The sequence below is a fragment of the Pongo abelii genome, chromosome 15 (assembly GCF_028885655.2).
Source record: "Pongo abelii isolate AG06213 chromosome 15, NHGRI_mPonAbe1-v2.0_pri, whole genome shotgun sequence".
Classification (NCBI taxonomy): domain Eukaryota; kingdom Metazoa; phylum Chordata; class Mammalia; order Primates; family Hominidae; genus Pongo; species Pongo abelii.
This window is the reverse complement of record NC_072000.2, coordinates 28806328-28950506: the sequence shown is the minus strand read 5'-3', so window position 1 is coordinate 28950506 and position 144179 is coordinate 28806328. Positions and strand designations below refer to the sequence as shown.

The following is a 144179-nucleotide window of genomic DNA, read 5'->3' as shown; positions in this document are numbered from 1 at the left end:
ACCCTAGAATACAGATTCCCCAAATATTAGGCACTTTTGAGCATCATTTCTCATACTATTAACACAAAATTAAGGCAAATATTTTTACATGAATGATGTCATTCATTTATAAAAGATTCACTGGCCTCTATTAGATTGTAATATTCCCTAAGTCCTGCTACTTCTTATTCCTTGAAATTCTATGATGGTGGTGGAACTAACATAGTCTATATTTTATTATTAGATCACACTGAATCAGATAATAGAGGCAACTGCAATGCACCCAAATGCCAAGGTTCTTTCTCCACTGTATCAATGAAAAAAATGAAGAAAACTTGGAAAGAAAAGTTACAAACATCTTGGTCAATTACACAGATACTAATCTTACATGTATCTTTTAATACACCAGTAAAATTTAAAATTTTGCATATTTCCAGCAGCTAAAGTTGAAAGAAAACAGTAGCTTAAAGACATTTTCTCAGATACTTAAAAAAATGCATATCATCACATCCAGTAACCATCAGACATTTTTTAATGTGAAAATGAACCACCATGCCATGCCTCTGATCCAAATATAGGGTGTTCTAATTTAGTGTTAATAGATGTTTAGGCTTGATTATTTGGAAATAAGAAATGACCCCTACCCTACTCTATCCACCCAATCCCTACCTCACCCCCACCTCCACACACAAAGTATGTGTGAAACAAGTTGGATGACAAAAATCTTGAAAAAATATTTTCACTGATGATTTGGGGAGTTTTGATAACTTTACTAAATTAGCAATCCTCTAGTGAAAGTGGTTACATTCTCTCTTCAATGCCTGTCACCCTTTTCTTATAGATTAGAAACAACATGGTGGCAAGAATGCCATTGTTCTTTGATAGTTGTCAGAAGTCATTTTGAAGACTTTCATCTGACTCTGGGAAAGCCATTTTGAAGTGGAACTAAAGAGAGCATTCATGATTTAATGACAAAACTGCTTTTGATTTAGGAAGAGCATTATAGAAACATGTAAAAATATTCTAAATGAAAAAGCTATCATTTTAGTCAAATCAATGTGGCATGGTATTAGACTATGAGACAGAATTCAGAAAAGAAAGCAGAGAGGAAAAGTTATCCAAGGTCGTTTTAGTATCAAGGCTGAGAAGAAAATCATATGCATTATAGCTGGGAGTTAGGGGGAAGTGTAGAATCACACCTAAAGTCATGTTAATGGGGGAGATAATGATCTTGAGATAACCAAGCCAAGTCTCAGACTCTACCTGAACCAAGTCTCAAGTGTTCCTTGGGCTAAAAACTTTAATAGATGGAGACTTTCTATTTCTATAGCAATGGGAACTATAGATGAATATATTGTCAGTGTAAGGTAAAAAGTTTGAGGAGAGGGTGGCTTTCAGAGGCAGACAGCCTTTAGGATACTATCTGAAACAACTTCAAAGTTGCAAAGCCACAAGGACATCATCATGTTATTTTGACAATATTTGCTAAATCTATTTATGGCCTGTTATCATGCCATATGCCAGACACTGTGCTAATTCTTTACATGCATTATCCCATGTAATCCTCATAACAGACTATAGGACAGGTACTATTATTATCCTATTTTACAGCTGAGAAATCTAAGGTTAATTTACTTGCCCAAAATTATAGCTAGTCAGTGGAAGAGCTTATCTGAGTTCTAAAATATGTGTTTTTAACCACTAAGTTTACTATTTCCCGTCGGCTTTCCAACACTGCTAGAGTTCTGCTCCTCCCAACGCCTTTGTCTCACTGCTGTGCTCTACCATTTCCTTAAAACAGTCATATAAGAAGATGTCAGCACCAAAATGCTCATCCAGCCACCAAGACACAATCATGCTTGCATACCAAAGTGAAGTGCCAAGCCAAAATACAGAATTTACAAGGAAATATTCAACAAATGTTTCTATCACTTTTGGAACCCTCAGCTAGACCAAGAATCTAAAAGATGATTAGAATGTGAAGAGGAATTTCCAAGAGGAAATTGTGGATCATGGTGGTGTCTAAAAACTAGCCAGTGAGCATGTACAGAGGGGAAACAAAAAGACAAATACAGCTCCTTCCCCAAAAGTGGGCAATTGCCAAATCAAACTTTCAGCATTAACTAAAGGAGGACACAGAGAAGCCATTCTTCTGAATGAAGAATGAAATGCTGATTTATGTTTTGGATTGGACAATGAAAGTTTCTAAATTGAAAATATTTTTCTAGACTTAAACTATTCATTATCTATGAGTAAGAAGAAAAGTAAACTAGTGGCAAGAAAAAAGATGCTCTTACTAAATACATTTTTAAGAGACTATTGAAGACAACAAAAACTGTTTTTGATTCATCTCTCATGAATTGTATGTTAATCAAGTCTTTTACATTAGCAGCACCTTCCAGTGGAGCATACTGGAAATGGGTAGTGCATGTGTGTATACAAGAATCTGGGTTCTGAAACTCCCAATGAGAAGATGAAGACTCACTTGCAAGAAATGATAACTTTCCAGGATCAAAGAGGAGTAAGTGCTCACCCAAAAAATCATCCTGCCACTCCACTTTTGCCAAAAGATTTAAAATTATGTCCATCTCTAAAACTGTCAAAACACAAAATAAGATCATAAAAACACATTATTCTTATTCAGTGGTTACTATATGCAAGACATTTTGCTCATTGCTTTATAAGAATTATCTCTTTTGATTCTCCTAATAATGTTATGAGATAGATATGGTTTTTATTGTTACGAGATTGACAGGATAAAATAAAATCTTATCACTAAACAAAGTGATACAGAACAACATATATTCACAGAGGAAAGATACTAAATTTTGCTTAGGAAAATAGAAGATGGCATTAAAAAGAAGATATTTTATTTTTGAACATAAAAGTCACTCATGACTATTGTACAATTGGAAAATGTAAAAAAATGTGAAAAGGAAATGTACATTTAATTTATTTTCATTTTAGCCAGATAGAATCATGTGATACATACCACAAGGTAAAGTGCTTTTGATTAATAATATCGTGAGCATTGCTTCCATAATTATTCTTCCAACACAGAATTTTTAATGAATGTTTAGTGTTCTATCTTGTTGATGAATAATTAATTGTAAAACCTCTTGTTAATTTAATGAAACTCTTTTTACACTACTAGAAAATAAAGGTAAAAATCCCTGAACAAAAATTTTTGTGTAGCATTCTCATTCTCAGCTTAGTCCAAGTTAATCAAACAACCTCAAAATTTAGTGGCTTACAAAAATTAAGATTGTGGGGAGTTTTCTTTGTTTCCTTCCTGCCACAGACACTCAAAAAAGATGGCTGTGTCACAGATGCAAAAATAAGAAAAAAAAAAATCCCTTAGAATCAGTGGCAGTGGCCATAATCCAAACTTTACACAAGCTGGCCATTCATATATACATATTCTGCCTGGTCAAGGAAACCTGAATCTGTAAACTTGGTTTAAACTGGTTCCTGAGTGCTCTCAGCATCTGGCAGAAACTGCTATGATCTGAATATTTGTGTCCCCCCAAAACACATATGTTGAAATTTTACTTCTGAAGGTAACGGTATTAGAAGGTGGGGTCTTTGGGAGGTGATTAGGTCATGAGGGCCGCCCCCTTAGGAATAGAATTAGTACCCTGGTAAAAGAGACCCCAGAGAGTTAGCTAGTTCTTTCCACCAAATGAGGATACAACAAGAAGATGCTGTTTATGAAGAAGGGGCCCTCACAAGACCCCAGATCTAAGCCTTGACCTTAGACTTCCCAGCTTTCATAACTATGAGAAATAAATTTCTGTTGTTTATAAGCTACTCAGGATAAGATATTTTATTATAGGAGCCTGAAGAGACTAAAACAAAAGGCAATCCACATTCTATGTAGAGGAAGACACCATCTTCTATGAACTGACTCTCTCCAAAATTTATATGTTGACGCTTTAATCCCCAAGATTATGGAATTTAGAGCTGGGACCTTTGAAAGTTTTTAAAAAAAAAAGAAACGAAAGAGATAATCTCTTTCCCTTTGCCGTGTGAGGATATAGTGAGAAGGTGCTAGTCTGCAAACCAAGAAGACCCTCACCACACAGTGAATCTGTTGGCACCCAGAGCTTGACTTCTCAACCTCCAGAGCTGTGAGAAGTAAACTTTTGTTGTTTAAGCCACACAATCTATGGTATTTTTTTATTCAGTCCAAACTAAGATGCTATAATTCTAGGTTGTGGAGGACCACCGCAAATCATTTTTTAAGGACACTGAGCAAAACAGAATGAAAATGACACACAAAAGAAAACAAGGAACCAGCAAGGAAAAACAAAACAAAACAAAACAAATAATAGCAGATGTCAGATAGGAATTATCAGAAAGATTATAAAACCATGATGTTTACTATAAAAAAATAATGAAAATGCAAGCTGACATGCTTAGAAGTACAAAGTTAAAAAAGTCTATTTTGACTTCAGGCCAGACTCCAGTGACATAGCCTCCAGTGTTGGGGTGATCACTGTTCACTCTGAGTCATTCTGCAGGAGGAAGAGCTTCTCTAGCCACGTTGGGATCTTATGATTTGCTGTTTCCACTGGAACACATCAAAAACCACAATCTCCAGCAAGTTATATCACAGAGTCTACGACCCCTACTGGGGAGGAGGGAAATACACCCTGAGCTGCATGTTGTTTCTAAATGGATACTGAAAAGTGTCTTACTGATGATGGACAGCTGCCCAACTTTAGGATAACTCAGGCCTCACCCAAAGGCAAACACAGACAGAAGAATTCATATCGTCCAAATTTCTTTCAGGTTGACACGACTGCCTTGATTCAGGTAGCAGACACAGATCACTAAGTGTTTTTCTGCGTGCAACTTCATTGTCCTTCCAAATAATAGAAATTCTTTCATTTTCATCAGTAGAATGACTTTCAGTGTCTGTTTGACTATACTGAAGGCTGTAGTATAAATTCTATCTTTTTTCAATTTGGGTAGAAATCACAGACATGGCACGTGTCACACATTCAGTGAGTATGAATGAATAAGGAAATAAGTGAATAAGTGAAACTTTAAAAAGAAAGTTAGAAGAGATGGCTCCAAAGATTGCCAGACAGATACCATTTAAAATCAGCTATATTTCCCTAATCATTTAATGCTAATTTTTGTCTGAACCTTTAATTGATACCATAGAAAATGTTTCACCAATAACTAGCTTTGGTAATTTCAAGAATCATGGTGGCTTACCAAGGGGAAAAAATGGGGACAGCACTTTGGTCCTGCTTATCACCCATATTCACGTTTGATGGTTCCCAGAAGTCTACTGGGAAATATGAACATTAGACATCTGCCTTTGAGAAAAAATCAACAAATAATATTGAAAATGTGTTTTCTCTGCTTCATATGCTCCATTTAGGACCCAATAAAAGACTGACAAATCAAAACATAAAATAGGCTTGAAATGTTGTGGAAAATAAATAAGAGCTGCCTTCTCATCACTTTTTTCTTTTAATACAGATCACACAAAGTAATGTACACAGACAGCCTATGCTGTCAGTTTTTATTCAACAATGCTAGAATACAAGGAAACTTAAAATACCTGGTAAAACAATAAATGTGAACACTCTCCCCCACCTCCCCTGCCACAGAAGTTCCTAGAATATAGTCTGTGAGGGCTTGAAATAAACAGTATGTAGGAGCAGTTTCCTTAGAAAACAAACAGTTCATGTAAAGAATGAAAAAGAGCCAAGGCAGAAAATTCACTAAGAAAAGAAACTTTTAGAATGATCCCTAGAGATCCTCTCAGATAGGAGAGGATAGCTACAAAAAAATTAGAAAATCTTACTGAAGTCATATTAAAGAGGAGAGGAGAGGAAGCAAGCACACTTCTCTCCCCACTCTCAGGGAGAAATCCAAAACTAATAAAAAGGAGCGTGATAGTGAAAAAGTATAATGAAATGGCTAAATGGAAGTGAGCACAGAGATGCATGCAGAAAAATGTAAAATGAGATGCAATGGTTTAAAAATTGCAGTGAGATGGATATTTTAACAGGAACATGAGAGGCATATTAAAGTTTTAAATAATGCATCAGTTGAAGGTATAATGAAAAGCATTAAAAGATGCATATCTGGAAGAATACATAATCTTGCAGTACATGTTTAGTGATTCAGGACATAGGTACAATGAGATGTGCTTATTTACAGGACTTAATAATGACCATGTAAACCTACAGTTCAGAACTCTATGGAATATTCTGATTTGAGAACTATGGAAAGCTTTGACAGCCACCTAGATAATTAAATAAATACAGAATAACATCCTTGCAAAAAAGGCTGAAGAAATCTTATTATTCCTTATTTTTTTGCCCATTAAGAGCTATTAGAGCAATAGAATTCAACATGCTCTGAGAGAAAAGCAAAAAATGGCTTCATCTGCATTATGAAGGCTTTAGATTTACCCTAAACATGAATGTCCTGTGAGAGATTTACATACTGAATTGCTAAACTGGAGAAAGAATTTTTCTATGTAAATTCTCCAAACTACAATAAAAGCTCACCGGTTTATCATAATAACAATAATCAATTATCCACTTAACTAGCAATGGAAAAAATATGGGAGCATAGTATAGCCTTATTGGATTAGATTTTCAGTCCATATAATATAGACTTTGTTGCCAAAAGTCCCATGAGAAGTCCTGTAAGAATATGGAAGATATTACCCTTTATCTCAGCTTCTCTGAATAACTATTTATGACCTTTACATTAGTTTCCCAGAATCCTGTATAGCAGTACTACTTCTTTAAATAATCAATTTTATGCTATATTACCTTGTATGTATGAAAGCTATGCTCTTAATTTGCTCAAATTTAACTCCATAAGATTTCCAAAGATACCCCCCTTTTTAATTTTTGGGACTTGGTAGCATTTAGTGTTTCTTTTATCTCCTTAGTCACATTGCTCATTAATTTAAGACACTAGTCAATTCCCTTCTAAGTATTAACCTTTCTAAAACAAATTAAAATTTTAAAGTCTATCTTCAAAGACTATTTATCTATCTCCACTTCATCTCTTTCATCATTTTATTTCCCCTAGTCCGAAGCTCCTAAATGAAGATGAGTTAATATCTTTCATCTGTGGGACAAGCCACTGAGTAATGGTTCTGGAAAAAAGCCATAATGAACTCTCTGGTTATTTTTCTGTTAGGCATTTTCTAGTTATCTTCTGCGTCTGGAAAGAACCTGAGTTGTGTTCTCCTAGCCTAGTTTTTCCTAAAGAAATAAGATATAAAGACTGAAGGGACTCTAAAAAGTCAATGATGCTTATTCATCTTTTTGTCCCCAAAACCTATGTATATATTTCCTAATGATACTAGCTCACCTTTGTTGATGGATTCTATTTGCCAGGTACTTGGCTGAAACCTTTATACCCATCATCTATTTAATCCTCATAACAGCCTTATGGGTATATATGAGGGACTAACATTTATTGAGCCATTTATATGTGTCAGACACTCCTTTTAAATGTTTTACAAATACAATCTTATTTAATCATTGAAACAAATTTGAGAAGTAGGCATTTCCATTAGCACCTTCTTAAAAATGAGGAAACCGAAGCTTTCCTGAAGTTGAGTAAGGTCACACACTACTAATAATAGAGAAACCAGGATTCCAACTTAAGCCCATGCTATTAACCACTATGCTGTACTGCCTCATTCATCAAATGATGAATAAATGAATGAAAACATAAATAAATGAGTAGTAAGTGAATGACTGATTAAATAACTGGAGCTAAGAATAACTTTAAGTCATAGAGAATTTGTGGGCATTGTAATGTATGAGAGTTGGATTATACCATCGAAGTTGGATTATACTATCATTCAAAATCCTTTTATTTCTAGTACTCTGTAAAATTAGTAGCCCAAATTAATCAATTCAAAAGCTTTTGCTGCTTTTAAGACTTATGAAACCTATTCAAATGTCTGACCTTTTTTAAAACACTAATAATCATAGAAACGCTCTACAAAAAAACTAGTTAGTAAACTTTGTCAGCCTTTTTCTTTCTGAGAAAAGAAACACTGGTTCTAATCAAGCTATAAAATATTGAAATTCTCAGCAAAGCAGTACATATCAGTTAGTTTAGCTTGCATAATACTACTATGAGGAATATTAAACACATTAGAAATAAGAGGGGAAGAGCATGTGGACAGAAATAAACATTTTTAAAAGTGTTGAAGTCACTATTTGATTAAGTCTAATGAACACTTCTATTAATCATATTTGTTTATTAATTTCCTAGGTATAAGTTTATTTCAAAAAATACACTCTAGAAGTTATTTTGTTACCTCTTTCTATTTGAATAACAACAAAGAAGGAATCAATATGACCCTGAGAAGACCTAAAGAAGTAACTTTAAGAAGTAAAAGAGAATGTTAGTTTAGTTTTCCAGCACTGCTAGCTTTCCTAATGCCAGTTACAAATTCAAGCCATTTCATTCTCCAGGAAGCCGTACAGATCTCTGAAGTACTGATTTGGCATTAATTTACCAACCCATATTGTGTATTAAACTTCACTGAAAAGCTTTGAAGCACTTCAATCAAAAGTTAACTTGATTGTGTGGTATTTTCAGAAATGATGTATGATAATATTCTAAAAGACAATTTTCAGTTTGGGCATCAACTTTGTTCTACTGAGATTCACTGGGATCTTCATACAGGTGCAAAGAATTTGAATTTAGGTAGGAAACTTCAGATTATCTAGTCAAAAAGTTTACATGTCAGAAAACAGTGGATTTTCTCTTTGGCTAGTTAATGGCACAGCCAGAATGAGACTTTGGAATCTCCCTCATATTTCAGTGCACCACACTGACTCTCTGCTGTGAACTGAACTGTATCACTCCAAAATCCATACATTGAAGCCATAACCCCCAACGTGACTGCATTTGGAGGTATGGCATTTATAAAAGTAATTAAGGCTAAATGAGGACATAAGAATGGGGCCCTGATCTGATAGAATTAGTGTCCTTATACGATGAGATACAAGAGAGCTCTTTCTCTCTATACCATATGAAAAGAAACTGAGAAAGTGACCATTTGCAAGCTAGGAAGGAAAACAACTCTCACCAAAAAGCATACCCTGCCAGAACCTTGATGCTGGACTTTCCAACATCCAGAACTATGAAAGGATAAATTTCTGATGTCGGAGTCACCACGTCTATGAGATTTTGTTATGGCAGCCCAAGCAGACTAATATACCCTCCTCCTTAGTTCTTCAAGACTTCAGGCCAACCTGCACCTCCAGAGAACAGAATTGCCAGCAATAAGCCAATAACCCAGTACTCAAAGTAGCCAGAAGAGAGCAGAAAATGTACAGGGCTAGCTCATCTATATGTCCTTTTAATAAATGTTAGTTGAGCACCAACTAAGTTTGGAACACCATATAAGACCTGGAAAGGCAATAGTGGATAAGCATCTACCCTTATCCCCAAGGAACTTAAAATCCATTGAGGAAGCAGACTTAAAAGAAAGAAGATTTTTGAAATAGTGTGACTAAATAAGTAGGCATGCATTTATAGAGCATCCTGACTGAAATATGCACTGTGTTAAGCACTTAGGATAAATCAATGAATGAGACATACTTCCTGGTCTCAGGGAGTTTACAGTCTAGGTGAAAATGATATTCATACAGGTCTTAAATTTTGATTTATTAATGAAACTGTATTTCTATTTATTTCATTTCTTTGCAATCCTGTGTATTTTATTTTATGTGTTTAAAAACATTACTCTGAGATAGGTCAGAGAGGTTTCCCAAGATCATGTCCATAGACTTACAGTCTATAGCACTCCAATGTGAAATAAATAAGGCATTGTTAAGCAACTCACCTTTTGTGCAGAGTAGCAGATCCATTCCCACAATTAAATGCCAGGATTTGTATACATTTGAGATGATTCTTCAGGAAACAACTATAAGACAAAGGCCATCAATTTATGATTATATATATTGAAGGTCACTAGAGTCATGGTCAGATCCCGACTCTGAGAATGGTCAAGAGCATGTGGACAGCGGGGCTAATGAAAAATGGAAAGGCACTGAAAAGCTTCAGGAGTGAGCACTGAGGAGCCTCAGCCTGTACCCACTTGCACCAAAGACAGCTGCATCCGTTCCTCAGTCTCTGTCGCTTTTCATGCCAATTAGGCAAATACAGTGGGGATTAATCTACTGTGTCGTAACAGCAGATCATTGCTCCTCCAAATTAGTAAAAATGAGAGCTGACAGCACAATTTCAGAGATAAAAGGGACTTTCAAAATCATATGGTTCAACTTCATTTCATAGATGAGAAAATTGAAGATTAATATATAATTATGTGACTTACCCAAGGTCATCGAGCTTATTACGATTGGAGCTGGACCTAGAAATTAGATCTCCTAACATCAAAGGGAATGATATCGCTCTTCCATTAAGTCTTCATAATGAACAAGTGACAGATATCAGTATAGATATTCTCATAAAATTAATAGTCATCAATATTTTAATTATCTTTGGATATGTGGATGTGAATAACACAAAGTTAGTAGAAAAAATAGGGTAAACAAAAAAATAATTTAGTAGAAAGCAGAAATTTAAGTCTGCAAAACTTCAAATGGGATGAGTGCACCAATATATACAATTTTTGTCTGACATTTTAAACTTTTTAAAATTAAATACTAACAAAAATCATATTTATTCTTAACGTGCATCTTTTTAATGGGATCACTAATTTCTGCGTAACTCTCTCACGCTGGATCGTATTTCTGAAGCTCGATTTTGATTGTACAATTTCCATTTTTACCTGTAAAACAAATGTAGTGTTGTCATTCAGGTTTTCCTGGCCTTTCGCCAAGGATTATTGAACTATAACACTTGAATAATCTGAATAGATTCCAATACAGTATATAAGAGCAAATGATATTCTAGGCTTTTTAAAAGAAGAGTAAGAATTAATTAGATTATGTATTTCTTCCAGACAACTTTTCAAAGCCAAATAAATTTTGATTTTTGATATCCTTCTGAACATCAACTTTCAGAGCCTCCTACTCATTCACGTGAGACTTATTGAAGTAACACCAAGTTCTCTGTTTAAAGTTCTATTTATTCCTCTGCTGTCCTCTGTGGTACTTCAAGATGGTTGTGTGAATGGCACCCAAAGTGATGCATGTCGCCATACATCTATCAAGTGTAATAAGGTGAGTAATTCTGCCCAAAGTGCTTTCCTCAAACTAGCACAGTAACCAAGTCCTCCTTCTTTAAACAACATGCTAAAGAAAAATATTTGCAGATGCTAATACTTAATAGCCATTTGCTTTAGTTGTGGAAATAAGTAACAAAGACTAAAATCTTTATCTTTTGGAGATCTTCCTCCAAATATCCTGTTATTTCTGGACTAATATTTGTGAAGAGTTGTAAACCATATATGGCCCTTTACGGTCTTAGTTGTTATTATTATTATTTTGGTAGCTTAATAGTCACTTAAAAATGGATATGCCTGACAGCTTATAGTTGTTATTATTATTATTTTGGTAGTTTAATAGTCACTTAAAAATGGATATGCATGACAGCTTATAAGTTATTTGTAAATACACACATGACCCTTCCCATTCATTTGAGAATAAGCCTTTGAAAAATCTCATTTTGAATCTCATTCATCCATATATCTCTTCCTGTCCAAATGTTCTGTAACATATTATGAACACAAGTCCCTAAGCTAATTTCTTTTCTGGTGTCCTATTTGGTGCCAGCATAGTATCTGGTGCTTACATATTTTATTAAGTGAGAAAAGAAATGCTGAAAAAGAAGGGATGGGTGACCCTCCTGGGGCTGAGATATGAAAAATGGTTATGAATTAATAGGGTAGTTTAGAGGGAAATAACTTTCCAAGTAGAGGCTACCAGGATTGCAGTGCACAAATCTTAGGAAGTGAGTATGAAAACAGGTTAAATTACTCTATGGGCAAGGTTTTAGTAGGGTCCTCTTCATCCATGTGTGGTTATCAAATTCAAAATATTTGTCGAAAAATTCTAGCCCCTCACTACTTTGAGGAGATGCCTTGAAAAGGAATTAGAAAGGTGGATTAGTCCATTTTACAGTACCATAACAGAATATCACAGACTGGACAATTTATAGAACAGGAATTTATTTGGCTTACAGTTCTGGAGGCTCAGAAGTCCAAGAACAAAACATCTAGTGATGTCCTTCTTGCTGCATGATCCCATGGAAGAAGGGCAAAGAGATGGCAAGAGAGAGCAAGAAGGGGTTGAACTTGTTTATATAACAAGCCCTCTCATAACTAACCGTAACTAACTCTCATTATCAACCATAACTCTCATAACTAACTCTCATAACTAACCAACTCCCACAATGCTAACCCACTCTGATTTTAATAGCATGAATTCATTCATGAAGGAAGAGCCCTTATGTCCTATTTACTTCTTATTAGGCCCCACCTCACAACACCGATTCATTGGAGATTACATTTCCAACACATTAACTTTGAGGGACACATTTAAACCATAGCAAGAGGTGAGCGCATTTCATAAACCTTTAGAAAAGAATGGTCATAAATACCATCCAGTGCTTAGATCTGTTATTTCACATAGCTCACTAACCATTTATGTGTAGTTTTGTTTTGTTTGTTATTTTCTTTTCACAAAAATGAAAACATAATCTATAGTTGTTTTCACCTGATTTTTCATTTAATATTATATAGCGAACAGTTTTTCATGTCAAACAAAATACAGATTTTAAATATTAGTTTTGTGTTAAAAATTATACCATCAAATAATTCTAATACAAATTCTTCAACTAGACCTCAATTTTTAGACATGTAAATATTAATAGTTTCAGATTTTTTTAATGTTTACTTGACGTGGTTTGGCCCTGTATTCCCCCAAATCTCATCTCGAGTTGTAATCCCCATGTGTTGAGGGAGGGGCCCAATGGGAAATAATCAGATCATGGGAACAGTTTCCTCCCATGCTGTTCTCTTGATAGTGAAGGAGGTCTCATGAAATCTGATGGTTTTAAAAGTGTCAGTTTCCCCTGCATTCTCTCTCTCTCTCCTGCCACCTTGTGAAGAAGGCACCTGCTTCCCCTTCACCTTCCACCATGGCTGTAAGCTTCCTGAGGCCACCCCGGCCATGTGGAACTATGAGTCCATTAAACCTCTTTTGTTTATAAATTACCCAGTCTTAGGTAGTATCTTTATAGCAGTGTGAAAATGGACTAATGCATTATTGTTTTATTTTAAAGGATATTGTAAAGGACACAGATGAAGAGATGCATAGGGCAAGGCATGGGGGAAAGGGTACAAAGCTTCCATGTCCTCCCTGAGTGTGTCACCTTTAGTAACCTCCATATGTTCAGCTATCCAGAAGCTCACTGAACCCTGTCCTCTTGGGTTTTTGTGGTAGTTTCAAATTTTTTAATATAAAACACTGTGAAGAAATTACTATGGATAAAATTTGTGTACATTTTCCTAATCATTTAATGTAAATGGCTCTGGAATCAAGTACAGTACCTGGAATTAAACAGATCTGGTTCAAATTCTAGCTATACCACCTACTAACTGTGTGACTTGGGCAATTCAATCAATCAATTAGACTCAGTTTCCTCATCTATAAAATGAGGATAGTAATAATATCTACATTATTAGGTTGTTGAGAGTTTTAGATAAGATCCTACAAATAAACCACATAGTATGATATCTGTAACATATTAAACACTTGATAAGTAACATGTCTTATTTTTATTAGAAAATTCTACATTTAAGACTTTTGAGATATATTGCCAAACTTTCCCCAAAAAACATTGTATGAATTTGGTTTTTTATCAGCCATGTGTGAGACAGCCCAAGGACATATATCAGGTAGTAGAGTTTTACTACACCACCACTGCTTCAGAGAATTCTGTTAATAGGAAAAATCTAGTTTAAAGCAGCCACGGAAGCAGTCAGTGCTCTGCTATATCTCTTTGGATTTCTTTACCATGTTCATGCACGCCAACTATTGATGTGCTTTTTAATCCTGATGGCCAGCTGTGAGGATCTGCTTTGTGCAAAAGGAAAGCCAGAAGTGCTTGGGGATTCACTTCCCCTCACCACAGGGATAACCTTAACCAAAGACTGACTTTTAAGTGTATATAAATACCCTAGCTTCCTTGTGTCCTCTTGGAAACAACTCCAAGTTGTGGTCTACTCTATCTTCAAGATTCCCTGTGGAGCTGGACCATCATTCCCTGTGAGTACTGCTTGCCTGGCTTCCTTCCTTTCCCTGACCAATTTCTCATTCCAATAAAATGTTCTGGGAAGGGTTTCTAACAAGTCACACTTAACAGAAGTCCCTGTACCACAATTGGCTTGTAAGAAAGGAAGAAGACATTTTGGTTGTGAGAGTTCAAATATAAATTCTTTAAAAAATTATTTTATTTTTGTCATGAACCTTTATTCTAACAGAATACAATATATATTTCTAATCTGGGAATTTGTATACTATGGCATTGTTTCAGTTTAATCAGCAGAAGGAAAAGTAGAGAGCCAAATAGAGAAAGCAATAGTTTGTGTTTTAATGGAAAGCGTGCTTATGTGGTACTCAAATATCCCAGAGTCTAGTCTAGGTCTGTGAATAACTAGCTGTGTAATTCTGAGCAAGCCATTCACCATTTCTAGTCTTCAGAATATCTGCTGATATTTTCTTGGGCTGAAGAACATATCCAGGGTCTTTAAATGCCTATGAAAATATTGCTATCTGGAAAGGCATATCTCAGTGTGGAGTTCACATATGCCCATAATCATTAACTTTCATATTTCTTTGAAGATATCCACATTTCTATCATATACTTTCTCATTCCAATCTCATTTTTCTTCTGTCTTGACTTCTAAGGGAGGCCTGTTTTTCAGCCTTTGATGAGCAGCAGATTCTATCCCTTCTGCTATAGAAAATCCATCATTCATGCCCCACTGCGAATTTCTGACTCTTTCACTCAACATATTACCAACAATGCAGCTTCAAAGTTTAATATGCTCAGCAGAGCAGTCATGCTTGCAGTAGATGAAAAACAAGAAAAACTGGATCTGCCTCACATATGTTTGTTTGTGCAATCTGAGTAAGCAGAGTGGGAGAAGAAACAGTCTTGAGACTAAGAAGCTGTGTCCTCTTCCTGTGTTTTGGAGAAGGTGCAATGTATTAATGAGGAAGCAAGAGGAAGGCATGAGAGAATTCAAGTTTTCCCTGTAGGGCAGCAGACTATTTGATTTTATTTAATCATGAAGCACAGTCCAATTTCTCTGCAAACAAATGGATTAGGAGAGGTGGCAACTGCTAGGTGAGATTAAGGACTTTAAAAGAAGCAAATCCCACCTCTATTTAAAACTGAAACTTCAAGACAAAGCACTATACACACCCACAAGAGGGAAAAGATGTACAAATATGATAATAGCAATAAAATAGTGAGAATGTTGATCAACTAGACCTCTTTTACATTATTGGTAAGAGTGTAACTTATACAACCATTTTGGAAAGCACCATGCCATAACCTGCCGAAGTTTAGTAGATGCATATTTTATGGTTATGCTCTTGGATAAATATGTACAGAACCCTTGCATACAAGCACAAGTTCATATAAACATTGTTCCTATTCATTAAGAATGGGGAACCACAAGGGGCGGTTCCAAGATGGCTGAATAGGAACAACTCCAGTCTACAGCTCCCAGCATGAGTGACACAGAAGACAGGTGGTTTCTGCATTTCCAACTGAGGTACCGGGTTCATCTCACTGGGGCTCATCGGACAGTGGGGGCAGGACAGTGGGTGCAGCCCACCGAGTGTGAGCTGAAGCAGGGCGAGGCATCACCTCACCCAGGAAGCACAAGGGGTCAAGGAATTCCCTTACCTAGCCAAGGGAAGGAGTGACAGATGGCATCTGGAATACTGGGTCACTCCCACCCTAATGCTGCGCTTTTCCAACAGCCTTAGCAAACGGCACACCAGGAGATTATATCACGTGCCTGGCTCGGAAGGTCCCACACCCACGGAGCCTTGCTCATTGCTAGCACAGCAGTCTGAGATCAAACTGCAAGGCAGCAGCGAGGCTGGGGGTGGGGGGTGCCCACCATTGCTGAGGCTTGAGTAGGTAAACAAAGCAGCTGGGAAGCTCGAACTGGGTGGAGTCCACCACAGCTCAAGGAGGCCTGCCTGGCTCTGTAGACTCCACCTCTTGGGGCAGGGCATAGCCAAACAAAAGGCAGCAGAAATCTCTGCAGACTTCAATGTCTCTGTCTGACAGCTTTGAAGAGAGTAGTGTTTCTCCAGGCACAGAGTTTGAGATCTGAGAATGGACAGACTGCCTCCTCAAGTGGGTCCCTGACCCCCGAGTAGCCTAACTGGGAGCACCCACCAGTAGGGGCAGACTGACACCTCATACGGCAAGGTACCCCTCTGAGATGAAGCTTCCAGAGGAACAATCAGGCAGCAACATTTGCTGTTCAGCAATATTCACTGTTCTGCAGCCTCCGCTGATGATACCCAGGAAAATAGGGTCTGGGAGGGACCTCCAGCAAACTCCAACAGACCTGTAGCTGAGGGTTCTGACTGTTAGAAGGAAAACTAACAAACAGAAAGGACATCCACACAAAAACCCCATCTGTACGTCACCATCATCAAAGACCAAAGGTAGATAAAACCACAAAGATGGGGAAAAAACAGAGCAGAAAAGCTGAAAATTCTAAAAATGAGAGCACCTTTCCCCTTCCAAAGGAACACAGCTCCTCCCCAGCAATGGAACAAAGCTGGATGGAAAATGACTTTGACGAGTTGAGAGAAGAAGGCTTCAGATGATCAAACTTCTCTGAGCTAAAGGAGGAAGTTCAAACCCATTGCAAAGAAGCTAGAAACCTTGAAAAAAGAATAGACAAATGACTAACTAGAATAACCAATGTAGAGAAGTCCTTAAAGGACCTGATGGAGCCAAAAACCATGGCACGAGAACTATGTGATGAATGCACAGGCTTCAGTAGCCAATTCGATCAACTGGAAGAAAGGGTATCAGTGATTGAAGATCAAATGAATGAAATGAAGTGAGAAGAGAAGTTTAGAGAAAAAAGAGTAAAAAGAAATGAACAAAGCCTCCAAGAAATATGGGACTATGTGAAAAGACCAAATCTACATCTAATTTGTGTACCTGAAAGTGATGGGGAGAATGGAACCAAGTTAGAAAACACTCCTCAGGATATTGTTGAGAACTTCCCCAATCTAGCAAGGCAGGCCAACATTCAAATTCAGGAAATACAGAGAATGCCACAAAAATACTCCTCGAGAAGAGCAACTCCAAGACACATAATTGTCAGATTCACCAAAGTTGAAACGAAGGAAAAAATATTAAGGGCAGCCAGAGAGAAAGGTCAGGTTGCCCACAAAGGGAAGCCCATTAGACTAACAGCAGATCCCTTAGCAGAAAATCTACAAGCCAGAAGAGAGTGGGGGCCAATATTCAACATTCTTTAAGAAAAGAATTTTCAACCCAGAATTTCATATCCAGCCAAACTAAGCTTCATAAGTGAAGGAGAAATAAAATCCTTTACAGACAAGCAAATGCTGAGAGATTTTGTCACCAACAGACCTGCCCTAAAAGAGCTCCTGAAGGAAGCACTAAACATGGAAAGGAACAATCGATACCAGCCACTGCAAAAACATGCCAAATTGTAAAGACCATCGATGCTAGGAAGAAACTGCATCAACTAACAAGCAAAATAACCAGCTAATATCATAATGACAGGATGAAATTCACACATAACAATACTAACCTTAAATGTAAATGGGCTAAATGCTCCAATTAAAAGACACAGACTGGAAAATTGGATAAAGAGTCAAGACCCATCAGTGTGCTGTATTCAGGAGACCCATTTCATGTGCAGAGACACACATACGCTCAAAATAAAGGGATAGAGGAAGATCTACCAAGCAAATGGGAAACAAAAAAAGGCAGGGGTTGCAATCCTAGTCTCTGGTAAAACAGACTTTAAACCAACAAAGATAAAAAGAGACAAAGAAGGCCATTACATAATGGTAAAGGGATCAGTTCAACAAGAAGAGCTAACTATCCTAAATATATATGCACCCAATACAGGAGCACCCAGATTCATAAAACAAGTCCTTAGAGATCCACAAAGAGACTTAGACTCCCACCCAATAATAATGGGAGAATTTAACACCCCACTCTCAACATTAGACAGATCAATGACACAAAAAGTTAACAAGCATATCCAGGAATTGAACTCAGCTCTGCAACAAGTGGACCTAACAGACATCTACAGAACTCTCCACCCCAAATCAACAGACTATACATTCTTCTCAGCACCACATCACACTTATTCCAAAATTGACCACATAGTTGGAAGTAAAGCACTCCTCAGCAAATGTAAAAGAACAGAAATTATAACAAACTGTCTCTCAGACCACAGTGCAACCAAACTAGAACTCAGGATTAAGAAACACTCAAAACCACTCAACTACATGGAAACTGAACAACCTGCTCCTGAATGAATACTGGGTATATAATGAAATGAAGGCAGATATAAAGATGCTCTTTGAAACCAATGAGAACAAAGACAAAACATACCAGAATTTCTGGGACACATTCAAAGCAGTGTGTAGAGGGAAATTTATAGCACTAAATGCCCACAAGGGAAAGCAGGAAGATCTAAAATCGAAACCCTAACATCACAATTAAAAGAACTAGAGAAGCAAGAGCAAACACATTCAAAAGCTAGCAGAAGGCAAGAAACAACTAAGATCAGAGCAGAACTGAAGGAAATAGAGACACAAAAAACCCTTCAAAAAATCAATGAATCCAGGAGCTGGTTTTTTTGAAAAGATCAACAAAATTGATAGACTGCTAACAAGACTAATAAAGAAGAAAAGAGAGAAGAAACAAATAGACGAAATAAAAAATGATAAAGGGGATATCACCATCGATCCAACAGAAATACAAACTACCATCAGAGAATACTATAAACACCTCTATGCAAATAAACTAGAAAATCTGGAAGAAATGGATAAATTCCTCGACAATACACTCTCCCAAGACTAAACCAGGAAGAAGTTGAATCTCTGAATAGAACAATAACAGACCAATATCCCTGATGAACATTGATGCAAAAATCCTCAATAAAATACTGGCAAACCAAATCCAGCAGCACATCAAAAGGCTTATCCACCATGATCAAGTGGGCTTCATCCCTGGGATGCAAGGCTGGTTCAACATATGCAAATCAATAAACATAATCCAGCATATAAACGGAACCAAAGACAAAAACCACATGACTATCTCAATAGATGCAGAAAAGGCCTTTGACAAAATTCAACAGCCCTTCATGCTAAAAACTCTCAATAAATTAGGTATTCATGGGACGTATCTCAAAATAGTAAGAGCTATCTATGACAAACCCATGGCCAATATCATACTGAATGGGTAAAAACTGGAAGCATTCCCTTTGAAAACTGGCACAAGACAGGTTTGCCCTCTCTCACCACTCTTATTCAACATAGTGTTGGAAGTTCTGGCCAGGGCAATCAGGCAGGAGAAAGAAATGAAAGGCATTCAATTAGGAAAAGAGGAAGTCAAATTGTTCCTGTTTGCAGATCACATGATTGTATGTTTAGAAAACCCCAACCTCTCAGCCCAAAATCTCCTTAAGCTGATAAGCAACTTCAGCAAAGTCTCAGAATACAAAATCAATGTGCAAAAATCACAAGCATTCGTATACACAAATAACAGACAAACAGAGAGCCAAATCATGAGTGAACTCCCATTCACAATTGCTTCAAAGAGAATAAAATACCTAGGAATCCAACTTACAAGGGATGTGAAGGACCTCTTCAAGGAGAACTACAAACCACTGCTCAATGAAATAAAAGAGTATACAAACAAATGGAAGAACATTCCATGCTCATGGATAGGAAGAATCAATATCATGAAAATGGCCATACTGCCCAAAGTAATTTGTAGATTCAATTCCATCCCCATCAACCTACTAATGACTTTCTTCACAGAACTGGAAAAAAATACTTTAAAGTTCATATGGAACCACAAAAGAGCCTGCATTGCCAAGACAATCCTAAGCCAAAAGAACAAAGCTGGAGGCATCATGCTACCTGACTTCAAACTATACTACAAGGCTACAGTAACCAAAACAGCATGGTCCTGGTACCAAAACAGAGATATAGACCAATGGAACAGAACAGAGCCCTCAGAATTAATACCACACATCTACAACCATCTGATCTTTGAAAAACCTGACAAAAACAAAAAATGGGGAAAGGAATCCCTATTTAATAAATGGTGCTGGGAAAACTGGCTAGCCATATGTAGAAAGCTGAAACTGGATCCCTTCCTTACACCTTATACAAAAATTAATTCAAGATGGATTAAAGACTTAAATGTTAGACCTAAAACCATAAAAACCCTAGAAGAAAACCTAGGCAATACCATTCAGGACATAGGCATGGGCAAGGACTTCATGTCTAAAACACCAAAAGCAATGGCAACAAAAGCTAAAATTGACAAATGGGATCTAATTAAACTAAAGAGCTTCTGCACAGCAAAAGAAACTACCATCAGAGTGAACAGGCAACCTACAGAATGGGAGAAAATTTTTGCAATCTACTCATCTGACAAAGGGCTAATATCCAGAATCTTCAAAGAACTCAAACAAATTTACGAGAAAAAGAACAAACAACCCCATCAAAAATTGGGCAAAGAACAGGAACAGACACTTCTCAAAAGAAGACATTTATGCAGCCAACAGACACATGAAAAAACGCTCATCATCACTGCCCATCAGAGAAATGCAAATCAAAACCATAATGAGATACCATCTCATACCAGTTAGAATGGTGATCATTAAAAAGTCAGGAAACAACAAGTGCTGGAAAGGATGTGGAGAAATAGGGACACTTTTACACTTTTGGTGGGACTGTAAACTATTCAACCACTGTGGAAGACAGTGTGGTGATTCCTCTAGGATCTAGAACTAGAAATACTATTTGACCCAGCCATCTCATTACTGGGTATATACCCAAAGGACTATAAATCATGCTGCTATAAAGACACATGCACATGTATGTTTATTGCAGCACTATTCACAAAAGCAAAGACTTGGAACTAACCCAAATGTCCAACAATGATAGACTGGATTAAGAAAATATGGCACATATACATCATGGAATACTATGCAGCCATAAAAAATGATGAGTTCATGTCCTTTGTAGGGACATGGATGAAGCTGGAAACCATCATTCTCAGCAAACTATCGCCAAGACAAAAAACCAAACACCACATGTTGCCTCTCATAGGTGGGAATTGAACAATGAGAACACTTGGACCCAGGAAGGGGAACATCACACACTGGGGCCTGTTGTAGGGTGGGGGAAGGGGCAGAGGGAAAGAGTTAGGAGATATACCTAATGTAAATGATGAGTTAATGGGTGCAGCACACCAACATGGCACATGTATTCATATGTAACAAATCTGCACGTTGTTCACGTGTACCCTAGAACTTAAAGTATTAAAAAAATTTAAAAAAAAAGATTGGGGAACCACTCAAATATCCAAAGGTTCATTGACAAGGATATGGATAAACAAATGAATAAACTAGTAAAGTCTATTCTTCCATAATAAAAATGAATAAACCACATCAAACAAAACTTCAGAAATGAATCTTTTTTTTTATTATTATACTTTAAGTTTTAGGGTACATGTGCACAATGTGCAGGTTTGTTACATATGTATACATGTGCCATGCTGGTGTGCTGCACCCATTAACTTGCCATTTAGCATTAGGTATATCTCCTAATGCTATCCCTCCCCCCTCCCCCCACACCACAACAGTCCCCAGAGTGTGATGTTCCCCTTCCTGTGTCCATGTGTTCTCATTGTTCAATTCCCACCTATGAGTGAGAACATGCGGTGTTTGCTTTTTTCTCCTTGCGATAGTTTACTGAGAATGATGGTTTCCAGCTTCATCCATGTCCCTACAAAGGACATGAACTCATCATTTTTTATGGCTGCATAGTATTCCATGGTGTACATGTGCCACATTTTCTTAATCCAGTCTATCATTGTTGGACATTTGGCTTAGTTCCAAGTCTTTGCTATTGTGAATAGTGCCACAATAAACATATGTGTGCATGTGTCTTTATAGCAGAATGATTTATAATCCTTTGGGTATATACCCAGTAATGGGATGGCCGGGTCAAATGGTATTTCTAGTTCTAGATCCCTGAGGAATCACCACACTGACTTCCACAATGGTTGAACTAGTTTACAGTCCCACCAACAGTGTAAAAGTGTTTCTATTTCTCCACATCCTTTCCAGCACCTGTTGTTTCCTGACTTCTTAATGATCGCCATTCTAACTGGTGTGAGATGGTATCTCACTGTGGTTTTGATTTGCATTTCTCTGCTGGCCAGTGATGATGAGCATTTTTTCATGTGTCTTTTGGCTGTATAAATGTCTTCTTTTGAGAAATGTCTGTTCATATCCTTTGCCCACTTTTTGATGGGGTTGTTTGTTTTTTTCTTGTAAATTTGTTGGAGTTCATTGTAGATTCTGGATATTAGCCCCTTGTCAGATGAGTAGGTTGCGAAAATTTTCTCCCATTTTGTAGGTTGCCTGTTCACTCTGATGGTAGTTTCTTTTGCTGTGCAGAAGCTCTTTAGTTTAATTAGATCCCACTTGTCAATTTTGGCTTTTGTTGCCATTGCTTTTGATGTTTTAGACATGAAGTCCTTGCCCATGCCTATGTCCTGAATGGTAATGCCTAGGTTTTCTTCTAGGGTTTTTATGGTTTTAGGTCTAACGTTTAAGTCTTGAATCTTTAAACATACTATTGAATGAAAAAAGCAAATCTCCTAAGACTATAAGCTGTTGTCATTTTTTGTAAAGGTCAAAATCAAACAATGCAAAACTAATTAAACAATGAATTGTTGAGGAGTATCTACATATATGATTTTAAATACTTTTTAAGAGAAAAATGCAAAATCTAAAGTAGTCATTATTTCTAGGTGGGAGGCAATCAGGGAGGCAGAGAAGCAAGAGAGTAACATATAAATAAAAAAAAATCTATTAGTATTGTTCTAACTCTTACGTAGGGTGCTGGTTTCATGGGAATTCACCTTATCATTATGCTTCACAATCCTCATATGTGTTTTATACTGTTGTTTTATAAGTATCAAATATTTCCTAAGAAATAAATTGAAAAAAATTAAATGAGAATGCAACTCAAAAAGGGATATGAAACAGAGCAAACCAGCAAAAACAGACTCCTTTCTTGAATATCCCATTGGCATTTGTGGGCATTCCTTATTGTGTCACTTTCCAAATTTATCCATGTGCACTGGGCCACGGGTTGATCCACATGGAAAACTGCCCTTCAATTCCTTCATATTTAGATAAGGAGTAATAATCCCTATTCTACCAAATCTACTAATTTTCTGAAAGAATAAATGGGACCATATGTATGAGTTGGTGAACTGAGAAATGTTTCACAACTGTTACTTACAATTTTTACCATTTTCCCAAGTCTACCTCATGAGAATGTTTGAGGACAAAAGTCAGGAAGGAGAAAGCCCTCAAGAATCTTAAAGAGGGATAAAAAGGGCAATGGTCTAAGAAAAACTAACTTAAGAAAAGAATTAATTCAGAGATGATTGGTAATTGATCCAGAGCCTTTACTTATTTTTTCTCTCATTTATATTCTCTTGATACTTATAGAAATTTAGCAGATTAAAGAAAAGGACAATAAAAAGCAAAACAGTTTATATGCAGTTTCTATTAATCGTTAAACTAATTTGAGAATGAATACTAGTACACACCCCAGGTGCTTTAAAACTTAATGTCTCTGAAACCACTTACCCACCACCTGTGTGATCGTTATAAATGTAAAATTCTGTGAGGTCAAGTTAAATAGATGTAATTTAGAAACCTGGAGTTTTATCATTGCTATTAGCATCAAGTATCAGAATCAAATATATAATTTTCATAATATTTTCATAAAATGAAAAGTTAAGAATTCAAAAGATTATAAAAATGCATTTTAACATATTTTCCAAAAAGTTTGCTTGCTGCCAAGAAAATTAGTCAAAAATTGAAAAGCCACTTAAACAATTTTTAGACATAGTTATCTCTATGACAGTAATTTGTTGACTATTTTTCTTTCTCAGTTGAGTGGATTGAATTATTTTACACAATTGCCTAATTGAGTAACTTGACATAGTCGTCTTTGTCTCCTTGCTTCTAATGACAGCCCAGCATGACCATAACACCTTGACCAGGCCACCTGAATGGCCTGTTTTGAGCTCATCCCAAGCACATTTATCATTAGTAACATAACTGGGCTGCAAAATAATCACATCCTGATTTCTTATTTAGGAAGATGATTAGGAAAGAGTTACACAGTTACAGTGGAGAAGCAGAAGCACGGAGAAGTTCAATGACTTTCTCAAGGTTACACAAGGACAAAACCAAGAACAGAAAATAGGTTTCCTACCTTTCAGTCTAATGAGATGTATTTCCAAGTCTATATTGCCTTCTTTACTTATTAACAGAAAAGGAGAAACCCAATTACCGTAAGTATGACACTTTGAACTGGATTTCAGATGCATTACCCAATGACCAGAACACGGAACAATTTTCTCTCTCTTTCCTCTGGTTTGTGCATTGGGCCATTGAGAGTAAAAACTTTTTATCCAAGTCCCATCTTCCTACACAGGAGTGTGAGAGGTGGTGAGACAGGCCTGCTGTTAGTGGCCTGCAGCTGTTTGGCCAAGAGTATTGGCATCTCTTCTTCAACCTAATTTTAACGATCTGAAATTCTGGGCAATAGTCCCAGTATGTGTGTTCTAGGATTTAAATTAAATGATTTAAATTAAATGATTTAAATTAAATGTGAGAAAAAGAGGACTTCCATGATCTCATGGGTAAGCCATATTCTCTGACTCAGTTTACCAGAGGCCTTGCATTTCCAGGAGTATGAGCTACATGAGCAGCTATTAATAACTACAAGGGAACTAACTGTTAATCACTTTCCAATGTAAAGGCTGTCTAAGCTGCTTTAATTCAGCACCTCTCCCAATTACAAGTATAAGGAGTCTGCCTACCACTATAGCATTAGTTATCAATTCCTTGTTTTTATTAGACACTAAGTATAGGGATATCCACAGTGGGCAATGTGATGAGCACTGAGTATATTCCTATGGAACAGACTGATACTAGCCCTGCTGGTCCACCAACAGGCAAAGTTCTAGATGCAGTTGAATAAGATCCTTACCAGACAGCATAAGGGCAACAGCTGAAAGAGCTCCTAGATACAGATAATGGGAAGTGCTCAGTCAAAACTAGGAGGTCTGCAAGTAAAGACCTGATTTCCATGTGGTCCTGAGAACTTTTCTGATGCCTCTGATTGTGGTCTTTTCCAGGCCCATCTACTTGACTCTTCCCAAGCAGCGGGCTCTCCCCTTTCCATAACAGATGCTATTGGTGTCTCAATATGATCCCCTTATATAAGCCTGGTCTGTGGGTATTGGATGCAAATCGCTCACTTCTGAACCCTGCCTATCTTGGAGATACTGGGAGGTCACACACCAACCCCCAGTAGCCCATAGCCAGTGGTTAATACCGTGCCATAATAGACAAGCCCAGTTGCTGCTGGCCACACAAGTTCCAAGGTTCATTTCAATCAGGATGAGACTACACTTCACCTGAACTCATATTTGTCTTAGTTTCTTCTGCTCTACCCGGCTTTCCTCATTTCTTTACAGGTTCCACTACTGGAGAGCCCTCTTTCACTAAATATTTGCATAAGAATCCTCTTCTCAGGCTCTGCTTCTAAAGGGCCCAATCTTTATTTTTTTTATTGTTATTATACTTTAACTTTTAGGGTACATGTGCACAAACTGCAGGTTTGTTACATATGTATACATGTGCCATGTTGGTGTGCTGCACCCATTAACTCGTCATTTAGCATTAGGTATATCTCCTAATGCTATCCCTCCCCCATCCCCCCACCCCACAACAGGCCCTGGTGTGTGATGTTCCCCTTCCTGTGTCCATGTGTTCTCATTGTTCAATTCCCACCTATGAGTGAGAACATGCAGTGTTTGGTTTTTGTCCTTGCAATAGTTTACTGAGAATGATGGTTTCCAGCTTCATCCATGTCCTTACAAAGGACATGAACTCATCATTTCTTATGGCTGCATAGTATTCCATGATGTATATGTGCCATATTTTCTTAATCCAGTCTATCATTGTTGGACATTTGGCTTGGTTCCAAGTCTTTGCTATTGTGAATAGTGCCACAATAAATGTACATGTGCATGTGTGTTTATAGCAGCATGACTTATAATCCTTTGGGTATATACCCAGTAATGGGATGGCTGGGTCAAATGGTATTTCTAGTTCTAGATCCCTGAGGAATCACCACACCGACTTCCACAATGGTTGAACTAGTTTACAGTCCCACCAACAGTGTAAAAGTGTTCCTATTTCTCCACATCCTCTCCAGCACCTGTTGTTTCCTGACTTTTCAATGATCGCCATTCTAACTGGTGTGAGATGGTATCTCATTGTGGTTTTGATTTGCATTTCTCTGATGGCCAGTGATGGTGAGCATTTTTTCATGTGTTTTTTGGCTGCATAAATGTCTTCTTTTGAGAAGTGTCTGTTCATATCCTTCTCCCACTTTTTGATGGGGTTATTTGGTTTTTTCCTGTAAATTTGTTTGAGTTCGTTGTAGTTTCTGGATATTAGCCCTTTGTCAGATGAGTAGGTTGCGAAAATTTTCTCCCATTTTGTAGGTTGCCTGTTCACACTGATGGTGGTTTCTTTTGCTGTGCAGAAGCTCTTTAGTTTAATTAGATCCCATTTGTCAATTTTGGCTTTTGTTGCCATTGCTTTTGGTGTTTTAGACATGAAGCCCTTGCCCATGCCTATGTCCTGAATGGTATTGCCTAGGTTTTCTTCTAGGGTTTTTATGGTTTTAGGTCTAACATGTAAGTCTTTAATTCATCTTGAATTAATTTTTGTATAAGGTGTAAGGAAGGGATCCAGTTTCAGATTTCTACATATGGCTAGCCAGTTTTCCCAGCCCAATCTTAAAACATTTCTCAAACCAACCTCTCAGAATTAGCTCGGAGGTCACTAGTACTCTTCTCTGGTAATCTCTTATTTTCTTTTCCAAAGGTGAAAATGCTTTTGCCCTTCTTTGTTTTTCCCAGAATACATCTTTTCCCTCCTTCCTCTAACTTCTTCACAAGCCCTGTTTCCTCCTATATTTTTCCTCTAATATTATTCTTCTATTATTCTATTCTTTTCTTATTCTTCCAGTAGTCCCATATACCTAGAGAGCTTATCATTAGCAATTTAAAAATATAGCTTTCTTTTTCTTGAAGGCAGAAAGAAAAAGGTGTTTCATTACTTCATTGGAGGGTTTAAAGATAAACCCTCCAATGAAGTAATAAAACATCTTTCAGTATTGTTATGAGACTTAAAACATACAGATAACTGGTACATAATAGGAGTATAACAAATGGTAGCTAATAGTATTACTTTATCTGCATATGCTAATCACTCCAATTCCATCAAGTAGTGAAGACCTTTAGCTACCAGGTCAGCCTAGCAGGTCTCTAATGATTGGGAAAAAAATGCCTAAATGTACATTAGGACCTTTCAATCTCCAGATTTGTTCCCTTTTCTCAATTCCAGTAATATGCACTCCTGGGAATAGAAGACATTTGAAATCTGTTTAAGCTTCATCTATCCCCTCTCTGAAACTAGAACCAGTTCCCATATCTTCAGTTACTAGCTGTGATCTCACCTAATCCAGAAGTGTCACAGAACCTATACACTGTTCTCCTTGCAATGATTGGTACCATCACTGCTCAGAAACCATATGAAATACTCACCCCAATCTGATCTAAGTATGGAGCACTAGCCATTTTTTCCCAGATATTTGCTTTATAAATAACTGCCTCTCTTCCTCATCTCTCTTACTTTATGCCACTCCCCCCAGTGACAGACTATTAAGCTACCAGCTGGTCAAATTACTACATACAACTGACTATACGTATTATATACTGTATGATTACAACTACATGGCTTTGGAGATGTAAAAGATCAGTGGTTACAAGGAGTTGGCATGGGGAAAAGGGGAGGAATGGATAGGCAGGGTACAGAGGATTTTTAGAGTAGTGAAAATACTGTATGTACTAGAATGATGGATACACATCATTGTACAATTGTGCAAACCCATAGAATGTACAATACCAACAGTGAACCCTTGAGCGAACTCCAGACTTTAGGTGATTATGATGTGTCAATGTGGATTCATCAGTTGTAACAAATGTACCACTCTGGTGGAGGATGTTGAAAATTTGAGAGTCTATGCATGTGTGAGAGTATATGGGAAATCTCTACATCTTCCTCTCAGTTTTTCTGTGAACCTAAAACTGCTCTGAAAATAGTATTTCTTAGAACAGAGAGTTGTACATTTATCCAATATGCCTGGATCACAAAAGAGAGATAAAGAGGGCTCTACAGCTGTAATAAGATTCACTCATGATTATAATGTAGGTAGGATTCCAGAATACTCTCTTGATCCCATTAAAGACTTACAAAAAGAAGCAATATCCAGATATGAAACAACAAGAGGATTGAAAGCCACAAGAGCTAAAAAAAAATATGTAACCAAACATGCAGCATTTCTGGCTCCAGATATTTGAGTTTGCTGTTTTTTTCTAACTACACTCCATAAAGGATAGCACAGGTATTGATACCAGGCAGTTATGCTGAGGAGCCACCACCAGGTATTCTTGATGTCTCTGTTCCTCAGGCTGTGAATGAAGGGTTCAACATGAGGGTGACTGTGGTATATACCATTGAGGACACCACACCCGTTCTTGGGGAAGGTGAGACAGCCAAACTAAGGTATACTCCAAGGCCTGTTCCATAAAATAAGCAAACAACTGACAGGTGAGAGCGACGGGTGAAGAAGGTTTGCTTTACACTTCCCATCTTTTATAGGGTTATGAGTATGGAGAACATAATTTGAGTATAACAGTAAAGGATCCCTGAGAATGGACCACAGAGATGGCACCAATAAAATGCATTAATGTGTTATTGGTGGCAGTGTCAGAACAGGGAAGGTGGAGAAACTGAGAAGGGTCATAGAAGAAATGAGGAATATCTACATTTGCATGAGAGAACTTGTGACACCATCAAACTGTACAGCTGGGTTTCCAAAAGACTGATAAAAAAAAAAAAAAAAAAGAGAGAGAGAGAGAGACCAGAAGCAGGAGGCCACAGAGGTGGGGATTCCTGATCACTGTGTAGTACAAGAGATGACAGGTCACCACATGGGTCATAGGCCATCACAGTCATGAGTAGATTGTGCAAACATCCAAAAATAATTTTAAAAGACATCTATTTCAGGCAGCTCACATATGAAATGATTCTGCTGTGAGTTTGGATGTCTACAGTTATCTTTGAAATTGTGGCAGGGGTGAAACCAATGTCAGCTAAGGACAGGTTGAAGTTCATGGGGTTGTGGAGGTGAGGTCAAAGCTGACAATCAGAAGGATGTGAGCAAGTTCCCAAGCACTGTGACTAGGTGCACGGTTCAGGGACAGCCTGAAGAGGAAAGGCTGCAGTTCCAAGTCATCTAAGAAGTGGAGGAGGAAGAATTCCAAAACGCAAGTTAGATTCTTTGGTCCCATGTGGCTGAGACACATGTTTCACTTATTTCCTTCTGTGATACTCATCTTTCCTTTACATAGACCCAAGTTTCTGACTTGTATCTTTTCCTTCTCTATGAAGACCTTTTTTTAAAAAACATGTTTTGCAAGGAAGATCTACTAGCAAACAATTTCTTCAATTTTTGTTTGTGTGAGAAAGTGTTATGCCTTTCCTTTTGAAGGATATTTTCATAGGATACAGAATCCTAGTTTGGTGGGGTTTTTTTGCCTCAATCTTTTAAATATTTCATTCTTTGTCTTCTTGGTTTTATGTTTTATAAGGAGAAGTCAGATGTAATTATTATCTTTGATCCTCTGTAGGTAAGGTATTTTTTTCCCTATGGCTTCTTTCGAGATTCTTTTATATATTTGATTTTCTGAAGTTTGAATATGATATGCTCATCTGTCATTTTTGGCATTTATCTTGCTTGGTGTTCTCTGAGATTTCCAGATCTGTGGTTTGGTGCCTGACATTAATTTGGAGAAATTCTCAGTAATTATTACATCAAATATTGCTTCTGTTTATTTCTTCTCCTCTGTTATTCTCATTGTATGTATGTTACACCCTTTGTAGTTGTTCCCCAGTTCTTAAATATCCTATTCCGGTATTTTTGGTTTGGGGTTTGGGTTTCTTTTCCAGTTTTATTTTTCCTCTGCTATTCAGTTTTGGAGTTTTTTGTTGTCATATCCTCAAGCTCAGAGACTCTCTCCTCAGCCACATCCAGTTTCCGTTTTTCTATTAGAGCCCTTAACATATTAATTATAGTTGTTGAAAGTTATCAGTCTAATAATTCCAACATCTCTGCCATATCTGAGGCTGGTTTTGATGCTTGTTCAGTCTCTTCCAACTGTTTCTGCCTTTTATACGCCTTCCAATTTTTCTTTCAAATCTGAACGTGATGTATTAATGCAAGTTGAATACCAATAAATAGGTATTTAATGGTATGGAGAGAGGTGAAGTTTTCTATTCGGATTGGGTATCCATTTTTTGGTAAGCCTGTGCCTCTGTATTGTGAACTTCATCAGTGCTTCTCTGTCTCTTTTCCCCATTAGGTGAGACAAAATGGCTAGAGTCTTATCTCAGGTAGATTCCACTCTAATTAAATTCCAGCAAATTAGACTCTGGTAAAATAATTTCTCCTGGGGGTAGGCCTTATTAAGAAGAGCAGAGTGCTCTGGCATATTTTAAAATGACTCCTTTTTCCCTCCCACCTGCTGGAAGTGTTATAGGAAAGGGGTCCAGATCGAGACCCCAAGGGAGGGTTCTTGGATCTCACACAAGAAAGAATTCAAGGAGAGTTCGTAAAGTCAAAGCAAGTTTATAAAGAAAGTAAGGGCATAAAAGAATGGCTACTCCATAGACAGAGCAGCCCAGAGGGCTGCTGGTTGCCCAAGTTTATGGTTGTTTCTTGATGATATGCTAAACAAGGGGTGGATTATTCATGCCTCCCCTTTTTGGACCATATAAGGTACCTTCCTGACGTTGCTATGGCATTTGTAATCTGTCATGGTGCTGGTGGGAGTACAGCAGTGAGGATGACCAGAGGTCACTCTCATCGCTGTCCTGGTTTTGGTGGGTTTTAGCCATCTTCTTTACTGCAACCTGTTTTATCAGCAAGGCCTTTATGACCGGTATCTTGTGCTGACCTTCTATCTCATCCTGCGACTTAGAATGCCTTAACCGTCTGGGAATGCAGCCCAGTAGGTTTCAGCCTCATTTTACCCAGCTCCTATTCAAGATGGAGTTGTGCTGGTTCATACACCTCTGACAAAAGTACAAAGGGATATTTACGTGAGGATCTAGTAGAGCTACTGGAGGTGAAACTCACAAAAGTTAGAGTCCCCCATGATTCGGCCCCCGCCCTGGGATCTTGTCCAGACTTGTTCACACCGAGCCCCTAGTAATACATCAATTGCAGTTCAGATTGTCCTACCCCATCACTGCTTCTGAAGGAATTTCCTGGTTGTGGGTTTCTGTTCTGGTAAGTTGTAATCCTCTGTATCTGACTGTCTGTCCCTCCAACTTGGGGAGACACTGGTTTTCCCTGTGACCTCACATCTCTGATGAATCCTAGAAGAGCTGTTGATTTTTCATTTTGTTGAGTATTTCTCTTGTTGTCAGGAAGAAGTGGTGACTTCCAAGCTCCCTACATGCTGGGCTGGAAACCCCCAAAAGACTTTCCAGCATATAAAACCTCACAAGGATTCCATTATCTCATTGCCTTGCCACACACTGGAACATCTCTTGTAAAACCTATCTCAGTAGGATATTAGAGCCAGTTATATCAAAATAAATTCATATTGGAAAAAATATGTTTTCTAGGTAGAAATTCTCATGCCAATTGACTAACTTCTTTATCAAGTTCAGCTCTTTGCATTCTGAGCTTGCTGCTTTGGAAAAAACACAATCATTTATGAAATAATTAAAAATAAACAGTGACTATTTTATAGATTTTATTACCTAATAAAAATAGATTTGCATATAATAATTATTCTGAGGATGCTGTCAAACTCAGACCTACCCGCCCCAAAAACTGTCGCTTTCTAATTAATATGACTCACAATACCTATATGTACAGAGATAATTTGCCGCACTGTTTCATGGCCTTGATTTACAAAAAAGCCACCTCCTTTCCCCAAGGAATCCCTGTTTTCCCTCAGTTAATTTATATTTTCCACAAAGAAAATTTTGAAGTTTAAAAACTATACTCTATCCTAGTCAATTTCACTCTATGATGTTAAAAAAGGAATGCTTGAAGTTAAAATAAAATTCCCAATAAAGTTAATATTTAGCATTTACCCTGCGCCATGCATTGAAATTCCATTTCTATTTGCAAAATAAAGTGGAAAATTGAAAGAGGTTTCCCATTAATTCAGGCATTAAGTCCACTTATGCTAGAACTTTCTAGCTAATTGAAGCAAACATAGCTTTTAAAGACAAGTCAATAGAGGCCTGACCCAACATATTACCATAAAGTGCATTGGGTAGATGTCACAGCAGCAGATGTTAGGTCTATTTAATCCTGAGTCTAGCTCAGCAGTGGGTAATGCTATCATTAATCCACTGAGAGCACATACCCCTCAGATGATAATTAGAAAGGAACTTTTTTTAAGTATCTATAATTACAGTGACACTCTCAATAGCCTTAATTATGGAAATAACTTTCACATTAAATTCACCTGCTTGATAATATACAGTAAAAGTCTATTTCAGCTGAACTATGTTGTTTGTTAAAGCATCAGTGCCTGAGGTTCAGCTATTCTACATGTGAACATTAGAGCCATCATCTCTAGAGTTTCAATTCAGATTAAAAGCTGGTATTAATTTGACTAGAGTTAGTGTTGTATGCTCAGCATGAAAAATACATCTCTAGGAAAAAAGCTAGAAGATCCCAAGTAACATTCTAATCTTGGGTTTATCTCCTATTTTTATCTAATGCCCAATATTTTACCCTATCCAGATTGTGTAAGGCAAGAGCAAGGTAGGAAGCTTCCTGCCTGTTCTGGTGCTAAAATGAAATCCAAGAGTTTGATGCTGATTGCTAATATTCCTACTCACTTTTGATCCAGAGAAAATAATACAATTTGTAATTTCCAAGATACTTGTCAAGATCCCAGAAGGAAAATATGTACACATACACGTGTACACATACACGTGTACACATACACGTGTACACATACACGTGTACACATACACGTGTACACATACACGTGTACACATACACGTGTACACATACACGTGTACACATACACGTGTACACATACACGTGTACACATGCATAAACACATGCGTACACACATATAAATACATACATACACATAAACACATATGCACACACTCATACAATGGCTAATAATAACCTAATTTCTCTATATCAATCTAGCTCTGTTCCACATGGAAAGGACTGGGATTCACATCTCTTTGTCTTTGTCTTTCAGAGACCCTAAGCATGACATAGTAGTGCATTATCTTCTAAATATTCAATAAATGGTAGACATTGAAAAATGTTGAAAGCAGTGTATTGCTTATAGAGATAAAACAGGGAGATCTAAGAACTGTGTGCTCCTTGCCTTCTCAGTTTTCATTCTTCATCTTGGTTTGGTCCACTCAGAATTACTTATTAATTATTCAGTGAGACTAAGAAATCCAAGTTTACTCTTCTAGCATTCATGAAGCTAATCACTCAAATTAGCTTTGCAAATTACTAAAAAGATATTTTCTCCTTTGCTCTCATCCCTGTTACTGTGAAATTTAAAAGCAGTCCCCAAATCTGTAAGGGAAAAAGAGAAAGAAAAGGACAGAGTGATTTATTTTCCTTTATTTTCACTCAGAATTTCAGCTAAAAATGGCAAATGAGGACAAACTCATGCTACAAGTCATTGTTATGAAGGTGACTTCATTCTGATGAAAGTTGCAAATAGACAGAATATATTAACTCTGTCTTGAACTTTAAGACAACTCTCTCTCTCATCTGTAGTCCCAGTGGTACAGAGTTGAATGCTGGGAGATATCAGCTGTTTCAGTCCTCATTAAATTTTTGGCCACAAGCCATTGAAGTAAATTCAATAAGCTGAAGTCTTGGAATTTGCATTAGTTCTTTAAACAAAGACTCTTTCCTGAACAATGGAGTTTTGAGTACAATTTGCTCTCTTAACTGTAGAAGGTTCATAGGGAGTTCACAGGGAAGAAATTAATTGGGCTATTGTTTTTTTTTCTCTTTTCCCATCCCCAATGTATTAAACATTTCTGTATACCTCAAATGCTACTGTCCTTCTTTGGTAAAATTTAATTCAATTAAAATTTACAAAGGCACAGGATAAAAAATGATATTAGAAGAGGAGTCAATTCTAATAAGAAAAATATTATACAACTATAAATTGCTCATTAATTTCTACCCTCTAGTGCTTGTAAGCTTAGTCATGCCAAGTTAAGAGATATCCTACCAATTGGTCTTTGATGAGACTTAAATAATAATCTAGCCAATCTGATTCTATATAATTTCTTAGAACAAAGAAGAGTGCTATAGATTAGATTTCTTATAAGGATGACCTCTATACAGTAGGAGAAAAGCTAATTTGTACAGGTATCAACATTCTCTATCAAGGTTACTTATCATTTATTTCAAGCACCAAAATAAGAAAATGGTATACAAATAAAGATCCTTGGTGGAGGAAAAACCAGCCCAGAATAGGAAAACAACCAGCACTATAAAGTCTAGCTCATAAAAACAAAATAAATGCTGTGTTGGTGACTATGTTACTTAAAAAGAAATATAACTAACAGGAATGTTCACCATGGCAATAGTATTGACACTTGTAATATCTTTTAAGAGAAACTAAAACGTAACCTTTTTCTACTCACTTGTTACCTTCTTTACAGAAGACATATGCAGAGCATAGTCTATACCATTTGGATGATATTACTGCATTCTGGCTTGTATTGTTTCAGTACTATTTTATTACAGTGAGGTGGAAAGAGTGCTAAACTTCAAGTGAGAAAAAGTGGATTCTAGTCCCAGCTCATTTACTAGTGTTATGGTTTGGATGTTTGACCCCTCCAAAAATCATGTTGAAATTTGATTCCCAATGTTGGAGATAGGGTCTAATGCGAGGTGTTTGGGTCACAAAGGAAGATCCCTCATGAATAGATTAATGCCCTTTCCTCGGTGATGAGTTCTTACTCAATTAGTTCCCATAAGAGCTGGTTGTTAAAAAAGGCTTAGCACCTCCCCTTTCTCTCTCTTGCTTCCTATCTTGCCATATGATATCTACACACACTGGCTCCCCTTATCCTTCTACCATGAGTAGAAGCAGCCTAAGGCCCTCACCAGAAGCCAAGCAGATGTCAGCACCATACCTGTAGAGCTTACAAAACTGAGATAAATAAACTTATTTTATTTATATATTCCAAGCTCCAGGTCTTCCTTTATAGTAATGCAAAATAGATGAAAACAACTAGCCTCAAGGTCTTGAATAAGCACCTTAATTTTCTGAACCCCAGCTTTGCCTGGCCTAAGCAGGCCATTTGAGATAATAAATGTGAACACACTTTACAAAACTACTTATCTCTGTATAAATGTAGGAATTATCATGGTGATGAACATGTAGTTCATACCATTTTTTGAACAGATCGGGTTTTAAAGAATAGGGATGGTCCTAGATCTTTTCCTAGAACCTTCCGTATAACAAATAAGTGAACAGCTATTGAGAATATACCAAGTAACTCAAAAAGCTCTTTTGATCCAAAGGTAATCAAGTTGGAAGGAACCTGAGACATCATTTGATCCAACCCAATCATCTAATAGATCAGAAGACTGAACTCAAAACTGACTCACCCAAGTAACTCATGCAGGTGGTGCAGAAATGGAACCAGCCAACATGCCTCCCAGTGTCCTCATATCTGAATCACGCAGACTAGACTGGGGCAGACAGGCTTCACTCAGGGCAAAGATACTGCAAGAGAAAAAGTATGCTTGTGATGAAAGGAGGCAGTCCCAGTCACCATGAGCAGCAGACTTAAAGTAGTCTTATGGAAATTTTGACAAAATAGCTGTTTTTTGAATAGGCTATCATCCTGAGGATTTGTCATCTATTGGAACAGGCAGGGTAAATCATACGCAGTGCACCGTGAGTGATCTGACCACTAGCTAGACTTTTAGATAAACAGAATAGGTGTATTAGTTAGGGTTCTCCAGAGGGACAGGACTTATAGGGTATACGTATGTATGAAAGGGAGTCTATTGTGGAGAAACAGCTCACAAAATCACAAGGTGAAGTCCCATGATAGGCTGTCCATAAGCTGAGGAAGAAAGAAGCCAGTAGTGCCTCGGCCCAGGTCCAAAAGCCTCAAAAGCAGGGAAGCTGACAGTGCAGCCTTCAGTCTGTGGCTTAAGGCCAAAAGCCCTTGGCAATACACTGGTGTAAGCCCAAGAGTCCAAAACAGAAGAACCTCGAGTCTGATATCCAAGGGCAGGAGGAACAAGAGGAAGCATTCAGCATGTGAGAAAGATAAAAGCCAGAAGACTCAGCAAGCCAATGTATCCCACCTTCTTACACCTGTTTTATTCTAGCCACTCTGGCAGCTGAATGGATGGTGCCCACCCACATTGAGGGTGGGTCTTCCTTTCCCAGTCCACTGACTCAAATGTGAATCTCCTCTGGCAACACCTTCACAGACACAACCAGAAACAATACTTGAGCAGCTATCTAGGCATCCTCCAAACCAATCAAGTTGACACCTAATACTAACCATCACAATAGGGGTTGCCAAAACAACAAATGAAAAGTGGAACTTTAGGTCCTTCCCTAGAAGACCCTCCACTTCAAAACCCTAATTAGGAAGCTGCATTCAAGGGATTGTACTTGGCATGCAAGCATTAGGAAACACAGGAATGGAGGATGTCCCATTGTCTGTCAGGTACTGAGGCACATTTTAGCTTTCCCAACTCAATATCCCTGAAAACAATGTCTTCATGGCCTTTCTTGTTTCTCCTAAATATTTATCTTCAAGAATGTTACAAGAGGCAGGCCTCTGGAAAGCCACAGTGTCTCTGATTCAATGAATTGTTTCTGGGAGAGTTTCAAGGACAAAAATGATGACAGGCAGGGTCAGGAGGGAGTCATCTTCTGGCAAAGCAGAGCAGCAGGAGCTGGGAACAAGCATCTAGAAGTTATTGGAAGCATAATATGTTTCCCCTCTCACATCCTTCCAAAGTCTTCATACATATCAGTAATCTCTCACCGACCCTCAGCAGCCTGTTTAAAGCCAAGAGACAGCAGGGGAGAGCAGCACATATGTTCCGCTATTAATATCTAATTAATTGACACAAGTGCTACCCAAGGAGCATAACTTCTAGATGCAGAGAAGGCAGCACAAAAGTGACAGCAAAGTGTCATCTCTGACCATGCCCTTATTGGTATAGAGAATCTCCTGGGGTGTCAAACAAATATTTTTTAAAGGAGCCTGGGGCTTTGTGGGTTGCTGAGACTTCATGATTCACAGATGCAAAGACCTTCAGGTTCTCTTGTTCAGAATTAAATCCCACTCTTGAGAATGCATAAAAGAAAATCAGCAGTGCCAACAGAACAGAGCACCCAGTGCCATTTGTTCTATGCTTCATTATTCATCTTCTTACCCTACAGTAGGGTATAACCTGAAAAATGGCCTGGCATTATTGATGTTGATATATCCAAGTGTTCTTGCCAATATTCCAGCTTGGATCAAAGTAGTGGAAGGAAGCAGAGTTGATAAATGGTAAATTAATGAATCCTGATTTGCTATACGTTTATATGTGTGATTGGCTTTTTAAGTTTTTCTTCAGAAGCACTCTTAGTAAGTTATTGCCTTCTGCTGGACAGAAGGGAGCCAATTGCTCATGGGTGCTGGCGGAGGATGGAAAGGAGAGATTGCACTGGGAGGGAATGAGAATGACTCAGTTCACCCACACGCCTCTGAAGTACTGGAAATAGTATCTTCTGAAACCAAGGGTCAGACTGCTACTGATGCTTCAAAAAGTTTCCTAAGCCTTTTTCAAGTTGCCAAATTCACTCAGGTTTATGCATTTTCAGGTCATGCTTTAACAACCTAAAAAGCTCAATGGCTAACACTTGTTTCTGATTCCCGAATGATTTCTGTTGAAAGTCCCTTTTATTTTAATTAATTTTACTAGTTATATTATAGAGGCAACAGACTGACAAAACTGGCAAGCAGCAACTCTCATACTGGCAGGGTTCTTGGAAATTGTGTTAAATTTTATCTTGCAGCTACTCTAAACGGAAACATTTCTTTTGTTTCCTACAAACCTGAGGCCTTCTCTATTACATTGGTTATCATACATACAGGAATACCTCATCAAGATTTGCCTTTTCCATTAAATAAGGCAGGATAAGGATGGGGATCTTGTTATTTAATTAATGCAATAAATATTTATTATTGTAATTATGATTATTATAAATATAATCACCATGTGCCTAGGAAACACAGTAGAAGGTAAGCATTTATGAAATATAATACTTTCCTCAGAAGCCGTCACTGGAGATGGGGAGAGGACACACTCTGGTTTCCATGTAAAAAGACAGACAAGCTCAGGCAATGTATAAAAAGAGAACATTACCAATGCTTCCCATCGATGCATCAGGAATGATGGAAGGATGATACTAGGTGGCATTCTAACCTGGGACACATTTTATTTACTTTTTATTGTTTTAGATGGGGTATCCATCCCTACAAGCATTTATCCTTTGAGTTACAAACAATCCAATTATATTCTGTATTTTAAAATATATTATTAGTGACTATAGTCACCCTACTGTGCTATCAAATAGTAGTTCTTATTTGTTATTTCTATTTTTGTGGTACCCATTAACCACCTCCACCATCCCCCCAATCCCTACTACCCGTCCCAGACTCTGGTAGCCATCCTTCTATTATCTATGGCCACAGGACACATTTTAAAGTAAACTTTCCTAAGGTCAAGTTTTTTACCTGGTATTTGCAACAGGCTGAAAAATGTGTCCCTCCCCACCGCCAAATATGTTCATTTCCTAATCCCTGGACCCTGTGAATGTTATCTTATATGGCAAAAATTGGCGGCAGAGTGGTCTTTGCAGAGGTGATTGAGTTAAGGATCTTGAGATGGGGAGATTAACCTGGATTAACCTGGATTATCCAGGTGGGCCTTAAATGCAACCACATGAATCTTTATGGGAAGGAAACAGAGGGAGATTTTACACACACACACACACACACACACACACACACGCAAAGTGACTATGGAGGCAGAGAATGAAATGATGCTGCCGTGACTCAAGGAATGCTGGCGGCCACCAGAAACTGGAAAAGGCAAGAAATAGATTTTCCCTAGAGCCTCCAGGGGAAACATGACCCTGCCAACACCTTGATTTTAGCCTACTGATACCGATTTTGGACTTCTGGCCTCCAGAACTGTGAAAGAACAAATTTATATTATTTTAAGTCACCAACTTTATTGGCAATTTGTTACAGCAATCGTAGAAAACTAATAAAGTATCTTTGGCCATTATAACTGGCTGCAAATTAGTTTAAAAAGCCAATAGTCCTGGTTACTACTATTTAAATTCCTAAGAAAAGTAAAGAAAAAAATTTAACTAATAAACTCAATTTTAGAGCAGTTTTAGGTTCACAGCAAAATTGAGTATAAAGTACAGAGAGTTTCCATATACTCCTTACCCCCACATACCCCTACTATCAACATCCCCCACCATAGTGGCACATTTGTTTCAACTGATGAACTAATATTATCACATTATTATCACTCAAAGTTTATAATTCATGTTAGGGTTTACTCTTAAGTTGTGTATTCTATGGGTTTTGACAAATGTATAATGTCATGTAGAAAGTTATTCTATGTTTACACAAAATAGATGTTTCATATCATATAAATACCAAACAGGATTTTTGATGATTTCTTTAGAAAGAAGAAAAAAAGCAGGGCAGCTGTTGTTTAAATCAACATGAAGAAACAGAGCTATAGTCTTTTTAAAGTTCTTTCTAAAATGAGGGTTGTGTTTTTCTTTAATTTCTTCCATAGCTACTATGAATAAGAAAGGGTTACCACAAATTTTAAAGAATATATCACCCTAATAAAAGTATAAAATATAAAAGTTTGTGAAATATAAGCCATCAGGGGCTTTTATTGTTCTAATAAGTCAGATTTATTTTTAAGAACTTTCACAGAAAACACAGATTTTGAAATGTTATGAAGATAAAACTTGATATAAAGCTGTTTATGGCTCACATCTTTGATCTTTCCAAAGTAAGAGACCTATAAATAGCCTTCAAAGCATCATTTAATTTAGAGTTTCTTAACTCTAGATGAACATTAGACTCACCTGGGACTTTCAAATAATGTGCTCAAGTCTTGTCTCAGATTGATTAGTATTTTTTAATAGCTCCTCAAGTGATGCTAATGTTCATCCAGGGCTGAAATACACTAATTTACTTCTCACTCTTTTACTGTTATTTTATTTCTATGGCCTCAATGTTTCTCAAACCTTTCCAAAGAGTTTCTATTTCATCAGAAACAGAAAATATTCATATGCTAATGATTTTATAGGTAATTATCCTATTCTATTCCCTAGTATTCTGATTGACCTTCTTTTCAATCTTTTTTTCATACAGGGTCTTACTCTGTCACCCAGGCTGGAGTACAACAGCACAATCATAGCTCACTATAACCTTGAACTCCTGGGATCAAGCAATCCTCCCACCTTAGTATCTCAAGCAGCTAGGACTACAGGTGTGCACCACCATGCCCGACTATATATCTATATATATATATTTTTTTTTAAGAAATAGAGTCTTACAAAGAGGGGAACAACAGACACTGGGGCCTACTTGAGGGTGGAAGGTGAGAGGAGGGAGAGGATCATAAAAAATAACTGTTGGGTACTAGGATTAGTACCTGAGTGATTAAATAATCTGTACAACAAACCCCATGACACAAGTTTCCCTGCATAAAAAACCTGTACATGTACCCTCTGAACCTAAAATAAAAGTAAAAATAAAGAAATGCAATCTTGCTATATTGCCCAGGCTAGTCTCAAACCCTGGTCTCAACTGATCTTCCTGCCTTGGGCTCTCATGTCTTTTCAATTTTATATTGTAACCCTTTATGGTGGAAGTTTTCTCTCTTCATTACAAAACTTTTCCTCTCTGATTTACCTGCATACTATATTTATGTTGACTTATGAATTATTCCTAACCAAACATTACTGCATGGTACACAGTAAACAAGTGACAATCTCTGAAGAGTAATTGGTTCCATAAATTCCTGTATAGCATTAATATTGGGGTTGTCTTACTGAATAATGGACTATTAATAAATCAGATTGACTTATATAGAATTGCAATTTTAGAAATGTTCCTATCATAAACTCTGATCCTAGCCTGAACTTGATAATAGCAAATGCTTCTAAATTTCAGACAAATGAAGAATTTTGATAAAACAGAGAAGCTTTCCTGGCAGTTACTCAATTCTAGTGATGTTATAGCTCAGAACCCTTGCAGTTTAAAGATATACTTAATTATTAAAAAAAAATTCTCTTCTTACATATGAATTTATGTTTTCCTAAACCTAGAAAGCCAGTAAAGTCAGTTGACATTTACCAAACGTGTATGGTGATTTGGGATTTGTCACAGTAGCTGAGTTTATCACAGCATAACGATAAGCAGATTCTATAGAAGTACTTTCCTCTGCAAAAGAAAGAAAGTCTGGCTTCATATATGTTACCATAGAAGAGTTAAAACATGGCCATATTTGAAATGCAATAGTTTTCTTACTTTTAATTCCTTAATGAAAAACAGCCATTCCAATTCAACCTTTCACCTTAAATGACATTAGCGTCAAGTTTAAACCAAAACCATGTGAACAAATGAATGACTGGCACAAAGGTCAACCTTAACCTTTCTAAATACATGGAGCTTAATCTATATTCAAGTGGTCTAAAAGTGTTAGAACAACAAACATTAAAGTTCAGAAAAGCATCTAAAACTCAGAGCACAGGTATTGTAGCCACCCAGCAGATATGAAATATATGACCTAGGCAAGCTATTTAATCAGTCTATTCTTTAATTTTATCTTTTAAATGGAGATTAGAAACGGGTAGAGCAAGATGGTGAAATAGGACTCTCCAGCAATTGTCCATCCACAGAAACATCAATTAGAACAACTATCCATGCAGAAAAATATTTTCATAAGAGCTCAGAAAATCGGATGAGAGATCACAGCACCTGGCATAACACAATAATAAGAGATGCATTGAAGAGGGAAGGAAGGAGTTTTACGTTACCTGTATTCCCCTTCTGTCCACCTCAAAGACAGACCATCCAATGGGAAAAAAAGAGAGAAAAATGAGCACAGGACATTGTATCAGACCTCAACGCCAGGCCCACCACAGTAAAACCCAGCACCAGGCAGCCCCTCTTGGCCCCAAACTCCAGGCTGATACCAGCAGACAAAGCCTTCAGACCAATCTCAATGCCAAGTGGAACCACACAGTCCCAGGCTTCATGCTTGAAGTGCACAATCAACCTCTGGCCCACCTCAGGGTTCTGCCAGCTGCAGCAAGCCCAGGGATGCTCCAGCATCACCACAGCTTCAGAGGTTGCAGGATTCTCTTCTCCAACACCTCATCATCTCCAGTGGCCGCAAGAGTGTTGCAGGAAGTCAGGGACCCCAAACGGAGGGACCGGATGGAGCCATGGCAGAGGAATATAAATTGTGAAGATTTCATCTTAATATGGACATATATCAGTTCCCAAAATTAATACTGTTATAATTTCTTACGCCTGTCTTTACTGCAAACTCTGAACATAAATTCTGAAGATTTCATTTTAATATGGATATTTATCAGTTCCCAAATAATACTCTTATAATTTCTTACGCCTGTCTTACTTTAATCTCTTAATCCTGTTATCTTCATAAGCTGAGGATGTATGTCACCTCAGGACCACTATTGTACAAACTGATTGTAAAACCTGTGTGTTTGAACAACATGAAATCAGTGCACCTTGAAAAAGAACAGAATAACAGCAATTTTAGGGAACAAGGGAAGACAACCATAAGGTCTGACTGCTGGTGGGGTCGGGCAAAAAGAGCCATATTTTTCTTCTTGCAGAAAGCCTATAAACAGACATGCAAGTTGGAGAGATATTGCTAAATTCTTTTCCTAGCAAGGAATATTAAGACCCTAGGAAAAGAATTGCATTCCTGTGGGGAGGTCTATAAATGGCCGCTCTGGGAGTGTCTGTTTTATGCGGTTGGGATAAGGACTGAGATACGCCCTGGTCTCCTGCAGTACCCTCAGGCTTACTAGGATTGGGAAACCCCAGCCCTGGTAAATTTGAGGTCAGACCAGTTCTCTGCTCTCAAACCCTGTTTTCTGTTGTTTAAGATGTTTATCAAGACAATACATGCACAGCTGAACATAGACCTTTATCATGAGTTTTTGATCTTACCCTTTGCCTTGTGATCTTTGCCTTGTCCTTTGCCTTGTGATCTTTGTGACCTACTCCCTGTTCGTACACCCCCTCCTCCTTTGAAGTCCTTAATAAAAACCTGCTGGTTTTGCGGCTCAAGTGGGCATCACAGACCTACCGATATGTGATGTCACCCCTGGCAGCCCAGCTGTAAAATTCCTCTCTTTGTACTCTTTCTCTTTATTTCTCAGACCAGCTGACACTTAGGGAAAATAGAAAGAACTTACATTGAAATATTGGGGGTGGGTTCCCCTGATACAGGAGAATTTTGATTTGCCCAGAATCTCTCAACAAACTGTTTTCTTTTTGTTTTTGTTTGTTTTGACAGAGTCACATCCTGTCACCCCGGGCTGGAGTGCAGTGGCATGATCTCGTCTCACTGTAACCTCAACCTCTGCGTTCAAGTGATTCTCCTGCCTCAGCATCCCAAGTAGCTGGGATTACAGGTGCCCACCACCATGTCCCACTAGACAAACTATTTAAAGTCTTTTCCAGATACAGCCAGTCTGCAAGGACTGAAATAAGTACCTACTTCTTTAAATGCACACACACTGATGCATGGTCACAAGGATCTAGAACAATCAGGGAAATATAACATCACTGAAGGAACAAAACAAAATGCCAATGACTTACCCCGTAAAAATGGATATATGTACTTCCTAGACAAAAAATTCAAAATAACTTTTTTAAAGAAGCTCAGCAAGTTTCAAGAAAATCCAAAGAAACAATTTAACCAAATGAGGAAAAAGTAAGTGGCCAGAACAAAAAAATTAACCAAGATATTGGAATTTTGAAACATCAAACAAATTATGCAACTGAAAAATACAATGACTAACATGGAAAATGCAATAGAAAGCATCAACAGCAGAACTGATCAAGCAGAAGAAAAAATACATGAACCCCAAAACAGGTTATCTGAAAATATATGGTCAGAGGAGAGAAGAGAACAAAGAATGAAAAGAAATGAAGAAAGCATACAGGATTTATGGTACAGCATCAAAACAGAAAATTTTCAAGTCATAAGAGGAAATAAAGGAGGAAATTTTCAAGTCATAGTGAGAAAATAAAGGAGAAAATAAAGACAAAGGAGTAGAAATATAATTTTAAAAAAAATAACAGAAAAGTATCCAAACCTTAAGAAATATATAAGTATCCAGGTATAAGAAGGCCTCTAATCAGTTTTGATCCAAGTAAGACTACCACAAGACATATTACAATCTAACTGTCAAAAATCAAAGATGAAGAGAAGATTCTGAAAGCAGCAAGAGAAAAGAAGCAAAACACACGTAAAAGGGTTTTAATACAGCTAGTTGTAGACTTCTCATTAGAAACCTTACAGGCCAGGAGATGGTGGGATGATAAATTCAAAGTGCTGAAAAAGAAAAAAAAAAAAAACCAACCCTGTCACCCTGTCAACAAGAATACTATAACTGGCAAAACTGTGCATCAAAAATAAAGGACAGGTAAGGACTTTCCCAGATAAACAAAAGCTAAGGAAGTTTATCATCACTAAACCTGTCTTATTAAAAATGCTATCCAGGCATGGTGGCTCTCACCTGTAATCCCAGCACTTTAGGAGGCCAAGGCAGGCAGATCACCTGAGGTCAGGAATTCGAGACCAGCCTGGTCAACATGGTGAAACCCTGTCTCTACTAAAAAGACAAAAATTAGCTGGGTGTGGTGGTGGGCACCTGTAATCCCAGCTACTCAGAGGCTGAGGCAGGAGAATCGCTTGAACCCAGGAGACAGTTGCAGTGAGCCACTGGGTTACTGTACTCCAGCCTGGGTGACAGAGCAAGACTCCATCTCAAAAAAAAAAAAAAAAAAAGGAAATGCTAAAGGGAGCTAATGAGTTAATGAGTAAGATAAATAGGTGAAAGTATAAAATTCACTAGTAAAAGTAAGTATACAGTCAAATTTGGAAAATTCTAATACTGTAATGATGGTATATGAATCATTTATATCTTTAGTATAAATAGTGAAAGACAAAACTATGAAAAATAATAATAACTATAATAATTTGTTAATAGATATGCAATATAAAAAGATGTAACTGTAACATCATAAATTAAAATGCTAGTGAGGATATGGAGTAAAAATATAAAGTTTTTTTGTGATCAAAGTTAAGTTTGTTATAAGCTTAAAACAATCTGTTTATTAAGATGACTTTTAAGCCTCATGCTAACCACAAAGAAAAAACCTATGGTACATACACAAAAACTAAAAATCAAGCAATGAAAACACACTAGAGAAAATCACTTAGCCACAAAAGAAGAAAGAAACAAAAAAATCCACAAAATAAATAGAAAACAATTAACAAAGTAGAAACAATAAGTCTTTTATCTATCAATAATTATTTTGAATGTAAATGGATTAAATTCTTTAATCAAACAACGTGGAGTGGCTGAATGGATAAAAAAAAAAAAAAGAAGAAGAAGAAAAAAAAAAAGACCCAACCATATGCTGCCTGCCTCTAAGAAACTCACTTCACCTTCAAGGACACAAATAGACTGAAAGTGAAGGAATGTAAAAAGATATTTTATGCAAATTGAACCAAAATAGGGCAGGAATGGCTATACTTACATCAGACAAAATAGATTTCAAGTCAAAATCAGCAAAAAGAGACAAGATCATATAATAACAAAGGTGTCAATTCAGCAAGAAGACATAACAATTTAAAACATATAAGCATCCAACACCAGTGCACCTTAATATATAAAGCAAATATTAATAGATCTGAAGACAGAGAGTGCAATATAGTAGCAGGGGACTTTGACACCCCACTTTTAGCAACAAACAGGCCATCTAGAGAGAAAATCAATGAAGAAACTTTGAACTTAAGCACTCTTTTAGACCAAGTGAACCTAACAGTCTATACAGAATATTCCATTCAACAGCCACAGAGTACTTCTCAACTGTACATGGAATATTCTACAGATAGATTATATGTTAGGTCACAAAACAAGTCTTAACAAATTCAAGAAGACTGAAACAATATCAAATACTTTTTCTTACTATAATGGTATAAAACTAGAACTCAATAACAGAAGGAACTTCAAAAAATTCACAAATACATGGAAATTAGACAACAGACTCTTGAACAACCAATGGATCAATGAAGAAATTAAAAGAAAATCTTAAAAATGTCTGGAGGCCAAATGCAAAAGAATGGAAATCATAACAGTCTCTCAGATCACAGTGCAATCGAATTCAAGCTCAGGATTAAGAAACTCACTCAAAACCACAAAACTGCATGAAAACTGAACAACCTGCTCCCGAGTGACTACTGGGTAAATAACAAAATTAAGACAGAAATAAATAAGTTCTTAGAAACCAATAAGAACAAAGACACAACATACCAGAATCTCAGACACAGGTAAAGTAGTTTTCAGAGGGAAATTTATAGCACTAAATGCCCACAAGAGAAAGCAGGAAAGATCTAAAATCAACACCCTAACATAACAATTAAAAGAAACAAAGAAGCAAGAGCAAGCAAATTCAAAAACTAGCAGAAGACAAGAAATAACTAAGATCAGAGCAGAACTGAAGAAGATATATACATGAAAAATGCTTCAAAAATTGATGAATCCAGGATCTGATTTTTTGAAAAGATCAACAAAATAGACCATAGCCAGACTAATAAAGAAGAAAAGAAAGAAGAATCAAATAGACACAATAAAAAATGACAAAGAGGATATCACCACTGATCCCACAGAAATACAAATTACCATCAGAGAATACTATGAACACCTCTGTGCAAATAAACTAGAAAATCTAGAAAAAAATAAATAAATATCTGGACACATACACCCTCCCAAGTCTAAACCAGGAAGAAGTCAAATCTCTGAATAGGCCAATAACAAGTTCTGAAATGCAGGTGGTAATTAATAGTCTACCAACCAAAAATGAAGCCCAGGATTAGATGGACTCACAGCCGAAATCTACCAGAGGTACAAAGAGAAGATGGTATCAATTCCTTCTGAAACTATGCCAAACAATAGAAAAAGAGGGAACCCTCCCTAACCCATTTTATGAGGCCAGCATCATCTGGATACCAAAACCTGACAGAAACACAATAAAAACAGAAAATGTCAGGCCAATATCCCTGATGAACATCGATGTGAAAATCCTCAATAAAACACTGGCAAACCGAATCCACCAAAACATCAAAAACCTTATCCACCACGATCAAGTCGGCTTCATCCCTGAGATGCAACCCTGGTTCAACATACGGAAATCAATAAATGTAATCCATCAATTAAACAGAACCAATGACAAAAACGACATGATTATCTCAATAGATGCAGAAAAGTCTTGCAATAAAATTCAACAGCGCTTCATGTGAAAAACTCCCAATAAACTAGGTATTGATGAAACATATCTCCAAGTAATAAGAGCTATTTATGACAAACTCATGGCCAATATCATACCAAATGTGCAAAAACTGGAAGCATTCCCTTTGAAAACCAGCACAAGACAAGGATGCCCTCTCTCACCACTCCTATTCAACATAGTATTGGAAGTTCTGGCCATGGAAATCAGGCAAGAGAAAGAAATAAAGGGTATTCAAATAGGGAGAGGAAGTCAAATTGTCTCTATTTGCAGATGACATGATTTTATATTTAGAAAACCCCATCGTCACAGCCCAAAGTCTTCTTAAGCTGATAAGCAACTTCAGCAAAGTCTCAGGATACACAATCCATTTGTAAAAATCACAAACATTTCTATACACCAGTAACAGACAGAGAGCCAAATTATGAGTGAACTTCCATTCACAATTGCTACAAAGAGAATAAAATACCTAGAAATACAATTTACAAGGGATGTGAAAGACCACTTCAAGGAGAACTACAAACCACTGCTCAAGGAAATAAGAGAGGACACAAACAAATGGAAAAACATTCCATGCTCATGGATTGGAAGAATCAATATCATGAAAATGGCCATGCTGCCCAAAGTAATTTATAGACTCAGTGCTATCCCCATCAAGCTACCATTGACTTTCTTTACAGAATTAGAAAAAAACTACTTTAAATTTCATATAGAACCAAAAAAATAGCTTGTATAGCCAAAACAATCCTAAGCAAAAGAACAAAGCTGGAAGCATCATGCTACCTGACTTCAAACTATATTATAAGGCTACAGCAACCAAAACAGCATGGTACTGGTGCCAACACAGATATATACACCAAAGGAACAGAACAGAGGCCTCAGAAACAACGCTACACATCTACAACCATCTGATCTTTGATGAACTTGACAAAAACAAGCAATGGGGGAAGGATTCCCTATTTAATAAATGGTGTTGGGAAAACTGGCTAGCCATATGCAGAAAACTGAAACTGGACCCCTTCCTTACACCTTATACAAAAATTAACTCAAGATGAATTAAAGACTTAAATGTTAGACCTAAAATCATAAAAGCCCTGAAAGAAATCCTAGGCAATACCATTCCGGACATAGGCATGAGCAAAGACTTCGTGACTAAAACACCAAAAGCAATGGCAACAAAAGCCAAAATTGACAAATGGGATCTAATTAAACTAAAGAGCTTTTGCACAACAAAAGAAACTATCATCAGAGTGAACAGGCAGAATGGGAGAAAACTTTTGCAATCTCTCCATCTGACAAAGGGCTAACATCCAGAATCTATGAGGAACTTAACAAATTTACAAGAAAAAAACAAACAACCTCATAAAAAGGTGAACAAATAATAAGAACGGACATTTCTCAAAAGAAGACATTTATGCAGCCAACAAACATTAAAGAAAAGCTAGTCTTCACTGGTAATTAGAGAAATGCAGATCAAAACCACAATGAGATACCATTTCACGCCAGTTAGAATGGTGATCATTAAAAAATCAGGAAACTACAGATGCTGGAGAGGATGTAGAGAAATATGAACAATTTTACACTGTTGATGGAAGTGTAAATTAGTTCAACCATTGTGGAAAACAGTGTGGTGATTCCTCAAGGATCTACAACCAGAAATATGATTTGACCCAGCAATCCCATTACTGGGTATATTCTTAAAGGATTATAAATTATTCTACTATAAAGACACATGCACATGTATGTTTATTGTAGCATTGTTCACAATAGCAAAGAGTTGGAACCAACCCAAATGCCCATCAATGATAGACTGGATAAAGAAAATGTGGCACATATACACCATGGAATACTATGCAGTCATACAAAAGGATGAGTTCATGTCCTTTGCAGGGACATGAGTGAAGCTGGAAACCATCATTCTCAGCAAACTAACACAAGAACAGAAAGCCAAACACCACATGTTCTCACTCATAAGTGGGAGTTGAACAATGAGAACACATGCACACAGGGAGGGGAATAACACACAGCGGGGCCTATTGGGGTGTGGGGGGCTAGGGGAGGGATAGCATTAGGAGAAATAACTAATGTAGATGACGGATTGATGAGTGCAGCAAACCACCATGGCATGTGTATACCAATTTAACAAACCTGCATGTTCTGCACGTGTATCCCAGAATTTAAAGTATTAAAAAAAAACTTCCAATAAATGATTTGTTAAATGTTAAAAATTTAATTAATTAAAAAAGGAAAAGAGATGATCTGATGAATTAAAATTTTAATTCATAATTAATTCAAATAAATATTTTTATTATTTTTTATTTGATAAGCTTATTTTTATTGATACATATAGAGATACAATATAATACTTTTTATTGATACAAATACTTTACATATTTATTGGTACATGTGATATTTCTTGCATGCATAGAATGTGTAGTGATAATGTCAGTGTATTTGGCATATCTATCATCTTGAGTAATTATCATTTTTATGTGTTGGGAACATTTCAAGATCTCTCTTCACGCTGCCATGAAATATACAATACATTGCTCCTAACTATTGTCATCCTACTCTGTTATCAAACATTAGAACTTATACCTTCTATCTAACTGTATATTTGTAGCCATTGACCGATCTCTCTTCACTGCCTGCACCTGGCCCAACCCACACACACTTCCCAGCCTCTAGTATCTATCATTCTAATCTGTGCCTTGATGAAGCCAATTTTTTTCAGCTCCTACATATGAGTGAGAACATGGGGGAAATTTGTCTTTCTCTGACTAACTTATTTCATTTAACATAATAATCTCCAGTTCCATCTGTGTTGCTGCAAATGACAGAATTTCATTTTGTTATGGCCAAATAATATTCCACTGTGTGTGTATACCACATTTTCTTTATCCATTCATCTGTTGACAGACACTTAGGTTGATTCCATAGTTTTGCAATTGTGAATAGTGCTGGAATAAACATGGTAGTGCAGGTATCCCTTTAATATATCCATTTCTTTTTCTTTGGATAAACAATAGTGGGATTGCTGAATCATATGTTACTTTTAGTTTTGGAGAAATTTACACACTGTTTTCCATAGTGGCTGTATTAATTTACTGTCCCACCAACAGTGTATGAGTTCACTTTCCTCCACATTCTCAACAGCACCTGTAATTTTCTGACTTTTTAATAAAAGCCATTCCAACCAGGGTAAGGTGATAACTCATTGTAGCTTTCGTTTGCATTTCTCTGATGATTACAGATGTTGAGCTTTTTTTTCATATACCTGTTTGCCTTTGTATGTCCTCTTTTCAGAAATGTCTCTTCATGTCTGTCCTTTGCCCATTTTTTAATGGAATTCTTTTTTTTTCTGTTGAGTTGTTCGAATTTATTTTATATTTTGGATATAAATTCCTTGTCAGATGCATAGTTTGCAAATATTTTTTTCCCATTCAACAGACTGTCTCTTCACTCTGTTAACTAATTTTATTTGCATAAGCTTTTTCTTAGGTTGGTGCAAAAGAAATTGTGATTTTTGCCATTAAAAGTAACAGTATAAACTGCAATTACTTTTGCACCACATTAATAGTTTAATATAGTGCCATTTATCTTTTGTTTTTGTTTTCTGTGCTTTTGAGGTCTTATCCATAAACTCTTTGCCTAGACCAATGTCCTAAAATGTTTTCCCAATGTTTTCATCTAGTAGCTTATAGTTTTATAAAATCTTATATTTAAGTCTTTAGTCCATCTTATTTTTTTATGTTATGAGAAATGGGGTCCAGTTTCATTCTTCTGCATATGAATGTCCAATTTTCCCAGCAACATTTATTGAAGAGCATGTCCTTTTCCTGACATATGTTCTTGATGTCTTTGTCGAAAAACACATTGCTGTATGTAAGAGCAATCAATGGGTTTATTTCTGGATTCTCCATTTTGTTCTATCGTTCCATGTGTCTGGGTTTTTTGTTTGTTTTTTGTGATTTTTTTTTTTTTTTTTTGCCAATACCTTGTTGTTTTGGTTAATATAGCCTTGAAACATATTTTCAAATCAGGTAGTGTGATGATGTCTCTGGCTTTGTTTTTTGTGCCCGATATAATTTGGCTGTGTCCTCACCCAAATCTCATCTTGAAATTCCCATATGTTGTGGGAGGGACCTAGTGGGGGTTAATTGAATCATGGAGCAGGTCTTTCCCGTACTGTTCTCATGATAGTGAATAAGTCTTAGAAGATCTGATAGCTTCATACGAGGGAAGTTTCCCTGCTCAAGCTCTTTCTTTGTCTGCTCTCATCCATCCACATAAGACATGACTTGCTCCTCCTTGTTTTCTTCCATGATTGTGAGGCTTCCCCAGCCATGTGGAACTATGAGTCCATTAAACCTTTATCCTGTATAAATTACCCAGTCTTGGGTATGTCTTTATTAGCAGTGAGAAAATGGATTAATACAGTGCCCATACTGATTTGGTTATTCAAGCTCTTTTTTGGTTCTATACAAATTTTAGGATTGTTTTCTATTTCATGAAAAATGACTGCTATTTTGACAGAAATTACATTGACTGTAGATTTCTTTAAGCAGTATGGTGATATTAGCAGTATTAATTATTCTAATTCATAAACAAGGGATATTTTTCCATTTGTTTGTGTCTTATTCAATTTCTTTTGTTAGGGTTTTGTAATTTTCTTTGTATTTCACTTCCTTTGTTAAATGTATTCCTAGGCATTTTATTTTATTATTTGTAGCTATTGTAAATGGGATTGCCTTCTTGATTTCTTTCTCAGATAGTTTATTATTGGTATATATAAATGCTTCTGATTTTTGTATGTTGATTTTGTATCTTGCTACTTTACTAAATTTATTTATTAGACCTAAGAGGTTTTTGGTTTTTTTTTTTTTTTGGAAATGCCTTTATGTTTTTCTAGGTATAAGATGAAATCATCAGCAAAGAGTGACAACTTGACTTTCTCTTTTCCAATTTGGACACCTTTTATTTATTTGTTTTTTTCTTGCCTGATTGCTCTGGCTTGGATTTCCAGTACTTTGTTGAATAGCAGTGGTAGAAGTGGGCATTCTAGTCTTGATCCAGTTCTTAGGAGAAAGGTTTTCAACTTTTCCCCAGCAAGTATGATGTTAGCTATTGTTTGTCATATATAGTCTTTATTATGTTGAGGTATGTTCCTTCTTTGCCTAGTTTGTTGAGGCTTTTATAATAAAAGGTGTTGAATTTTACCAAATGCTTTTTCTACATCTATTAGGATGATCATAGTGTTTTTTGTCCTTCATTGTGTAATGATATATCACATTTATTCATTTGCATACGTTGAACTATCCTTGAATCCCCGGGATAAATCCCACTTGATCATGGTGTATTACTTTATTGATGTGCTGTTGGGTTCAGTATTTTGTTGAGAATTTTTGAGTCTGTGTTAGCCAGGGATATTAGTTTTCTTTGTTGTTGTTGTTGTTGTTGTATCCTTTGTCTGGTTTTGGTAGCAGAGTAATATAATTTAGATATTTGTCCCTCCACAAATATCTCATGTTGAAACTTAATCCTCAGTGTTTAGGGTGGAGCCTAGTTAGAGGTGTTTGGATCATGGGGGTAGATATCTCATGAATGGCTTTGTGCCGTCTTTACCATAATGAGTGACTTCTCACTCTTTTACTTCCTGTGATAACTGATGGTATAAAAATAGCCTGGCACCTCTCTCCCTTGTCATTCTTTCTCCCTCTCTTGCCGTGTGATATTCTGGCTCCCCTTCACTGCCTATCATGTGTCAAAGCAGTCTGAGGTCCTTACCAGAAGCAGATATTGGTGTCATGCTTTTTGTACAACTTGCAAAACCATGAGCCAAATAAAGCTCTTTTCTTTATAAATTACGTAGCCTCAGGTAATCCTTTATAGCAATACAAATAGACCAAGACACAAGATAATGCTGGCCATATAGAATGAGTTAGGGAGAAACTCCTCATCTTCAATTTTTTGGACTAATTTAAGGAGAACTGGTGTTAGATCTTCTTTGAAAGTTTGGTAGAATTTGTCAGTAAAGCCACATGGTCCTGGACTTTTCTTTTTTGGGAGATGATTACTGATTCAATCTCATTACTCATTATTGGTCTGTTCAGGTTTTCTATTTCTTTCTAATTCAATCTTGGCAGGTTATATGTGTCTAGGGATTTATCTATTTCTTATAGGTTTTCTAGTTAGTGTACAGTTGTTTATAATAATCTTTGAAGGTCTTTTGTATTTTGATGGTGTCAGTTGTAATGTCTCCTTTTTTATTTCTGGTTTTATTTGAGTATCCCCTTTTTGTGATTAGTCTAGCAAGTGGTTCATCAATTTTATTTATCTTTTCAAAAACACCTTTTATTTCATTGATTCTTTGTACTTTTTTTAGTCTCTATTTTGTTTAGTTCTGCTGTGATCTTTATTATTTTTTCCTTCTAGTAATTTTTGAGTTTGATTTGTTTTTGCTTCTCTAGTTCCTTGAGGTACCTCCTTAAATTGTTTAACTCTTTCTACTTTTTTGGTATGTGTTTACTACTATAAACTCCTTTAGCAGTTATTTTGTTGTATTGCATAGGTTTTTAGTGTGTTGCATCTTCATTTTTGTTTGTTTCAAGTTTTTTTATTTCCTCCTTAATTTATTTCTTGACCCTATGGTCATTCAGAAGTATAGTGTTTAATTTCCATGTGCTTATAGTTTTCAAAACTTTTCTCAGTATTGATTTATAATTTTATTTCACTATGGTCTGAGAAGATACCTGATATGATTTTAACTTAAAAAAATTTGTTGAGATTTGTTTTGTGTCTTGACATATGGTCTATCCTGGAGAAATTTCTGTGTGCTGAAGAGAAGAATATATATTCTGCAGCTGTTGGATAAAATATTCTATAAATATCAGTTAGGTACATTTGATCTAATGTGCAATTTAAGTACAATGTTTCACATTAATTTTCTGTCTGGGTGAACTGTCTAATGTTGAAAGTGAAGTGTTGAAGTCCCCAAATATTCTTGTACTGGAATCTATCTCTTGCTTTATATCTAATAACATTTGCTTTATATATCTGGGTGCTTCAATGTTGGGTACATATATATTCAGAATTATATTCTCTTTTTGAATTGATTCCTTTATCATTGTATAATGACCTTGTCTCTTTTTACTGTTTTGACTTAAAATTTGTTTTATCTGACATAAATATAGCTATTCCTGCTCACATTTGGCTTCCATTTGCATGAAATATCTATTTCCATCTCATTATTTTTCTATATGTGTTTTTATAGGTGAGATGAGTTTCTGGTAGACAGAATACAGTTAGGTCATTTTTTAAAATTTGGTTAGCCATTCTGTTTCTTCTAAGGGGGAAGAGAGTAAGTTAGCTGACGGTGTTTTTTTGTTTTGTTTTGTTTTTCCTTCAGCACTTTGAATGTATCATCTCATTCTTTCCTGGCATCTAAATTGTCTGCTGAGAAATTCACTGTTACTGATAAGGATTCCTTTATAGGTGACAGATACTTTTTGATTACTGTTTTCAGAATTTTCTATTTGTCATTGACTTTTGACAGTTTGACCATAATGTGCCATGGAGAAGACCTTTCTACATTGTATCTATTTGGAAATCTTGTATCTGGATGTCTAAATCTCTTGCTAGACTTGGGAAGTTTTTAGCTATTATTTGTTATGTAGTTTTTCTAACCCTTTTGTTGTCTATTCACCTTTTGGGATGCCAAAATTTTAAATATTTCATCACTTTATAATGTCCCATATATCCAGATGTCATGAATGCTTTGCTCATTCTTTTATTTTTTTTTATTTTTTATATGACTTGGTTATTTCAAAAGACCTGTCTTCAAGTTCTGAGATTCTTTGTCTGCTTAATCTAGTCTGTTGTTTAAGCTTTCAAATGTATTTTGTATTTTATTCAATGAATTATTTAGCTCCAGAATTTGTTTGGTTCATCTTTATATCTATCTCTTTGGTAAATTTCTCATTCATATCCTGAATTGTTTTTCCAGTTTCTTTGTATTCTTTTTCCAGAATTCTCTTGTATCTCACTGAGTTTCTTTAGTATTAATGTTTCAAATTATTTCCCCAGGATTTTCTAAATGTCTTTTTAGTTGCAATCTGTTACTGGAGAATTATTATTTTCCTTTGGAGATGTCATATTTTCTTGCTTTATCATGTTTCTTATTTCCTTAAATTGATATCTGTGCACCTGCTGTAACAGTAACTTCTTCCAATTTTTTAAAATTTCTGTCATAGGGGAAGAATTTTTCCTGATGATGTATCTATAATGATAGCTGGGTAGGGCACTTTGGTTTTTATTCTGGGTATGTTCAGTAGTGTAGTCTCTGTTTTCTTTAGCTGTAAACAGTGTCAGTGGTGTCTGTGATTTCCTGATGACTTAGGGTATAATTGTTAGTGGAGGCTGTGATTAGTTTTTTCTGGGGACTGGGATGCTCAGTGGGCCAGTCTTCAGGCCCCAGGAATGGCAGCTGTGGACTGAGAGTGCCTTTTCATGGGACCCAGGGCAGTGTATGCTGGAATTTGCATTGGTGGGTATAGACAGGTCAATTCTTAAGCCTCCAGCTGGCTTTTTTTGATACGAAAATTGGATATGGTGGGTCAAATAGGTGAGTGGTTTCTCAAGCCCCTGGGCAACAAGCATGGCATGGGCAATGACAGTAACAGTAGTGGGACAACCCTCAGGGACCCAAGCAGCCCATGCTGATGTTGGCAGCAGCTGCAATGTGTTGGGTGGGCCATTTCTCTAACCTATAGGTGGTGCATGTGGGTGGGTGCCAGCTACGGGGGTAGTGGCAGGTTGAGTGGGCCTGATTTCAAACCTTTGGAGGAGTTCTCAGGTGCCAGTTAGTAAACCAGGCTGGGTGATTCCTCAAGCCCCTAGATGGTGTGTGAGGGTAACTGTAAGACCCCTGGATGGTATGCTCAGGTACTGGAGGCAGTGGAGCAAAGCTGGGCAGACCTGCCTTCACGCTTCCCCATGGTCCATGCAGGTGCTCCTTGTGATAGGAATGGGGCAATCCCCAGGAAACCAGTGGAATGCTCAAGTAGGGGTGGCCACAGCTGCACTGCAGCCCTGCTACTAGATAAAGGAGGGATGTTATCCCTGGGTGCAGCCATAGGCAGGCAGCTGCTCCTCAGCCCTGCAGCAGCCTGCAGTCTTGGTGTTACACAGGCAGTGGAATTTGTCCTTAGGACATGTGGAAATGCATGGCTGCCTTTCTGCTGGGGGTAGGGGGAAATGAGATTGCTGCCCATGGCTCCTTCCTTGACCCTGGCAGCAGGGCAAGATGTAGGCTGCCAGGGGCTGTGCTTTCAAAATGTTGCTGTGCTGCAGCAGCTCAGGATTTATGGGTTTGTGAGATCCAGTGTGAGCTCTCTCTCTGGAGCAAAGCTTTCTCACAGTCTCCAGGCAGTTCCCTAGAGGCTCAAGAGGGTTGACAGGCTCTCCAACAGTGTATATTACAGGAGTTCATGGAGGAACATGGATTGCTGGGGGATTTTCACTTACTTTTCCCCCTTATTAGGGAGCCACTTCAGATGCCCAGCAGATCCTGGTCAAACAGGCTGCTTTGTTTCCATCTCCTTTCTTGCTGTTAGGACTTCCCTTCACTTTGTTGATTTCCAATGTTCTCTCTTAGATGATCTATATGAAATGTGACAATCTACTTGGTATTTTGGTCCCCTCTATACAAGAGGTGAGTACCAGATACATCTAGTCAGCCATCTTGAAGCCCCTCCTAAATAAACATTTCTTATTCCAAGTCCTACAGATACTGAAACAAAAGATGCAGAGAAAAGATACAAAGGTTGTATACCTAGGTATTTTATTCTCTTTTTAGCAATTGTGAACGGGAGTTCACTCATAATTTGGCTCTCTGTTTGTCATTGGTGTATAGGAATGCTTGTGATTTTTGCACATTGATTTTGTATCCTGAGACATTGCTGAAATTGCTTATCAGCTTAAGGAGATTTTGGACTGAGACGATGGAGTTTTCTAAATGTACAATCATGTCATCTGCAAACAGGGACAATTTGACTTCCTCTTTTGCTATTTGAATACGCTTTCTTTTCTTTCTCTTGCCTGATTGCCCTGGCCAGAACTTCCAATACTATGTTGAATAGGAGTGGTGAGAGAAGGCATCCTTGTCTTGTTCTGGTTTTCAAAGGGAATGCTTCCAGTTTTTGCCCATTCAGTATGATATTGGCTGTGGGTTTGTCATAAATAGCTCTAATTATTTTGAGATACCTTCCATCAATACCGAGTTTATTGAGAGTTTTTAGCATGAAGCTCTGTTGAATTTTGTTGAAGGCCTTTTCTGCATCTATTGAGATAATCATGTGGTTTTTATTATTGATTCTGTTTATGTGACGAGTTATGTTTATTTATTTGCATATGTTGAACCAGCCTTGCATCCCAGGGGTGATACTGACTTGATTGTGGTGAATAAGCTTTTTGAAGTGCTGCTGGTTTCAGTTTGCCAGTATTTTGTTGAGGATTTTCGCATCGATGTTCATCAGGGATATTGGCCTGAAATTTTCTTTTCTTGTTGTGTTTCTGTGAGGTTTTGGTATCAGGGTAATGCTGACCTCATAAAATGAGTTAGGGAGGATTCCCTCTTTTTCTATTGTTTGGAATCGTTTCAGAAGGAATGCTACCAGCTCTTTGTACCTCTTTGTACCTCTGGTAGAATTCAGCCATAAATCCATCTGGTCCCGGACTTTTTTTGGTGGGTAGGCTATTAATTACTACCTCAATTTCAGAACTTGTTATGGTCTATTCAGGGATTCGACTTCTTCCTGGTTTAGACTTGGGAGGGTATATGTGTCCAGGAACTTATCCATTTCTTCTAGATTTTCTAGTTTATTCACATAGAGGTGTTTATAGTATTCTCTGATGGTAGTTTGTACAAGGGCTGTTTAGGACCTCTTCAAGGAGAACTACAAATGAAACAACATTCCATGCTCATGGATTGGAAGAATCAACATCAAGAAAATGACCATACTGCCCAAAGTAATTTATAGATTCAATGCTATCCCCATCAAGCTACCACTGACTTTCTTCACAGAATTGAAAAAAACTACTTTAAATTTCATATGGAAGCAAAAAAGAGCCCGCATAGCCAAGACAGTTCTAAGCAAAAAGGACAAAGCTGGAAGCATCATGCTACCTGACTTCAAATAGTTCTACAAAGCTACAGTAACCAAAATATCATGGTACTAGTACCAAAACAGATATATAGACCAATGGAACAAAACAGAGGTCTCACAAACAATGCCACACATCTACAACCATCCGATCTTTGACAAACTTGACAAAAACAAGCAATGGGAAAAGGATTCCCTATTTAATAAGTGGCGTTGGAAAAACTGGCTAGCCATATGCAGAAAACTGAAACTGGACCCCTTCCTTACACCTTATACAAAAATTAACTCAATATGCATTAAAGACTTAAATGTAAGATCTAAAACCATAAAAACCCTAGAAGAAAACCTAGGCAATACCATTCAGGACATAGGCATGGGCAAAGACTTCATGACTAAAACACCAAAAGCAATGGCAACAAAAGCCAAAATTGGCAAATAGGACTTAATTAAACTAAATTAAACTAATTAAACTAAAGAGCTTCTGCACAGAAAAGGAAACTATCATCAGAGTGAACAGGCAACCTACAGAATGGGAGAAAATTTTTGCAATCTATCCATCTGACAAAGGGCTAATATCCAGAATCTACAAAGAACTTAACCAAATTTACAAGAAAAAAACAATCCCATCAAAAAGTGGGTGAAGGATATGAAGAGGCACTTCTCAAAAAAGACATTTATGCAGCCAACAAACATATGAAAAAGAGTTCATCATCACTGATCATTAGAGAAATGCAAATCAAAACCGTAATGAGATACCATCGCATGCCAATTAGAATGGCAATCATTAAAAAGTCAGGAAACAACAGATGCTAGAGAGGATGTGGAGAAATAGGAACACTTTTACGCTGTTGATGGAAGTGTAAATTAGTTCAACCATTGTGGAAAACAGTGTGGCGATTCCTCAAGGATCTAGAAGCAAAAATACCATTTGACCCAGCAATCCCATTACTGTGTATATAGCCAAAGGATTGTAAGTCATTCTACTATAAAGCCACATATGTTTATTGCGGCACTGTTCACAATAGCAAACAGTTGGAACCAACCCAAATGACCATCAATGACAGAATGGGTGAAGAAAATGTGGCACATATACACCATGGAATACTGTGCAGTCATACAAAAGGATGAGTTCATGTCCTTTTCAGGGACATGGATGAAGCTGAAAACCATCATTCTCAGCAAATTAACCCAAGAACAGAAAACCAAACACCACATGTTCTCACTCATAAGTGGTACTCAAACAATAGGAACACATGGACACAGGGAGGGGAATATCACATACTGGGGCCTGTTGGGGTGTGGGGGGCTAGGGAAAGGATAGCATTAGAAGAAATAACTAATGTAGATGATGGGTGGATAGGTGCAGCAAACCACCATGGCACGTGTATACCTATTTAACAAATCTGCACATTCTGCACACGTACCCCAGAACTTAAACAATAATAATAACAATAAAGAAAAGATACAAAGGGACATTGCGTATTATTTGGGAAGCTGTACCCAAGTCAATTTGTTTTCTACATAGGTCCATCATGTGTTCCCTATTCTATATCATTTACTTTTTTGCAAATTTTCTATAAAGTTTTATTTTTAATAAATAAGTGAACTAGATACCATGTCATGTCTAAAGTCTTTATTTCCTTTTTTCAAGAAGTTCATAAAAGTTGAGTTCAGATCCAGAGTTAGTAGAACAATACTTTCTACTTGACAAACATGAGAATCAAGCCTGAAGCAAAAGGTTTAGAAATGTTTACTCAGGTAGAGTGAGCCCAGCGCCACACATAGAAACAGTCTCTCAACAACAGTTCCATTTGTGAGATATTATGCTGGTGTCTATCAATCTCTTTCAACACAATCAGAAACGGTGCAAGCAAAGAAAGAATGATAATGGAAAAAGCCTGCCTAAACTCTGCCTTTCAGGAAATGTCAAAGAAAACCGGGAACAAGTTAAGCAATGTTTCACTTCAAATCTGCAAACTGCTGGAGTCAGATTAAGCAAGTGAGAAAAGATCACTTTATTTTCCCACCCAGGCAAGAGACTTTAGACATTTACAACTTATAGCTCAGGCAAAAAGAGCAATGTGAATAAGAACTTTTCCTGCAGACAGTTGATAAATCCACAGGTCTCTACAAAAAAAAATGGGTTCTGCTTCACTAAGCAGCCATAACCTGAAGGAGAGCAGGAAAAAAGGAGCTGGCTTATGGTGCTGGAAATTTTACTATTCACGAGAAAATTAACTAAATTTGAACAGAAGCAGGTACAATAACAAGTTGTTAGGGAGAAACTGCTCTTGTCCCATCTTAAAATGGGAAGTGAGATTGCAAAATATCTGAAAGAATCAGTATTCATTCAGGATGCTTGCCCTGGGGATGTGGAAATAACCAGAACCATTAAAGGCACAGAAGTACTGAAGGATTTAAAAGTTCATAAACATAAGAAAAAATCTCTCACAGAGACTGCAGAGGCTCTGCAAAAAGCACTGAAAACTTTTCATCTTTTGGGTCTCTGTCTCCACATCTGTAAAATTAAGACATTGGCCTACCTGATCCCTAGAGGCCTTCCAGCATTAAGATTATACGATTTCTGTGAAGTGCTAAAATTGGAATACACAAAATAAGCATGATAGTATAGGTAGCAGCAACAACAGTCAATGTGCGGAGACATGGGGACTGCCAAGAAAATAACCTCTGATGCTACACAGAGGATAACCACATATAAGGAAGGCTAGTGGAACCCACCTTTAACCCATTCTCTCCAAGATAAATTTTATATAAAATTGTTGATAAATTTACCATGTTCTGGAAACATAATGATGCATACCATGATTTCACAGCAAATGTTACCCTAAGTTCCAACTAATATGGTAGGCTCTGGGCTTTCTCTTCAACCTCACCTCCCTTGCTACTCCCTCTGGGTCATGTTATCTGGCCTATTTTTGTATTTTCTGTGTGTAAAGTGCATCCCCACCTTGATGCTTTTCCGCAGGCTATTCCATCTATTTCTGCTGTCTTCTCTCTCATCATTATTGTATCAGTTCCATCACATCATTTATTTGTCAGTCCAAATTTCATTTAACTAATAAGTTATCCCTGACCTCCCCCACTATTCACTTCATCCCATTGTTCTTGAATTTCTTTCAGAGTACTTACCATTCTTTGAAATTATTGATTTGCTTACACTTTTTCTGTCTTCTCAACTGGACTGTAAGTTGAGTGAGGGCCCAAATATGATTGGCTTGATGTGCTCCTGGACATAATAGATGCTCAAAATACGTTTATAAAATGAATAATTAAGCCACTAGTTAAGAATTAGTATCCCCATTTTATTGTCTAGGAAATATCAGAGAAGAGGTTTAGTAACCTGCACAAATGAACAGCTTGATTAAATAGTGTAAGATTATAACTTAGGACTTTGAATAACCTACTATGATTTGTTTCTAACTTTCTGGAATACTCCATGCAATTGACCCAGAAGCCACCCTTCACCTCTTTTTTGTATTCAGAGCTAATCTTCCAAGTCTATTGGTAACCTCACTCTGCATAAAAGGGTCTAGTTCAAACCTTGTGTTGGAGTGGAGATGAGGTTTCAGGAGGTCTATCTAAGCATAATACTAAGGATAAAATTTGATTATCAATAACCATTAAAAATTATAATTTTTCTGTGGCAGTGAGAAAAGGGAAAGGGACCAAGAGATAAATGGATGTATAATTCATTTGAGAATTGGATATACTTTGGTCTTGGCAGTCATTGGTATAATAATCACAGATTTCAAATTCCATGTTTATTGACACACTGAAATGTTTGGAAGCATGGGCTCTAAAGCCTGGGTCTGGATCCCTTCTTGGCCATTCTCTGACATTGCTATGTGACCTTGTGACATGTCTGTGCATTCACTGTAAACAGGGGCTACTAACAGTACACCTGATGATGATTAAATAGGTTTATAGGTACAGAACTCTTAGATTACAGTCTGGAATAAAGTGAACATCAAACCATTAGCTATCATTATTGTTATCATCATTAGTCTATACTTATGACTGCAAGATCTCACATTGAAAAAGATATCAGTTGTTTAATTTTTAGTTGAGCCCTACTGTATAATAATATCCTTGATGGCTACTGATTTTTCACTCATATATTACATGTACCACCCAAATATCTGTATCTTGAAAAGGAGGACACAGCAAGATGCCTGAATAGAAGGCTACACCAATTATTCCCCCTGCAAAAACACCAATTTAGCAACTACCTACACACACACACAAAAGCACCTTTATAAGAACCAAAAAATCAGGTAAGCACTCACAGTACCTGGTTTTCACTTCACATCGATGAAAGAGGCATTGAAGCTTGTAGGAAAGAGCCTCATATCACCAATGCCACCCTTCCCCCATCTCCTGGCAACAGCCACACAGCACAGAGAATTTGTGCTCTTGGGAGAGGAAAAGTGCAGCAACTGTGAGACATTACATTAAACTCAGTGCTGCCTTGTCACAGCAGAAAGCAAAACCTGGATGAACTCAGCTGATGCCTGTCCACAGAAGGATTATTTAAACCAGCTCTATCAAGAGGGAAATTGCACATCCCAGTGGTCAGAACTTGAGTCCCACCAAGCCTTGCCACTGTGGGCTAAATTGCTCAGGGCCTATAAATAAATTTGAAAGGTACCCTAGGCCACAAGGACTGCAACTTCTAGGTGAGTTCTAGTGCTGAACTGGGCTCAGAACTAGTGGACTTTAGGGGCATGAGACCTACTCAGACACCTGCCAGAGTTCCACCCACCCCCCAACCTCAGGCTGCACAGCTCATGACTCCAAAAGAAACCCCTTTCTTTCACTTGAGGAGAGGAGAGAGAAGAATGATGAGGATATTTGTCTTGCGTCTTGGATACCAGCTCAGCAACAGCAGGATAAGGCAACAACCAGAGTCATGAGTCCCCCATTCCAGGCCCTGACTCCCAGATAACATTTCTAGACACATCCTAGGCCAAAAGGAAACCCACTGCCTTGAAGGGAATCACCCAGCCCTGGGACGAGCCATCACCTTCTGACTAAAGACCCCTTGAACCCTGAATAACTAGCAGCAATACCTAGGTAGTACACCATGGGACTTGGGTGAGATTCTGAGACTTGCTGGCTTCAACTGAGACTCAGCACATTCCAAGGTATGGTAGCTATGGGAGAGACTCCTTCTGCTTGAGAAAAGAGGAGGAAAAAGAAAAGGGACTTTGTCTTGCACCTTAGGTACTAGCTCAGTCACAGGGGTGTGAAGACCAAGAAGGCTATTGGGGTCCCTGACTCCAGACCTTGACACTTGGATGGCATTTCTAGACCTTCTCTGCACCACAGGGAAGCCCACTTCCCTGAAGAGTGAGTCCCAGACCAGGCAGCATTCACTGAAAGTTGACTGAAGAGCCCTTGGGCCTGAAGGGAACATCACTGGTAGTCTGGCAGTACTCCCCACAGGCCTGTGACACTGGTGGCCATGGAGTGAAGCTCCTCTGCCTGTGGAAAGGGGAGGAAGAGTGGGAAGGACTGCATCTCATGGTTTGAGTGTCAGCTCAGTTGCAGTACAGTAGAACACCAGGTTTTTTAGTCCAGTCCCTGGCTCCTGGATGGCACTTCTACACCCACCCAGGGCCTGACAGAGCTCATTGCCCTGAAACAAAGGACATAAGCCTGGCTAGCTTCACCACTTGGTGAGAGTAGAGCTCCAGTGCCTTAACAAACATAGGCAAAGGACAGGTAGTGGGCTTCAGGTCTGATTCATCACAGTCTTAGTGGTGGTGGCCACAGGGGAACTTGTAACACCATACCCCCAGCTCCAGGCAGCTCAGAACACGGAAAGAGGCTATGCTTGTTTGGGACAAAGTAAGGAAAGAGAACTAGAGTCTTTTCCTGGTAATGCAGATATTTCTTCCAGATATTATCCAAGATGACCAAAGTAGTACCTCTATGAGTCTGCAAGAACCACAGCATTACTAAGTTTTGGTGCACCCTAATAGAGATATGGCTTAGATTAAAACAGCCAAGTCATTTTGAATACCTGAAAAGCCTTTCCCAAAAAGATGGGTAGAAAGGAGCCCAGACTGTGACGACTGCAATAAGTATCTAACTCTTCAATGCCCAGACACAAGTAAACACCCACTTGCATCATGAACAACCAGAAAAATACCACCTCATTAAATGAACTAACTAATGCACCAGGGACTAATCCTGAAGAAACAGATATCTTTCAGAGAAATAATTAAAAATAGCTCTTTTGAGGAAACTCAAAGAAATTCAAGATAACACAAAGAAGGAATTCAGAATTCTATCACATAAATTTAACAAAGAAATTGAAATAATTTAAAATAATAAAGCAGAAATTCTGGAGTTGAAAAATATAATTGGCATAAGAAGGAATGCATCAGAGTCTTTTAATGGCAGAATTAATCAAGCAGAAAAAATCGGTGAGCTTGAAGGCAGGCTATTTGAAAATATACAGTAGGAGAAGAGAAAAATGAAAATAAACTGAAGCATGCCTTCAGGATCTAGAAAATAACCTCAGAAGGGCAAATCTAAGACTCATAGGCCTTATAAAGGAAGTAGAGAAGAAGATAGGGATGGAAAGTTTATTCAAACAGATAATATCAGAAAACGTCCCAAACCTAGAAAAAGAGATCAATATTTGAATACAAGAAGGTTATAGGACATCAAGCAGATTTAACCCAAAGATGACTGGCTTCAGGCATTTAATAATCAAACTCCTAAGGATCAAGGATAAAGAAAGGATTCTAAAAGCATCAAGAGAAAAGAAACAACATATGATAGAACTCCAGTACACCTAGCAGCAGACTTTTCAGTGGAAACTGTAGAGGCCAGGAGAGAGTGCCATGACATACTTAAAGTGCTGAAGAAAAAAAAAACTTATACCCTAGCATAGTATATCTGGCAAAATATATTCTTCAAACATGAAGGAGAAATAAAGACTTTCCCAGACAAACAAAACTGAATGATTTATCAACACAGGACCTGTCCTAAAAAAAATGCTAGAGTTCTTCAATCAGAAAGAAAAGGATAAAAATAAGGAAGGAGAAATCATGGGAAGATACAAAACTCCCTGGCAATAGCAAGTACACAGAAAACTACAGAATATTATAACACTGTAACTATGGTGTGTAAACTACTTTTATCTTAAGAAAAACTAAATGATGAACCAATCAAAAATAATAACAACAATTTTTCATGACATAGTACAATAGATATAAATAACAACAACAAAAAGTTAAAAAGTCATAAGGGGACAAAGTTAAGGTGTAGGATTTTTATTAGTTTTCTTTTTGCTTGCTTGTTTATGCAAACTGTGTTATCAGCTTAAAATAATGAATTATAAGGTATTATTTGCAAGTCTCACGATAATCTCAAATTAAAATTCATGCAATGCATACAGAAAAAATAAAAAGCAAGAAATTAAATCATACCACCAGAGAAAATCACTTTCACTAAAAGGAAGACAGGAAGAAATTAAAGAGAAAAAGAAAAGAGAAGACCACTAAAAAAAAAAAAAAAACTGAATAACAAAATGGCAGGAGTAAATCCTTACATATCAATAATAACATTGAATGTAAATAAACTAAAGTGGCTGAATACATATTTTTAAAAAGACCCAATGATCTATTGCCCACAAGAAACATACTTCACTTATAAAGACACACATAGACCGAAAAAAAAGATATTCCATGTCAATTGAAACAAACAACAAAAAAGAGTAGGAGTAGCTATACTTACATCAGAAAAAAATAGATTTTAAAACAAAAAATATAAAAAGAGTCAAAGAAGGCAATCATACAATGATAAAGGGGTCAATTCAGCAAGAGAGAGTATAACAATTGTAAATATATATGTGCCCAACACTGGAACACACAGATATATTAAAGCAAACAGTATTAGAGCAAAAGAGAGAGATTTATCCCAATAAAATAATATCTGGAGGCTTCAGCACCCCACTCTCAGCATTGAACAGATCATCTAGACAGAAAATAAAAAAAAAGAAATATCACAATTAATCTGTACTATAGACCAAATGGACTTAATAGATATTTACAGAACATTTCATCCAACAGCTGCAGAATACTCATTATTTTCATTAGCACATGGATCATTCTCAAGGATAGATCATATCCTAGATCAAAAAACAAGTCTAAAAACATTCAAAATATTGAAATATCAAATATCTTCTCTGACCACAATGGAATAATACTAGAAATCAATACAAAAAGAATTTCAAAAATTATACAAACACATGGAAATCACACAATGTGCTCCTGAATAATCAGTGGTTCAATAAAGAAATTAAGAATGAAATTGAAAAATTTCTTGAAACAAATGATAATAAAAACACAAAATCCCAAAATCTATGGGATATAATACAAGTAGTACTAAGAGGGAAGTTTATAGCCATTAATGCCTATATCAAAGAAGGAGAAAAATGTCAAATAAACAACCTAAGAATGCCTCTTAATGAACTAGAAAAGCAAAAGCAAAGCAAACCCAAAATTAGTAGAATAAAAGAAATTATAAAGGTAAGAGAAGACATAAATTTGAAATGAGGAAAAAAGCAGAAGATCAACAAACAAAAAGCTGGTGTTTTGAAAAGATAAATAAAATTGACCTGTAGCCAGACTAAGAAAAAAGAGAGAAGTCCTAAATAAACAAGATCAGAGATGAAAAAGAAGACATTATGACTGATACCTCAGAAATTCAGAGAATCTTTAGTGGCTACTATGAACAACTATATGCCAGTAAATTGGAAAATTCAGAAGAAATGAATAAATTTCTAGACACTCACAAGTTACCAATACTGAACTCACAAAGAAATTCAAAACCTAAACAGATAAATAAAAATGAGGTCGATGCTGTAATAAAAAGTCTCCCAGCAAAAAAATAAAATAAAATAAAGCCCAGACCTGCTCACTTCGCTGATGGATGACACCAAACATTTAAAGAAGAACTAATACCAATCCTACTCAAACTATTCTGAGAAATAGAGTAGAGGGAATAATTTCAAACTCATTATACAAGGCCAGCATTACCCTGATAGTTAAACCAGACAAAAATACATATAAAAATTAAACAATAGGCCAATATCTCTGATAAATACTGATGCACAAATTCTCAACAAAATGCTAGCAAACCAAATTTAAAAACATATTAAAAACATTCATCATGACCAAGTGGGTGATGCAAGGATGGCTCAACATATGTAAATCAATTAATGTCATACATTGTAACAACAGAATTAAGGATAAAAACTGTATGATCATTTTAATTGATGCTGAAAAAAATCTGATAAAATTGAACATCCCTTCATCATAAAAACCCTCAAAAATGGGATAGAAGGAACATACCTCAACATAATAAAAGCCATATATGACAGAAGCACAGCTAGTATCATACTGAATAATGAAAAAATAAAAGCCTTTCCTCTAAGATCAGGGACAAAGAAAGAATGCCCACTTTCACCACAGTTATTCAAAATAGGACTGGAATTTCTAGCTAGAGCAATCAGACAAGAGAAAAAAAAGGGCATCCAAATTGGAAAGTAGAAGTCAAATTATTCTTGCTTATAGATTATATAATCTTATATTTGGAAAAACCTAGAGACTCCACCAAAAAGCTATTAGAACTAATAAACAAATTCAGTGAAGCTGCAGAATACAAAATCAGCATACAAAAATCAGGAGCATTTCTATATGCCAACAGCCAACCATCTTAAGAAAAATATTAAGAAAGTAATCATATTCACAATAGCAACAAATGAAGAAAAACATGTTAGAAATTAACCAAATAATTGAAAGACCTCTACAATGAAAACTATAAAACACTGAAGCAAGACCTTGAAGAAGACACACCAAAAGATATTCCATATTTATGGATTGAAAGAAATAAAATTATTAAAATGTTCATACTCCCCAAAACAGTCTACAGATTTAATGCAATCTTTATCAATGTACCAATGACAATCTTCACAGAAATAGAAAACACAACCCTAAAATTTATGTGAAACCACAAAAGATGCAGAATAGTCAAAGCTAGCTTAAGCAAAAAGAACAAAACTGAAAGAATCACATTACCTGACTTTAAGATATAGTACAGAGTTATAGTAACCGAGACAACTTGGAACTGGCATAAAAACAGAAACACGGATCAGTGTAACAGAATAAAGAACCCAAAGATAAACCTACACATCTACAGTGATTTTGTTTTTGACAAAGGTGCAAAGAATATACACTAGGGAATGGACAGTCTCTTCAATAAATGATGCTGGGAAAACTGGATATCTATATGCCAAAGAATAAAATTAGACCCCTATCCCTTACCATATACAAAAATCAAGTCAAGATGGATTAAAGACTTACATCTAAGATCTCAAACTATGAAACTACTTCAATAAAATATTAGAGAAACTCTCCAGGATATTGGACTGGGCAAAGATTTCTTGACTAATACCCTACAAGCATAGGCAACCCAAGAAAAAATGGACAAATGGGATCATATCAAGTTAAAAGTCTTCTGCACAGCAAAGGAAACAATTAACAATATAAAGACACAACCCACAAAATAGGAAAAAAAATCTGCAAACTACCCATCTGACAATAGTTTAATAACCAGAATATATAAGGAACTCAACTCTATAGGAAGAAATCTAATAATCCAATTAAAAATGGGCAGAATATCTGAATAGAGCATTTCTTAAAAGAAGACATACAAATGGAAAATAGGTATATAAAAAGGTGCTGTACATCACTGATCATCAGAGAAATGTAAATCAAAACTACAGTGAAATATCATCTCACCCCAATTAGAATGGCTTTTATCCAAAAGTCAGGCAATAACAAATGCTGGTGAAGATGTAAAGAAAAGGGAATCCTCATTCACTTTTGGTGGGAATGTAAATTATTACAACCACTACAGCTTGGAGCTTCCAAAAATTAAAAATAGAGCTTCCATATGATTCAGCAGTCCCACTCCTAGATATATAACCAAAAGAATGGAAATCAGTATGTAAAAAAGATATTTGCACTCTCATGTTTATTGCAGCACTATTTACAATAGCCAAGATTTGGATGCAACCTAAGTTTCCATAAACACATGAATTGATAAAGAAAATATGGTACTCCGTATGCAATGGAGTACTATTCAGCCATAAAAAAGAATGAGATCCTGTCATTTGCAACAACATGGATGAAACTGGAGGCCATAATGTTAAACGAAATAAGCCAGGCACAGAAGACAAACTTAGCATGTTCTCATTTATTTGTGGGAAGCAAAAATTAAAATAACTGAACTCATCAAGATAGATAGTAGAATGATGGTTACTAGAGGCTGAGAAGGATAGTAGAGGGTGGGGAGAGAGTGGGGTGGTTAACGGTTACAGAAAAAAAAATAGAAAGAATGAGTAAGACCTAGTATTTTCTAGGTCAGCAGGGCAACTGTAGTCAAAAATAATTTAATTGTACATATTAAAAGAACTAAAAGAGTATAATTGGATTTTTTATAACACAAAGGATAAATGTTTGAGGCAATGGATACCCCATTTAACCTGATGTGAGTCTATATACCTACACTGTACCCACAAAAATTAAAATACAAAATTGAACAAATTCCTGTATTTTGAGTCCGTGTCTGCTTTTAACTTATCTATATACTTCTTCCATTAGTGCAGATTTTTTCTACTTCTGAAAGCTTCCAGTTCTTAACCTTTTAATTTTTTGTTTCTGATCTGCATTTGGAGGAAAACTAGAAAAGAGCTGACAAGTCCTCTGCAAAGCCCTGGGAGATGAGATTTTACATATTTGCACAATTTTGATGGGTTTTGTTTGTTTGCTTGTTGATGGTGGGGTGTCTTCATCTCATATCTTATTGATTCTAAATAGTTAAACTACTATATAATATGATATACATCCACTACATAGAATGCATTTAAAAAGTTACAATTATTGGTTTACAAACCTAGCAGGTCTTATGCTCATTTATAAAGGCATATGTAGGGTAAGACATCAGGAATAATGGAGGGCTAGATAGCTCTAAGTGTCGCCCTCCACAGAAATATCAAAATATAAATCAAAATCTGTCAGCATCACCTTCATAAGTACTCTGGAACATAGTCAAATGTTTACAGAGTACAACTTTTAACATAAATAAATGAAGTTTAAAACTAAAGCCTTTTGATATTTTAATATGTTCTTAACCCCATCAACCACTCTGCCTCACCATCGGTCGTGGAAATGATAACATATGTTCCTCTGTGTGGTCTCTAGTTATGGAGGAAGCCAAGCAGACCTTATTTTCAAATAAATGTTGTTCTCTGTTTTTACCTGTCTAGATGCTATGAGAAACTACCAGAAGGACTGAAACAAGGCAGTCAACTCAGTTCCACCTAACTTGAACTCATTCTGGTAGAAAAAGCAAAAGAAATTTCTTAAAGACATTGTAAGGCAAACAAACAGCCAGTTACCACCTGGGGCCAAATATTACAGTTGAGGCAAAAAACAGATTGCTGAAAGGCTTATAGGAAAACCTGGGGTTTGAGAAATTAGGGTTCAATAATACCCATGTATGCTGGGGAATTTAGAAAGCCCCATGCATGACCAGAGCAGGAGGCATGCTCAGAAAATTCCTAAAAATACCCTAAGTTTTCACCTCTGGCTGATCTCTAGACTCAGCACCATCAGCAAGTGAAGGCTAAGGCAGAGTTATAAACAGCCTGGTTAAGTATTAAAAAGGTGCCCCAACAGAAAACCAATATCAAAAATTAAGTATTTTTCTCATTTTACTCTTTCTATTTTTCTTCTTTTCTTCACTGCTTCCTTTCCTAATTTTTTTTTCCTTGCATTCAAGGAAAAGTCCTTCAAAACACAAGCCAAACATAAGCTAAGGAAACAGAGACTTCAGAGACCACACATGCAAATACATATTTTACAAAAATAGTTTAGACAAGTCAATAAATGAATAGCTACAGCACACAGCAGGCAACAAGAACAAACTCCAAGAAGGGGTAAGTATTTGATATCCAGAGTTACCACACTATAAAAAGAAAACATCTAGTTTTTAGTAAAAAATAGAGGGTATCAAAGAAATAAGGAAGTATGGCCCATTTACAGGAGAAATTAACAGAAACAGTTCCTAAGGAAACACAGATGTAGGAATTACTAGAAAAAAACTTCAAAACTTTTGTTTGAAACATGTTCCAAGAGTTAAATGAAACCAGGAATAAAAAAATTAAACACCAAGAGAATGGTATAAGAAAAAAGAACTTCAAATTTTTTTAAAAGCATTAACAAAAAACTTACAGAAAATTTGAAGCTAAAAAGTACTATAAACTGAAATGGAAAGCTGAGAACATTCTAATAGCAGATTTAAGTAGGCAAAAGAAACAACCAGTGAACTTGATAACATGTCAATTGAAATTATTCAGTCTGAGGAGCAGGGAGACAAAAAGAAAAAAAATTGAACAGAGTCAAAGAAAGCTTTAGGACATCAACAATTGTATAGAATTTCTTGTTACCATTGCATATCTAACATACATATAATGGGAGTCTTGGAAGAAAAAGAGTAGGGACAAAAAAGGAGAGAATAAATATCTGAAAATAATAAATAAAAACTTTCCAAATGTAATAAAAGGTAATAATAATAAAAGAAAAAAAAAACTACATATTCAAGAAGCTGAATGAATTCCAAGCAGAATAAACTCTAAGTGGTCCACACTGAAACACATTATAGCTGTTGAAAGACAAAGAGAATCCTGGAAACTGCAAGAGGGAAGCAATTCATCTCATGCAAGGGATCCTTGATTAGATTAACATCTGGTTTCTCTTTGGAAACCACGGAGGCCAGAGGCATTAGGATAAAATGTTGAAGGTGTTGAAACTGGAAAAAAAAAAAAACCTATCAATCACAAATTTTATATTCATATTCAGTAAAACTATCATTCAAAAATGAAAAAGAAAGACATTCCCAAATAAACCTTAATTGAGTTCGTTGATAGTAGACTTTCCCTTTGAGTAATGATAAAAGGGGTCCTTCTGGCTGAAATTAAAGAAATTTTAGACAGTAATTTGAAGCCATATGAATAAATAAAAAACTTAGGTAAAGGTAAATACATAGATAAACATTAAAGCCACTAATATTGCATTTTTGTTATGTAACTCCTCTTTTTGTTCTCTACAAAATCTAAAAGAAAAATGAATACAACAATAATTAGAAGTTTATTTTACTTGGCTAGTAAAAGGAAGGAAACAATAAAGATTAAAATGGAGATACATGAAATAGAGAACAAAAAACAAAAGAGAGCATTAATGGCATCAAAACCTGTTCTTTGTAAAGATTGACAAGATGAACAAAACTTCAGCTAGACTAAATAAAAACAAAAAGGAGTACTCAAATAAAGTCAGAAATGAACGTAGGGACAGATCCTGCCTAGTATTCAAATAACTTCCTATTGACCATTGAAGCCCCACAAGAAAAAAAAAGTCTCACTATTCCAAGTTCTTAGAGAAGTAATGGGCCTCATAAATTCTTAAGGCCATGCTGGGTAAAATGGCATCCATTGTGTCTGTGCTCAAGGGATCAGTCTAAGAAGCAACAGGTAATCTTGCACTGGAGAAACAGCAAGAGGTTAGGTGAAAACACTTGGAACAAATACAACTTCCCCTCTATGATAAACTCGTTGTTCATCAATATCCACATGCATGGGGAAGGTATCCTTCTGTCCACTTGAACTCGTGCATGGCCTTGTGACTTGCTTGGGCCATTAAAAAGTAAGAAGAATAATGTGGGTCTCTTCCAAGCAGAAATTTTTAAAGCCAGTGTGTATTTCCTTGTGTATTGTTTATATTTTTATTTTCTGTATATTAGGTTTTGACATCTTAAAAGCCTTTCTGGCTGGAAAGTCTGCTCCTCCCAGGGCTAGTCGATCCTTAGAGATAGCAAGGGGCTGCTCTGGGAGCATGCCTTCAACATGCAACCTAACCAGTCCAGATGCATACCTCCCTTATCTGTTCCATACACCTCAAGGGGCAATATTCCTCTACCTTAACCATCCCAGGGCTAGGTTCCAGGCAACTAGGGACCATTCTTATAGCTTAGAGCTCAATGGAATTTTTTTAATTAGCCAATCCTAAGCTGTTTACCCTGTCTTGCCTTGCTGTTCCCTCTAAAACTACAATAAAGACTGTGTCCTGTTCCTTCCCCTCATGCCTATCCCTTCTGCCTCCAGACTGACCCTGGTATTTTCACATGTGGCCCTAGGTGGTATGCCATGCCTCCTGTTGCTAGGACCTGCGAGTATAATAAACTTTGTTCTCCTCAGCCTATCCGGCATCTTCTCTCATGGTCCCACCTGACTAACCATCGCATAAAAGAACACAGAATGCACTGTATATTTTCTTTTCCCTGTCATTATTATGGAAGCATGGGTTGAGATGGAGCTTCTGTCAGCCTGCAACTCTCATTACAATAGGCAGATACCCTGTCAACCCATAATGAACCAACCGGCAGTGTGAGCAAGAAATAAACTTGGTTCTTTCAAGCCTCTGAGACTTTGGAATTTCTTGTCACCATTGCATACCCAAGCCTCCTTTTGCCTAAGACTTAAAATATGAGGAGTGAAGGCCACATACTTCTTTTAAAAATTAGTTTTGAGGACAAAAGAGTAAATATTACTGAAATAATTAACTTAATTTCAGGATGTACTGTAAATAACAGTAGACATTTTCCAAAGAGTGAGCTAAGAAAGATGAGGCAAAAGTGAAACCACTCAAGTGGGAAGAAGAAAAACTAAAAATTATCAAGCAGATAAGGGATTGAAAAAGAAGGTATCTGGAGGAAAAATTTAACACATTTAAACATTTATCTGAGGAACTTCCTTGGGGAAAAAAAAGAAACATATTTCCTCCTATCAAAATTAGAACAGTATTTTCTCCATTATCGAATTTTTATTTTTCCTCATTGAATTTAAATTATCCCTAAGTTAATTTCTTATATTTTTCAAAAATGAGTTGTTTTCTATTTTGAGAAAATTGCTAGCTACATGATTTGGAAGAAAGCATTACTCATTTAAGTAGGATTTTAGGGTCATATTGTGTATCATTAGTTTCGACATTATTAGAGCCAATATCTGGCAAAATTGCACAGTAGGAAAAGTGTGTTCTTCTCACATAAACTTGCTCCTAGTCTCTCATTTCAGTGCCCATATGTATGGCTGTTACTTCAAAGATGCAGTCATATTCATTTTGTGACCTACCTTGATATTATTTTCCTATTACTTTTAAATTATGCTGTTTGCTTCTTTTATGCAGCATTATAATTTGCCTTCATTACCTGTGGAAAAAGTCATGGCATATTTAAACAGTTTATTCCCCCTATAGTCTTAACTAACAGTGAATCACCATAGCCCACTGCCACAAACTTGCAGCTATCACCCTCTTTAACAGCCTCTATGTAATTAAGTCCTCATCAAAATGACCAAATATTTTCTCTCTCCTAATGAGACATTCTTACTTTACTTGCAACTCATATTTTTTTCTTCAGCTCTCTAATTAAATTTCCATTTTTGTCTATATCTTCTATTGAACCATCCCCTAAAATTCACAAACCATGGTGTCACAAAATGTTAGATATTTCAGCTTCCATGCTTTTTTTTTTTAATTTCAATAGTTTTGGGGAAACAGGTGGTTTTTGGTTACATGGATAAGTTCTATAGCGGTGATTTCTGAGATTTTGGTGCCACCATCACCCAAGCAGTGCATACTGCACCCAGTGTGTAATCTTTTATCCCTCACCCTTTTCCTACCTTTCCCCTTGAGTCCCCCGAGTCCATTGTATCATTCTTATGCCTTTGTTTCCTCATAGCTTGGCTCCCAATTATAAGTGAGAACATACAACATTTGGTTTTCCATTCCTGAGTTACTTCACTTAGAATAATGGTCTCCAACTCCATTCAGGTTCCTGTGAATGCCATTACTTCATTCCTTTTTATGGCTGAATATTATTCCATAGTATATATATATCACATTTTATTTATCCACTCATTGGTTGATGGACATTTAGGCTGGTTCCATATTTTTGCAATTATGAATTGTGCTGCTATAAACATGCATGTGCAAGAGTCTTTTTCGATAATGACTTCTTTTCCTCTTGGTAGATACCTAGTGTGGGATTGCTGAATCAAATGGTAGTTCTACTTTCAGTTCTTTAAGGAATCTCCATACTGTTTTCCATGGTGGTTGTACAAGTTTACATTGCCACCAGCATTGTAAAAGTGTTCCCTTTTCACCACATCCACACCAACATCTCTTATTTTTTGATCTTCTAAATTATTACCACTTCTGCAGGAGTAAGGTGGTATCACATTGTGGTTTTAATTTGCATTTCCCTCATAATTAGTGATGTTGGACATTTTTTCATGTGTTTATTGGCCATTTGTATATCTTCTTTTGAGAATTGTCTATTCATGTCCTTAGCCCACTTTTTGATGGACTTTTTAATCAATATCTTATATATTTTTAAATGTATTTAAGTTGGTTTGTACCTTTCTCTGCTACCTTGTTGAGTAGCTTAATAATCAATCTTCTGAATTCTTTACCTGGCAATTCAGATTTATTTTTCTTGGTTTAGATCCATTGCTGGAGAGCTAGTGTGATCTTTCAGGGGTATTATAGAGTCATGTTTTGTCATATACCAGAATTACTTTTCTGATTCCTTCACATTTGGGTAGACTGGTTCAGTGGAAAGATCTGGAACTCAATGGCTGCCATTCAGATTCTTTTGTCCCATGGGGTGATCCCTTGATTTGGTGCTCTTTCCCTTCCCCTAGGGATGGGGCTTCCTGAGAGCCAGACTTCAGTGATTGCTATTGCTCTTCTGGTCTAGCCACCCAGCTGGGCTATTGGGCTCTGGGCTGATGCTGGGGAATGGCTACAAAGAGTCCTGTGATTTGATCTGTTTTCAGGTCTCCCAGTTGTAGATACCAGCACCTGCTTTGGTAGAGGTGGCAGGTGAGTGGACTGGACCATCTGGGAGTCCTTGGTTGTAGTTTGGTTTAGTGTGCTGGTTTTCTCGAATGCTGGTAATGCTAGTAGTGAATTTGTCATGTAAACAGACTCAGGACCTCTGGTTAGCCATGGTGTTGTTTTTTTTCCTCTTTGAAGCAGGGTTGCTCTGTTATGAGTTGCTGTAATGACTAGAGTTGGTTGGCCTTCAACCAGAAGGTGGTTCTTTCAACAGAGCTCCAGCTACAGTAGTGGAACAAGGACATAATATTTCCCTACATTGGCCAGAATATGTATTTGTTTTCTTAGGTGATGGGCAGAGCCACAGAGCTCCCAAGAGTTTATGTCTGTTGTCTTCAGCTACCAGGAAGGTAGAGAAAAACTATCATGTGGGGGCAGGGTTAGGTGGGTCTGAGCTCAGACTCCCCTTGGGTGGGGCTTGCTGCAGCCACTGTTGGGGGTGAAGGGGTAGTTCTCAGGCCAATGGAGTTGTATTTCCTGGAAAATTATGGCTCCCTCCACTGCATCATACAGGTCGTCAGGGAACTGAGGGAAACCCGGAAGTGACAGGCCTCACCCAGGTCTGAGACAGCCAGCAAGGCCTGTCTCATTCCCCCAGTGCCCAACAACAGCACTGAGTTTATATCCAAGCAGCTAGGAGCAGGTCTGAGATCTTGTCCCAGGCTACAAGCCTCCCAGCTGAGAAAACAAGCAGGGATCTCAGGCCTCACTCCTCCCTGCCTGCCTGTACCATTGACTATAGCTTCTACTCTTGTATCTGCACTTCCAATTTGCCCTCCCAGATTCTGCTCAGGAAAGTTCACGCACAGTCAAAATTATTACAAAATTCAGCTGGAAGATTCCTTCATCCTATGGCCCTCTGTTCTATTCCACTGGCTGCCTTCTCCAAGGACCCCTGTGTGATAAAGCCAGGAATGGCTTCCCTGGGTTTGAGCGAGGAACTGGGAGTGCCTACAGGGCTCTTCCTGCCTTTTCTTCCACTTTTATATTTCACTTGCCCCACTAAATCTGTTTCAGCTCTAGGTAAGTTTAAATCCTTCTCCCCGATCTGGATTTTCAGGTTCCCCAGTGGGGATGTGTGTTCAGAGACAGACTTTCTCTCTCACACACTTTGGGAACTCAGTTTTTCAGCTTTCTTGCAGAGTTTGCAGCGGCAAGTTGCTTCTTTCAAAGGGACTGTGAATTCTTTCAGTTTTTCTGGTATGTTCTTGCCCTGGTTCTTGGAGCAAATTTCACAGTGTGAGTCTCCACATGCTGTTCTGTCCATCTAAGTGGGAGCTGTGTGTTAGTCCTGTCTCCTATCTGCCATTTTTCCATTAGTTTCCATGCTTGCATTTTTTAATTATTGATTTCAAAAGTAATGTGTGCTTGTAATAGAATATTTGGGACACAGAACCTGCCAAAGAAGTCATAAAAAATAACCATAATGCTACCTAGAGATGGTTTCTAGTTTTTTTTCCCTATGGCTACTTGTATTTGTGTCTGTGTGTGTGTGTGTGTGTGTTTGTGTGTGTAAAATCTGGATCATGTTGCATACACGACTTTATATTCTATTTTTTTCTTAACTGTATGTTGAAATCATTGTCATATACAATATTCAAGAATTCTCTTTTAAATGCCATTTATGTACACATTTCCTACACATTTGACTGCTGTCTGAGCCAGTTTAAGACTCTTAACTGCTCACCCTTCGTGCTTATCAAAGGCCCAGGCCCCTTATGAAATTAGCCAAGACCCTATGGACTGATGTCTTCGCTATATTTCCTACAGTGCTTTCTCTTTAGGTTTGCTCCTGGAATATCTCTGTACTTGCTCCTCACCAGGAATCTTGAAAGCCATCCTGTCTCAACTCGGATCTAGTACCCTGTTATTCTGTTTCTCTGGACAGGATCATGAGACCATAAATAGTACAAGAGGGTATTATTAACATAATAGAGTATAATAAAATGGAGCTTTTATTACAACTTCTATGGGACTGAATCAGGGTTTCTTACTTAGAAAAGATTGAACATAATTTGAATATGCAATATAAATTCTTATCTTTTTCTTTAAATAAGATTCATAAGTAACATCTTTGCATTCTCACTTTTTACATACATGTCTTTTTAAAATTATTTATTTTTAATTGACAAAACTTGGATATACCTATGGTCTATAACATGATGTTTTAATACAAGTATACATTGTAAATGACTACCGCAAGTTTATTAACAAATCCACCAGTCTCATAATCGGAAGGTCCTGAGCTTTCTCACTTCACTAAAAAAACCTTTTATTTTAGGTTCAGGAATACATGTGCAGGTTTGTTATATAGGTAAACTCACAGGAGTTTGTTGTACAGATTATTTTGTCACCCAGACACTAAGCCTAGTACCAAATAGTTATTTTTTCTGATCCTCTCCTGCATCTTACCCTCCACCCTCAAGTAGGCCCCAGTGTCTGTTGTTCCCCACTTTGTGTCCATGTGTTCTCATCATTTAGCTCCCACTTACAAGTGAGAACATGCAGTATTTGGTTTTCTGTTTCTGTGTTAGTTTGCCAAAAGTAATGACCTCCAGCTCCATCCATGCACACGAAAGACATGATTTTATTCTTTTTATGGCTACATTGTATTCCATGGTGTATATGTACCACATTACCTTTATCCAATCTATTGTTATGGGTACTTAGGTTGATTTCATGTCTTTGCTATTGTAAATAGTTTTGCATTCAACCTTCAAGTACACATGTATTTATGATAGAATGATTTATATTCCTTTGCGTATACACCCAGTAATGGGATTTCTGGTTTGAACAGTATTTTGGGCTCTTTTTTGGTTCCATATACATTTTAAAATAGTTTTTTTCTAGTTCTGAGAAGAATGACATTGGTAGTTTGATAGGAATAGCATTTAAACTATACATTGCTTTGGACAGTATGGCCATTTAATTATATTGTTTCTTTCCATCCGTGAGCATAAAATGGTTTTTCCATTTTTTTGTATCATCTCTAATTTCTTTGAGCAATGTTTTGTTACTACTCATAGTGGAGATTTTCCACCTCCCTGGTTAGCTATATTCCTAGGTATTTTACTCTTTTTGTGGCAGTTGTGAATGAAATTGTGTTCCTGATTTGGTTGTTTGCTTGGCTGTTGTTGGTGTAGAGGAATGTTAGTCATTTTTGTACATTGATTTTTGTATCCTGAGACTGCTGAAGTTGGTTCTCAGCTTACAGAACTTTTTGTTCTCAACTATGGGGTTTTCTAGATATAGAATCATGTCATCTGCAAACAGGGATAGTTTGACTTCCTGTCTTTCTATTCGAATGCCCTTTATTTCTTTCTCTTGCCTGTTTGCTCTGGCCAGGACTTCCACTACTATGTTGAGTAGGAGTGGCGAGAGAGAGCATCCTGTCCTGTGCCAGTTTTCAAGGGGGATGCTTCCAGCTTTTGCACATTCAGTATGATGTTGACTGTGGTTTTGTCATAGATAGTGCTTATTATTTTGAGGTATGTTCCTTCAACACCTAGTTTGTTGAAAGGTTTTAACATGAAGGGATGTTGGATTTTATCTAAAGCCTTTCTGCATCTATTTAAATAACCATGTGGTTATTTTTAGTTCTGTTTATGTGATAAATCACATTTATTGATTTAAGTGTGTTGAACCAACCTTGCATCTCAGGGATATAGCCTAATTGATCATGGTGGATAAGCTTTTTGATGTGCTGGTGGATTCAGTTTGCTAGTATTTTGTACAGGATTTTTGCATCAAAATTCATCAAGAATATTGGCCTGAAGTTTTCTTTTTTTGTCGTGGCTCTGCCATGTTTTGGTATTAGGATGATGCTGGTCTCATAGAATGAGTTGGGAAGGAGTCCTTTCTACTCATTGCTTTTTAATAGTTTTAGTAGAAATGGCATGAGCTCTTCTTTGTACATCTGGTAGAATTCATCTGTGAATCCATCCGGTCCTGGGATTTTTTTTGATTGTTAGGCTATTTATTACTGATTCAATTTTGGAGCTCATTATTGGTCTGTTCAGTGATTTAATTTCTTCCTGCTTCAGTCTTGGGAAGGTGTATGTGTCCAGAAATTTATCAATTTCTTCTAGATTTTCTAGTTTGTGTGCATAGAGGTATTCATCATAGTCTCTGATGGATATTTGCATTTCTGTCGCATCAATGGTAATATCCCCTTCGTCATTTCTAATTGTGTTTGTTTGGATCTTCTCTCTTTTCTTCGTTATTAGTCTAGCTAGTGATCTATTTACCTTATTAATTTAAAAAAAACTCCTGGATTTGTTATTTTATTTATTTATTTATTTTGAGATGCACTCTCGCTATGTTGCCCAGGCCGGACTGAAGTGGCATGATCTCAGGTCACTGCAGCCTCTGCCTCCCGGGTTTCAGCGATTCTCCTACCTAAGCTTCCTGAGTAGCCGGGATTTGTTGATATTTTAGATGATTCTTTTGTGTGTCTCAATCGTTTTCATTTCAGCTCTGACTTCAATTACTTTTTGGCTTCTGCTAGCTTTGGGGTTGGTTTGCTCTTGCTTCTGTAGTACTTTTTGTTGTGATGTTAGTTTGTTAATTTGAGATCTTTCTAACTTTGTACTGTGGGCATTTAGTGCTGTAAATGTCCCTCTTAACACTGCCTTAGCTGTGTCCAATAGAATCTGATATGTTTTGTTTTTGTTCTCATTAGTTTCATAGCACTTCTTGACTTCTGCCTTAATTTCATTATTTACCCAAAAGTCATTCAGGAGCAGGTTGTTAAATTTCCATGTAATTGTATGGTTTTAAGTGATTTTCTTGGTCCTTTTATTTTTATTGTGCTGTGGTCTGAGAGAGTGGTTGGTATGATTTTCGTTCTTTTGTATTTGCTGAGGAGTGTTTTATGTTCCATTGTGTGGTCAGTTTTAGAGTACGTGCCGTGTGGTGATGAGAAGAATATATTCTTTTGTTTTGGTGGGGAGAGTTCTGTAGATGTCTATCACATCCCTTTGGTCCAGTGTTAAGTGCAGTCCAGAATATCTTTGTTAATTTTCTGCTTCAGTGATCTGTCTAATACTGTCAGTAGGGTGTTGAAGTCTCCCACTATTACCGTGTGTGGGAGTCTAGGTCTCTTCGAAGGTCTCTAGGAACTTGCTTTATGAATCTGGGTGCTCTTATATTGGGTGCATATATATTTAGGATAGTTATGTCTTCTTGTTAAATTGAACACTTTAACATTATGTAATTCCCTTCTTTGTCTTTTTTGATCCTTCTTGGTTTAATGTTTGTTTTATCAGAAACTAGGATTGTAACCCCTGCTTTTTTGTGTTTTCCATTTCCCGGGTAGATTATTTTTCATTTCTTTATTTTGAGCCTATGGCTGTCATTGCAGGTGAGATGGGTCTCTTGAAGAACATACCATTATGTCTTGCTTCTTTAATTAGCTTTCCAATCTGTGCCTTTTAATTGGGGTATTTAGCCCATTTACATTCCAGGTTAGTATTAGTATGTATGGATCTGATCCAGTCATCATGTTTAGCTGTTTATTATGCCAACTTGTTTGTGTGGTTGCTTTATAGTGTCACTGGTCTCTGTACTTAAATGTGGTTTTGTAATGGCTGGTAATGGTCTTTCCTTTCATACTTAGTGCTTCTTTCAGAAAGTCTTCTAAGGCAGGTCTGGTGGTAACAAATTTCCTCAGCATTTGCTTGTCTAAAAAGGATATTTCTCCCATGCTTATGAAGCTTATTTTCACTGGATGTGAAATTTTTGATTGGAATTTCTTTAAGAATATTGGGCCGGGCGCTGTGGCTCACGCCTGTAATCCCAACACTTTGGGAGGCCGAGGCGGGTGGAGCATGAGGTCAGGAGATCGAGACCATCCTGGCTAACATGGTGAAACCCCGTCTCTACTAAAAATACAAAAAATTAGGCGGGCGCGGTGGCGGGCACCTGTAGTCCCAGCTGTTCAGGAGGCTGAGGCAGGAGAATGGCGTGAACCCGGGAGGCGGAGCTTGCAGAGAGCGGAGATCACTCCACTGCAGTCTAGCCTGGGCGACAGAGCGAAACTCTGTCTCTAAAAATAAAAATTAAAATAAAATAAAAAAGAATGTTGAATATAGGCCCCTAATCTCTCCTGGCTTGTAGAATTTCTGCTGAGCAGTCTGCTATTAGTCTGCTGGATTTGCCTTTGTAGGTGACCTGTCCTTTCTCTCCAGCTGCCTTTAACATTTCTTCTTTCATTTTGACTTTGGAGAATCTGATGATTATGTGTCTTGAAGGTGACCTTTTAGTTAAGTGTCATGTGGGGGTTCTCTGTATTTTCTGAATTTGAATTTTGGCCTCTCTAGCTAGGTTGGGGAAGTTTTCATGGATTATATCCTTAAATATATTTTCCAAGTTGCTTCCATTCTCCTCACCTCTTTCAGGGACACCAATGAGTCATAGATTTAGTCTTTTACATAATCCCATATTTCTTGGAGGTTTTATTTGTTCCTTTTTATTCTTTTTTAAAATTATTGTCTGATTGTCTTATTTCAGAAAACCAGTCTTCAAGCTTTGTGATTCCTTCCTCACCTTGGTTATTCTGCTGTTAATACCTGCAATTACATTATAAAATTCTTACATTTTTCAGTTTTATCAGGTCAGTTACCTTCTTTTCTATCCTGGCAATTTTGTCTGTCAGCTCCTGTATCATTCTGTGGTGATTCTTAGCTTCCTAAGAATGGGGATTCAATTTTCTCCTGAATCTTTATGATCTTTGTTCCTATTGGATTGGGTTTCAGTGTTCTCCTGAATCTCAATGACCTTTGTTTCTATCCATATTCTGAATTCTATTTCTGTCATTTCAGCCATCTCAGCCCAGTTAAGAACCCTGGCAGGAAAACTATTGTGGTTGTTTAGAGAAAAGAAGGCGCTCTGACTTTTCGAGTGTCAGAGTTCTTGTGCTGTTTTTTCCTCATTTTTGTGGGCTGATGTTCCTTCAGCCTTTGAGGCTGTTATCTTTTGGATGGGTGTTTTTTTTCTTTTATCCTATTTGATGCCCTTGGGGGTTTGATTGTGGTATAAGGTAGGTTCAGTCAACTGGCTTCAAATAAATAGTAGAGTAGCTCTGTTGGCACCAAGAGTTCTAGAATCCTTTGTTCCAAAGATCCCCTTGTTTAAGATTTCACAGGAAATAATCACATCTTTAAGTCATTATCTTGTAGCTGTCACTCAATTGTCCCATGGGATTTTTATAAACGCCTTTGAGATTTCAATGAATATTAATCCATTCTCACTTTTTAATACCACAATCCATTAGTTAGAAAACATTTTCCAACAAATTATTTTACATTTTTCCCCTGTTTCATCAAAGCACTGTGTGCTTAATATGTCTTTAGACACACTTGAAGGCTATAAAAGGCCACCATAATTGTCTAGATTTTCATCTAAACTCTTGGCTAGGAAATATCTCAAATTCTCCACGCCCTTCGAACATTTACAGATTTTCCATCTCAGAATTCCTTACAAGATGACTTTTAAAGGTATATTTTAGCTTTGTATTTCCAAGAAGCAAGGATACATTAACTAAAATATTAGTATGTTTTGCATACTCTATGGTCTTATTTTTATTAAGGAAGTGTAGTGATTCTGCTTTGAAAACTAGTTACCTAGGAAGCATATTCCTCAAAATTCTAGTTTCCCACACTGTGCTTGCTAAGTGTATTGCACACTCAGTTCACAGAAGTTGATTATCCAAACCAAGCAGCATCAGTTTGTCAATTCAAGTGCCCCATCTTGGATAATGAGAAAATGCCATTAATGAGCACATGCATTAGAGCTACTAAAGGTAAAAAGCTCTATTTCAAAATACTCCCTCCCTTTATGAGTATCTCATAAAACAAATATCACAGCCAATGAATAGCAGTACCACTGCACACTGACTTTTGATTTTCAAGTCAAATACATTCAAATCAGAGAAAGCATAGTGAGGGAGCATAGCTAACTTGTAAATGTAATCCTTTCCCCAATTACTTTACCTACCATTTGAAAAAGTGTTATGAAAGTAACTCAAAAAGCACCTAAGCCTAAGCAGGATGAGTGACAATGCTGACATCACTGGTGTTTGATAATTAAATTAACGTTTATGGTGGGGCTGGAAAAATGCAGCCAAACATTTTCACCAGAACTGAGGTCAACTATCAGGAGAGGGTAGCTGGGAAATAGGCACTATAAACTATTAGATCCAGGACTGTCGTCTCTCTTCTGGCTATCTATAGCACTTGCATTTTCTCTAACTAAACATGAGATTTTCCCCTACCTCGGCAAAAACCAGGATAAACAACAAAATATCACTTCCTAAGTGAGAAGGGCACAGGATTCATATCTGGAAATAACTCTAAACAGTGACCAATCAGTGACCACAAAGACAGGTAGGACGACCAGTGAAAGGGCTTTGGCTTTGAGGACTCACTCTGAAATATCTTTGTTGTCCATGAAATATATGTTATTTATGCCATGGAGCAACTGCAGCCAGAGATAACCAGTGATGAAAGCAGGTGGCATTGGAGTCTCAAAGCAGCCATGTGGACTCATTACAAATGGCACTATGCTCAGGACATAAAAACATCAATAGGATCTGCTAATGTCAAACTCCAGTAATCAGATACTGAAGGTATGCATTCATTCCTCATTAAACACTGAATAAAAGCCTTTTATGTACCAGGAATTGAGCTGGTCTTTGAGGATATACAAATATCCAAAACAAGATTTCTGACCTCGACAAGTTCAGACTAGAAGATGAGACAGACGTGAAAACATATGGCATCAGGTATCATATCAGTGGTATGTACAAGAGACAATGGTTGGCTTAAAGGGAATGTTAATTATGTTATGCTTGAGTTGGCATGGTATGTGTGTCAATGAAGGCTTCACAGAGAAAGGGGTTATTAAATCTGTTCTTAAAAGATTGACCAAAAGTCCATCAACTAGACAGAAAAACACTCCATGTGGAGAAAAAAGCAGGTGCAAAAACACATAAGTATAAATATGCATGCCATGTTGGAAAAACTGCAATTAGTCTTATACCGGTAGAAAGGTGGCAAGTGTGAATGAGCACCTAATAATGCTAAATAGGCAGGCAAGGAATCGATCATAGAGGGCCTAATATATAAAGCAAAACTGTTTGACTTTTAAGCAGAGGTGTAGCACTATCAGATCTGGGCTTTAGAAAGACCACAGTTTAGACAAAGTCAGCACTGAAAGGATAAATAGGTAGGATGATCAGCTAGGAACATTCTGTAATACATCTGAAAAGAATACAAATTAAGTATATGATAAATTTGTTCAAATATGACAAATATGTTCAGAAGGCAGAAGCAGTAAGACTTGATAGCCAATTGGATATGGGGAGGAATGGAGAAGAAAAAGTGTGTGGGTGAGTGAATGTTTGGGTGGCATTAGCCAGGACAAGGAGAATAAGAATGAAGAGCAAGTGAGTATGTGTGCATGTGTGTGCACACATGTGCATGTGCACGTGCATATGCAAGTGCATGTGATTTTGGGGCAGGGAGGAATTGGAAATAATTGCTGCTTCGGACATGCCAAGTTTGAAGGACTGCAGGACTTTAAGAAGACATATCCAGTAACCCATTGGGCATAGGCTTCTGGAAACTAGTCCAGGTTAAAGTCTCATAGATTTGAAACTCTTCCACACATACATGGTAGCAGAAATCTTGGGCATGGATAGGGAGCCTCTTGCCTGTCCATCCACTAAATTATTGTATTTAGTGTCTTTTGATTTCCTCTCTTTTCTTTTTACTACTATTTTCTACCCTTTGTTTCTTTACAAAAAAATAGATTTCATTTGCCCCTTCTCAATTCCTTTCTAGCATCAAGCATAACTCTTACTTTTTGATTCATTATTATCTTCATCACCCTCCTTCTTACCCTTTTACTTTTTTCATAGTTGTTTCTAATCATCTTTCTTTTGTAATAAACGCTTTATTCCTTAACACCACTCCAAATATAGTACGATTCTAAATTAGGGACCTGTAGTTTTTTAACTTCTTAACATTATCATGTAAAATCAATACATACAGAAAAACAGACAGAATATTATAACAAATTCTCATATGCTTCAACAGGAAGCTATATTCCTTAAAATAAAATAAAATCAGTGCATGACCACTGCAATCATATATCAATCTCATTCTTGTCTCACAACAGAAAATAAGAATTAGAACAGGTTTTTGTGTGTAAATATCCACATTTTTATCCTTAAATCCTTTGCCCTGTACTGTGTACCATTCTAGCAAACCTCACCCTTATTTTATCCTTATAATTGTCTTGTGGGTAGTCAGGTGGCATTACTTTATCATTTCACATAAAAAATACTTGGGGCTCAGATTAAATGATTTTCCCAAAGTCACAGCCAGTCAGTGTCTGAGTCAGGCAACCTTGATATATTCCTTGAGCCCAGCCTCAGTACTTTTAATTCACTGAGAACTACCTGACCATTAGTTGATGATAATAATATTATCCTTCTGTGATAGCATCCTTTACATCATTCTTATTCAAACAATTTCCTGATTCAGCATTTCCCAAATTCTAATAAAACTGTGATGAATTTTACATACAAATCTATGTAAAAGCCAATTAGTTGCAGACAAGAACAAATCTTCCTTGACAGTACCAGTGGAGTCAGGCTTTTAGATTTTGTTTCAAAAGATTTCAGGGTCCCATCAATCTAGGTAACCATCTGGAATCCCAAGGTGGTAAGACTCCCTTTCCAAGCACAAGGAAAGGGAGCTTATGTGAGCTCAGAGGCCCAGGCTGCTGTCTAGGGTGAGGAAGAAGCTGCTGAGACAAGATAATAACTCTTTCACACGTGATTTCGATCCTAACTTTCCAGTCCCATCCTACAAAGGGATGCCCATTCTTCTCAAAGTCAACACCATCATCCCTCATGGCCATTAGACCAATAAGTAGAGTCAGATCTCATCATGCTCTGGAAAGAAAACTGCAAAGTATGAGCAGGAAAAAACAACTTATACTCAAAGGAATTGCAAGGTTATGCCAATTTATATTGGCAGAAATCTGAGAAATACATGTGAATGGACTCTAAGAATGTTAAATCAAGGTGAATGGAATTTAATATTAAGTTTAAATTTACTGGTGAGGGCATTGCAAGAGATCCTGGATGTCATGTGCTAGCTCTAGCAGCTGGAAGTGCCTATAACAGTTTATTTGGTAGAGTTGAGAAGCCATAGCTTTCTTAACATCATGTAGAGGAAGGAAACCAAAAGATAAGAAGATAGAAATGTTGCAGTAAATTTGTCTTGTGAAACTGCACATCCCCATGATCGCTATATCTTCCTGGAAAAAAAATATTTACTTTATTAAGACATTGAAAAAATACATCAGTGATAGGAGTACCAATATCTTTGGAAATTTCTGTGGGGTTTGTCTGTGTAGGCCAGGATGAAAGAAGGATGTGTCACTAGTGAGATGTGGTCCCTGGCTTTAGTGGAGCTGATGGGATCTCCAAGTGGCAAAGACCAAATGGCAATAGTTAGCCATGAGAAGCAAAGTAAACATAATTTCCATAAGGGGTAGCATAAAGTAGAGATAACGTGGTAGTCTAAATGTTTTGACCCTCATAGAGCTGACAGTTGTTAACTGGTTATGTTTTTTCTAGGAAGGAAATAGATGGGTAGGTTCTAAAATGTCACCTGATGCATTTAATAGAAAAACCCAGGGCTAGAAACTGGACTTTAAGGTTCACACAGGAGAAGCCAAAACCTCCCATTCAGTTTTCACAATGAAGCCAGTTCATGGACTTCAAGTTTCTTACCTGAAGAAAAGTTTGAAGAAGCCCTTGAGGAAGGGCTGTGTAACACTATACAAATGCATACTGGCTTTTTTTTTCTTTTCTTCCCTAAAGTAACTTCCCATTTTCTTAAGTGACCACACACAGGAGAAAGGAAATACCAAGGTCTTTCAGGGGTCTCTAGACACAGGCTCTCAATGAACTGTTTCCTAGGGATTCTTTATTTTATTCTATTTTTTTTGAGACAGAGTGTCACTCTGTTGCCCAAACTGGAGTGCGGTGGCACAATCTTGGCTCACTGCAACCTCTTCCTCCCGGGTTCAAGCGATTCTCCTGGGTTCAAGCAATTCTTGTGCCTTAGCCTCCCGAGCAGTTGGGATTACAGGCATATGCCACCACGCCCAACTAATTGTTATATTTTTAATGGAGATGGGGTCTCACCATGTTGGTCAGGCTGGTCTTGAACTCCTAACCCCAAGTGATTCGCTGGCCTCAGCCTCCCAAAGTGCCGGGATTACAGGCATGAGCCACTATGCCTGGCCTTTCCTTAGGGATTCAAAGCACAAAGGTGGTCCACCAGTCAAAGTGGTGATACCTATGGTGATACACCACTAACTGGCGATACCTGGAGTTTTAAGCTCAGGCTCTTCCTACATTTGCAGTGTGCCCCATGTCTTCATGTGCAGTCCCTGAGGTTGCATCCCCTGTTCCTGAATAGGTAATTGAAATTTGACATGCCCATCTCTCAGCAGAATCCCGACATCTGCTTCCAGGTCCCACACACTTATAGATGAAGATAAAGTGGAGAGAATAAGTTCAGGAAAATTTAGTCATTACCAAAACATCAACAGTTTACAAATAGTACATTCTATAGAACTGCCCTAAGTCAATTATACTTTAAAATACAGAACTTAGAAATTACTTCCTAAAACCAGAGCCAATTAAATATATAGATTTTATCATTTTTGTGCCATGAAGTATCCGCCAGCATTTGATCATTACATTGTCGGTGACAACTTCAATATGATCTCTAGTATTCATCCCCCTGAAGATAACTAACTTCTCTAATTTTTGTTCTTCCATCTCTTTATTAGATATTCCGCATTTTAAGTCAGTCTATTAGCTTATTGCCTTTACAAATAGGCTCACTTATTAAACCTTGACCATTGACTTTCTAGATCCATATACATTATCATCAATGGGACCATGGGCCAAATTAATTGTGTCCCTTCACTCAAAGAAAAGAACAAGTAGGTAATATACATAATTTCTTACTAGCACTCTCAGCAATGTTTTAAATTACCACGTAACAATTTTGCCTTGAAGAATAAGAATATTTCTTAGTTTCACTATATGAGAGGTACTTAATAGGTTTTTAATAGAATGTACATGCAAATATTTTAAAAATTTGGCACATTGGAAACCATGTAGAACAAAACTCCTGGGGGAAAATGTGCTGCTTTGAAATATAATGGTAATATTCTTCAAAAACATTTCATCTTTGACCCTCAGGAAGATACAAGTAAATTGAGAAAGAGATTTTTTTAAATTTAAAGCCCCATATTATATAAAATACAGAATTTCAAAAAATATGCTATAAGATTATGAGAAATAGGGCATCGTATGCAGCATCCTCTGCAAGAGAAGCCAGTATATAAGAAGATAGTTACATTAATAACTTTTTTCAATTTTTTAAAGGAAAGAAATTATGTTAGCACATGTATATTATCTCAGTTCCTTCTGTATGTTCACATCTACTAGCAACAGAATTTTATTGTTAGAGCATAGCCATGAGTTAAAAATGAAAATAAGGTCGGGCATGGTGGCTCATGCCTGTAATCCCAGCACTTTAGGAGGCTGAGGCAGGCGAATCATTTAAGATCAGCAGTTCGAGACCAACCTGACCAACATTGTGAAACCCCATCTCTACTAAAAATACAAAAACATTAGCCAGGCGTGGTGGTGCAGGCCTATAGTCCCAGCTACTTGGCAGGCTGAGGCAGGAGAATTACTTGAAACTGGGAGGCAGAGGTTACAGTGAGCCGAGATCATACCACTGCTCTCCAGCCTGGGCAACACAGCAAGACTCTGTCTCAAAAAATAAAAATAAAAAAATAAGAAAGAAAGAAAGAAAAGAAAAGAAAAATTTGTAATTAGAATTTATTTACTATACAGGCTTTTCTTTATTTTCATATATAATATATTCCTTTAAAACAAAAAAAATTGCTGTGAAAACATTTAGTAGATATTATAAGGATAAAACTTTTATTCCAAGAGCTAAAAACTACTATAAAAATAAAATTATGTTATCTTTCCAAAACAATTTTTCTAATATATAACCTCCATATTTCATACATCATCTCTAATTTTGATATTTTCCTTCATATATAAACTCAGTGTATGTAAACTTGAGCTTAGGTTCAATGAGTGTGAGTTTAATACTAATAACTCGACACATTAAGCCTTTAGCTAGTAATTTCCAACACTGTGTTATTTTAATTTTGTGAGACTAAGCATTTTAGCAATAATATAAGCACCTTAACTTTTATTATTCCTCATGTTTCTTAAAAAAATAAGAAAATAAAGTGTTCCGATAGTTGTGAACTTTGCTACTACCAATAGTTAATATTCCTAGTATTAAAATTTTCTAAGAGTTTCTTTTATGTAAGGACTATATAAAACAACTTTATATGCATTATTCCATTCAACACTGCAATACTATGAGATGCCACAATTATTCCATTTGAAACTGAAGCTTAGCAAGTTAAAGTCATTTGCATATGATTTCATAGCTAGTAAGCAAAGGAAACATTTAATAAGATGGCGGATTGGCTGGTCACTTCTGTGTAATATTTTTAAAAATATATTGTCCAGCCGATTTATTGAAAATCTGAATTTAGTATAGATAAGACAGTATAGAGATGCTTATGTTGATTATATCAATGCTGATTAAAAGAATGTTGAATTATGAGAGTTGAGAGCTGTATATTTTCTTACATAACTATAACATGTTACTTTATAGTGAGATATGTATTCTCAGTCTGAATATTAGCTCTGGCAGAATTTAACATTATAATTCAGCTCCCAAATTTTAGAGTTTATTTGTCTCACCCATTTGTTCATGACCTGAATCTTCTAGGCAAACAAAGTGTATATTGAGATTATTAGTGAGGTTAAATGGAGAAAAATCTGTGATAAGAAATGGAGATTTTGTCTTAGATATTCCAAATCTACTCCCTCATCTAAAATGTATTCTGTCATGTTGTGTTGTTTTATATATAAATAATACCTATAAAGCAGCAAAGTCATGAAGTCAAGACTTGAACAATTTGGCTAAAAAGAGGGTGCCTATATCATCTTGGCATGTTCATGCAATATTTACGTCAATTAAAATATTCTAAGTGCTCAATAGTACATTTTTGAAATAATATTAACATTTTCAATATAATAGGTCAAACACTAATTTTTTATAAATTAGTTTTATTTTACCTCTAGATGGAGTGCTTTAAAAACAAGACAGAGAAACTGTCCAAACCAAATTTAAATACAGTGTCTAATTAAGGGTAGAAATTTGAGTGCCTTTATTTAAAATGCATATAGATTTATGCATGATTTGCCAAATATGTGCTCACCTTCAAAATATTCTGATGTATATATGTGTAGTATAATGTAAATAATTGCTAGTATTTTTTTTACTTGAATTTGATATTTCAATCAAATACCCATATACCAAGCTCAGGTATTGATTTATACTGTCTATAACCTAGTCACTGACTTCAGTGGGCTCAAATATCTCTCCTTGGCCTTTTAAAATTGATATATGTCACATATATGTTGGTATAATGTTAAAACTCAATGTTTTTAGACCAAAAACTCCCCTTTTGTAACATACATTTTGTAATGAGCATTCTCATAGATAATATAACTTGTCTATATTCGTCATTACCAAATATATACAAATATATATTAAACTTTTCAAACAATGAATAATAAAATAATTGGTATTTAGAGATATAAGTTATCAGGTGGCTACATTTGCAATACTGCACCTACTCTGGAAGGCATAATGAAGAAGTCAGATTCTTACACCTCTATATAGAAGCATTCTCATAGATAATATAACTTGTCTATATTCGTCATTACCAAATATATACAAATATATATTAAACTTTTCAAACAATGAATAATAAAATAATTGGTATTTAGAGATATAAGTTATCAGGTGGCTACATTTGCAATACTGCACCTACTCTGGAAGGCATAATGAAGAAGTCAGATTCTTACACCTCTATATAGAATCACCATGAACTGGACAATAGCAGTAAATGCAGACTGGTGAGAGACAGTGTATTAGTTACTTAGATATCTACTATAAGCAGCACGTATTCCACTGATGGCATGATTTATCAAAGTGGAAAACACATCTTTGTAAAATTGAAAATAAAATAATATAAAATTTTTCTTCAGTATACATTGCAACTGTGATTCTAAAATATTGTGTATGTTAAAGCTCTAAAAAAAAAAAAGACTTTGTGTTGATATGTAAAACCAAGTTAGGTTTTAGGCTCCAATAAGTGTAAAGGAGGTTCTCACCTATGTGAATGACCAATAGAATATTCAGAAATTGTGCAATGTAGGGTAAAATTACATGATTTATAAAACTGTCCTGCACATGGCTGGATACTCAACATCTTGATCCCACCCATCGAACAGCAGTAAAGTGTCACAGTCATTGTGACAGCCCAAAATACTTCCACATATTTGTTTTCTCTAACTTTTATTTTAAGTTCAGTGGTACATGTTCAGGTTTGTTACGTAGATAAACTTGTGTCATGGGGGTTTGTTGTACAAGTTATTTCACCACCCAGGTATTAAGCCTGGTACCCATTAGTTGCTTTTCCTGATCATATCTCTCTTCCCACCCTCAACTCCCCAATAGGCCCCAGTGTGTGTTGTTCCCCTCTATGTGTCAATGTTTCTCATTATTTAACTCCCACTTATAAGTGAGAACATGCAGTATTTGGTTTTCTGTTCCTGTGTTAGTTTGCCAAAAGTAATGGCCTCCAGCTCCATTCATGTTCCTGCAAAGGACATGATCTCATCTTTTTTGTGGCTGCATAGTATTCCATGGTGTACATGTACCATATTTTCTTTATCCAATCTATCATTTCTAGGCATTTAGGTTGATTCCACATTTTTGCTGTTGTAAATAGTGCTACAATGAACATATGTGCGCATGTGTCTTTATAATAGAATGATTTATATTCCGTTGGGTATATACCCAGGGCAAAGGACATGAACAGACACTTTTCAAAAGAAAACTTCCACAAATTTCTAAAACAATCTGTATAGGATCATAATGGCATTGTTGTGAGAACCAGTGGTCTAAAGTATCTTGCTTCTCTGTGTGACCCAAATTCACTGAAAAACTGCCTAGACCATGTTTTTGGTTGAGCTGTGAAGTTCTTGCAATGAATGTAATCAAGAGTTTGAAAATAACCTCCCATATGTGCTTTACGGTTCATGATAATTTGTGTCTCAAGAAAGGGCATAAAAGCAAAGTTAAATTTATGGGTTTAAGTATCCTTATTAGCTCTTACACAAGTGAGCCAAAAGTAAAGCATTAATTAAAAACAGCTTCTAGTGAGGCAGTTTCTTTTACATCTGAACCTTACTTTGAAATACATTTACTACTCTTTTTATCACCTGGAGGTGCTATTCCAATCCACTTGCTTGCAGTGTTCAATTGCATTTCATGGCACTTTTAAGCTTAATTAAATTTTTGCGACAGAGTAGGTCTGTTCTTTAAGGCAAAGCATTGCTTTCAATCCATCTGATTTTCATACGGAAAGGAGCTAGCAAGATTTTTTCTTCTCATTTTCAGAAAGCAAATACTCTTTGCCAATAAATAAGTAAATAAATGCTAGTTTTCTATGGCTATGTTTAAGGGGAAAAATAGTTTGTGGCAATCTGAATGCGTTTGAGCTTGGAGGAAAAGGAGTACACTTTAATCTCTTGAGCTGTGATCTAATCTTACGACCCTCTATTTTATCAGATTCTAGAAAATATAGTATATAGTATATAGTATATTTTCTATATATAGTATATAGTATATTTTCTATATATAGTATATAGTATATTTTCTATATATAGTATATACTATATTTTCTATATATAGTATATACTATATTTTCTATATATAGTATATACTATATTTTCTATATATAGTATACACTATATTTTCTATATATAGTATACACTATATTTTCTATATATAGTATACACTATATTTTCTATATATAGTATACACTATATTTTCTATATATAGTATATAGTATACACTATATTTTCTATATATAGTATATAGTATACACTATATTTTCTATATATAGTATATAGTATACACTATATTTTCTATATATAGTATATAGTATACACTATATTTTCTATATATAGTATATAGTATACACTATATTTTCTATATATAGTATATAGTATACACTATATTTTCTATATATAGTATATAGTATACACTATATTTTCTATATATAGTATATAGTATACACTATATTTTCTATATATAGTATATAGTATACACTATATTTTCTATATATAGTATATAGTATACACTATATTTTCTATATATAGTATATAGTATACACTATATTTTCTATATATAGTATATAGTATATACTATATTTTCTATATATAGTATATAGTATATACTATATTTTCTATATATAGTATATAGTATATACTATATTTTCTATATATAGTATATAGTATATACTATATTTTCTATATATAGTATATAGTATATACACTATATTTTCTATATATAGTATATAGTATATACACTATATTTTCTATATATAGTATAGAAAATATTTTACTATATATAGTATATAGTAAAATATACTATATATACTAAATATATACTATATATAGTATACAGTATACATACTAAATATATACTATATACTATATATAGTATATATATACTATATATAGTATATAGTATATATTTTACTATATATATAGTATATAGTAAAAAAATCTATATACAATTTATATGATTTATATATTCTATAATTAAATTATATATAAAGCCATATATTGTATAATGGATATGAGAATAATCCTGAACTTAATAAGGTAATTCTTGTCTCTATATTTAATTTTGTTCACCAGAGGAAGTGAATTTCTTTTTCTATTTTTATTGTATCTATATTTTTGTGGCAACTGACAACTACCAATTTGCAACAGTAACAGGAAAAGCCATAGACAAACAGGACTCTCTCTGCTAGTTATCCTAGACTGCATTTCTTTTCCCCTTATTTCAATCCTCAAACATGCCAGAGTGGACTTAACCTAGTCCCAAAAATAATCCATTAAGCAAGTCTGTCCTCAGTAGTGTCACCGTCCACCCAGTTGTACAAGCCAGAAACCAAGTCATTCTTGACACTTCTTTTGCCTCTCTAAAATTCAATTCACAAAGTCTTTGCAATTTTACCTGCTGAAAAGCTTTCAGATCCATGCCAACCTCCCATTTTTTGCAGCAGCAGCCTTGTCTAAACTACCATAACTTCTTGTTTGGCATGACACAATGGCCCAATTGTATCTCTGCTGCTCCCCTCGCTCTCTCTCCCCACAATATTTTCAAAACGAATATCTAAAAATGTGAACTCTGTTTAAAATGCTTCAACATCTTATAATTCCTTTAGAAAGAAAGAAAGAGAAAGAGAGAAAGAGATGAAGGAAGGAAGGAAGGGAGGGAGAAGGAGAGGGAAGGAGAGTCCTTCAGTTGGACTACAGAGCTTTTACCCACGCTCCATATCTGCCTTTCCTGCCTGACCCCATTACACCCTACTGCTTACTACCTTTGCTTGCTTGACGTTGCCTCATTTCAGGTCCTTATTTTAGAAACACTACCTCTAGACCTTGGAACATGTCATCTCTTCTGCCTGAAATTCTCCTCTTTACCTGGAAAGATGATATAATAAAAACATAAATAACAGAATCACTGAAACAGAATGTATGGGTTCAAATGCCAGGTGTACCCTATACTAGCTGTATAACCTTAAACTCTCTGAAAACCATAGTTTTAATATCTGCAAAATGGGGATAATAACAGTCTATATCATAGAGTTATTCTGAAAATGAAAAGATTGGTTATATGTAAGGCATTTAGTAAACATCTGGTACAGAATAAGCCCTCCACAATGTCAGACACCATCCCTCCACTCGTTACCTAATTAACCCCTTTTAATCCTCCAGGTCTCAGCTTAAGTGTTGCTTCCTCATGGAAGAATTCCCTGATCTCCCTGACCCTACCACGGAAAACTCTTTGTTGAAAAGTCTTAGCATTGTATAGCTGTCATTCACAGGGCTTGCTACATATGCAGTTTTACATTTATTTTTAGTTACTGTCTGGTTAATGTCTGACTCCACTAGAAATAAACTTTTCAATGGCAAAAAATATTTTTAGTTTTGCCCAAAATTACGCCCCCAATATTTAATACAGTACCCGGAATCTAGTAGCACTCAGTAACTATTTGCTAAATAAATGAATGTTCTACTGTCTTTCTTGTTTGCTTTCCCTCCCCTATTACTTGTTTTCCATTTATGAAAGTCATTTTGATGCCTATCTTATTTATTGATCTTCCCAAAATCTCCCTGATGGAATTAATTCTTCTGCTGTCTGTTCTCCTTCTGCTGTATTTTTAAATAATAATTATTGTCTACCTTGCACCAGATTACATTTGTCTCTATTCATGTATTTCTCCTTGTGTCTTTATTCAATTATCATTAGGGTCAAATTTCTACAATATAAATCTCATATATTCAAATTCAATGTATTCAAAGCTTTCTGAAGACTCCTCAGAGGGTAAAGTCAACCTCCTTAACCTGATATACATATAATTTACAACCTGATCCCAGCCAATTTTTTTCCGGCCTCATACCATGTTATACTATCCCAACCCCTAAGTCAGCTTTAGGCAGGAGGTCTTTATGCAGAACAGAGGGTACCTGCTACCTTTATGGAGAAGCATGACCATCACATCTCACAGTCAGGAAAAACAAACAAGCAATAATCCCCAAATAAGCAAAAAATAAAATAAAATAAAATAAAATAAAAATAAAAAAAACAGGGTTGCCTTGTCTAGTTCTAGTCTCCAAAATAAGTGAAACCTTAAGCCTTTCCAGTAACTGACTCCCAAACAAAAATAAAGTTCTTTTTAACAAAAGTTTAAAAAGTGCAAAAGCAGTACTGGTGTCTGAAAGGTATATGTGTATGTGTCTACAATGTTTATGAATACAGCAATCATGACAAAACTTACTGTTCTCCACCATGAACTATCAGTATAGCAGAATGTTTTCAGTTCTTTACCTTCCCTCTAACCTTGGTTTTTGACATGTAGCTTTGCAGTCTCACCCAGTGGAGGTGAGTATGCTTCCCCACACCATTGGTTTTGAGTTTCACCATATAATTTGTTTTGACTAATGGGAAGTAAGTGAAAGTGACAGCTTGCTAGTTTAGGTCTCATTCCTTGAGAGACATCACCTTTATCTATTCACCCCTGAGCTTCTGTCATCACCTGAGAATAGGCCCCAGCTAGCCCACTGGACCAAGGAAGACAGGATGCAAGACACTTGGAGTAGGCTTAAGACCAATTGTAAGGTTGGAGCCACCAGCCAAACCCTGACTAGAACTAATACACCTCAGCTAACGTACTTACATGCTTGTTAGGCCAGTAGATTTTGTAGTTGTTTGTTGCACAGCATTTTGATAAGACCTGGCTAATAAACATGGTCACCTTAATAATCTTGTAGAGAGTGTTTTCTTTAAAGAATCGCTTTATATTTAAGTTTGTGAGTCAATACTTTTAAAGCCTGATCTCTCTTGCAATCTTAGCAATTAAACTTATTTTCATTTTCCAAATGCTTTATTACTGAGTCATCTTTGACAAGAGCAATCCATGAAACTGCATTCAAAGTCACTTTTTAATAACTGAGGGAGTGGTTTATTCCTGAGTCAAGCTTGTCCATTCAATGTTCTCCTCTTGGGATGAGTTATCTCCCAGGAGTCTCCTGAATTCTTTGTGTAAATAGATTTCTGGCAGTCTGCTGCTGTGCCATTTCACCAATTTCAGACCATATGCATTGAGGCTGGAATATATTTTCTGCATTTTTACATTAACTCATGCAGTTCAATCTACTTAGAATGTCATTCTGTCTCTTGTCCAGTCAGCACAGTACTAGGCATAGCACAAGGCTGAGATGAAATGTTGTCTCCTCCTTTTAGTATGTTTATCACCAATCTGTAACAAGATTAAGCCTAGTCTCAATTGCAATACTGATGTCTGAAGTGGTGTGTGTGTGTGTATATGTGTGTGTGTGTGTCTACAATGTTTATGGATATGGCAATCATGACAAAAGTTACTGTTCTTCACCATTTCTGCATGTATGGAGAAAAATCAATGTTCTCCACAGATTTCTGTTTTCTCCTTGCTAGACTATATATTTCTCAAGCACACAGACTCTGTTTTTGTCTCCGGCACCAAACGGTGCCTACCACATCGTTCATTCACGGTAAAATTTTCTCAATTAAACTGAATTACATGGTATTTTATATATGTCTCTCCTAATAAAATACCAAAACCTAAGACTTCTTTATATTAATCCATAGTATCTAACAGAATGCCCTGAGCATAATAATATTTAATAAATGTTTGTTGAATTAAACTTCATTGAATTTGTGGTTCGTATGGTTGACAAGTGTGAGGGTTAATACTGAATGTCAACTTGTATTGAAAAATGCAAGCATTGATGCTGGGTATGTCTGTGAGGGTGTTGTCAAAGGAGATTAACATTTGAGTCAATGGGCTGAGGAAGGCAGACCCACCCTTAATTGGGTAGACACCATCCAATTAGCTGCCAGCAAATATAAAGCAGGCAGAAAAATGTGCAGCGACAAGATGGGCCTAGCCTCCCAGCCTACATCTTTCTCCCAGGCATCACATGGATGCTTCCTGCCCTGGAACACCAGACTCCAAGTTCTTCAGTTTTGGGACTCAGACTGGCTCTCCTTGCTCCTCAGCTTGCAGACAGCCTATTGGGGTACCTTGTGATCATGTAAGTTAATACTTAATAAACTCCCCTTTGTGTGTATGTATGTGTGTGCGTGTGTGTGTGTGTGTGTGTGTGTGTGTGTGTATGACCCACGCTGCCATCAGCCTTTCTACCTTTGTCTAAGGAGATAGAGCCTGTGCTGCCTGAGGCAACATTGATGGCTTCCCCTGAGGCAGTTGCCAGGCAAGAAAATGTTGATTCCCCTCAGAAGCCACCCCCAACACCTCTGTTTGCTTTTAGACCTATGACTAGACTAAAATCCCAGCAGGCCCGTAGAAGTGAGGTTGAGAGTGTGATCCATGAGGAGGTGTGCTACCCTCGAAAAGGAGCCCACTAAGTAGGGTCTCTGCTTTTAATGTTGCAGCTTAGGGGGCTAAAAAAAGGTTCTAATAGTTTATTTGCTTGGTTAGCTGAAATACAGATTAAAAGATGGCCCACTGTGAAGGAGCTGGAAATGCCTAATATCCCTTGGTTTAATGTAGAGGAAGGGATCCAAAGGCTTAGAGAGATTGGGATGGCTGAGTAGATTAGTCAGCTTAGACCTACTCTTTCCAGCTGGGAGAGTCCAGAAGATATACTCTTGACAAATGCCTTGCAAAACAGAGTTGTGAGAGCAGCACCTGCGTCTTTGAAGAGCCCTATAATTGCTCTTCTCTGTACGTCAGATCTAATGGTGGGAACCACAGTCACTGAACTACAAAATTTAAATACAATAGGAATAATTGGATCCCAAAGTTGCAGGGGCCAAGTGGCAGTATTCAACCATCAAAAGCAAGGTGGGCATAGCTACCATAATGGACAACAGAGGCAAAGCATCAATCAGAATCATGTACAGCTCTGGCATTGGCTAATTAATCATGGTGTTCCTAGAAGTGAAATTGATAGGAAGCCTACTGCATTCCTACTTTAATTATACAAACAGAAAATTTCTAGGTCAAATGGACAAAAGACTAACTCGAATTATGAAAACAGAGAATCACAGCCCCTCAATCAATTTCCAGACTTGAGCCAGTTTACAGACCCAAAACCCTTTGAATGAAGGGGAGGCCAGGTCCCCTTGAGGAAGGACCCCATTACCAATAATTTATGCAGTGAATCTTTCTCCCATCCTTCCCCAAGGAGACCTCCAGCCTTTTACCAGGGTAACTGAGCACTGGGGAAAGGGAAATAATCAGACATTTCAGGGACTACTGGACACTGGCTCTGAGATGATGTTGATTCCAGGGGACCAAAAACATCACTGTGGTCCTCCAGTTAATGTAGGGGCTTATGGGGGTCAGGTAACTTATGGAATTTGAGCTCAGGTCTGACTAACAGTGGGTCCAGTGGGTCCCTGCTCATCCTGTGGTCATTTCCTCAGTGCCAGAATGCATAATTGGCATAGACATACTTACCAGCTGGCAGAATCCCCACACTGGCTCCCTGACTAGTAGGGTGAGGGCTACTATGGTGGGAAAGGCAAAATGGAAGCCAGTAAAGCTGCCCCTACCTAGAAAAACAGTAAATCAAAAACAATATCCCATCCCTGGAGGGACTGCAGAGATTAGTGCCACCATCAAAGACTTGAATGATGCAGGGGTGGTAATTCCCACCACATCCCCATTCAACTCTCCCATTTGTGCAGAAGACCGATGAATCTTGGAGAATGACAGGGGATTACTGTAAGCTTAACCAAGTGGTGACTCCAATTGCGGCTGCTGTACCAGATGTGGTTTCATTGCTTGAGCAAATTAACACATCTCCTGGTACCTGGTATGTTGCCATTGACTTGGCAAATGCCTTTTTCTCCATTCCTGACCATAAGGCCCACCAGAAGAAATTTGCCTTCAGCTGGCAAGGCCAGCAATATACCTTCATTGTCCTACCTCAGGGGTATATAGATTCTCCAGCTTTGTGTCATAATTTTATTTGGAGAAACCTTGATCACTTTTCACTTCCGCAAGATATCACACTGGTGCGCTGCATGATGACATTATGCTCATTGGATCTAGTGAGCAGGAAGTAGCAAGCACACCGAACTTATGGTGAGACATTTGCATGCCAGAGGATGGGAAATAAATGACTAAAATTCAAGGACCTTCTACCTCAGTAAAATTTCTAGGGGGTCCAGTGGTGTGGGGCCTGTCGAGATATTCCTTCGAAGGTGAAGGATAAGTTGCTGCGTTTGGCCCCTCTTACAACCAAGAAAGGGGCACAATGCCTAGTGGGCCTATTTGGATTTTAGAGGCAACACGTTCTTCATTTGGGTGTTACTTTGGCCCATTTGTCAAGTGACCCAAATGGCTGCCAGTTTTGAATTGGGTTCAGAACAGGAGAAGGCTCTGCAATCGGTCCAGGCTGCTGTGCAAGCTGCTCTGCCACTTGGGCCATATGACCCAGCAGATCCAATGGTGCTTGAGGTGTCAGTGGCAGATAGAGATACTGTTTATAGCCTTTGGCAGGCTCCCATAGGTGAATCACAGCGGAGGCCTCTAGGATTTTGGAGCAAGGCCCTGCCATCTCTTCTGCAGATAACTACTGTCCTTTTGAGAGACAGCTCTTCGCCTGTTACTGGGCTTTGGTGGAAACTGAACGTTTGACTATGGGTCATCAACTCACCATGCGACCTGAACTGTCTATCATGAATTGGGTGCTTTCTGACCCATCTAACCATAAAGTGGGTTGTGCACAGCAGCATTCCATCATCAAATGGAAGTGGTATATATGTGATCGGGCTCAAGCAGGTCCTGAAGACACAAGTAAGTTACATGAGGAAGTGACTCAAATGCCCATGGTCTCCATTCCTGACACCCTGCCTTCTCTCCCCCAGTCTGCACTGATGGCCTCATGGGGAGTTCCCTATGATCAATTGACAGAGGAAGAGAAGACTAGGGCCTGGTTCACAAATGGTTCTGCACAATATGCAGGCACCACCCAGACATGGACAGCTGCAGCACTACAGGCCCTTTATAGGACATCCCTGAAGGACAGTGGTGAAGGGAAATCTCCTCAGTGAGCAGAACTTCGAGCAGTGCACCTGGTTGTGCACTTTGCATGGAAGAAAAAATGGCCACATGTGGAATTATATACTGATTCATGGGCTGTAGCCAGTGGTTTGGCTGGATGGTCAGGGACTTGGAAGAACCATGATTGGAAAATTGGTGACAAAGAAATTTGGGGAATAGGTATGTGGATGGACCTCTCTGAATGGTCAAAATCTGTGAAGATATTTGTATCCCATGTGAATGCTCACCAACTGGTGAGCCCAGCAGAGGAGGTGTTTAATAATTAAGTGGATAGGATGACTTGTACTGTGGACAACATTCAGCCTCTTTCCCCAGCCACCCCAGTCATCGCCCAATGGGCCCATGAACAAAGTAGCCATGGTGGCCGGGATGAAAATTACACATGGCTCAGCAACATGGACTTCCACTCACCAAGGGTGACCTGGCTACGCCCACTGTTGAGTGCCCAATTTGCCAGCAGCAGAGACCAACACTGAGCCTTTGATATGGTACCATTCTTTGGGGTGATCTGCCAGCTATCTGGTGGCAGGTTGATTATATTGGACCTCTTTCATCATAGAAAGGACAGAGGTCTGTACTCACTGGAATAGACACTTACTCTGGATATGGGTTTGCCTATCTTGCACACAATGCTTCTGCCAAGACTACTATCCATGGACTCACGGAATGCCTTATCCACCATTATGGTATTCCACACAGCATTGCCTCTGACCAAGGCATTCACTTTACAGCTAAAGAAGTGTGGTAGTAGGCTCATGCTCATGGAATTCACTGGTCTTACCATGTTCCCCATCATCCTGAAGCACGTGGATTGACAGAACGGTGGAATGGCCATTTGAAATCACAATTACAATGCCAACTAGGTGACAATACTTTGCCGGACTGGGGCAAAGTTCTCCAGAAGGCCATGTATACTCTGAATCAGGGTCCAATATATACTACCGTGTTTCCCATAGCCAGGATTCACAAGTCAGGAACCAAGGGGTAGAAGTGGAAGTGGCACCACTCACTATCACCCGTAGTGATCCACTAGCAAAATTTTTGCTTCCTGTTCTTGTGACATTACATTTTGCTGACCGAGGGGTCTTACTTCCAGAGGGAGGAACGCTGCCACCAGCAGACAGAACTATTCAATTAAACTGAAAGTTATGATTGCCACCTGGACACTTTTGGTTCCCCCTACCTTTAAGTCAACAGGCTGAGAAGGGAAATACAGTGTTCGCTGGGGTGATTGACCCAGACTATCAAGATGAAATCAATCTACTGCTCCAAAACAGAGCTAAGGAAGAGTATGCATGGAATACAGGGGATCCATTAGGGTGTCTCTTACTATTACCACACCCTGTGATTAAGGTCATTGGAAAACTACAACAGCCCAATCCAGGCAGAACTACAAATGGGCCAGACCCCTAAGGAATGAAGGTTTGGGTCACTCCTCCAGGAAAGAAACCACAATCTGCTGGGGTGTTTGCTGAAAACAAAGGGAATACAGAATGGGTAGTAGAAGAAGGTAGCCATCAATACCAGCTATGACCACATGACCAGCTGCAGAAACGAGGACTGTAACTACCATGAGTATTTACTCCTTCTTTTGTTAAAAACATGTTTGTGCATGTCTATACTTGTACTAAGAAAATATCTTCATTTTATTTTCTTTTACTTTATCATGTGACATAAGATTTACTAACGTCATATCAGCATTTAAGTATTGTTAACTTTATGTAATAGTATTTGGGTTGGGGATTGGTGTGTTTCTGGTTGTATGAAGGATAGTTGTATGATGTTAGGCATAATTTTGACCTTATCGTCTTTATTTGAAGACTGTGTATGATCTCAGATGTATATGGGTTGAAGTTGACAAGGGGTGGACTTGTAATGGTTAATATTGAGTGTCAACTTGATTGGATTGAAGGATGCAAGTATTGATCCTGGGTGTGTCTAGGAGGGTGTTGCCAAAGGAGATTAACATTTGAGTCAGTGGGCTGGGGAAGGCAGACCCACCCTTAATCAGGTGGGCACCATCTAATAGCCACCAGCGAATATAAAGCAGGCAGAAAAATGTGAAGAAGCGAGACAAGCCTAGCCTCCCAGCCTATATCTTTCTCCCGTGCATCCCATGGATGCTTCTTGCCCTGGAACATCGGACTCCAAGTTCTTCAGTTTAGGGACTCAGACTGGCTCTCCTTGCTCATCAGCTTGCAGACAGCCTATTGTGGGACCTTGTGATCATGTAAGTTAATACTTAATAAACTCCCCTTTGTATATATATATGATATATAGATATATATGTATTTCTCTAATAGGATATATATATATCCTATTAGTTCTGTCCCTCTAAGAGAACCCTGCCAAAGTGGATTTTCTGAAAATATAATGGTTGCCACTGAGACACATTGAAATATTAGAGTTTTAGGAAGGATTACAGTAAGTAAGGTTAGCCTAAACATTGGGCTAATATTGTAAGAAAAATTAATGTGCTCTCTCTACATGTTAATGGACAAATAAAAGGTGATCTGCAATACATAGCCTAATAGACTTGTGGCAATGAGTTAAGGTTTGATCTGTTAAAAGAGATATCTTAGCCAACTTAAATTTAACAGTGTTTAATTGAGCAAAGAACAATTTGAGAATCAGGCAGCCTCCCAAGCCAGAGTAGGCTCAGAGAGACTCCAGCACAGCCACATGGTGGAAGAAAGTTTATTAACAGAAAAAGGAAAGTGAGGTACAGAAAAGGGAAGTGAGGGACAGAAGTAGCCGGATTGGTTACAACTTGGCATTTGCCTTATCTGAACACGTTTTGAACAGTCGGCCCCCTTTGATTGGCCAAAACTCGGTAATTAGCACAAGAGTTTGTCACAGTCTGTTTACATCTCTATTTAGGTTGTAGTTCACTAGGTACAGAGAAACCTTTAGGCTGAAGTTAAAATACACAGGGAGGCAGCTTTAGGCTAAACTTGATTGAACAAACCTTTGCTTTAGAAACATTTGGAGCCAAGCATGTTGGCATGTGCCTGCTGTAATCCCAGCAACTCAGGAGACTGCAGGTAGGGAAGAGGAGTGTTGGAGAGGTGGGGGTTGTGGGGGTGTGATCCCTTGAGCCCAGGAGTTGGAGACTGAAGCTATGATTGTGCCACTGCATCTCAGCCACCTGGGTGACAGAGAGAGACCCTATCTTTAAAAAAAAAAAAAAAAGGAAATCTAAGAATCATTTTGTGGATGGAAATATCCACTGAGTATATGTCATTGTTAGAGGAAGCAATAATTACAAAAGGGAATAAAAGTATACATGCTGTTTCTGGCATTATGTTTTAAATAAATTATACGGGCTACAGGTTATGGAGCCCTCTGCTTTAGATTAATATTTATCAAACATTCACCCTTCTGTACTCTTTCCAAAGACACCAACTATGTCTTTGATATTCCATTCTGTATTTTATAAACATCTCTGACTGTAGAAATTTTGAATGGGAATGGTAGAAGGTAAAGAGAAAGAAAAGAAGAAATAAAGAAGGATGCAGGTGAAAGGAAAAAGTAAATAAGTTAATGACACAGTGAGCCGAGATCACGCCACTACACTCCAGCCTGGGTGACAGAGTGAGACTCCATCTCAAAAAAAATAATAATAATAATGTTAACGATAAAAAAGGAGAGATTCATGAAGGTAAAAACAGATACCTTAAGCCAATCAATATCTATATTTTCCCCTAACAAGAAAATTCCTTTTGCAAGCTCTTGTATCACTTGCTCACTTAATTTGCCCACCCCAAATTCCATCATGCTGATAGTCAAAAATTGTAGTTCTGGGTTTGCATAGGTATTCTATATGCTTTCTCTATGTCTCTTCTTTTGTCCTAACTTTTTCCCCTAAGACAATCATAAATCTTACTAAGTTATCTGATCTCCCTAACGCCCAGGCTGATATTCTGCCAACATGCCCCAGTTTAGCCATGACAGTTGTTTATGGCGAGTGTCCATTCTAACTGGTGGTCTCACATCTCCTAGATCATTTTCTGGATTCATTTCTCTTATTACTTATTTCTTCCAAATGTTTTTAATGTGAATCTTTGCATAGCAAATTGTATGAGGTCCTTCATGCCTGATAATGTTTTTATTCTTCCCTTATATTTGAATAACAGTTTGGATGGATATAAAATTATAAATTCAGTGTTACTTATCTTCTTTAAAATTATTTCTTCATTATCTACTGTTGCTACTATTGAGAAATCTGATATCATTCTGATTCTTGTTAGAAATTGGATGTCCATCTGATTCTTGGTCTTCTTTAGATGATTTGCTTGTATATCCTGGGAGATATTCAAATTTTATATTTGTTTTGATATTGTTACACTTCACATAATGTGTATTAAATTTTGCATAAGTTTATTTTCATAAGGTGCTGGAAGTCCTACTGGAGAAAAATGATATTAAATGGAGATAAGTAAGTCAGCTTCAAATAATAATTAGTCATGAGGCATTAGGGATACTTCTGAGACAGGGTAGAATCTCTCTCCGATCTGCCCCAGTCTGTCTTCCCAGGAACTTCTGGACAACTTCTATGGGAATGAAGGTTGTTTGTTAGAGAAAAGCAAAAGAGTTGCTTACACTAAAGTTTCTTTAAAACATGGCCTCAAGGTGGAAATACTTTGGTACCCCTTTAGCAGAGCAATATATAACGAAGAGGAGTAAAGCATTGTGTGCCTGCTCTGTACCCAACCTTGAGTTTAGTGCTGGGACATTTTACCATATGAAACGATGGAGACTCTGCCCCTCCAGTAATCCAGGGCAACCACAGCCCCAACAAATACAGCCATTCACAGTGGAATCAGCATGGGTTCCTGGGAGCTTTGGTGGTGGTACCTGGCAAAGCAGCAGCAGGAACGGGCAGAAGTGGTGGTACCATTGGGACAGGGCAGTACCATGGCAGATGGCCTGGAGCCTAACAGGGAAAGCAGGTGGACACTGCTTTCTACCCAGTGGGTAAAAATCTAGAGTAGAATTGTCTAATACAGAGTGGGAGAGACATTTTCAGATAACTGTAGCAAAAGCTACCTTGAGGTTTTAGGTTCAGAATCAATTAGGCCATCACATTTCTCTCTAAACATTAATTCCTACCACACTGAAAATATAGCCATTGAATTGTGAGCTGATGTAGAAGATGTAAGATCATAGATTAGTGTTTTAAAGCTGTCTGGGAACTTACTGGCTAAGCTAATCATCAAAACTTTTAAGAGCTGCTCAGCAGTTACTATTGCTGAACCTAAAACACAAACAATAAAGCCCCAGATGTGAGCATCTCTAAACTATTGGGCTCTATATTCCCTAAGTGGAATACCACAAAGAGTTTATTTGATAATTCTTATTTTATAATATTTTCAAAATAAATGAACTATATTCTCTAGAAGTTAGAATGTAGTACAAAATGCCATATAAGACGTTAAATTCTAGTCAATTTTGTGAACAGTGGACTTTGGCAGTGGAGAATCAGCTGTATAAAATGGCTTCAGCTTTTTCTTTTTTTTTTTTTTAGTAGCTTCCAATTATTTATTTTTTTATTTTTTATTTTTATTTATTTATTTATTTATTATTATTATTATACTTCAGGTTTTATGGTACATGTGCGCAATGTGCAGGTTAGTTACATATGTATACATGTGCCATGCTGGTGCGCTGCACCCACCAACTTGTCATCTAGCATTAGGTATATCTCCTAATGCTATCCCTCCCCCCTCCCTCCACCCCACAACAGTCCCCAGAGTGTGATGTTCCCCTTCCTGTGTCCATGTGTTCTCATTGTTCAATTCCCACCTATGAGTGAGAACATGTGGTGCGTGGTTTTTTGTTCTTGTGATAGTTTACTGAGAATGATGATTTCCACGTTCATCCATGTCCCTACAAAGGACATGAACTCATCATTTTTTATGGCTGCATAGTATTCCACAGTGTATATGTGCCACATTTTCTTAACCCAGTCTATCATTGTTGGACATTTGGGTTGGTTCCAAGTCTTTGCTATTGTGAATAACGCTGCAATAAACATACGTGTGCATGTGTCTTTATACCAGCATAATTTATAGTCCTTTGGGTATATACCCAGTAATGGGATGGCTGGGTCAAATGGAATTTCTAGTTCTAGATCCCTGAGGAATTGCCACACTGACTTCCACAATGGTTGAACTAGTTTACAGTCCCATCAACAGTGTAAAAGTGTTCCTATTTCTCCACATCCTCTCCAGCACCTGTTGTTTCCTGACTTTTTAATGATTGCCATTCTAACTGGTGTGAGATGGTATCTCATTGTGGTTTTGATTTGCATTTCTCTGATAGCCAGTGATGGTGAGCATTTTTTCATGTGTTTTTTGGCTGCATAAATGTCTTCTTTTGAGAAGTGGGAAGAATCAATATCGTGAAAATGGCCATACTGCCCAAGGTAATTTATAGATTCAATGCCATCCCCATCAAGCTACCAATGACTTCCTTCACAGAATTGGAAAAACCTACTTTAAAGTTCATATGGAACCAAAAAAGAGCCCGCATCGCCAAGTCAATCCTAAGCCAAAAGAACAAAGCTGGAGGCATCACACTACCTGACTTCAAACTATACTACAAGGCTACAGTAACCAAAACAGCATGGTCCTGGTACCAAAACAGAGATATAGATCAATGGAACAGAACAGAGCCCTCAGAAATAACGCCGCATATCTACAACTATCTGATCTTTGACAAACCTGAGAAAAACAAGCAATGGAGAAAGGATTCCCTATTTAATAAATGGTGCTGGGAAAACTGGCTAGCCATATGTAGAAAGCTGAAACTGGATCCCTTCCTTACACCTTATACAAAAATCAATTCAAGATGGATTAAAGACTTAAACGTTAGACCTAAAACCATAAAAACCCTAGAAGAAAACCTAGGCATTACCATTCAGGACATAGGCATGGGCAAGGACTTCATGTCTAAAACATCAAAAGCAATGGCCACAAAAGCCAAAATTGACAAATGGGATCTAATTAAACTAAAGAGCTTCTGCACAGCAAAAGAAACTACCATCAGAGTGAACAGGCAACCTACAAAATGGGAGAAAATTTTCGCAACCTACTCATCTGACAAAGGGCTAATATCCAGAATCTACAATGAACTCAAACAAATTTACAAGAAAAAAACAAACAACCCCATCACAAAGTGGGCGAAGGACATGAACAGACACTTCTCAAAAGGACATTTATGCGGCTTCATCTTTTTCAAACTGATCAAGATTAGTGGAGTCAATGAGATAAATACCAAAAGGGTTGACACAGGCAGAACCAGCCTGGACAACAGACTTCCTCATTTCTGTGAGCTTAATGCTCTCAAGCTCAGCTCTAACCCTGGGTCAAACTACTTACACTTCCTCCAAAGACTTAAAGTTAAAAAGCAGAAATCTATTTGATTTTCCTTGAAATATTTTTATACAGTATTTCTATTATCTGATCATAGGGACTATTGATGACTATTTTAAAAGTATAGATAAAGGTGTGGGTATGGATACAGAGCTATAAGCTTTCCCAGTGCTTTTTATACTTCAAGTACTCCAATACCTAATTCATTTGGAATACAAATTTAAGTTAATTTTTTTCATTATTTCAATCCCGGTGAAAAATTTCCTATCAAACTACCAATATTAAATGTACAACTAAATAGCAAAATGTACTTAATGTGGACTTTACACTCAAAACAATCAGGAATTTTTTAAATGCTGTTTGGTAGGATTCCAAATTTTTTTTACTATAATCTTAAACATGTGTTTATCTTTTGCAGTTATACTTATTTACAATCAAGCTTAAAATAAGACAGCTCAAGAAAGTAATTTAGTTTACTTTTTACTTTGAAGGCTTGTTCTTAGTTGATAACATTTCCGAATATTGCCTTAACAAATAAACCCAGTAATTGTGCTTACAGGTAGAGTCATAAGACCATCTTTGCAGGTGCCAGTTTAAAAAGGGTCTCTAGTTAGGGTAACATTAACGCTCAGGGTGCCTGCTGTCTGTTGATACTACTGGAACTTAATATACTAAACAGATGTATGACTGGTTCTACCTAAGATTACATTTCTCAATTCCAAATATATTTAACTAAAACTTTCACTGAAATTTTATAAACAAAGAAATTATTAGAAAATAAAAAAAACACAACTTAGATAAAGCAGTTACAAATTTGTTTTTGCAACCTACTCATCTGACAAAGGGCTAATGTCCAGAATCTACAATGAACTCCAACAAATTTACAAGAAAAAAAACAAACAACCCCATCAAAAAGTGGGCAAAGGATATGAACAGACACTTCTCAAAAGAAGACATTTATGCAGCCAAAAGACACAAGAAAAAATGCTCATCATCACTGGCCATCAGAGAAATGCAAATCAAAACCACAATGAGATACCATCTCACACCAGTTAGAATGGCAATCATTAAAAAGTCAGGAAACAACAGGTGCTGGAGAGGATGTGGAGAAATAGGAACACTTTTACACTGTTGATGGGACTGTAAACTAGTTCAACCATTGTGGAAGTCAGTGTGGCAATTCCTCAGGGATCTAGAACTAGAAATACCATTTGACCCAGCCATCCCATTACTGGGTATATACCCAAAGGACTATAAATTATGCTGCTATAAAGACACATGCACACCTATGTTTATTGCGGCACTATTCACAATAGCAAAGACTTGGAACCAACCCAAATGTCCAACAATGATAGACTGGATTAAGAAAATGTGGCATATATACACCATGGAATACTATGCAGCCACAAAAAATGATGAGTTCATGTCCTTTGTAGGGACATGGATGAAATTGGAAATCATCATTCTCAGTAAACTATCGCAAGGACAAAAAACCAAACACGGCATGTTCCCACTCATAGGTGGGAATTGAACAATGAGAACACATGGACACAGGAAGGGGAACATCACATTCTGGGGACTGTTGTGGTGTGGGGGGAGGGGGGAGGGTTAGCATTAGGAGATATACCTAATGCTAAATGGCGAGTTAATGGGTGCAGCACACCAGCATGGCACATGTATACATATGTAACTAACCTGCACATTGTGCACATGTACCCTAAAACTTAAAGTATAATAACAATAACAATAAAAATAAAAATAAATAAAGAGACTATCCTTTTCCCAAAAAAAAAAATTGTTAAACCTTAAACATTTCAAATCATTCCATACGTCATTCAAAATAGGCTCTCAAGTCCTGCTGTCAAGCCACTGGCTCCATGGCCCAGAAGTGCTTTGGTTTCCAATGTTTCATCTGTACTTCTACATTTATTTTCTTCATAGTTTTGTGGAAGAGAGCTGTCAGCCCTATAATTCCACAGAATATCTTGTCTTATAATGTAAAACCTGTCTTGTATTAATCATAGAAATAGTTTCTACAGGACTTCTCTACGATAGCCGCTGTCCCTTCCTGCCTAAGCTTCCTCTGGCTGTGTCTGCTGTCATGGATGCACCATCATCTAGGCTCACAGCCTCACAGCCCACGTCTGACAACTATGACTTCACTGTATGATTGCTCAACCTTGTTTATTCTTTACATATTTTAAGAAACATTTGATTTGATTCTATAATTGGGGGAGAGTAAAAACTAGATTCCTGACTGATGCTTATCGTTGGTACATGGTTATAAGAAATGTATATTAAAATAATTAATGTTCTGTGGTAAGAGGATGTGAATCTTTTTTTTTTTAAATTAAGACTACAGAGGCCAGTAGAGTTAGATTCATTCACTCATAAATTCATTCATCGATTCTTTCATACAGATTGAAGAAATCTTTGTAACTATCTACTCCTGTTCTGTTATTTGACAAATGAGGAAACTGAGGCTAAGAGACATATCTGAAGTGTAGTCACCAAGAATCAGAGCATGGTGTGATGTGGCTCAGTGTGCCCTCTGCTAAGGCAGTGGCCCAGTGTGGCCACCTCGGGATGGTTGGCACCCCTGTTTCCTCCAGTAGCAACACAGGATCCCAGGAGCAGAGGGAACTCTTTAGCCACAAGCACAGAGGCTTTGACAGGTCACTATTAAAACAAAGAAATACATCTTAGGCTCTATGAGAGACCTTAAAATAGCTCCCAAGTGGCAGCACTGCTTTGAATGGCTTTGGAAAGACATCATCACACCCACAACCCAGAGAAAGCTTTTAGTTCCAAGGTGAAGAAGCTTGCATGCTAAGGTCAAGGAGCTGGAGCCTCAGTAATGTTCCAATAATCCGGACACATATTCAACCCTGTGGGTACTGAGGAATGTTTAAATTTAAAGGGAGGAAGTGCTGTCAAAGTTAACACAAGGAACTCCCTTTTATTTAAAGCTTTTGTGCCTCATTCATTCTGGATGGTGAGTAATATATCTTAAGGTTGGAGGGGAATTGACATGCAATCGTAGATGCCTGGTGATAGTTTTCAGCTTGTGTGGCAAAGCTGAAAAGTAGGGGGGAAATAAATACAGAGAATATTTAAAGTCACTAGAATCCCAAGGTGGCCAAAGTACTCATTAATAGTTTCAAATACTGGGCACAGAATAACTAGTTTTCAAAACAAGTGCATGAATTCATGAGCTCTTATTACCACAAGGGCCAAACTTGGGAATTAACAGGGCATGTGGCTGGAAAAACTGCTTCTGTTTTGCCTCTAACACAATGTTATATGAAAGTAGGCATTTGATAAATACTTTAGTTACCCTGATGAGTTGAGTTTTACGTGTAGTAAGAGTTATAGTAACATCGATCAAAATTAAGAAAGCTAAAATTCTTCTTTTTTATTATTCCTATTATACTTTAAGTTTTAGGGTACATGTGCACAATGTGCAGGTTTGTTACATATGTATACATGTGCCATGCTGGTGTGCTGCACCCATTAACTCGTCATTTAGCATTAGGTATATCTCCTAATGCTATCCCTCCCCCCTCCCCCCACACCACAACAGTCCCCAGAGTGTGATGTTCCCCTTCCTGTGTCCATGTGTTCTCATTGTTCAATTCCCACCTATGAGTGGGAACATGCCGTGTTTGGTTTTTTGTCCTTGCGATAGTTTACTGAGAATGATGATTTCCAATTTCATCCATGTCCCTACAAAGGACATGAACTCATCATTTTTTATGGCTGCATAATATTCCATGGTGTATATATGCCACATTTTCTTAATCCAGTCTATCATTGTTGGACATTTGGGTTGGTTCCAAGTCTTTGCTATTGTGAATAGTGCCGCAATAAACATACATGTGCATGTGTCTTTATAGCAGCATGATTTATAGTCCTTTGGGTATATACCCAGTAATGGGATGGCTGGGTCAAATGGTACTTCTAGTTCTAGATCCCTGAGGAATTGCCACACTGACTTCCACAATGGTTGAACTAGTTTACAGTCCCATCAACAGTGTAAAAGTGTTCCTATTTCTCCACATCCTCTCCAGCACCTGTTGTTTCCTGACTTTTTAATGATTGCCATTCTAACTGGTGTGAGATGGTATCTCATTGTGGTTTTGATTTGCATTTCTCTGATGGCCAGTGATGATGAGCATTTTTTCACATATCTTTTGGCTGCATAAATGTCTTCTTTTGAGAAGTGTCTGTTTATATCCTTTGCCCACTTTTTGATGGGGTTGTTTGTTTTTTTCTTGTAAATTTGTTTGAGTTCATTGTAGATTCTGGATATTAGCCCTTTGTCAGATGAGTAGGTTGCGAAAATTTTCTCCCATTTTGTAGGTTGCCTGTTCACTCTGATGGCAGTTTCTTTTGCTGTGCAGAAGCTCTTTAGTTTAATTAGATCCCATTTGTCAATTTTGGCTTTTGTGGCCATTGCTTTTGATGTTTTAGACATGAAGTCCTTGCCTATGCCTATGTCCTGAATGGTAATGCCTAGGTTTTCTTCTAGGGTTTTTATGGTTTTAGGTCTAACATTTAAGTCTTTAATCCATCTTGAATTAATTTTTGTATAAGGTGTAAGGAAGGGATCCAGTTTCAGCTTTCTACATTTGGCTAGCCAGTTTTCCCAGCACCATTTATTAAATAGGGAATCCTTTCTCCATTGCTTGTTTTTCTCAGGTTTGTCAAAGATCAGATAGTTGTAGATATGCGGCGTTATTTCTGAGGGCTCTGTTCTGTTCCATTGATCTATATCTCTGTTTTGGTACCAGGACCATGCTGTTTTGGTTACTGTAGCCTTGTAGTATAGTTTGAAGTCAGGTAGTGTGATGCCTCCAGCTTTGTTCTTTTGGCTTAGGATTGACTTGGCGATGCGGGCTCTTTTTTGGTTCCATATGAACTTTAAAGTAGTTTTTTCCAATTCTGTGAAGAAAGTCATTGGTAGCTTGATGGGGATGGCATTGAATCTATAAATTACCTTGGGCAGTATGGTCATTTTCACGATATTGACTCTTCCTATCCATGAGCATGGAACGTTCTTCCATTTGTTTGTATCCTCTTTTATTTCGTTGAGCAGTGGTTTGTAGTTCTCCTTGAAGAGGTCCTTCATGTCCCTTGTAAGTTGGATTCCTAAGTATTTTATTCTCTTTGAAGCAATTGTGAATGGGTGTTCACTCATGATTTGGCTCTCTGTTTGTCTGTTATTGGTGTATAAGAATGCTTGTGATTTTTGTACATTGATTTTGTATCCTGAGACTTTGCTGAAGTTGCTTATCAGCTTAAGGAGATTTTGGGTTGAGACAATGGGGTTTTCTAGATACACAATCATGTGATCTGCAAACAGGGACAATTTGACTTCCTCTCTGATGAACTGGGCCAGACTCCCGAAGGGTTAAAAGCCCTGCACAGACACTTCCCTTCATCATCCTCATTTGAGGTCTTTTTCCTTATTTCATACCAGGCCTCCCCAGTCATTGGCTGCATTGAAAATATTACCTGCAGTCCTGTGAATTTTGCGCCTGACTGGAAACACACATCTGCCCATGCTAAATGGTTTCATTCTATTATTCAGTTACTCTGTGTTGTTCCTACCAGTTAGAATATAGGCCCCATAAAGCTGGTGGGCTCAAAACATGAATAGAACTTTCTCTTTCCTAGAATACTTCAGCATATACTCTGAAACATGGGAAATCCATCTCTTAATCACAGTTTGCTAATTTTTACATCAAAAAATTACAACTAGCAATGTCAACTGACACACCTAGGGATGTTACACTTGCCCATTTCTTAAAGAATTCTTACAGAAAGAACAAAAGATGTTTTCCTTCCTTCTCCAGTCCCACTGATCACTGTGGGCAAGACATCTATGTGGCACTGGGTATCAGCAGAGCTGGTAGTAAACACGCTGAAAAATAACCAATGAATGCTTGAAACAATGGAATCCATAATTCTTCCCAAATGGTTTTGTGTAACGAATCCAAATATGGAGCATAATTAGAAGCCAGTCATATAACATCAGCCTATTTGGGATTGTTTCACTTTAGGCACTTTAGGCAGGTGTTTTGAATTGTGTTGTAGCTAATTTCATGTAATAAGCTAAGTCATAAAGAATGTTACCATCTTGAAAAATGGGGTAGGCTCACTGTAGGCGAAGCTTACCTACCTTAATCATGGTAGAAAAGTGACCCTAGTTAAAGAAGAAGCTGGTTATGTGAATTCTCTTTTTAGCATAACCATTCAAAACAAATTACCCCAAAGCACCAACACATTTTAAAGCATGGAAGGCTTACAGCACTTGACAAATATATATAACATTATGGAACAAAATAATATCTCTTCCACAGACAAGACTGTATTGTTTATCATTATTTTTGATGGTTTGGAAGGAGATTCAGCAATATCTGAGAGTTAAGTGCCCTGTCTCCCACTTCCTTTGGTATCATTTGTCACCAAGCAAGCACTTGATTCAAAACTATTGAAGGTTTTTCAGAATAATATGTTGTTTACTTGCCTTCCTGACTACCAACTTATTGCTCTCCCCTATGAACTGTGTGAATGTTTTGAAGTTATGGGTCTTTCTTTGCAGACCCTATTCGTAGTCATACAGGGAATTTTTTTTCCCAAGGGAAGAAGGGATGCTACAATGAAGAAAGTGTTTCCATTATTGGTTCCAGCTACAGTCTGAGAAAAAGTGAAAAAAGAAAAAGAAGTGAAATGGGAGTAACAAAAGAGTAACTGAAGCAGGAGGGAAACTAGAGAATGAAAATGTCCCCAGGATGTTGGAAAAGATGAAATTGCATAAGAGCAGCAGATCTTTGAATAGACACTAGGGACCTGGAGGAACGTTAATTATAATGAAAATAAAATTGTTATAAGAAAATAAGACGGAGAAGAGTAGAACTGAAAAAGGGATGCAAATTAAAAAGAAAGAATGTTTACATAAAAACATGGATTGGATGAAATGAAGCAAGCAGCTGAGGTGGGTTGGTGCTCACATTTACCAGTGTTTCATCATTTGGTAAAATTTGTTTCTCTGCTTTAACTCTACAAAACACAAGAGCAGAACACTCTGCAAAACAGCAGAACAAGAGAGCAACTAAGCAGTCTCCATGAGCTGCTTCTTCTACCTCTTCCAGTCAAATTATAAAATAGCCACCTGTACCACATTCCCTCTGGAACCTCTAGGCATACAATTCTGTGTGAAGCACTTCAAAAAATGTTGTTCTACTGCCTTCTAGTCTCTGGGTTTTCTGATAAAGAATTACAGTCATTCCAATCATTGTTCCCCTATATGCAATGCTTCATTTTTCTGTGGTTGCTTTCGAGATTCTTTTTCTTTATCTTTGGTTTTCAACAGTTTAATTACAGACGTATCTGAGAGTGGATTTTTTTGAGTCTGTCCTGATTGGCATGCACTAAATAATTTTTTTTTTTTTGCATTACACTTCCTTTCTTGGGCACTGCTTCCTTTAAAAGGTTTTCCAGGTCTAGCCTTAGTATTGAGACAGGAAGGAAATGAATGTGTCATGTCAGGTAAATGCCAGCTGGCTCAACTCTCAGGCCCCTCTCCATGCTGTCTCATTTTTTCCTCTTAGACTTGTAGCTAGAAGAGTTCAAACAAACAGGAGACTGTTAACGCCCTGGTAGTACTTAGGGAAAAAAATGCCTTTCTTTCCCTACCCCTTATAAAAAAAACCTGGCCTTCTTAATGGGTCATAAAGTTAAATATATATATATTATGTATGTGTGTATATATATGTTCTTTAAAGATATATATTTCTCTGTGTGTGTGTGTGTGTATATATATGTACATATATATATATATATATATAAAATCTGTATTTAAGCCTCAGTGCAAGTCCCCCTGGCTTCAAATATTAATGCCTTTCATGTACACACAGACCCCAACACTCCCCTAAGACTAGGAGAACAGCTGATGATTCTCTGTGCTGAGCACAGGACCCTCACTACCTCTTTTCTATGCCTTCTTTCACCACATCCCAACCCCCGCCCAACCAGTGCCCTTTCATTATAGCTTCCTGATTGGCTTTTCAACCTGACCTCTTTGACCCCTCACAATTTCTCAGTTCTGGGTACTATTCTTTTAAACCTAATTTCTACTCTCATGTGTTAGAAATTCCAATGAAAGTTGACTCCTTGAATTAAAAAAAATTAAGGCACTAAGAATTGTCTTGTCTAGAAGAGCTGCCGCCCCACTTCTGAGTGCTCCCGATGAAAGGAGGAAAGGGCAGCCCCACGCCCATGCACCAAGTCCAGCCCAAGTTCTCTCAGGGGTCTTTGAGTGGCCTAAGAGCTGAGACTGCCTCCATTTTCAGGAAGTCTGACCTCGTTTAGGTCTAGCCAATGTAAGGCAGATTTACAAAAAAAAAAAGGTAAACCAGATGAATTTATTTATAGAAAAACAAAGACTCACCTGGAGGTGGACAGATGAATGAAGACTCAGCAGTGGGAGACTGGTAAGGAATACTTCATGGCTGGCAATCTGAAAGGGCTGTGAATTAAATGCTAAGTTGCTTTCTCTACTAACTAAAAACAGAAATATCTAGTCTTTCCCATTGTCCCAGAAAAACTTTCTGGTTACATTGGCAACTCAGCTTTGTTTGTATGCAATTGTAGAGAAGGAAGAGGAATGGCATAATTTTAAGAAATTGGCTAAAGAACATTAAGGAAAGATGATAATATGAGAAACACCAGGCACCCTAACAGATAAGGTATTTTTGGTCAAGAATTGCAATACCTTCCTTAAGAGAAACAATTGAAACAGCATGCAGTACTGTGTTTTTTTTTCCTAAGACAGCTAAATTAAGAAATCTTCAATATGCATTCAAGACCTCACCTGAAATTATTTAGAAAAATCATGTCTTAAAATCTCAAGGGTAAGAGTGGCCCACTCTCAGAACTTACATCTTTTAGCAGTGATTTTGGATAAAGCTGAAATATATTGAGGCATCTCATTAGAAACTGGCCTTTGCTTTATGCAGTCTCACAATCCTCCAAGGAATATGCTAGGGCTGTTTGCACAGGTAAATTTTACCTATTAGGGAGGCTGAAATGCAGCCTTTCTCCAGAACAGTTAAATGTCTGAATCTTCATTCTTTATATATGATACAATCCACAGCTATAGTTCCCTATAGGAAATTTTGGAAGACTGGGGAAACCATATCTCTGTCTAATCTCTATGTTATCACTTGCCTTAAGTAAATATCTCTGAAAATCTACCTATTCTTTTTGCAATTAAATAAACTTTAGGCCTCTAACTGTATCCATGGATATCTTTCAGAAAATCACATTACTGCCCCAATGAGACTACTACACAGGAAGCAATTTTATCTAGGCACAGAAAGAGAGAGTGTATGTGAACCACTGCCCAGGGTCTCGATTTTCCCTACAAGAAAATGACATGCAATTTGAAAATGTCTATCGGCAATGGTTATTAAACAAACGTGTAGGCATGTACCATGAGCACAGCCTAAATCTGGAATTTAAAAGGATACAAAAGTAAATGGCTCTGTTTTCAGGTAATTTACAACTTAATGGAGAAGATTGAATAAATAAAAAGTAGAGAATAGTAAGTACCGCTAAACAGGAAAGCAAAATGCCTCAGGAGTTCAGAGAAAGGAGCAATTAATCCCTACTAAGTATCTTAGAAAAGCTTCTAATACTGGCTATTTTTTTAATTGAGAGGAGGATATATAAAGAGAAGCATATATAGTATTTGGAAGGAAAGGCATTTTGAGCAAAGAGAAATGTATGACTCAAGGTACAGAGTTGAGAAATTACAAAATGTGTACAGGAAGAACTTCTAATCCAGTTTTACTAAAGCACAGGGTATATGAAAGACCATTGTCTACTTCTCCCATCCTTTATCAGGGCTCCAGCCTTGGATAGCAATCAAAAGCAAAGTTTCTGGAGCCAGAATGCTTGCCTTCAAATATGTTCTCTCTCACATCCTTCCTATACAATCAGGGGCAAGTAAATGAATATTTTTTTGCTTTCATTGCCTACCTGAAAAATAAGGATCATACAGCACATATTTCATAAGGTTGTCACAAGAAATAGAGCTTTTAGAAGACAGAATGGCACATGATGAGCACTCAGTGAATATTAGTTATTATGATCCTTATCTTGGAGAGTCTGCAAACATGGAGGCCCATAAGTAAAAATTTCTTATCTTTTCTCCTAGTTGTGTCAATATAGTTTCTTTAGCTCATACATAGAAAGCATGGGCCATTGGGGTTGGGAAGCAGCACATATATTTTTTAAAAGACTGTTAAATAACCTGATGGTCTTGCACACCTGCTCTTTATTCCTGCCATTAATTATCTCTATTACCTTGAGCAAGTCACATAAATTATCTATGCTATGGTATGGATATATTTCCTCCAAAATTTAGGTGTTGCCAATGTGATAATATTAAGAAGTTAGGCCTCAAGGGCTCCTTCCTCATGAATGGAATTAAGGCCCTTATTTTATGAGGCTTCATATAGCATTTTGTCTCTTGCTCTTCCACTTTTCACCATGTGAGAGCAGAGCATTTCTTCCCTCCAGAAGATGCAGGGCCCTCACCAGATAACTGACTTATTCTTGGATTTCCCAGCCTGTCATATTTATTCAGGAGGAAATAAATCTCTGTTCTTCATAAATTATCCAGCCTCAGACATTTTGTTATAGCGACACAAACAGACTAAGACACGCTGCATCTGAGATTATGTAAAATAAGTGAGGATTTCCTGTTAAAAACCAAAGTTGAACATACTTCAAAATGATAGTAAAAGTTTGTAAAACATATAAATCCACAAAAACAGGGAATGGGAGAAAAGACAACAGAAGATAAGAGATTGTGGAGGATGAATAGCAGACAGATGATGGTAATTGCAGAGACACACGACTGCAACCAAATTGTCAGCACAGGAGAAAGTAAGTAAGAAGCAACCCAACTGTGGTAGGATAAGTAATGGCCTCCAAGATATTCACATCCCAATCCCTGGCACTGTAACTATGTAATCTTACATAGCAGATGAGATTCAGTAGGATCTTGAGATGGAGATATTGTCCTGGATTATCTGGGTGGGCCCAATATAATCATAAGGGTCCTGAAAAGAGAAAGAAGGGAATAAGCAAGTCAAAGATAGAGAACAAGACGTGATGATGGAAGCAGAGGCTGGAGTGATGCAAGGTCTGAGCCAAGATATGCAGCAAGCTTTGCAAGCTAGAAAACAGCCCACCCTATGGGTAGACAGGAAGATGGTGGTTACAAGACAAGGCTAACATGCAGCTTCCACATGGACAGACGGAAGAGCGTGTGGAGACTCACACTGTAATTTTTTGCTCCAAGAACCACCAGAGGAATGAACCAGGAAAACCGAAAGAATTCACAGATCCTTTGAAAGAGGGAGTACACTGATGCAAATTCCACGAAATGGTGAAAAGCTGTGAGTTCCCAGAGTGTGATGGGGGAAAACCAGCCTCCAAATACACATTCCTTCTGGGGAATCTGAAAATCCAGATTATGGGAGAAGGATTTAACCTTACCTATAGAAGAAATGAATTTAGAGAGTCGTGTGAAATATGAAAGTAGAAGTAGCAGCAGGAAAGTGCCTTGCAGGTACTCCTAGTATCCAGCTCAAGCCTAGGGAAGCCATTCTTGACTATATATAACAAAGGCCCTTGGGAAAGGCAGCCAGTGGAATTGGGGAGGGGGTCACAAGGCAAATGAAGCTCCCAACTGAAATTGATAGTGGTTTCAACTGTGTACAAATTTTATTGGGCAAAATTTGGGGGATGAGTGGGAGCTGCTGCAGGTATGAGTGCAGGAGCAGCCGACAGAGTGGGCAGGTGGGGAAGGGTGAGATCTGAAAGCCATAACTGCTTTCTCAGAGGGGTAGCACATGGCCTGGGGTAAGGTCTGAGCAGGGCACTGCAGGAGTGAGACCAGCCTTACCAACTCCATGGGAGCTTGGTGAGGCCTCTTGCTACCAGCTTTGCTCTACTTCCCTGGCAAACTGTATGACACAGCAGAGGCAGCACTCTGGAACTAACCCCCTCTGGAATATAACCCCATTGGCCAAAGAACCACAATCCCTCCATCCCCACAGTGGCCACAGCAAGCCCCACCAAAGTTTAAGCTGAGCCCAGAACTGCCTACCTCTACCCCCACCTAATGGAATTTCCCTACCCACCCTGGTAGCCAAATATAAAAGATAGAAACTCTTGGGAGCTTTATGGCCATGCCCATTGCCTGAGAAACCAAAATACTTAACGCTGGCTATCTTAGGGCAATCTTAGAGCCTGCTACTACTACCACCACTGCTAGTGGTCTCTTGAAAGCACTACCTCCTGGCTGAAGGCCAACCAACTCAGGCCATTACAGCAACTCATGACAGAATAACCCTGATCCCAGGAAGAAGATAACATCTAACCCCACTGCCTGCAACATCCTGACAAATCCAAGGTTCTGAGTATGTCCATGTGACAACTTCACTGCTAGCATGACCAGCATTCAAGAAAGCCAGCACACTAAATATATATACAGCCAAGGACTCTCACAGAGTCTACTTCACTTTCCTGCCACATCTACCAGAGCAGGTACTGGTGTCCAAGGCTGGGAGACCTGAAGATGGATCACATCACAGGACTCTGCAGACATCCTTTAACACCAGCCTGGAGCCTGGTAGCCCCACTGGGTGACTAGACCCAGAAGAGCAATAACAATCACTGCAATCCAGCTCTCAAGAAGCCCCACCCCAGGGGAATGGGAAGAGCACCACATCAAGGGATCACCCCATGAAACAAAAGAATCTGAACAGCAGACCTTGAGTTTCAGACCTTTCCACTGAAATAGTCTACCCAAATGATAAAATGATAAGGAACCAGAAAAGTAATTCTGGTAATATGAAAAAACAGGATTCCATAATACCCCAAAAGATCACAACAGCTCCCTAGCAATGGATCCAAACCAAGAAGAAATCTCTGAATTGACAGATACAGAATTTAGAATGTTGACTATTAAACTATTTATTAAAGGAGATACCAGAGAAAGGTGAAAACCAACTCAGAAATTTTTTTAAAAATACAGGATATGGATGAAAAATTTTACAGAGAAATAGATATCATAAAGAAAAAGCAATCACAACTTCTGGAAACAAAAGACACACTTAGAGAAGTACAAAATACACTGGAAACTTTCAACAATAGACTAGAACAAATAGGAGAAATAACTTTAGAGCTCAAAGACAAGGCTTTTAAATTAACCCAACCAGAGAAAGACAAAGAAAAAGGAATTTTAAAAAATGAACCAAGCCTCCAAGAAATTTGGGATTATGTTAAACAGCCAAACCTAAGACTAACTGGGGTTGCCGAGGTAGAAGAAAAACCTAAAAGTCTGGAAAACTTATTTGAGGGAATAATTGAGAAAAACTTCCCTGGCCTTGCTAGATACATAGACATCCAAATACAAGAAGCTCAAAGAACACCTGGGAAATTCATCACAAAAAGATAATCACTTAGGCACTTAGTCATCAGGTTATCTAAAGTCAAGACAAAGGAAAGAATCTTAAGAGCTGTGAGACAAAAATCATCAGATAACCTATAAAGGAAAACTTATCAGATTGACAGCAGACTTCCCAGCAGAAACCTTACAGGCCGCAGGGATTAGGTCCCATCTTCAGCCTTCTGAAACAAAATAATTGTCAGCCAAGGATTTTGTATCCAGTGAAACTAAGCTTCATAAATAAAGGAGAGAGAAGGTATTTTTCAGACAAAGAAACAGAGAGAATTTGTCACTACTAAGTCAGAACTACAAGAAATGCTAAAAGGAATTCTAAATCTTGAAACAAAACCTCAAAATACACAAAAATAGAACCTCCTTAAAGCATAAATCTCACAGGGACTAAACACAACAGAAAAAAAAAGTATTAAGGCAACAATTAACATGATGAATGGAACAATATCTCACATCTCAATACTAACATTGAATGTAAATAGCCTAAATGCTCCACTTAGAAGATACAGAAGCAGTGTGAAGAAGAGGCAAGAATGACCCCCGGACTGACCAAAGCCCGCATGCCGCTGCATCCCGTGACCAGCACCTACCTCCCGCCGCCGTCGCAGCCGCCACCGTGCCCAAGAGAAAGGCTGAAGGGGATGCTAAGGGACATAAAGCCAAGGTGAAGGACACACCACAGAGAAGATCCGCGAGGTTGTCCGCTAAACCTGCTCCTCCAAAGCCAGAGCCCAAGCCTAGAAAGGCCCCTGTAAAGAAGGGAGAGAAGGTACCCAAAGGGAAGAAGGGAAAAGCTGATGCTGGCAAAGAGGGGAATAACCCTGCAGAAAATGGAGATGCCAAAACAGACCAGTCACAGAAAGCTGAAGGTGCTGGAGATGCCAAGGGAAGTGTGTGCATTTTTGATAACTGTGTACTTCTGGTGACTGCACAGTTTGAAATACTATTTTTATCAAGTTTTATAAAAATGCAGAATTTTGTTTTACTTTTTTTTTTTTAAAGCTATGTTGTTAGCACACAGAACACTTCATTGTTGTTTTTGGGCAAGGGGCATATGTCACTAATAGAAAGTCTCCAAAGCTGGATTGATGTGGAGAAAACACCTGTCCCTTCTAGTTTTGAGAGACTTCCTCTTGGCTCCCAGGAGGAGGGATTCCCTGACTTTGACACACATGGCCACCTTGGCACAAAAGCCTTGTGGTATGAAAAAAACAAATTCGTTTTTATGTCTGCTTCTCGTTTTCCAACTTTCAGCATAGACTTAACTCCCTTAAGCCCAGACATCTGTTGGGACGTGACCCCCAGTCATTGGTTACCAGTGTGTCAGGCAATCTGGACTTTCCAGTGATGCCACTGAGATGGCACCTGTCAAAAGAGCAGCGGTTCCATTTCTAGATTGTGGATCTTCAGATAAATTCTGCCATTTTCATTTCACTTCCTGAAAGTCAGGGTCGGCTTGTGAAAAGTTGTTAAACAATATGCTAAACGTGAAATGTCAACTCTCACTCTAAACTTTCCCTGTTCAGAGCGTGAGATGAAGACTTCATTGAGTTTTATAGTGGCTTTCTGATTTTTGGTAGTCCATTGAAGAAGGGAGTTTGAAAGTTGTTGTATACTGTTAACAATTGTCTGCCCATGTCCTGCCTGAAATACCATGATTGTTTACGGAAAGTATCTTTAATAAAGCTGGATACAGTTTGAAAAAAAAAAAGAAGATACAGAATGGCAAAATGCGTAAGAATTCACCAACCAAGTTTCCGCTGTCTTCAAAAGATTTACCTAACACATGAAAGATTCACATAAACTTAAGGTAAAGGGGTGGAAAAAGATAGTCCCCACAAATGGAAGCCAAAAGTGAGAAGGAGTAGCTGTTCTTATATCAGACAAAACAAACTGTAAAGCAACAACAGTTAAAGAAGACAAAGATGGATATTATATAATGATAAAAGGACTAGTCCAACAGGAAAATATCATAATCCTGAATATATATGCAGCTAACACTGACAATCCCAAATTTATAAAACAATTACTACTAGACCAAAGAAATGAGATGGATGGCAATGCAATAATAGTGGGGGAATTCAATACTCCACTGATAGCACTAAACAGGTCACCAAGACAGAAAGTCAACAAATAAACTATGGACTTAAACCATAACCTAGAACAAATGGACTTAACAGATATTTACAGAACATTCTACCCAATAGCTGCAGAATATACATTCTTTTTTCAGCACATGGAACATTCTCCAAAATGGATCATATGATAGATCACAAAATAAGTCTTAATAAATTTAAGAAAATAGAAATTATATCAAATATCCTCTCAGACCACAGTAGAAAAAAACTGGAAATTAACTCCAAGGGAACCCCCTAAACTATGCAAATACAAGGAAATTATATAATCTGCTCTTGAATGATCTTTGGGCCAATAATGAAATCAAATGGAAATTTAAAAAATTATATGAGCTGAACAATAATAGTGACACAACTTATCAAAACCTCTGGGATACAGCAAAAACAGTGCTAAAGGAAAAGTTTGCAGCATTAAATACCTACATCAAAACTCTGAAAGAGCACAAATAGACAATCTAAGCTCACAACTTGAGAATCTAGAGAAATAAGAACAAACCAAAACCAAACCCAAACACAGCAGAGGAAAGAAATAACAAAGATCAGAACAAAACTAAATAAGAAATACAAAAGATAAATGGAACAAAAAACTAGGTTTTTTTTGTTTGTTTATTTGTTTGTTTGTTTGTTTTTTAGGAGATTAAGTCTTGCTCTGTCTCCCAGGCTGGAGTGCAGTGGTGCGATCTCAGCTCACTGCAACCTTCGCCTCCTGGGTTCAAGCAATTCTCCTTCCTCAGCCTCCTGAGTAGCTGGGATTACAGGCACGTGCCACCACGCCTGGCTAATTTTTGTATTTTTAGTAGAGATGGGGTTTCACCATGTTGGTCAGGCTGGTCTCGAACTCCTGACCTCATGAGCCACCCTCATCAGCCTCCCAAAGGGCTGTGATTACAGGCATAAGCCACCACACCCAGCCAAAAACTAGTTCTTTTAAAATATAAACAAAATCAATAGACCGTTAGCAAGATTAACCAAGAAAAGAAAAGACCCAAATAAACTCAATTAGAAATGAAAAAGGAGATATTACAACTGAGACCACGGAAATACAAAAAGTGGTCTAAGAACGTGAATAGACAATTCTCAAAAGAAGATATGCAAATGGCCAAAAAACTATGAAAAATGCTTAACATCACTAATTATTAGGGGAAATGCAAATTAAACAGCACAATGAGATGCCACCTTACTTCTGCGAGAATGGCCATGATTTAAAAATCAAAAAATAATAGATGTTGGCATGGATGTGGTGAAAATGGAACACTTTTACACTGCTGGTGGGAATGTAAACTAGTACAACCACTATGGAATACAGTGTGGAGACTCCTTAAAAAGTTAAAAGTAGAACTACTATTTGATCCAGCAATCCCACTACTGGATATCTACACAGAGGGAAAAAAGTCATTATATGAAAAAGACACTTGAACACACATGTTTATAGCAGCACAATTCACAATGGCAAAAATATGGAACCATCCTAAATGTCCATCAACAAGGAGTGGATAGCTAGGCATAGCAGCTCATGCCCGTAATCCCAGCACTTTGGGAGACTGAGTCGTGTAGATCACCTGAGGTCAGGAGTTCAGGACAAGCCTGGCCAACATGGTAAAACCCCATCTCTACTAAAAATACAAAAATTAGCCAGGCATGGTGGCAGGCTCCCATAATTCCAACTACTGGGGAGGCTGAAGCAGGAGAATCCCTTGAACCCGGGAGGCGGAGATTGAGGTTGCAGTGAGCCAAGACCACGCCATTGCACTCCAGCCTGGTCAATAAGAGTGAAACTCCATCTCAATAAACAAACAAACAAAAAAAAAGAGTAGATAAAGAAAATGTGGTAAATATACACAATCAAATATTACTCAGCCATAAAAAGGAATAAAAGAATGTCTTTTGCAGCAAGTTGGATGGAGTTGGAGACCATTATTCTATGTAAAGTAACTCCAGAATGGAAAAACAAATAGCATGTTCTCACCTATAAGTGGGAGCTAAGCTATGAGGACACGAAGGCATAACAATGATACAATGGACTTTGGGGACCTGGGTAAAAGAGGGTCCGGAGGTAGAAATAAAAGACTACACATTGGGTACAATGTACACTGCTCAGGTGACGGGTGCACCACAATCTCAGAAATTATCACTAAAGAACTTATCCATGTAACCGAAAACCACCTGTTCCTCCACAAACTAGTGAAATTTTTTTATAAAAAAAAAAAGAAAACATCCATCCAGAAGCCACCAGAAGGAACACAACCCTGGCAACACCTTGATTTTAGTTACATTAAACCTCATTTTGGACTTGAAAACTCAGAGATAATAAATTTGTCTTGTTTTAAGGCACTAAATTTATAGCAATTTGTTACAGTAGCAACAGGAAACTACACATCAATTCACACCACAGAACTTGGGCAGACTCAGGAACTGGAAGCCACAGACACCTCTGAAGGTGGTGTCAGAAACAGGCAGAAAAACAGGTCAATAGGAAGTCTAGATAAGGAAGACTTTGACCGCCAGTTCTCCTCTCTTACCTTATGTAGCCAGGTGACATCTCCTCTCCCATCATCACAGGAGCAGAGTACTTTATGTTCTAGAAAAATGGAACCAGGGACGCTCCAAATTTGATAAAATCTGGCACAGTGGAGGGAAGGGCCAAGGCACCAGGCTGAAAACCATCTGCTTACTGAATGATGAAGATGCCAACCCCTTCCCTAGACTCACAGTCTCTCAGCACAGGGGAACAGAGGGTTTCTCTCCGAGGAAACATCTCCAGATGCAGCATGTCAGGGTCCATCAGCAATCATCTAGTTCTTGCTTTGTTCCCTACAGAGAAGTCTGGCAGCTGAGAGGCCCCAGCTATGCACACAGAATTTCCTCACAGTAGTTTAGAGCTCCACTCTAAAATATGGATAGATAGACAAGACAAAAGATGTTTGAGACAGACAGCCTAGGTTCATATCCTGACTCCAACACTTACTAAGTGTGTGACCATTGTCAATCTGATTAACCTTTCTTTACCTCAATGTTCATATCTGTAAAACAGAATAAGATTTTTACTTCATAAGGTTGTTGTAAAGATTAAATGAGATTTTAGATAAAAAGCATTCACAAGGCCAGGTGCAGTGGCTCACGCGCAATGGCTCATGCCTGTAATCCCAGCACTCTGGGAGGCCGAGGCAGGCGGATCAAAATGTCAGGAGATCGAGACCATCCTGGCTAACATAGTGAAACTCCGTCTCTGCTAAAAATCCAAAAACTTAGCCAGGCATGGTGGCATGCGCCTGTGGTCCCAGCTACTCAAGAGGCTGAGGCAGAAGAATCTCTTGAACCCAGGAGGTGGAGGTTGCAATGAGCCAAGATCGCACCACTGCACTCCAGCCTGGGTCTCCAGTGAGACTCCAACTCAAAAAAAAAAAAAAAAAAAAAAAAGGCATTCATAACAGTGAATAGATAAATCCAAATAAAAAAATTCAGGTGAAAAAGAGATAATGTAGGGATCCAAAGAAAATTTTATTAATAAAAAGGTCCTTTAATATCTTCAGATGAAGTGAGAAGAATATGCTATAATAAATTAAAGAAGGGCTCTTGAAAATTAAAAATATGATATGAGTAATGAATATGTCCATAGAATTGTAGAAAAATAAAGTTTAAATAGTCTCCCAGAAAGTAGAATATGACACAGACATGAATTATATATAGATAAATGTTAAGAAAATTCAAGGATCAATCGGGCTGCCCCACTGTTGCTCCTCCCTCAGATTATATAGGTACATATCTGGCATATGCACCTACATTTTCACTTTTCCATTTCTATTTTCCAGTCTTGGTAGATAAAGCATATTTACCAAGTAGTAGTATTTGCAGAGATAAAATTTTGCATTTTGAACCACAACTACATAGTTGGTAAATAATCTGTATAATAATACCAGAGGCAAAATATATTGTTTCCAATCTTCTCTCTGGTTCTCATTTCCTTGAAACCTTATCAAGAAATACTTAGGAACCATTTCTTTATCTCATTTTTTCAACCTAATTCATTTAGGCAGTTAGCCTCCAACCGATTTTCATTCCTATTTCATTTCCATTATAAATGTGAAAGAGAAGGCGAAGCAAGAAAAATGATAAAGTCCTAAAATTATAATTTCAAGAAGCTTCATAAGAACAGTTGTGTTCAAATTATTTTAGTTTATGAATTCATTTTTATGTTATATGGCCTGTATATTCCTAAACCCCTTTTGTCTTATCTGTTCCTGAGTACTACCTAAATTTTTTTTTTTTTTTTTTTTTTTCTTTTTTTGAGACAGGATCTTGCTCTGTTACCCAGGTTGGAGTGCAGTGTGTAACCACAGCTCACTGCAGCCTCAACCTCCTGGGCTCAAGTGATCCTCCTGCCTCAGTCTCTTGAGTAGCTGAGACTACGGGAATGCACCACCACACCCAGTGTGTGTGTGTGTGTGTGTGTGTGTGTGTGTGTGTGTGTTTGTGTGGAGATGGGGTCTCCCTATGTTACCTAAGCTGAAGTCAAACTCCTGGATTCCAGAAATCTTCCCGCCTTGGCCTCCCAAAGTGCTGAATTTACAGGTGTGAGCCACCACATCCAACCACTTTAACTCTTACAATCTACTTTCATTTTTTGTTGTTGTTGTTTTTGCTTTTTTTGTTTTTTGGTTTTTGTTTTTTGTTTTGAGGCAGAGTTTCTCTCTTGTTGCCCAGGCTGGAGTATAACGGCACGATCTCTGCTCACTGCAGCCTCTGCCTCCCAGGTTCAAGCGATTCTCCTGCCTCAGCCTCCCAAGTAGCTAGGATTACAGGCATGCGCCCCCATGCCTGGCTAATTTTGTATTTTTAGTAGAGACGGGGTTTCTCCATATTTGGTCAGGCTGGTCTTGAACCCCTGACCTCAGGTGATCCACCCGCTTCAGCCTCCCAAAGTGCTGGGATTACAGGCATGAGCCACCGCACCCGGCCACAACCTGTTTTCCAATCCTTTTAGCTAATATGTTTCTCATTAGCTGAATTAGCTCATTCTCCTATAAAAAGTATAATAAGGGGAAAAAATTAAAGAAAAAGGAAAAGAAAAAATTGTTGAAATTCAGAGAACTTCATTATTCTACATAAAGCACATTATTATCAGCTTCTATAAAATTGAGCCTGAAACCCTCAGACCCAATTATGGTTTCATTTACGCAGGTATTAAATCCTTCCAATGACCCATTGTGGGTTTATGTAAAATTACCATTAGTTACATTTATTTAAATCAGTGTTTAGCCAGATGAAAACTGGTAAAAACAAAAATCAAGAGCTGCCTTTTGAAAAGTAATTTTTTTAATAAGAAGAAGATTTTTAAGAATCTTTTTGTTAAAAAAATAGTATTTGTAAAAATAGTTATGAGTTGGACTCCCAACCCTGACGTGTTTATCTAAAGGATATAAGCTTCAGGTCACATTTAGCACCAGCTAGTAGCATTGTTTTTATTGATTTCACTTTCTTTATTTTTCAGTTATTGTGCAATTCAAGAAACTGGTTTCCCTAGCAGAAATAGATAAAATATCAAGGAAGAAAACACCAGACTTTACAAATGAGATTTTAGGATTGTGGGTGGATTTACATCAGCTTTTTCTTCCTCATTCATTGTCTCCATGACTAATCGAAAGTAAGCTCTCTTAATACATTTAATAGGGTTTTCACTGAATAAAATACATCGTTTAAATCAGCTAGATCCCTTGACCTTCAAGGCAAAATCTCAAAGCAGCTGAAACAAACACCAACTGAAAAACTGCCACCAAAACTCATTCTGCATCTGAGAATGGACAGACCAAATATACTAAATGAAAGCGTGCCAACTTACATACACACCATACATGGAAAGTTGATAGATGATGTTCCTCAATCCTTATGAATCTCAAAACAATGCCCCACCCCCCTCCCTCAAAGCTAAACCACAACCAAGCTGACCTTGGTCAATGGCATCATCTGGTGGTTGCCACAAAAGACTGCCCAAACCACCTTCTTCCTCAGGAGATCAAGTGCATACAGTAGTGTCCCCAAGCCCATTCGCAGTTTCACTTTCTGCAGCTTCAGTTACCTGCAGCCAACCACAGTCCAAAAATATCAAGTAGAAAATTCCAGAAATAAGCAATTCATAAGTTTTAAATTGTATGCCATTCTGAGTAGTGCAATGAAATCTCCTTCCTGCTCCTTCCAGCTTGGGATCTGAATTTTCCTTTGCCCAGCATATTCATGCTGTCCACGCTTAATAACTTAGTAGCTGTCTTGGTTATCAGATCTGCTATTGCATGTCACAGTGTTTGTGCTCAAGTAAACCCTATTTTACTTAATAATGACCCCACAGCACAGGAGTAGTGATAATGCCAATTCAGATATGCCAAAGAGAAGCTGTCAAGTGCTTTCATTAAGTGGAACATGTTCTACTTAAGAAAGAAAAAAAATATTATGCTGAAATTGCTAAGATCTACAGTAAGAATGAATCTTTCATCCATGAAACTGTAAAGAAGAAAAAAGAAATTTGTGCTAGTTTTGCTGTCTTGCCTCAAACTGCAAAAGTTACAGCCACAGTACATGATAAGTGCTTAGTTAAGATAGAAAACACATTAAATTTGTGGGTAAGATATAAACAGAAATGTGTTCTAATTTATGGCAGCAGGGTCCAGTACTATCCAAAGCTCCAGGCATCCACTGGGCGTGTTGAAACATATGCCCTGCAGATAAAAGGATGCTACTGAATAGTGATTCCACTCTTTCATTACATATAACTGTTTATTTCACCTCAAGTAACTTCTATCTCTGGGGGCAAGAAAATGTTTAGAATTTTCAAAATAATCCTATGAGCTTGTATTTTGTATTTTGTTTTGTTTTGTTTTTACCAGAGTAAAATATTAACAAGTGTAGTAAATTCAGAATATATAGAATTCACAAATTAAAATCACAAAAAGTAAGATAAAAATGTAAAAGTATTTTAAAATGCAAAAAAAAAAAAAATCACATTTAAACCTACCATCCAAACTAACACTAATAGCCAGGCATGGTGGCCCACACCTGTAATCCCAGCTACTCAAGAGGCAAAGATGGGAGGATCCCCTGAGCTGAGGTGGTCAAGGCTGCAGTGAACTGTGATTGTGCCACTACCCTCCAGCCTGGGTGACAGAGGATAACACTAATGAGCTGCCCACATTCAGGTGATTTAATAATTAAAATGCATATTTTATTTCCTCATCCAACACCATTAAACTACAATAAAGGAATTTTTTTAAGAAATAAATCCACAAAAATGGGAAGTCCTGGAGAAACAGCAACAAAATTTTGGGAGATGGAAAGCAGATCATGAGAGGGAACTGACTTACAGACCCAGACAAAGATGTCTAAAGCCAACGGTTAAGAAAGCTGGTAAATTAGATGATTTACACTGTAAATTCCAGCTACCTGTAGAACTAGGAATAAGCAATGAAGACAAAGAGGTTAGCATAAGGAAAATTTAATTATAGTTGTGTGTGTAGCAGTTAGACCCTTTTCCCCACAGCATGCTGAAAGATGACCGTCTTTCCCAACACCAGGAGAAACGTAGAGTTTTGCCTTCAGAAGGATAAAACAGGGTTTCTGAACCAGGGAATGACTCAGTCATAACTGAAGAATTGGGTGCCATACATAAAAGGGAAATTAGGATATCAAATGCTTATTAATTGCTTTACACTAAGTGCTGAGACCTTTAGCCACCTGGCCCTAACTTCCCAAAACTCTGGGAGCCAGACTTCACCCCGTTAGAAAGAGCTGAAAAATTTACCTGAATAACCTCAGAGAATAAGATAAGGAAAGAAAACCAAATCATCCTAAGTGAAACTCAAATCGCCCCACATTCTGTGAGCACTTTAGGCTCTCACTTTTAATCCAAGCAGACAACCAAGGGTCAAGGAACATTTGAAGAAATCAGGTAATAAGACAGATAAAGACAAAAACAAATTATTATTCTGTAAATAATAATTTACAGAAAATAGAGATAATGCCACTAGAAAAAAAAAAACTTAAAATAATCTGTACTTACCCTCAGAGTAATAAGAGGAGAAGCTACTTCCATGAAGTATGATGCTATCTTTTTTAAAGCTCTTGAAAATTAAAAATATGGTAACAGAAAAGTTTTTAAAATCAATAGAATGATTAGAAGATAAATTTGAGAAAATCTCCCAGAAAGTAAAGTAGAAAGATAAACAAATAGAAAAAAAAAAGAAATTGAAGAAGGAAGCAAAAAGTATAATGTTCAAATATTAGGTTAATTTGAATAAGAGTTCCAGAAGGCAAAATAACAGGTGGCAGGATATCATAAATAAAATAATTTAAGAAAATTTCCCAGGACTAAGAGACCTGATTTTCCAGGTTGAAAGGAGCTACCAAGTGCTCAACACAATAGGTGGGAACTTTTCAAAACATTGAGGACATGGAGAAGATACTGAAAGCTCCTGGGAAAAAAAAAAAAAACAGATAATATACTGTAAAACCAAAATGAAGCATCAGAATGTCTTCTGACTTACCAGCAACCCTGGAAGCTGAAGGATTGTGAAGCAATACCTGCAAAATTCTGAAAGGAAATTACTTTCGACATAGAATTCTATACATGTCAAATTATCAATCAGGTGGAAAAGTAAACTAAAGATACTGATGTACAACATCTCAAATTTATTTGTCACATACCCTTTCTCAAAACATAACTGGTAGTTATGTGTTCCAACAAAATGAGAAAGCAAACTAAGAAAGAAGTATATATAAAATGTAAGAAAAAATGCCTTCAACCAAAGAGAACAGTGAAGAGAATGTCCAGGATAATGGGGAAGGAAGAATCCAGGTTAACCACTGCATTCCAAGATAGAGGGAAACTGGTTTAGATCAGGACATATTAGAAAATTTGTGCCCAAGGACAGCACAAGGCACCATATCCATAGCCATCCATCCATTCAGAGGGAACAAGTAGACATGGATAAGGTCAACCAAACCACCATTTTATTGATGTTATCCACACTAAAGATGGCATATGGCTGCAGCTGAAAGATGAGACTATAAAGAAATATGTTTCAGCTGGGTGTAGTGGCTCACACCTGTAATCCCAGCATTTTGGGAGGCTGAGGCAGGTGGATCACTTGAGGTCAGGACTTTGAGACCAGTCTGGCCAACATGGTGAAACCCCATCTCTACCAAAAATACAAAAATTAGCCCGGCATGGTGGTGGGCACCTGTGGTCCCAGCTACTTCTGAGGCTGAGGCAGGAGAGTTGCTTGAACCTGGGAGGTGGAGGTTGCAACGAGCTGAGATTACACCACTACACTCGAACCTGGGCGACAGAGTGAAATTCCATCTCAAAAAAAAAAGGGAAAATATGTTTCTAATAATAAAGGTTTTTAATAAAGCTTGACATAACTGTCTTACTGAACTTCTTGACAAGAGCCTTCAGGTCCTCAACAACTTCAATGCCAATTGCACATAAATCTATCCAAGTAATTCAGATTTTTAGATATGTATGTGTGTGTTGATGGATGTATACATACAAACACTTGCCTATTCATAGAATATCTCTGGTACACTGAAATATCAGCCTTCACCACTGTACAATTCATCCATATAACCGAAAAACACTTGTACCCCAAAAGCTATTGAAGTAAAAACAAACTAATAGCATCTCTGGAAAGATACATAACGAATCCACAATGTACCCTCTTCTCCTAGGGAAAGCAACTGGGTCAGCAGGATTAAAGAGGTATGAGAAAGACTCACTTTTTTCAGTAGTTATCTTTTTGCCTCTTTTGATTTCTCAAATACAGACTTAATAAATAAGACAAAATTATTTTACCCACAAAATAATAATAAGGTGCATTAAGGTGCATTATCTGCTATTTCCATCTCCCCATCAAGCTGTTCATTTTGCTTACCCACACACATTTATTTTTAACACTTTTCTTCATTTAGCTCACTATTTCATTTTTTGCTCAATTATCTTGTAGGAAGGATAGGGAAATCTATCTTTTCATTTCACTTGTGAGGCAAAAAATTATCCTAATTATGTCTGATCTGCCTAAGAGTAGTGTTAATATTTCCATATCAAGGAACAGTAAATTCACAAGTTCTGAAGGGAAATTAACCATAATAAAAAGTCATTGCCACCAGTTTCTAAAGACCTTGCCTTAAAGGCTCAGAAAATTCAAATTTTTAAAGTAAATTCTCATGTATCTCCTCTTTTACTTTAACTAAGACTACTTTATGCATCAGATTTAAAGATTTAGAAACTCTTATTCAATTTGTTTCCAGTTTCATTTAATTTCCATACGGCAACAGCATTGCTTCCATGTTTTTTATCCAGTTTCCTGATTTGGGCTGGGTCATGTCTGCAGTAGAGTGAGATAGCTGTTAAGCTTGGTGCTCAGGCAAACCCTTCCTAGAAAAGAGTCAGGAGCTAGAGACCTACCTCCCAGAACAATGTGGACAATTGTTCTGGGAGAATTGCAATAAGCAGATGGACATGGCCTCTTCAGCCTGGAAGGAAGGAATAATTATATGCCCCATTATGTGTTGATAACAAAAAGCCTCCACAAAAGCGGCAAACAAGTGGCCCCGTGGAACATCGAGAACAACCATCCGGGAGTCTGGCAGTGGCAGCAAAGAGAGAAGTAAAGCAGGACATAAAGCAAATGAGACCCAGATAGAGACTACATCAGTAACTGGGATGTAAGAAAAGAACAAGCTCACTGGGGATACGGTGAGAGCCACAACAAGTTCTGATCAAGCAAAACTCTGATCTGAAATCAATATGCTCCTGAAATATGGCTGCGTAAATTCTCCTTGATCAAAGAGACTTTAAGAAAAGCCTATTTTAGGAAGAGGGAAAGAGATTGAAAGATTGGAATTAAGTTGTCTGAGTCTAAGAACTTGAAGTAGGGATTGTGAATAGGGGTCATGGAAGCCAGGCAGGTGTCACCAGCCTGGAGACATGGTCACCATTTATATTCTGCGTTACATATAGAGTGATGTGTTCTACATTTCAACTTAACAAAGTCATCTTTGAAAACATAAACTGTTCAAGTTAGAAATTACTTACATCTAGGTAGTAGTTGCCCTTTTACCATCTGCAATGAGTTATACCTTAAGAGTTGCTAGATAGCTGTGTTGGGATGTTTTTGGTGGTTGCAGTAACTGGAGTGTGCTCCTGGTATTTACGGTGTAGGGTCCAGTGATTGTAAAAGTCCTTTAATAAGGTAGACAGACTTGCTCATACACACAAAATGTCCCCCACACCCACAAAATGCCAGGAGCCTCCCCATTGAGATATACCCATTGTTTCACTTCACTGATGTGCTTCCCATGTGTGAATGCAGCACTGTGAGAATTCAAAGCTTCCATTAGAGACCTTAAAAGTTCTATTCTAGGGGAGGATAGTGGAAAAAACAAGAACAAGCAATAACAACAAAAGTATTCTCTGATCAGGCATGGTAGTTCACGCCTGTAATCCCAGCACTTTGGGAGGCCAAGGCAGGCAGATCACCCGAGGTCAGGAGTTCGAGACCAGCCTGGCCAACATGGAGAAACTCTGTCTCTACTAAAAATACAAAAATTAGCTGGGCATGGTGGCTGGTGCCTGTAATCCCAGTTACTTCGGAGCCTGAGGCAGGAGAATCGCTTGAACCCAAAAGGCGGAGGTTGCAGTGAGCCGAGATCATGCACTCCAGCCTGGGTGACAGAGCGAGAGGCTGTCAAAAAAAAAAAAAGGCCGGGCGCGGTAGCTCACGCCTGTAATCCCAGCACTTTGGTAGGCCGAGGCGGGCGGATCATGAGGTCAGGAGATAGAGACCATCCTGGCTAACGTGGTGAAACCCCATCTCTGCCAAAAACTACAAAAAAATTAGCCGGGTGTAGTGGCGGGCGCCTGTAGTCCCAGTTACTTGGGAGGCTGAGGCAGGAGAATGGCGCGAAGCCAGGAGGCGGAGCTTGCAACCGGCCGAGATTGCGCCACCGCACTCCAGCCTGGGCGACAGAGCGAGACTGTCTCAAAAAAAAAAAAAGTCTTCTTTACCTAAATTCATTGTTGAGTGTTTTTTAAATATGGAGGGAACATCAGGTTAGGTTTGTAGACATGTCTTTCATAAACATTTTACCTAATTATGATAAACATGTTAGAATTAGTTCAGAATTACCATGTAAAAGACTGCAGAAGAGGAATCACTTGCTAATGTTTATTCTGAATAGCAAAGGAAACATATGGGTGAGAGAATCTAAGCCATTCTCAAGGTAATAAACTCACTCTAGGGAACAAAAATCAATTAAAGCAAATCTGCCATTGATCTTAAATTTGACAAATCACCTCTCAGCTTTGCAACAGGTAGCTGTTGTAGTTTAATATTCAGTCAGGACACTGAAGGAAACGTCTTCAAAATAACTTCCTATGTCATTACCTTCAAGAGAGACTTGTTTATCAGAAAGTCACCTTCGGTTTTTAAAACAAGAGAAGGACATATGTTCTGTGATTCCAGGCAGTGCTTGAGTTCCAGGCACCAGGAGATTAGAATGAACTTTTCACCTAGTTCAGCTCATTAAATTCAATGGAGGTGCCGTCTGTACAAGGGAATAACGACACCCATAAATCTGCTGTCGGCTGTGGATTTACTACGACACATTGACATGTGAGGCTTCTCTACACATTTACCTTAGCGTAAAGTACATCATCAAGGCCACTCGTGTTGTGCCTAAGCACCGTTTAGACAAAGGCATTTCTACAAAATGCCTTTAGAGCACACCTACTTCAATAACGTCACACACACAAGCGGAATGCATGGACTGTTAAATCAAATCTGTCTTGCAGATTGAACTTTCACAGTTCGGAGTGATGTGAATTAGTTTCTGATGGGAAAATGTGATTCAAATCTTATAGAATTTGGTCAGCCAAATTTAAAGAGCAGAATTTTTTTATGTCACCATTGGCAGACTAAAAGATAGACAATCTGGTTGTCCTCCCACCAGCATGCTCCGAACCTACCCCCCACCCACCAGCTGCCCTATATACATACCACCCATATAAGCTCTATCCACCTTCCTGGTACATGTCAAATTCAATTTCTCTCCTTTTCTGGGTCCCGTGGTTCTTGTTTTCTCTAACACACATTTGGCATATGTTACTCCCTGTTACTGATTTTGTTAAAACAAGTTTCATGTTTTCATTGATCATATATATGCCATGTGCACAAATTGTACATACCATAAGCCTGTGCAGAGTAAGCACACAGGTACTTATTAATAGGCATATATTCTTATCAACTTAACATCTAAAAAGCAATTTTCTTGAATTCATTTTATTAGTACTTATCTCAGTGATTATTTTAAATGGGCTGATCAGACAGCTGCCTAGGCAGGAGACTTGAAAGTGACCAAAAGTACTGGTCTGGATAAAAATATCTCCCTAGGGTTACTGGTTTTCTTTCTTCCAGTCTGAAATTTCCCATTAATGGATTAAAATACCAAAATGAGGACATAATTTCTAAAATTCTCAAACAATATCAGGAAACTGTATTTTCTTACATAAAAACAAGGAATGCATATAATCATTTATCATTCAGTAGAAGTACAAATATGCTACAAAAAGGAGGATATTTTCATTGGGAAGAGGTCTGTGGAGAGAATCAGCCAGAGCCTAGAACTATGGGAGTAGATTGATTTTGCCTCTTTGTCCAAGACAGTCCCAATATACTCCAGTTGTTCTGGAATAATTACTCATGAAGCTCCCTTTCACTCTCAGAAATGTCTCAGTCTGGGTGATAAATTACAGTTATTTGATGGATGAAGATCTTGTGCTAAGACTTGGGCTCAGTTCTTGGGCACATTAGCTTCTGGAAGGTAGTGGAGAGAAATTATTGTAAGAGCTGGAACTTAAATTTGCTTCTCCTGACTCCCAATCAGTGCTCTTTTTTTCCTAGACAGGCTTTTAGAACAACACTGTTACTGTTCCCGTCTCCTCTAGGCTCCTTTTGTCTTCTCAAAAAGGTTTGAAGAACTTTAATGATTGATGTCATCTCTGGTCATTCTTTCACTTGTCTTCAGCCTCAAGAATCATGCTAAAACAAAAAATAGTCGTTCAAGATATGTTTACTAATGGATTGATTATCTTCTTAGATAATAAAGGGAATGGCATGCTGCAATTTTATGTTCTGAAGTTCCTGACATTTGTCAGGCCTAAAACTGAGATTTTCACAACCTGAAAAATTGATTTTTACATTTTTTTCCTCCAGCTTATTAACTTTATCTTCTCTTCCATCACTACTACCAGCTTCAGATTTCTTTGTAGATTTACTTTTATAATCTACAAATATATTGTCTGCATATATAACAAGTCAATTGAGATGTAGTTGCTGGGTGGCAAGCATGGCATATTCACCAGCCAAAAGGGTGTCAACTTGCATGCCATCCTAAAAACCCATGACTCCAAGGTGTCCCTCAACACATTGATAAAATGTGAGAGATGTGAGCTTTGGGGCAGTAGCATTGTGTGGTGCAAATCTAGGTTGCCACTCATGTGATGTACTCAAAAACAGCAGTTCTGCTCTGGCCTTCCATTAGTCAAAATGACAAATTTAAATTCATGAATTTTAAGTGCCCATTAGATGTTAAAAATGCAAGTTATAATAGGCAAAATTGTAAGTGTTTTTTTGGTTCGCTGTTGGTCCTGTCTGAATTCAAAGTTGAAAGATTTTCCTTCTCCCCACATTTTTATTTTTTAATTCTCCAAAATCAAGATCCATTCAAGCTTCAATATCAAGTTTATGATAGAGAAAGAAAAGGAAATCATCTGGGATAGATGCCAGGTCTCCTGATCTAATTTTGTCACCTACCAAAGGACAGACAGATTTTGATGGATCTGTTTACACACATCTAGTCATATAACATAATGATCATGTTGTACTAACCTGGCACTTCTGCACTCTTACTGCTGTGAACTGGCATAGAATTCCTTGATATTTATCACAGCCAGGTTTCTAAGAAAAGGATTAAAATGGAAATACATTTTATTTGAACCAAGTTTAGTTTTTGATTAAAGATAATTTTATGATTCAGAATGTTACTTTTTATGATTGTTAAAAATGACCAAAAATGTTTAAGCATATATTTGGGTTAAATATAAAAATGAATCCAAAAATGCAGCTGGTGTAACTCACCATAGATCCAATTATTGACATGAGACATATCCCTCAATTGAGGTGAAACAGGTAGTTAATGCACAACAGCTTGGTAATTGTTGATACCTCCTGGTATATGACAAGTCTTTTTTAAAAAAAAAAATTTGCTACATCAAACTCTCTTCACAGAATTTCGTAGAGAAAAAAATATACCCAGCTGTTTAAAAAAAGCAAAATACTTAACTGACAGCATGATTATCAGTGGAAGCCATGGAATGTTTAGTTGCCGGGGTTCTCAAGGGCAGATTTTGCAGCTTTGTGAAACCCTTACTTACGAAGTGCTTGATTCAAAAACAGGGCTTTCATCTTCAGAGTTGGAACTTCATCTCATGAGTGCTTGACATCCCATGGCAATTACAAAAGTATTTACTGGAAGTTGCTAATAGAAAAATAATTACAAAAAAAAAATGATGAGCTACCACTTAACCCCCTGAAGAAAGAGAGCTGGATTTATTGGCTGTGCCAAGTGGCATCTTGAAGTGATTAGATAATTCTGTACCAAAAATGCCTAAGTGAGGAAAAACGTAGACTTTGGGTCCTCATGGTACAAATAGGCTCTCTAAATCTCAGGGGAGAACTTTCTTCTGACTGAGTAGACATCACTTCTCTATACACATACTTCTGCTTTTATAGACCATGTCTCAAGTATATCCTAATTAAGACTTACAGGCAAGAGTCTGCCCAAATTAACCAGAGTTGTCTACATGAGTTGCTTTGTTGGTTGTTTTAAATTGGACATTATTTTAAAATATATTTCCATTTTAATCTTTGAAATAATTTTAGATTTCCAGGAAAGTTACAAAGATAGTACACAGTATTCCCCTATACCCTTCTCCCAGCTTCCCATGATGTTAGTACTTATAAAACCATGTTGCATTTTTGAAAATTAAGAAATTAATATTAGCACAATACTAAACAATACTAAACTAAACTACAGACTTTATTCGTATTTCACCACTTTTCCCACTCACCTTATTTGCTATTCTAGGATCCAATCCAGGATATCCCAAAGCATTTAGTCACCAGGTCTCTCCATTCTTCTCTGATCTATGACAGTTTTCTAGTCTTGTCTTGTTTTGGGGGATCTTGACACTTTTGAAGAGTATTGGACATTTTGTAGAATGCTCCTCAATTTGGATTGTCTGATATTTTCTCATTAGACTGAGGTTACAAATTTTGACAAAAAATACTAAAGAGGTAAAGTACCCTTCTCATAACACCCCTGAGCTGTTTTCTTAACTTACTCTTAATTTTTTAATTTTCTTGGCATATATGAAGGAAACCTCTGAGCTGTTTTTGAGCAAGGACTAAAATGGCAAAAAGTTGTATGTAATGTCTTATATAAAGATGTAAAGTTATATGTATAGCTTATAAGTAAATAACTTGAGAAGTTGCTTAAACATGAAAAATAGTTGTTAGCATCGAGTTCCACGTTCTAAACCTGGATCTGTTTGCTTTAGAGATTTCAACCAAAGCATCCCACCTAAAACATTTTGAATCACAATTAGTTACCAGGCCTTCAAATAAATGTAGTATTAATAATAAAGTACTAAAGCCTACACTTGATTAGCTCTATTTATAACTTTGAGTAAATGTAAGAACATCCCCATAATAGAAGTACTCTTTCTGATTTGTGTCAATATGCTGCATGGGGTGGGAGAAAAAGGGGTAGAGGTATACCTAATATGCTCATAAAAACAGCACATGTGTGGCACATAGTTTGCCACATGTACAAATATTAGTTTATTATGGGCTTATTTTTTACAAATACATTGATAATCAATGCTTTAGATTAGTAGTCTCAAAAATATTTGTCTTATACCCTTTCATAAAGATGTTTTAGTATACATCTTGTATAGCCTGGTTTCTTCCTCAAAAAGCAAGAGTCTAAGACAATGGCTTCCATAAAGGGAGTTTATTTGCAGGAATAATCCTACCAAGGAGAACAGGATAGTAGGGGCTGGAAAAGGGAAAACAGGGAAGGGCAGAGGCCAATTCAAAGGGGACATAATTGGGCTGGTTACTATTAAGGGCCAATAAGGGCCAATGAGGTCCCTCTGAAGAGCCATGTAGGATGCACTTTGGAATTGTTCATCCAGGACATAGGAAAGGTAAGTATTTATCCATTGGCTCTCAGCTCCCATTGAGTCAAGTTTCTCATACTTCCATATTTGTGCATGCTTGAGCATGGCTGGACAGAGGTAGAGAAAGAATAATAGATGATAGAGATACGGAGGAGCTGAAGCATGAGGCTGACAGATCACACCTGTGCACAACTGGATGCCACACAATAGAGTACAAAGGAAGACCAAGATTATGTGAGCCAGGGTTTAATATCCACAGCCAATGTATGTAAATTTATATATAAATGTATGTGTTATGTGTTAACCCATATTAAATTTTAGTAAAGTTCATTTCATTGTTTTCCTTGGGTAACATAGAAACAGCACTAAAATTTTGGTTTCCATAATCAGTTCAAGATTGTGCTATAATTATTCCTGTCTCTAGTTTCTTTTTCTCACTTCCTGACTCACTCTAGTCTTTGTTCTGCTGTTAACATTTTTCACACAAGTGTGTCGGGGAGAGAAAGAGGTGGCTTCATGGGCCTGAACACCAGCACAAAGGGAAGGGTCCAGCACTGGGTGGGCATAAGAGTTTCCAGGGGGTGA

The 144179-nt window shown here is 37.5% G+C and overlaps 1 protein-coding gene and 1 long non-coding RNA gene across 2 annotated transcripts; one reads left to right on the top strand and one right to left on the bottom strand.

The window, feature by feature from the left end:
• Positions 1-33772: 33772 nt before the first annotated feature.
• Positions 33773-134843, bottom strand: LOC134759970 (uncharacterized). The gene is made up of 5 exons (XR_010136872.1): positions 134352-134843; positions 119085-119162; positions 75566-75642; positions 36105-36222; positions 33773-34040 (listed from the first exon to the last, which is right to left on the bottom strand). It is a non-coding gene; the product is annotated as an uncharacterized LOC134759970 (long non-coding RNA).
• LOC134760108 (non-histone chromosomal protein HMG-17-like) lies at positions 121941-125402 on the top strand. Its single transcript, XM_063715789.1, has 2 exons — positions 121941-122066; positions 124756-125402. The coding sequence occupies exons 1-2, from the start codon at positions 121941-121943 to the stop codon at positions 125170-125172; spliced, it is 543 nt and encodes a 180-aa protein (XP_063571859.1). The 3' UTR covers positions 125173-125402.
• Positions 134844-144179: the final 9336 nt, after the last annotated feature.

Coding starts and splice junctions, on each gene's coding strand:
- LOC134760108 (XM_063715789.1), top strand. CDS start 121,941: ATGCAGCTTCCACATGGACAGACGGAAGAGCGTGTGGAGACTCACACT. Junction 122,067..124,755: donor CAGATCCTTTGAAAGAGGGA/GTACACTGATGC, acceptor TCCCGTGACCAG/CACCTACCTCCCGCCGCCGT.